The sequence below is a fragment of the Lutra lutra genome, chromosome 3 (assembly GCF_902655055.1).
Source record: "Lutra lutra chromosome 3, mLutLut1.2, whole genome shotgun sequence".
Classification (NCBI taxonomy): Eukaryota; Metazoa; Chordata; class Mammalia; order Carnivora; family Mustelidae; genus Lutra; species Lutra lutra.
In genome coordinates this window covers 61,873-206,051 of record NC_062280.1, presented here as the reverse complement: position 1 = coordinate 206,051, position 144,179 = coordinate 61,873, and the positions used below count along the sequence as shown (strand labels likewise).

The 144,179-nt window shown below is 40.9% G+C and overlaps 1 protein-coding gene across 2 annotated transcripts; it reads right to left on the bottom strand.

Annotated features, from left to right (window-relative positions):
- Positions 1-48,461: 48,461 nt before the first annotated feature.
- Positions 48,462-115,109, bottom strand: FAM171B (family with sequence similarity 171 member B). Of its 2 annotated transcripts, XM_047721798.1 has the most exons (8): positions 114,768-115,109; positions 74,981-75,214; positions 69,425-69,517; positions 66,988-67,146; positions 62,800-62,970; positions 58,608-58,724; positions 53,262-53,385; positions 48,462-53,012 (listed from the first exon to the last, which is right to left on the bottom strand). In XM_047721798.1, exons 1-8 carry the CDS (start codon positions 114,985-114,987, stop codon positions 51,671-51,673), a joined length of 2,460 nt encoding a protein of 819 aa, XP_047577754.1. In that variant the 5' UTR covers positions 114,988-115,109; the 3' UTR covers positions 48,462-51,670. The 2 variants fall into 2 exon arrangements, with proteins under 2 accessions (XP_047577754.1, XP_047577755.1); XM_047721799.1 differs by lacking the exon at positions 69,425-69,517.
- Between the last annotated feature and the right edge of the window lie 29,070 nt (positions 115,110-144,179).

The window sequence follows — 144,179 nt, the reverse complement described above, 5'->3', positions numbered from 1 at the left end:
CGTTCTACTTTTAATATATTCTTTGAAGAGGCTGACCAATTTTCTTTAAGTTAAAATGTCATGATGGTCGTATGAGTGAATGATCTCCTTGGAGCTGAGGGAGAATTTTTCAAGTTTGAGTAGGAAACATTGATTTGTGTAAGACAATTTGGCATATCACAGAAGTTTAAATCACTGGAGAGGCTCTAGTGTTTGAAAGTCGGATTCCAGCTTGTGAATAATTTGTACTGTTTTATGGCCATCTGTTCCATACTGAAACACATTTGTCAGATGTATACTTGTTCAAATATTTGAAATCCCATGAGAAAGGACTAGAAGATATAACACTAAATATCAAATTGTGTTTTAGATGCAACTTTAATCTAGTGGTAATATGCAGATATATTATTCTTACAGTACAAAGGAATAAGGTAGAAATATTTTAAGTAGTTGCTTTTATTTAAAAAATGTCAACAATGGACCAGAAGTATGTTTCAGTGATATTTCAATAATAGATGGATAAGACCATTAAGGTATAGTGACAAAAATTTCTTTTTCAAAAAATGCCATCAGGGGCACCTGCCTGCCTCAGTCAGTAGAGTGTACAACTCTTGATCTTGGGGTTGTGAGTTCAAACCCCACACTGGGTGTAGAGATTACTTAAAAAAATGATATAAGCTAAAAATTTAGAAGAAATATGTACAAGCTAGAAATAATAAAATAGATCCCTTTTATACTTTACAAAACCACTAAAATATGCTAAAGTTAATTTTCACAGAAGTTTTACACACCCATGTCACTGATTATTTAAAATAAAAATAGCAATTTCTTCCTTATTAGTTTTTCATTATTGTGAATAATTAATGATTTCAAAATACTAAAATTATAGTGTTCATTTCAGCAGCAGATATATTAAATGCTAAAATTCTAGGTATTCATTACAGAGGAAAAAATAGAATAAGAATCTAATGGTCATGGTTTTTAATTGCAAAATTTAAAAAAATAAGTTATTTTGAAGAAAAATCATAACTATTAAAATACTTTGATCCTGGTTATTTCAATAAATTTCATAGTACTAATATATATTTTAAATAACATCATAAGGGGCACCTGGGTAACATAGTTGGTTGAGCACCAACTCCTGGTTTTGGCTCAGGTTGTGATCTCAGGGTCATGGGATCAAGCTACAGGTGGGGCTCTAAGCTCATCATGGAGTCTGCTTGAGACTCCCTCTCCCTCTCCTTCTACCCCTCCCCCTCTGCATGCTCGCTCTCTTTCTCTCTCAAATAAGTCTAAAAATAAAATAATGAAACAGTGTTAAATGTGGCATAGATTTTGAAATTAAAATACAGTACCAGCATTGATTTACATTATTTTGCTTATAGAAATTTTCTTTCAGAGATATAATTTTTAAAAGTCCAGTTCCTAATTTTACTATAGGCTAGGAAATTGTGTAAAAAAATATGATAATAATACTCAAATATAATATTTTTAACCTTCATTGATTATTTGACAATAGGAAGCTTTAAAATATGTTACTTTATATTGTTACCAAGGTAAAATTCACCCAAATTCTTTCTGAATAATTAGTATTTTATATGATGTTTAAGTATTTTAAAATTAAATCTGAAATGTCTATTCAGGTCCTCTGCCCACTTTTTAATCAATTATTTGGTGGTTGGTTGCTTGAGGTTTTCTTGACTCTGCTGCTTCCCGATGTTCCTGCCAGCCTTTCTGGCCAGTAAGGGTAGGCTCTTTCCTCAGCAGTATATGGAGTTATTACTAAGCTCCCCTTCGTGTGCTGGGGCAGACCAGGCTACGAGACCAGCAAAACTCTTCAGCAGAGGACCTGAATCAGGGAGAACTGTATTCAACTGTTCTCTGCTCAGACTGTGCTACTGACTTGGTTCTACCAATGGGCAAGCTGCTGGTTATAAGTACTCTTCGGGTGCTGTAGTTGAGTTCAGTCTTCCAAGATCTGAGTGCTGGTTACTGCAAGCCCTTTTCCCTTCTACATTACAAATTAGGAATATTCCTAATTTTCAAGCCCTATAGATTCTTCTACAGTCCTTCTTGGGGAAACCAGAATCAGGGCTTCCAAGAAGCAAACAGCAATGTTGAAGGAGCTGGTTGTCCACCCTGGGCTCTCTTTTCTTAGGGAAGATCTCTCAGGGTGTTGCTGCACTAGCATAGGGAAACGGCAACGCGGTCAGCATGTGCCACTGCCTTTACCCTTCTAATGCAGGCTGTCTCAGCCATTACGGTGTGGGAAGGTGCTTCATCTTCACCCTTGTGTTCTAGGAGTCCCTTGGTGGTGCTTTGTCCATGAAGTTATTGGTGGTTCTTCTTGTGAGGGTGGATGAAGCTAGGAGCAGCCTATTTTGCCGTCTTTGGTGATACCACTTTCCTGTTGAAGATTTTTGTATCTATGTCTGTTAGGAATACTGGCTTGAATTTTCCTTCTTGTAAGATCTTTGTCTGGTGTTTGTATCTGGGTAATGCAGCTTGGTAAAATGAGTTTGGGTGTATTTCTTCTTCCATTTTTTGAAAGAGTCTGAGATGATTTTTTTATTTTTAAAGTGTTTGGTAAATTTCACCAGTGAAACTGTCTGGTCCTGGACTTTAATGTTTGTTAAGAGGTTTTCAATTACTGATTCAATCTCCTTACTGGAAATCAGTCTGTTCAGATTTTCTATTTTTTTCATGGTTCAGTCTTATTAGGTTATATGCTTCTAATGTCTGTTTCTTTTCGGTTGCCCAGTTAGTTGGCATATACTTGTTCATAGTAGTCTCTTACGATCTATTGTATTTCTGTTATCAGTTACACATTCTCCTCTTTCATTACTAATTTTATTCATTTCAGTCCTCTCTTTTTTGTTAGATTTTTATTTATTTGTTTGAGAGAGAGAGAGAACAAGCGTTAGAGAGAGAAGCAGACTCTCTGCTGCGCAGGAAGCCCAACAAGGGTCTCAATCCTAGAACCCGGAGATCATGACCTGAGCCAAAGGCAGACACTTAACTGACTGAACCACCCAGGTGCCCTCAGTCCTTTCATTTTTATCCTGGTAAAAAGTAGCTAAAATTTTTTCTATTTTGTTTATCTTTTGAAAAACCCAGCTCTTAATTCCATTTATTGTTTCTGTTGCTTTCTCAGTCTATTTCATTTATTTCTACTCTGAAATTGTTGTTTCCTTCCTTCTACTAACATTGGGCTTAGTTTGATCTTCTTTTCTAGTTCTTTAAGGTATGTTGTTTGAGATGTTTGTTGTTTCTTTTTTTTTAAGATTTTATTTATTTATTCGACAGACAGAGATCACAAGTAGGCAGAGAGGCAGGTGGAGAGAGAGGAGGAAGCAGGCTCCCCGCTGAGCAGAGAGCCTGATGCGGGGCTCGATCCCAGGACCCTGAGACCATGACCTGAGCCGAAGGCAGAGGCTTTAACCCACTGAGCCACCCAGGCGCCCCTGTTTGTTGTTTCTTAATGTAGGCGTTTATCACTATGAACTTTGCTCTTAGAACTGCTTTTGCTGGATCCCATAAGTATTGGTATATTGCATTTTCATTTTCATTTCTCTCAAGATGAAGTTTTTTTAAATTTCTCTTTTGATTCTCCTCTGGCCTATTGCTTATCCAGTAGCACATTGCTTAATTTCCACATTTTTGTTAATTTTCATTTTTTTTTCATGTAAATGATTTCTAGTTTCCTACGACTATTGTCAGAAAAATGGTTGCTGTGATTTCAGTCTTTTTAAATAATAAGATGTTTTTGGCCTAACATGCTCTATCCTGGAGAATGTTGTATGTGTGTTTGAGAGGAATGTATGTCCTGCTCCGGTGGAGTAGAATGTTCTGTAAATGTCTATTAAGTCTATTTGGTCTAAAGTCCATTTAAGTCCAGTGTTTTCTTATTGATTTTTTGTTTGTTTGTTTGAACAAACTGTTCACTGATGAAGGTGTGAGATCGACATTCCCTGCTATAGTTGTACTGCTCTTTGTCCCCCCACAATGTCCTAATACATTCCTTGTATATTCAGGTTCTTCCTGTGTTGGGTGCTTAGATTTCTTTCCCTTTACATTTTGTCTACTATAGGTTTCTGCTTTGTGATTATCAGGAGGCTGACATAAAACACTGTGTATTTATAACAGTCTACCTTAAGCTGATAAAAACAACTTTAAAGGCATACTGAAGCTCTACACTTTTACATACTGTCTTTGATGTCACATTTTACATCTTTTTACCTTGTTTAACCATTAACAAATTATTGAGCTATAGTTATTTTTAATTCTTTTACATTTTAACCTTTATACCTGAGTTATAAGTGATTTACCCATATGTTATCATATCATAACACTATTCTGAATTTAACTGTATATTTTCCTCTACCAGTGAGATTTATTTTGTCATATGTTTCCTGTTACTAATTTTCTTCCTCCAGCTTGAAAACTCCCTTAAATATTTCTTCTAAGTCTAGCCTCGTAATGATGAACTCCTTCAGCTTTTGCTTCTGGAAAACTCTTTTTCTCTCCTTCAATTCTGAATGACAACGTTTCCAAGCAGAATATTCTTGGTTGGCAGTTATTTTGCTTCGGCACTTTGAATATGTCATGCTACTTCTTTTCGTCCTGCAAAGTTCTACATAAAAATCTGCTGAAAGTCTTATGGAAGTTGCCTGTACCTAAGTTTTTTTTTTTTTAACCTTTTTTATCTCTCTCTTTCTGATCTTGATAATCTTTCCTTATCTTAATGTTTGAAAATTTGAATATAACGTGTGTTGTATGGGTCTCTAGATTTATCTTGTTGGATTCTACGGGCTTCTGAATCTGGGTATCTGTTTCATCCCCAGGTTAGGAGTGATTTCAGCCATTATTCCTTTAAGTACATTTTCTGCTCCTTTCTCTCATTTCTTCCTTGTTTTAGATCCCTACAATGCAAATCTTGTTCCTCTTGATGTTGTCCTGTATGTCCCTTAAAAGCTATTTTCCCTTTTTTTATTCTTTTTCCTTGTTGCTGCTCTGAATGAATTCTAGTGTCCTGTATTCAAGTTCATTGAGCCTTTTCTCTGCCTTATCTAGCTTTATGTTGAATCCCTCTACTTAATTTTTTGGTTCAATTATTGTATACTTAATAAGTTGGTGCTATCCTATATTTTCTGTTTCTTGAAATTCTTTGTTCATACGTTGTTCTCCTGAGCTCCATAAGCATCTCTTTCTGACAGTTATTTGAACTCTATCTAATAAATCACCATCTCCATTTCATTAAGGTCTCTTTCTATAGTTTTTACTTCTTCTTCTGTTTGGAATATATTCCTCTGTTTATACATTTCCCTTGAGTCTCTGTGTTGGTTTCTGCACAATAGAGAATAGAGTCCACTCTCCCAGTTTGGAGGAGCAATCCTGTGCGTAAAATGAATCTAACCGTTTAACTGTGCCTGAGCTCTTGGTTGTCTCTCAATTTTCTGTGACTGTCCAGGTTGTCTTCTTTGTTCTTAGCAGCTCACAGTAGTTATCAATGCCCCAAAGGAGAGGATCGTGGTCAGCACCTGGATGAAACCTGTTTGACAGCAGGACCCTTGGGAAGCAGCTGGGAAAGTACATAGTTGGGCACCTTCCATGGAGAAACTGGGAGATGAGCTTTTTTACCTGCTCCCTCCTCCTTTGTCTGACCCTGGGCTACAGCATGGTGGGGTGGGGTTGTAGGAAGTGCAGGGAATGTTCCTGCACCCATTAAGAACCCCTTCTTTGTTTGCTACTATTCAGTGGGACTTGTGAATGCAACCCCCGGGGGGAACAATCGGTTAAGAACTATTTTTTTGTTTGCTACAATCATGTATGAATCCTCATGAATGGAAGTCCTCCTTGCTATCAAAGCCAGATGATCTAGGCATCTGTCTCTTGGCTGGCAGCCCCAACAGCTGAGTAATAGACATACATACAAGTTCCTCAGCTGGAAAAAATTGGTTACTCGAAGTAGGCTAGAGGAGGAGTCAGTGGAAATATGCACAGGCTTCCCTGGTCTTGTGAGAGGACCACATAGTCATCCTCTATACCAATGTTAGATTAGAAGTCTGATCCTCAGCAGTAGCTTTTAAGGTATACAAATAAGCTTCTCTTGGGGAAAGATAAAGGTGGGAATTTTTTGCCCACTGTCTCTGTGCTGAGCCCTGTGGGTATAGCCACGGTGAGTTTTTACAAGCCCCTTAAGAACTATTTCTATGCTACAGTCTTGTTTGTTCTTCTGGATGGAAACTTCATTGGTTTCCAGAGTTATTTTGGGGCCTGTCCCTCAGAAGTCTTAAAACTCAGGGCAGCAGACGTGGGGTCCAAACATTTTGCTCCTCAGGGAGAAGCAGGGAGTTGAGAGTTCCCTCCTGATTGTTTGGCTTTATGCTAGGAGTGAATTGATGACAAAAGCGTGTCTCAGCGTTTCCTACCCAGTTCAGTGTAGATGATGTGGGTATTTTCTTGTTTGCCTGATAGCTAGGATTCAATCAAGTAGTCTCTGGATTCCTTTGTGCTCCATGTGTAGCTGTAGATTCATTTCTGTGCTTAGGAAGAGGCTGATTCACAAGCCTCCTATGTTGCCATCTTGGATCAAAACTGCAAGAAGTTCTTGTATCCTTTTTTGAAGACTTTATTTCAGTTTTACAGCAAAATCAAGAGAAAGGTACAGAGATTTATCATATACCTCCTTCCCCCATGCAAGCATAGCCTCTCCTATCATGAACACCATTCACCAGAATGATAACTAGTTTACCAAGGATGAACCTTTATTGACATAACATAATCATCCAAGTTCACAAATCACCAAAACCCATCAAGAGTGAACTTTAGTGTTCATTCTTGGTATTGCATACTTGTTTGCACAAATGTAATAGTATATATCCAGCACTGTAACATCATGCAGAATATTTTCACTGTCTTAAAAATCTGTGCTCTGCATGTTTATCCCCACACCACAACTGACCTTTTTACTGCCTCCATAGTTTTGCCTTTTCTAGAATATAATATTGTTGGAACCATACAGTATTTAGCCTCTTCAGACTGACACATCACTTAGTAATACACACTTAAGTTTGCACCAGGTCTTTTCATGGCTTGATAGGTCTTATCTTTTAGCTCTGAATAATCATTGTCCATTTTATCCACTCACCCACAGAAGCCATGTAGGACATCTTGGTTGCTTCCCAAACTTCCTCTTTATACAAGAAGATATTTCCAAGGATTATTTTAATTATAAAATGGGTTATTTGTGGTTACTTTGTTTCTTTTAATTTTATAAAATTTTTGTTGTGGTTAGACCCCCTACTATAAATTCTGGAAGTTTAAAGAGTTTCTCTTCTACAAATATAATTTCATTGAGAGCTATTCTTTTTCTTTTGAAAAGGTACCTCAAATAAGAAAAATTTCTTTCCAAAAATAATTTTTATTCAGTATATCACACTGAGGTTCTATGTTTTTGACAAAATGCAAGAGACTCTGTGTGTGTGTGTGTGTGTGTGTACAAGGTATGTATATTCTGAAAACTTTACTTTGAGCTTTCATTAAAGAGGTAAATGGAAAACATTAAAGAGGTAAATGAATAACTACATAAATAATTCAAATTTGATATAATTGTTCAGAAAACATTAACTACTTGCCATATTACTGAATTTCTGTTCTAAAGGACAGAGAAGTTCCTTATCCTCCAGAAGCTTAAGATCTACCAGGGAAGGGAGATAGGTAGACAACCTATGCAATTTTAAATATGAAAATGAACAAAAACTAAGGACAGGATGATATTATAGGAAATATGTAGGGATTAAGGTTCAGAAGCCAGCTTAGATGGGGTAAGACAAGGTCTAACAAATTCAGCAAATACTTTTAAGATTTACTTATTTCAGACAGAGAGCATGTGTCTGTGGGGTGCATGTGCATGTGTGTGCAGAGCAGTGGGGAAGAGGGAGAGAGAGAGAATCCTCAAGCAGACTCCCTATTGAGTGCAGAGCCTGAGGCAGGGCTCAATCTCAGGACACTGAGATCATGATCTAAGCTGAAATCAAGAATCAGCCACTTAACTGACTGAGCTCCCCAGGCATCCCTCAGGAGAGACCTTGATAACAATAATCAAAAACAGGGGCATTCCAAAGAGGGAAGGACAAATGCAATATTCCAAGGCCAAAAACATCTTAGATGTTTCAAGGAATTGAAAGAAAGAAAGAAAGAAAGAGAAAGAAAGAAAGAAAGAAAGAACACACCAGCGAATTTAAAATACACTGTTCCCACGTGGGGAACAGTAGTAGAAAGAAATGCTTCTATATGGGCCAAGGAAAGAATGGACCAGGGGATCCCTAGAGAAAGGTAGAGCCTTTTGCAGATAGCTAATGGTTCCCATAACATGTAGCTCAGATCCTAAAACATTTTATTTGGCAGGGATGAGTATTAGAGTTGTGCTTCTCAAACTGCATTGCTTACACATCACCTAGGAGATCTTATTAAAATGTGAATGTGAAATGATAGTTGCCATCATTTTTGTTTACTTACATATCATTCAAAGGCTCTAACGGACATATTTGAGCCATGGTTCAGTTGTGCACTGTCCAGTGTGGTAGCTACTAACGACATGTAGCCATTAAGGTACACTTGCAGTGTGGCTAGTCAAAATGATACAAGCCATAAATGTAAACGCACCCAGGATTTTAAGACTTAGTATGAAAAAAAAAGGTAAAGTACCTCACTAATGTTTTAATATTGATAATTTGTTTAAATGGTGATTATGGATATACAGTTAAATAAAAATATTATTAAAAAGTAAATAAAATGTGAATGTGAGTTAAATGTGTTTGGGAGAGGCTCCTGGGTGGCTCAGTGGGTTAAGCCTCTACCTTCACCTCAGGTCATGATCTCAGGTCCTGGGATCGACCCGCATTGGGCTCTCTGCTCAGAGGGGAGCCTGCTTCCCCTTCCCCCTCTGCCTGCATCTCTGCCTACTTGTGAAGGCTCTCTGTCAAATAAATAAATCTTTTTAAAAAATTAAAAAAATAATATGTTTGGGAGCAGCACTGAAGAGTCTACATCTATAGCAAGTTCACAGATGATGCTGATGTTGCTGGTCCACAGACCACATTTACATTAGAAAAGCATTAGGTACTAAATTTATAAATCTTGATCATCATCAAAATCACTTGTCTTCTGGCAAATATATTTTTTTGTGGACTCATCCACTTGGAATTTCTGAAAATAGAACCTGAGAATGTTAAAACAAAACTCCTTAGGTGGCACAGCTACCAAGCTTGAAGAGGACTGACAAGATACTACGGGCCATGGAAATAAAATAGGTCAAGTGGGAAGGTGTTATCTATAAACACAAACATATACATATAAGTTAGCTACACTCTCTTGTTTTGGAAGATGTTTTACTGTTGTGGACTTCAGAAAACATTGTCTAGCTGGAATCGACCAAAGATTACTTTAAAATGGGATAACAGGATGATCCCTGGATTACAAGTCCAAGAGAGAAAGTTCAAGCTACTGAGAGAAAGAGAGAATAAAACAGAAACTAAGGACTTTGATTCCTGTCAGATTTCAGCTTCTAAATGGCTTTGTGGCCCATGGTAAGCCACTGAAAATCTCTAACCCACACTTTATCATAAATAAGATCTCTGAAGTTTCTTCAGTGTTTAAACTTGAGGCCTCTCTGGTACAGAAATAATTCTTATTCCTGCCTGGTGGGAATTACAGTGCCGTCTCCCCTAGTGCTCTTTTCCCTCTTGCGTTGGGACAGAGCAGCTATCCTTTTGTGACCAAATTAACCTGCGTTTACTCCTTGGTGAGTTAATATCAGGGAGTAAGAATTCCTGTCCCTTCAAAGATCCTTCTTGCTGGACTAAGAATCAAATTGACATGAGGCAGATTAACAGGAGAAAATCAGATTTAATACTGTACATATGGGGAATCTGCATAGACGTGGAAATTCCAAAGTCAGGCAAAATGAAGTATAAAAGTCATCCTGAACGAAGAAGGCGGCGGGAGTCTGGGACTTCAGAGGAAAGGAATGCACTTCACAGGATGATAGAAGCAGGTATTTGGTAATTAGATGTCTGCCCTGCCGTACAGATGGATCCCTCAGATAAAGTTTATCCCTGTTAATAGCCCTTATTCTGGGAAAGAACACCAACTTAGCTGCTTCTGTGTGGTTAAGGGAAGGACAGGAGCTTCTCTTGAGCCCACAAGGGCTCAAATGCCTCCAGCTCAAAATAATCCACACACCAAAAGGGCATATTAAGAGTGGAGGGAACCTGTCCTGAACCCCTTCATTACAGATGGAGACCAGGTGGAGGTGTCCAACAAAGGACATTTTATTTTCAGCAAATAAGGAGATCACAGGGAATAACTTCCAAAGCCATGACTCCTCATGTGGGAGGTGAGTGGTTTTCTTCAGGGTTGGGATGACTACTCAGAAAAAGGAGTTTTGTCATCGTATATTTAGGTGGGCATAAGGTTGCAAAGGCATACTTAGAAAACACGCTTAGAAATACATACTTAGGGGCACCTGGGTGGCTCAGTGGTTAAGCCTCTGCCTTCAGCTCAGGTCATGATCTCAGGGTCCTGGGATCGAGTCCCACATCGGGCTCTCCGCTCTGCAGGGAGCCTGCTTCCTCCTCTCTCTCTCTCTCTCTGCTTGCCTGTCTGCCCACTTGTGATCTCTCTCTGTCAGATAAATAAAATCTTAAAAAAAAAAAAAAAGAAATACATACTTAGAAAACATGCCTATACATATATTCTATGTGTTGGGTCCGTGATCAAAGGAGTGAGACTGATACAAAGCAAAGGTCAAGCAAAGTTTTATTTCGTGCCAAGCATCGAGAATCAAACCCACCGGTCAGGGCCATCTCTTACAGAGAGGGCGACCCCTCCTTGCCTCCCAGACTAACTTTTATAGAGCAAAGGCCATGTGGTTGAGCCTGGCCACACACAGGTGGCCGATGAGAGTGTAACACAGAGAAAGCTGCACAGTCATGCTAGGTCACACTCGGGCGGCCAATTGAATTACAATTCACCCCATAGTAGCTATTTGCACTGGCCTATCACCTTGGTCAGAATTGGCGCCCAAAAGACGGGGCCCACACTCCTTGGTAGTTAGGGAGACAGTATGCATACCCACTGATTGGGTGTCTCTACCTGACTGGACTCATCCCTGCATTCGCGCTGTTAGCTCCACCTGACCTGACCCACCCTTGTATTTGGGCTCTGTTATCAGGGACTGGTTGACCACATTTTACTGGTTTCCCAGACTTGCTTTTAAGTAAGTTCCCGGGCGGGGGGGGGGGGGGGGGCAGGGTCAGTTTAAGTTTTACTGCATAAACAACAAAATCACTGTTTAACCGAGATGGAATCACTCTAAGTAGGCCCTCACACTGTGTTATGTTAATGAAACGTGTGCTCCTCCTTGGGTGGAGAGTTTAACATTATAATGAGCGTCAGATGCTCTGTGGGTCCATCTGCACAGATGTGAGCCACTGGTCAAGCTCAAATTGGTCTGAAACACCAGTAGGAGCTCCTCCTGTTGATTGCCTCTTAGAGATAAGGTTAATGTTTCTGTGAAGACAAAGGGGAGCCAGTTGGGGTCTTGCTGGTAAAAGTTATAATCCCACTAACTCTCTGGGGCACATATTCACCCTTGTGGAAAAGAGTGTGTGTCCTATTATGGACACCCTCAAACTTCATCAGTGATCCTCTGTTCCACACCCAAGTTTCTGGAAGGAATACCAGTAACGTTCTCTCTTCAGAAGGTGAGGTTTTGGTGGGGGGGGCGCCTGGGTGGCTCAGCTGGTTAAGCAACTGCCTTTGGCTCAGGTCATGATCCTGGAGTTTCAGGATCGAGTCCTGCATCGGGCTCCCAGCTCCACAGGGAGTCTGCTCCTCCCTCTGACCTCCTCCCCTCTCATGCTCACTCTCTCTCAAATAAAATCTTAAACAAAACAAAATAAAAAAGGTGAGGGGATATCTCCCTTCATAACACCCCTTCTCCAGAAAGGGTGCTTCGGTGCTTCCAGTCTTCCTCTCACATTAACCAGACAGGGGCGGGGCATGAGAAATTAGCACCAATTCTGCAAAAGGGCTGGGCTCAACCCTCTGAAGAGAGGGTTGACTCGATAACTGAGGAGTCTCTGTACTTAAGACACATGTTTTTGTTCTTCTATGGACTTGAGTCTTCAGGCTAATAGGAAAGCTCCTGTATTTTGGTACATTCTCTTAAAAGTTTAGAATATATTCAAAATATGAGTAAAGAGATCAAGAAAAAATTTCTAAAAGCATTTTTTTCTGAAGAAAATTGTATAATTAAATACTTCAAAATTTATAACTTATACCTCAAATTAAAAAAAAAAATAGAAAAAAATACTGGAGTGGGGATGTCAAAACAACCCGGTTCCTCTGATTTATGAGTCACTGGCTAACAGGTCCATCAAAACCCTCTTTTTAATACCTTTTCAACAGTTATTGTTAAATCATTCTGGAGAGCTGAGACTTCATATGAACTCTGAGAGACAAACTCTGCATGAGAGCAGCTGAGCTGTGTTACCCCATTCTATTAAATCCCATAAGTAATGTTCATTGATTTATAATTTGTAATTTGTAGGAGCTGCTTTTAGGCAAACAGGTTTGAGTCATGGAGTGCAGAAGGGGCAAGAGTGACCCCCTGGCTGAATTCAGGCAGACCCACCGGGAAACCCAGCTCAAATATCCATAGACCCTAACGAACGAATGGGCTACTTACAATTAGGCACAGTTCCCAAAAAATGAAAGATTCCATATGTAGCCACATTTCTTCATCTTCTCCCTCTAAAAAAGCCCCCACACACTGCCTTGTTGCAGAGAGCCTCTTCTCTGCCGTCCTGCTTTCCGCTCCTATGCAGGTGCATTCAATAAACCTTTAGAGCCTCTGTTCTGCCTCAGGTGAATTCTCTCACTGCCGATGCCACCAGCTTCCACCGGATGGTCACACCACCTTTGGGGCCCCCATCAGATCAAGAGACACCCCATTTGGGCAAGTTTCCTGGCCTGCACTGGAGACTTTGTGGCCCCCACACTTGGGGAAACCCCAAGGAGGAGCCTATTCTGTCAGCAATTCTCCCCAGAATTTACAGAATTTCTTGGGACTTTCCTCCAGTGGACTGACTTTAGTACTGCCTGGAGAGTAAAGAATGAGGTTACTCCTTAGTAAGGCTCTGAAACCTGGAGGGGGAAACAGATGGACCGGCCGGAGAGGGTGAGGCATTTCCTCTTCTGCCTTTCCAAGGGACCCATCTCTCCCTCCCTCTCCTCTGCCTGCCCTGAGGCACTCTAACCCCAGTGCTCGAAGACAACTGAAGGCCTCTGGCCAGGGCGGCTCTCTGGGGTGGTCTGAAGGTCTAACAGTGAATGGGTCAGACTGTCCGGGCCTGTGAGGGCAAAGGACCCTTCCCTCTGCTTTCTCATTCCATCCCCCCAGGTCTACTCCCAGAGTCAGTCACAATTGGCAGCTCGCCCAAGGGAATTCGCACACATTAGGGACTCATTCGGGACCCTTTCCTGACCCTGGCTGACTCTCAGCAGCTTAGCTTCTTTCAACCCTGTCCCTTTTTCTTTGTTCCTGCCCATCCAGTGACCATCTTGATCTGCAGACAGAAGGGTTCCTCCACATCTGAGTGGTGAATCCTCCCCCTCATGTCTGGCCAAACCACTGTCCCATTCACCTGTTGCTAGGAGACACCCCAACGGGAAGCGCCAGGCTATTTGCGGGGCCCCTCTTAGTGGGACACCCCGAAAGAGTCCGTTGGTTCTGTGCGGGACTTCTCTTGGTGATGGTGATGGGACGGCACCAGAAGAATCCGTCGCCTGGTACAGGTCTAGTCCTCTTTCAGTCAGCCAGATGCCCTGACTATATTGGAACCAGGAGTCAGAACTCCATTCCCTTTGGCAAAGCCTCCTTGAGAATCAGCAGCCTGTCTTTCTGCCCCCTCTCTTCCTTCAGACTCCCCCTTGGGCTGTGTTCTTAAAAGCCAGAACAAACTTGACTGCCATAGTCCAGTGTTTCGTGGCCTCGGTATAAAACCCCAGATCTGGGTATACCCCTCCCACAGAACTCCCTCTTCTAAAGCTATTTTCCAGCTTGACCTCCTTTGCTAGAACTCCTCCAAATGGCTGGACGTCCCATTCTGTCTTGCTTAGTTTCATGAGCCTAAATCAGGGTCCTGACCTAAGAGCCTCTCGCGGAACCTGTTCAGCTGAGTACCAGCTGCCTCTGGACACCGCACGGTCTCCGACCTTCCTCCTCCCAGCAGGTTTGGGGCCTTCTCCCTCATTCATTTCCTGGCTTAATGACTATGACCTTTGGAGCCAACTATGGGTGGTCTACCTCTGTACGGAGACTTTAAGGAATACTCCCAAGCAGCTGCTGAAACTCCCTTTGTTTTGGGGAATTTCCCTGTCTTCTCTGGCCCTGGATGGACTGCATATTTCCACTTTGGTGGAGAAAACCATAGTTCTGCTCCTCTGTCCGAGCTGAGGAGGTCTGGAACCCGGAATCCTCTTCCTCTACGTTCTGGCAGGCTTCTGCCTCCTCCCCACTCCTCCTTTTTCTGCACTGCTTGAGGACAGCCTGTATGACCAGTTCCCACACCATTCTCGGGGCCTCAGGAACCACAGCTGCTGCTCCTCCTCTCGCTGTCCAGGAGCGAGGAGTACCCACCCCCTCAGCCTTAACAGAGCCCACTTCAGACTTCCCCAATGGTGCCCCAAGTAAAAATTGACAATAGTAACAAATTGATTGACTTTTAAGTGGACCTGGGTGGAACATCATTTGGTATTTAAACTAATTGAAAGTTATTCTACTGTTGGGGTCCATTATCAAAGGAAAGAGACTGAGACAAAGTGAAAGTTATGTGAAGTTTTATTCTATGCCAAGCATTAGAAGTCAGACTGACCGGCCAGGGCCGCCTCCGAAGAGAGCGATCCCTCCCGATCTCACAGGTTGGTTTTATAGGGCATAACCGCAGACCCAAGGTATGTGGCTTCTATTGTTAAGGCATTTACTCCTGGAATCAATACCCGGAACCATACCAGGAACTACTGGGGCATATATTCCCGGAATGAAGTCCGTGGATGTAAACAACGATATGGCCACCTAGGCAATATGGAGTTGCTCTGGCTAAGCAGGCCCTAATAGTTAAACAGGTTTTAACATTAAATTGGCCCTAACATTCCCCTCTTTTCTTGGAGATTAGTCAATTCTTTGACTCTTTGGCCAGTTCTTGAGGGTGAAAACAGGCTGACCTGAGGTGTCATTAACCTTGAGTGTTGTTCCATTTGCTGTTTTTTTTAATTTTCTATTGGCTGTTTTAGGCCGATGAGGTATCCCCTGGCTGCTGCTGAGTAGGAACAGGGTTAAAAGTGACCAAGTTATGAAACCCTTTTGAGTCTTAGTTTTAGTCCACAGTTAGTGGGGTCCACCGGCAGTGGCTCCCATTTCTGGGGGGTGTCCTTGTTTTCGGCTCGTTTGACATGACACACGTGAATCCAAGCCCTGATGCCTTCTACTTTTACTGCTGTCGTGGTGGTCAGGATGACCATGAATGGTCCCTTCCAGCAGGGCTCTGAGTTTTCCACTCGGTGACGGTGTATCCAAACCAAGTCTCCGGGTTGGTAAGGATGCAGTTCTACCTCCGTCTCTGTCTCAGTGTAGGCAGTTTGGATCCCTGCATGGGCTCTTTTTAAGACAGACTGTAGCACCTGCAGTGACTAGAGACAGACTGATCAGTCATTTCTGCTAGGGCAACCTCTTGTAGCCATGGGCAGAGTGGAGGGGGTCGCCCGAACATTATTTCAAATGGGGGTAACCTTATTTAAGTAGGGTGTACATCACGCCCTAAGGAGGGCAAAGGGAAGGAGATCCACCCATCCATCGCCAGTCTCCAGAATTAACTTTGTCAATGTCTCTTTAAGAGTCCGGTTCATTTTTTATTTGTCCAGAGTTCTGGGGCTGGTAGGCACAGTGTAGTTTCCAATTAGTGCCCATGGCCTTGGCCAATGCCTGTGAGACTGAACTCACAAATGCAGGGCCATTGTCTGACACGATCGCAAGAGGCAGCCCAAACCTAGGAATTAGTTCTTCTAGTAGCTTTTTGGCTACCACTCCTGCCATCTCATGTTTGGCGGAAAAAGCCTCTACCCAGCCTGAAAAGGTATCCACAAAAACTAACATATACTTGTGTCCATACTTTCCCTGTTTCATCTCTGTAAAATCTTTCCAATAAATTTCTGGTTCTCTTCCTCTTTCTCTTTTTCCTCTTCTCATCCTTGTTCCTCCCGCATTTACCGCCTGACATTCAGCACATTTACCAATCACATCCTGAGCCATACGCCCTAATTTAGAAACCTGGAACTGTTTACCCATGAGCTCCTTAAGCTTGTGTGTCTCTAAATGAGTGCCCTGATGTCTTTGGCTTACTAATCTTTTTCCTTGTTTTTGAGGAAGAATTAACTCTTCTGCCCTAGTCTTAGCCCAATCCCCTTCATAGTCTAATTTAGTCCATTTTTGTAAATATTTTAAACCTTCCTCTGAATGATCTGGTTTCCCTGGTAGGGCTGGAGCCAGGAGTGTCACCAGTTCTCGAGCCATTTCCCTGGCTGCTTGCTTTGCTGTTCGACCTGCTAATTGGTTTCCTTTTGAAACCAGATCAGTCCCCTTTTGGTGCCCCGGGCCATGCATAACGGCCACCTCTTTTGGGTCCCAAATAGCCTGGAGGAGAGCCAATATTTCTTTTCTGTTTTTAATTTCTATTCCTTCTGCTGTTAATAGGCCCCTTTCTATATAAATAGCCCCATGTATATGGAGAGTAGCAAAGGAGTACCTGCTGTACCTGCTGTCCCTATAGATGTTGGCAGTCTTACCCTTGGCCATCGGCAGTGCCTTGGTGAGTGCAATCAGCTTCGCTTTTGCACCGAGGTTCCGTGTGGCAGGGCCGCCTTCCAGAGCTCCTGTTCAGGAGAAACCACCACAGCCCCGCATACCTCTTTCCATCTTTTCCAGTAGCCGTGTAGCTACTCCCATCTGTGAACAGAGTCGTCTCCGCATCTGGGAGGGAAGTGTCTCTGAGGTCAGGCCTTATTTCTGTGATCTGGTTGGGACATCCCCGCAGTTGTGTGGGTGGTCAGTTAGCTTTTCTGGCAACAACATGGCTGGATTTAGCACTGCCGGGGGCCTGAAAATCACTTTCGGCTCATTGAGGAAGAGGGCTTGATACCCTGTCACTCGGGCTTTTGTCATCCACCTGTCTGGTGGGGTCTGGAGGAGGCCCTCGATAGAATGGGTGGTGGTCAAGATGAGTTTTTTTTTTTTGTTTGTTTGTTTAATTTTATTTTTTATAAACATATATTTTTATCCCCAGGGGTACAGGTCTATGAATCGCCAGGTTTACACACTTCACAGCACTCACCATAGCACATACCCTCCCCAATGTCCATAACCCCACACCCCCCTCCCAAACCCCCTCCCCCCATCAACCCTCAGTTTGTTTTGTGAGATTAAGAGTCACTTATGGTTTGTCTCCCTCCCAATCCCATCTTGTTTCATTTACTCTTCTCCTACCCACTTAACCCCCCATGTTGCATCTCCTCTCCCTCATATCAGGGAGATCATATGATAGTTGTCTTTCTCCGATTGACTTATTTCGCTAAGCATGATACCCTCTAGTTCCATCCACGTTGTTGCAAATGGCAAGATTTCATTTCTTTTGATGGCTGCATAGTATTCCATTGTGTATATATACCACATCTTCTTTATCCATTCGTCTGTTGATGGACATCTAGGTTCTTTCCATAGTTTGGCTATTGTGGATGTTGCTGCTATAAACATTCGGGTGCACGTGCCCCTTCAGATCACTACGTTTGTATCTTTAGGGTAAATACCCAGTAGTGCGATTGCTGGGTCATAGGGTAGCTCTATTTTCAACATTTTGAGGAACCTCCATGCTGTTTTCCAGAGTGGTTGCACCAGCTTGCATTCCCACCAACAGTGTAGGAGGCTCCCCTTTCTCCGCATCCTCGCCAGCATCTGTCATTTCCTGACTTGTTAATTTTAGCCATTCTGACTGGTGTGAGGTGATATCTCATTGTGGTTTTGATTTGTATTTCCCTGATGCTGAGTGATGTGGAGCACTTTTTCATGTGTCTGTTGGTCATCTGGATGTCTTCTTTGCAGAAATGTCTGTTCATGTCCTCTGCCCATTTCCTGATTGGATTATTTGTTCTTTGGGTGTTGAGTTTGCTAAGTTCTTTATAGATTTTAGACACTAGCCTTTTATCTGATATGTCGTTTGCAAATATGTCCTCCCATTCTGTCAGTTGTCTTTTGGTTTTGTTAACTGTTTCCTTTGCTGTGCAAAAGCTTTTGATCTTGATAAAATCCCAATAGTTCATTTTTGCCCTTGCTTCCCTTGCCTTGGCGATGTTCCTAGGAAGATGTTGCTGCGGCTGAGGTCAAAGAGATTGCTGCCTGTGTTCTTCTCAAGGATTTTGATGGATTCCTTTCTCACATTGAGGTCCTTCATCCATTTTGAGTCTATTTTCATGTGTGGTGTAAGGAAATGATCCAATTTCATTTTTCTGCATGTGGCTGTCCAATTTTCCCAACATCATTTATTGAAGAGGCTGTCTTTTTTCCATTGGACATTCTTTCCTGCTTTGTCGAAGATGAGTTGACCATGGAGTTGAGGGTCTATTTCTGGGCTCTCTATTCTGTTCCATTGATCTATGTGTCTGTTTTTGTGTCAGTACCATGCTGTCTTGATGATGACAGCTTTGTAATAGAGCTTGAAGTCCGGAATTGTGATGCCACCAACTTTGGCTTTCTTTTTCAATATTGCTTTGGCTATTCGAGGTCTTTTCTGGTTCCATATAAATTTTAGGATTATTGTTCCATTTCTTTGAAAAAAAAAAGGATGGCACTTTGATAGGAATTGCATTAAACGTGTAGATTGCTTTAGGTAGCATAGACATTTTCACAATATTTATTCTTCCAATCCAGGAGCATGGAACATTTTTCCATTTCTTTGTGTCTTCCTCAATTTCTTTCATGAGTACTTTATAGTTTTCTGTGTATAGATTCTTAGTCTCTTTGGTTAGGTTTATTCCTAGGTATCTTATAGTTTTGGGTGCAATTGCAATGGGATTGACTCCTTAATTTCTCTTTCTTCTGTCTTGTTGTTGGTGTAGAGAAATGCAACTGATTTCTGTGCATTGATTTTATATCCTGACACTTTACTGAATTCCTGTACAAGTTCTAGCAGTTTTGGAGTGGAGTCTTTTGGGTTTTCCACATATAGTATCATATCATCTGTGAAGAGTGATAGTTTGACTTCTTCTTTGCTGATTTGGATGCTTTTAATTTCCTTTTGTTGTCTGATTGCTGAGGCTAGGTATTCTAGTACTATGTTGAATAGTAGTGGTGATAATAGACATCCCTGCTGTGTTCCTCACCTTAGCAGAAAAGTTTTCAGTTTTTCTCCATTGAGAATGATATTTGCGGTGGGTATTTCATAGATGGCTTTGATAATATTGAGGTATGTGCCCTCTATCCCTACACTTTGAAAAGTTTTTTTTTTTTTCATAATAAGTCATTCACAGCTCTACAGCATTTCAGTTTTTGCATTATGTTTCATGTGTTAGATTAACATGCTTTAGATCTCCATATTTTATTTTATTTTTAAAGATTGTATTTATTTAACAGAGAGATCACAAGTAGGCAGAGAAGCAGGCAGAGAGAGAGGAGGAAGCAGGCTCCCCGCTGAGCAGAGAGCCCGATGCGGGGCTCGATCCCAGGACCCTGAGATCACGACCCGAGCCGAAGGCAGAGGCTTTAACCCACTGAGCCACCCAGGTGCCCCTACTTTGAAAATTTTTGATCAGGAAGGGATGCTGTACTTTGTCAAATGCTTTTTCAGCATCTATGAAGAGTATCATATGGTTCTTGTTCTTTCTTTTATTAATGTGTTGTATCACATTGATTGATTTGCGGATGTTTAACCAAACTTGCAGCCATGGAATAAATCCCACTTGGTCATGGTGAATAATCCTTTTAATGCACTGTTGAATCCTATTGGCTAGTTTTTAGGTGAGAATTTTTGCATCTGTGTTCATCAAGGATATTGGTCTGTAGTTCTCTTTTTTGATGGGATCCTTGTCTAGTTTTGGGATCAAGGTGATGCTGGCCTCATAAAATGAGTTGGAAGTTTTCCTTCTATTTCTATTTTTTGGAACAGTTTCAGGAGAATAGGAATTAGTTCTTCTTTAAATGTTTGGTAGAATTCCCCCCGGGAAGCCATCTGGCCCTGGGCTTTTGTTTGTTTGGAGATTTTTGATGACTGTTTCAATCTCCTTACTGGTTATGGATCTGTTCAGGTTTTCCATTTCTTCCTGGTTCAGTTGTGGTAGTATATATGTCTCTAGGAATGCATCCATTTCTTCCAGATTGTCAAATTTGTTGGCGTAGAGTTGCTCATAGTATATTCTTATAATTGTCTGTATTTCTTTGGTGTTTGCTGTGATCTCTCCTCTTTCATTCATGATTTTATTTATTTGGGTCCTTTCTCTTTTCTTTTTGATAAGTCTGGCCAGGGGTTTATCAATCTTATTAATTCTTTCAAAGAACCAGCTCCTAGTTTCGTTGATTTGTTCTATTGGTTTTTTTTTTTGGTTTCTATTTCATTGATTTCTGCTCTAATCTTTATGATTATGATTATGTGATTGAGTTCTAGCTTCAGAGCATTGTGGTCTGAAAATATGTAGGGAATGATCCCAATCTTTTGATACCGGTTGAGACTTGATTTAGGACCAAGAATGTGATCTATTCTGGAGAATGTTCCATGTGCACTAGAGAAGAATGTGTATTCTGTTGCTTTGGGATGAAATGTTCTGAATATATCTGTGATGTCCCTCTGATCCAGTGTGTCAGTTAAGGCCTTCATTTCCTTGTTGATCTTTTTCTTAGATGGTCCATTTCAGTGAGGGGAGTGTTAAAGTCCACTACTATTATTGTATTATTGTTGATGTGTTTCTTTGCTTTTGTTATTAATTGGTTTATATAGTTGGCTGCTCCCATGTTAGGGGCATAGATATTTAAAATTGTTAGATCTTCTTGTTGGACAGATCCTTTGAGTATGATATAGTGTCCTTCCTCATCTCTTATTATAGTCTTTGGCTTAAAATCGAATTGATCTGATATAAGGATTGCCACTCCTGCTTTCTTCTGATGTCCATTAGCATGATAAATTGTTTTCCACCCCCTCACTTTAAATCTGGAGGTGTCTTCGGGTTTAAAATGAGTTTCTTGTAGGCAACATATAGATGGGTTTTGTTTTTTTTATCCATTCTGATACCCTGTGTCTTTTGATTGGGGCATTTAGCCCATTAACATTCAGGGTAACTATTGAGAGATACGAATTTAGTGCCATTGTATTGCCTATAAGGTGACTGGTATTGTATATTGTTTCTGTTCCTTTCTGATCTACTACTTTTAGGGTCTCTCTTTGCTTAGAGGACCCCTTTCAATATTTCCTGTAGAGCTGGTTTGGTGTTTGCAAATTCTTTAAGTTTTTGTTTGTCCTGGAAGCTTTTTATCTCTCCTTCTATTTTCAATGATAGCCTAGCTGGATATAGTATTCTTGGCTGCATGTTTTTCTCGTTTAGTACTCTGAATATATCATGCCAGTTCTTTCTGGCCTGCCAGGTCTCTGTGGATAAGTCTGCTGCCAATCTAATATTTTTACCATTGTATGTTACAGACTTCTTTTCCCGGGCTGCTTTCAGGATTTTCTCTTTGTCACTAAGATTTGTAAATTTTACTATTAGGTGACAGGGTATGGATGTATTCTTATTGATTTTGAGGGGGGGTTCTCTGCATCTCCTGGATTTTGATGCTTGTTCCTTTTTTGCCATATTGAGGAAATTCTCTCCAATACTTCTTTCCAATATACCTTCTTCTCCTCTCTCTCTTCCTTCTTCTTCTGGAATCCCAATTATTCTAATGTTGTTTCGTCTTATGGTGTCACTTATCTCTCGAATTCTCTCCTTGTGGTCCAGTAGCTGTTTGTCCCTCTTTTTCTCAGCTTCTTTATTCTCTGTCATTTGGTCTTCTAAATTGCTAATTCTTTCTTCTGCCTCATTTATCCTAAAGTGAGAGCCTCCATTTTTTATTGCACCTCATTAATAGCTTTTTTTATTTCAACTTGGTTAGATTTTAGTTCTTTTATTTCTCCAGAAAGGGCTTTTATCTCTCCGGAGAGGGTTTCTCTAATATCTTCCATGCCTTTTTCGAGCCCAGCTAGAACTTTGAGAACCATCATTCTGAACTCTAGATCTGACATATTACCAAGTCTGTATTGATTAGGTCCCTAGCCTTTGGTACTGCCTCTCGTTCTTTTTTTTTTTTTTTTGTGGTGAATTTTTTTGCCTTGTCATTTTGTCCAGATAAGAGTATATGAAGGAGCAAGTAAAATACTAAAAGGGTGGCAACAACCCCAGGAAAATATGCTTTAACCAAATCAGAAGAGATCCCAAATCGTGAGGGGGGAGAAAGTGGATAAAAAGAGGTTCAGAAATAAAAAAAAAAAAAGAAACAATTAAAAAAAGAAAACGAATAAAGAAAAAATATGAAAAAGAAATATATATATACACACACACACACACATATATATATATATATATATATATATATATATTAGATAAACTAGTTAAAAAACATTAAAAAAGAAAAGGGTAAAAGTTAAAAAAAATTTGGCAGAAGAAGAGAAAAAAAAATTGAAAAAGTAAAAAAAATTAAATTAACTGCAAGGCTAAAGAATCATGGGGAGAAGGCCATGAGTTCCGTGCTTTGCTTTCTTCTCCTCTGGAATTCCGCCGTTCTCCTTGGTAGGTGAACTTGGTCCTGGCTGGGTTTCCGGTTGATCTTCTGGGGGAGGGGCCTGTTGTAGTGATTCTCAAGGGTCTTTGCCCCAGGCGGAGTTGCACTGCCCTTACCTGGGCTGGGCTGAGTAATCCGCTCGGGTTCGCTTTCGGGAGCTTTTGTTCCCCGAGCACTTTCCGTAGAGTCCGGAGGGCGGGAGTGAAGATGGCGGCCTCCCGGCGTCCGGCCCGGAGGAGCCAAGAGCCCGGGGCCCCACTCCTCAGTGCACCCTCAGAGAACAGCGCCCAATGACTCCCGTCACCCTGGCCTCCGGCCGCGCTCCGAGCTGACCGAGCCTGCGACCGGTTCAAGGTAACCCTGAGCTGAGAGTCACTCCTCGGCTCTGTCTCTGTAGCCGGCTTCCCCACTCTAATACCTTCGAGCTCTGTGACACTCAGACACCCCCGATCCTTCTGCGACCCTGCGGGACCTGAGGCCATGCTAACCCTGCGTGGGCTTCACCCCGGTTAAGCCTCTGGAGCGATGTCCCTCAGCGGAACAGACTTTTAAAAGTCCCGATTTTGTGCTCTGTTGCTCCGCCGCTCGCTGGGAGCCTGCCCCTCCCCCCGCGGTCTATCTTCCCGTCACTTTGGAGTCACTTCTCCGCCAGTCCTACCTTTCAGAAAGTGGTTGATTTTCTGTTTCTAGAATTGCTGTTCTTCTTCTCTTCAATCTCCCGTTGGATTTGTAGGTGTTTGCAATCTTTAGATAAGCTATTCAGCTGATCTCCCGCTACCTGAAGTAGTCTCAGCCGCTACTTCTCCGCCATCTTGACTCTTGACAAGATGAGGTTTTTTTTCTTTTTTTTTTTCAAAGATTTTTAATTTATTTATTTGACAGAGAGAAAGAGAGATCACAAGTAGGCAGAGAGGCAGGCAGAGAGAGAGAGAGAAGCAGACTCCCCGTCCAGCAGAGAGCCCGATGCGGGGCTCAACTCCAGGACCCCAAGATCATGACCTGAGCCAAAGGCAGAGGCCTAACCCACTGAGCCACCCAGGCGCCTCCAAGATGAGGTTTTGACCCAAAGTCAATTTACTTGAATCCTTGTCCAGGAGGGCCATTGGAGCAATTATGCAGAGGCAAGGGGGGAATCCAGCCACTACTGGATCTAGTTTTTTTTTGCTAAGATAGGCTACTGGACTCTGCCAAGGCCCCAGAGTCTGAGTCAAAACCCCTTTGGCCACCCCTGCCTTTTCATCTACATACAAGTGGAAGGGTTTGGTAACATCTGGGATGGCCAGTGCTGGGACACTCAGTAAGGCCATTTGTAATTTCCAAAATGCTCCTTCTGCCTCAGCTGTCCACTCTACCGTAGTGAGTCCTCCCTTAATCAGTTCGTAGAAGGGTCGGGCAATTTCCGCGAACCGCAGTGTCCACAGTCTGCAGTAGCCCACTGTCCCGAGAAACTCCCTCACTTGTCGGGACATGGTGGGGTGGGGGTATCGGGTGATCACCTGTTTCCTGGACTCAGACAGTGAACGCACTCCCTCGTGGAGATCAAAGCCTAGATAAGTGGTGTGGCTCTGACAAAACTTTGCTTTCTTCGCTGACACCCGATACCCTTTTTCCTGCAGAGTCTGTAAGAGAGTTTTCGTCCCCCTGCAAGCATGACTCATAGTCCTCAGCACCTATCAGCAAGTCATCAACATACTGTAACAGAATGACTCTCAGGTTGGTGATTCTGTACTCATGCAAATCCACGTGTAGGGTCTCGTCGAAGATGGTGGGTGAATTTTTGAATCCTTGGGGAAGTCTTGTCCAGGTGAGCTGGCCCTGGAACCCTTCCTGTGGGTCAGACCACTCAAAAGCAAAGAGGGATTGAGACTCCCTTGCCAAAGGTATGCCAAAAAATGCATCCTTGAGATCTAAAATGGTATACACAGTTCTTTTGGGGCCTAGGAGGGAGAGTAGGGTGTAGGGGTTAGGCACTGTCGGGTGGATATCTTCAACCCGTTTGTTAACTTCCCGCAAGTCCTGAACGGGTCAGTACTCCCCAGTTTCAGCCTTTTTGATGGGCAGCAAAGGTTTGTTCCATGGAGATTTGCAAGGAACTAGGATCCTGTCTCCTCGGAGGGGGTTTATGTGTTTTCTGATCCCTTCCTTTGCTTCCTGGGGAGGGAGTACTGCAGGATGCGAACAGCCGTAGCTGTTGCCTTTAATTGTACCACCACTGGAGGTCATCCCTTGGCCAGGCCAGGAGGCTTCCCTTCTGCCCAGACTTCAGGAAATTTGACCTGTAGGGTTTGGAGAAGGCTTCCCTCCCTTATCTCCTCTGGTTTTGAGACTGGCTCATAAAGGAGATGTTCATCAACTGCTACCACAAGCATCTGCACAGTGGGTTGTCCCAAAGTCACAGTCATGTCTCCTTCTGAGAACCGAATGCCAGCCCATAGTTTGTGGAGGAGATCTCTTCCAATCAAGCTATTAGGGAGGACCAAGAATCGATGTTTGACTACTCCTGAGGCCAAATGTAAAGTCCTTTCTGTTGTCCATTTCTGTCTTTCTGTGCCATTTGTCCCTTGTACCCAGACTTCCTCTCCAGATAGTTTTCCCATAGGCTTTAGTAATGATGAAAATTGGGCTCCCATGTCCACCAAAAAATGAATTGATTTCCCCTCACCTCAATTTTAACCCGAGGTTCAGGGAGGGGCTCCGAACCACAGCTCCTTCAGTCTTTGGTGGCCAGCATTGCCGTTTTCTTCTTAGGGCACTCTCCAGTCCAGTGTCCTTTTTCCCTGCAGTAAGTACACGGATCTGAATCTAAGCCTTCCCACCTGCTCTCTCTGTGTTTAGGCTTTTTTTCCCATTGATCATCTCCTACCTTCCTTTTTCTTTTCCACTGACCTTTTTTTTTCTCCTGTCTCCTTCCCGCCTCATGTAATGTCAAACCTTTAACTATTTTTTTAGTCTGTTTTTCATCTTCTTGTCTATCCCTGTTGTTAAGCACCTTTTCTGCTATTCCCACTAACTCAGTCAGATTCTTCCCTTCAAATCCTTCAATTTTCTGAAGTTTCTTCCTTATATCTGGGGCTGACTGACTGGCAAAGGCAAGATTTATTGCCCTCTGATTTTAACATTTACTTGAGTGGATTACCAATATAGATTTGCCATGACACAGGGCTTCAGTCTTCCTTAAATACTATGCCTTGTTTGAACAGAAACATTTTACAGGAAAAGATTTATTAGTCTTTTTTCCCTTCTTGTGAATAAATCCATCAAAACTGATCTAATATGGTCAAATTTTTAACATATTTCATTGTTTCCTTTCAAACCTATAAACCAAGGCAAATAAAAGTCACTTTCCCCTAGACTTCTATGACTTACTGTATACCCTCAAGTTTAGTTTTTATTATCTCCTTTCATGTTCTGGTGCAACCAGATATTTTTACTTTAAGACAAAACCATTTACTCTCTTAGGCCCTCTTTTTTGTGTGTACAGTTTTTTTTTTTTTTAAACTTACTATCAGTCAACTGCCTTTCCTCTGGTTTTTCAGACAACATTAAAACTTTTAATAAAAACCTTATGGCGTTTTTCTTTTGGTAGTCTGTCCTGACCATACCTAATTTTTTTTTTTCTAAAAATTTCCCTTCACAAACCTTTTACAACTTTTTTTTGTATCCAGGTTTTGTCCCAAGCCATTTCCTTTCAAACAACCATCTCATTTAGGACAAAATTACCTTTTCTTTAACAAAATGTATTCCCATTCCTTATCTTTCTTATGTATCTCCTACTTTTTTACATATAGTGTTATTTCCCTTACTTCCATCAGTCTTAGTTACAGTTAGCAGAATTTCCTATTCTTAGAAACACTTCAGTTTCTAGTGATGGTTAAGTATTAACCAATTGTGAACAGTTACAACAGAATTCTGTAGATGGCAAATTTATGAATCAGTTAAGCACAAAACATGTTTACCAATAGATTTAAATGTTCTTAGTTTCTTTGCAGTAAGAAGTCAAAAGCACAAACCTACATCAAGTACTCAATGCTTTAGCATTTTATCCCATTTGGTTAAGACCTAGATGTCCAACAAATTTAATTCCATTTGTCATCCAACCAAAACTTTGAAGTTTCAGGTAACCAAAGACTTTGAAAGTTATTTTAACAATTACCCATTAAAACTTTGAGACAGACAATTAACCATCAGTTCAGTTATTTCTTTGCTAACAGATTTTAACAAATAACATGAGCTTATTTGACCTTCAGTTAACTTTGATTGAAGTTTCACATTTACTGCTGTAACCTTAAAGACACGTCTATCTTAATTAAACCAACAAGCTTAGTTCAAATACTGATTTACGTTTCACCTGGACCCACTCTACTTTTAATGTTTACCTGAGACACGGGTGGGGAGATCTGGAGTGGGGGGTGTTAGGTCCAGGGGCTGCTCTCTTGCTCCTTGGCAGTGAAGAGGGAAGGAGCCATGATACAGGAAGCACCGAGGACAGTCTAGAGGTCAGTTATGCAGGCCACACCCCAGTTGGTGCAGAAACAGAAGGGGGAGTGCTGCCAGAAGGCAGAGAAAGGATTCCCAGTTTTAGAGAGTTTTCCTGGGTAAATCTTGTCACCCAACTGGGTGGTTTTACCTTGAAAATCCTTGAAATGCTGGAGAACAAGACTTAGGGGTGTCATAGGTCCCTTACTCTCCGCTTGCCCCATTTCTCCAAACACAACAAACAGACAACAAAAAGACAAGACAAAGACAACCACAGACCAGACCCAGCAGCCCTTCCTCAACCAGATATCAAGTCTAGGGGTGTGCAAGATATAATCCCAACTCAAAAATACAACCTGCCATTGGTGGGGATTTTCTCGGTCCCCTGACCACCTAGGGGGACTCGAACTCCCTGGCAGGTCCCCTGACTACCTAGGGAGATTCGAACCCCCTGGCAATCTCCCAGTGGAGGGATGGGGCATCCCCGCAACCACTCCAGCCCTGGGGAGCAATGCTGCTTCCAGCTTCTCCCCGGTGGGCTATACCCTGGAGCTCTGCAACCAGACAGACACCAGATCCTGCAGGATAAAATCTCGAGATCTTACCTCCGGAGGCTTTTCCCAGAAATTCTGATGCTGACTCAGTTCTCGTCCTTTAATCCCTGATGAGCCCCCAGACTGTTGGGGTCTGTTATCAAAGAAATGAGACTGAGACAAAGTGAAAGTTATGTGAAGCCTTATTCTATGCCAAGCATTAGAAGTCAGACTGACTGGCCAGGGCCGCCTCCAAAGAAAGCGACCCCCTCCTGATCTCACAGGCTGGTTTTATAGAGCACAACCACAGACCTAAGGTACCTGGCTTCTATGGTTAAGGCGTTTACTCCCGGAATCGATACCAGTAACCATACCAGGAACTATGGGGGCGTTTATTCCCGGAATGAAGTCCGTGGATGTAATCAACAATATGGCTACCTAGGCAATATGGAGTTGCTCTGGCTAAGCAGGCCCTAATAGTTAAACAGGTTTTAACATTAAATTGGCCCTAACACTACCAATGATTATTGAAGGTCAAATAAACTCATGTTATCTCTGCTGCAAATTGTTAGCAAAAAGATGACTAAAAATGATGGTAAATTTTGTCTGTCTAAAGTTTCATGTTAAGGCAGCTTTTAAAGTCTTTAGTAACATGAGGTGTTAAAGCTTTGCTTGGGTGACAAATGGGATTGAATTGGTTTGACATCTTGGTTTCCAAATAGGATAAAGTGCTAAAGGATTGATTACTGAATGTAGGTTTGTGCTTTTGACTTCTTAATGCAAAGAAACTAAGGATATTTTGGTCTGCTGGAAAACACATTTTGTGCTTAATTGATTCATAAACTTGCCATCTAAAGATTTCCAGTGTGACAGTTCACAGTTGGTTACTACTTAGTTTTCACTGAAGACTAAGTTTTCTAAAAGTTAAAATTCTGCTACATGTAATTAGATGGAAATAAGGGAAGCAACTCTGTGTAAGACAGATATAAGGAATGAGAATACAGTTTTGTTGAAGGAAAAGAAAAGTTGTAGGTTTGTGAAGGAAGTCTTTGGAAGGGAATTTCATGTGTGCTCAGGACAGACTAAGGTTAAAATGAATGGAATTTAAAAGTATGGTGGCATAAGATTGAAATTCTGCTTTCTCTCTGTTAAAAAGACAAAGACAAAGTTCTCTCGGTCTGCTCTAGAAAACAGACAGAGCTGTTTTTTCTTTGCCCAGAAAAAGACAGTTTCAATGTTTTGTCTTTATCAAGACTTTAGTGATCCATAATCCTATTTGGGCATGTGCTTTAAAACTTTCTAAGGTTTTAACAAACTTCTCCAAGATTTAAATTATAAACGAAGTCTCTTTGATTCGTTAGGCTTATTTCTTTGGTATGTTCTGGTATAAGGAAATTACTCGATATACTGCCTACTGAAGTGTTATATGTCACAGAAATAACCAAATTTCTTTGTCAATTGCATCATAATGAACTCTCAGATAGTTACTAGAAATGTCCATTTCTAGTATTTGTCATTTATAATTGTTCTTGTTCTTTTATAAAATGAGTTTTGTCTTAAGAAATTCATAAAAAGACTTTTAGGACAAATACAGGAATTCAATAACTTTAAGATCATAAAATGAAATGGGTAAGGCTTTCTAGAACTATCTAAAAGGCCGTGTTAAAACTAAACAAGAATTGGGGCGCCTGGGTGGCTCAGTGGGTTAAAGCCTCTGCCTTCGGCTCAGGTCATGATCCCAGGGTCTTGGGATCGAGCCCCGCATCAGGCTCTCTGCTCAGCGGGGAGCCTGCTTCCTCCTCTCTCTCTCTCTGCCTGCCTGTGATCTCTGTCAAATAAATAAATAAAATCTTAAAAAAAAAAAAAAACTAAACAAGAATTAGTAACATGGGACTAAAAAAACTGGGAAAAATTATACTTCTTGTGACTCTTGTTTGAAACATTGCTGGTTCTCTAATGTTTGCTCTTCTAGATTAAGGAAACTTTCACTTAAGGTATTTATGATTTAAAGAAATGTGATGAAGTATTCATTTGTGAAAAAATTGAAGCATTTAATTTTTCTCTCTTTCTGAACCCTGTGACATTTGAAAAGTCTCAGTATTCTTTCTTCCATGGCAATCATAGTCATTTGCATAAGTTCAGTAAGAAACTCTTCTCCTAATGAAAGGACGCCATTAGAAATATTGGTTTGCTATATGGCCAATCACTATTCTTGCTGAGTTTATGTAAGCAATTAAACTAAGTTTGTTAAAATTGGACTCCTTTTACAAACAAATTAGTCTGAATTTGGCTATCTCTGGGCATATGGTGACTTTACAGAGAAAAATTATGTTTTGATAACCCACCTTTGAGGATATTAAATTCTAGGTCTAATTATCTTTGAATGTTGTTTGCCTAAGCTAGACAACTTAAGGTAAACCAGAGAAATTACCGCAACAACTCAGGTACAGACTCTCTTCATGCCTGTTGTTCTGTGGGGATAATAGCAGGACCTCACAGACATATGATTATTTGAACAGCTGGAAAATAGGATTGATTCCCCAACAATTGTATAACTCAACTACGACCTTGACCACCTTGACCTCTGTGACTAGAATGACAAAATTATTCCCTAAAAGCCAGGGTGTACCCACTCCATGGAGTTAACTTTGGACTTGTAGAAATAATGGGTGACCCCACTTTCCCTATGATTGGATTAGGTGATACACTTGGGGATGTCCTTATCTACTGAGACAAGTCTTCTCCCATTTTTCAGTGGCTCCTCATAATTAGGATATTGTTACAGATAAACATCAAACAAAGAGGGCTTCTTGATGGTTTTACCCCTTAGCCATATTTGTCCTAGGAGCCACCTCTACTGATGTCAAGTTGCTTGAGGCTTTAGCCAAGCACCCAGCAGCATGTAGTCATGCACAAATTGAAAAGACGGCCTTCCAAAACTGAATGGCCCTTGAAATCCTGACTGCACCTCAAGGAGGTACCATGCTGTACTAAAACAGTGTTAGGTAGATACTCCAGATTACCACAAAAATGTGACTGGGTTACTGGAAGACACGAACGCTCAAATTGAAGCCTTAACTGATTCCTCTCCTTTAATTATTTGTCAAACTCCTGGACTGAAGGAAGACTTTTGTCAACTATTAAAGGATAACCCTAGAGCAAACTCTCTCTGCCATTAACAACCACCCAAACTAGTATAATCCAAAACCTGACCCCTCTTTCTTAGGTAACATATATCCAAAATTTACATCCAGGGATTGGGTATACTTTAAGACTCTCTGCAGGACAAAAAGCCACTTGAACCTGTCCAGACTGGGCCCTATCAAGTTTTCTTGACCACTCCAACATCAATAAAACTTAATGGCTTCTCCCCATGGACCCATCTTACCAAAATGAAGACTACTCTGGCCCCAGATGAGGAGCCCTCTGCAAGCACAGCTGCGAGGACAGCTGCAAGCTGGCTGGAGATCTATGCCTGATACTCAAAGGGGACTCCTGTGACACATACCCTGCGGCCCAGAGTTCCACGAATCTGACCCGTCACCAATCCCTATTCTCACGTTTGATCATTCTATATTATCTTAGAAAACTCCCTGAATACTTTCCTCCCAAAACTGTCACAATTTCTCCTTCTTAGTTTCAAGATTTAATTCTCAACTTTTTCCTTTAGGCTGACCTTTTTGATTTTGCTTGGTCAGAAATCACAACTTACCTGGAGCTGCCCCCTGATGTCCTGTTCTCACAGTACTCTTATCACTCCTTTTTGGGCTAAACTATGTCTTTCTCATCATAAACTTCTTTTGGTTTTTCTTCTTTTGGGATTGGAAACCAAAGATGGTTTTCCTGGAAAGAAAACTGTTCATGGCTCTTCTGACTCCTTGTCTTCTTAGGACCTCTGGTCTCAACACTCATACTCTTAATTATACTCTTTAATCTCTTTGCTAAATTTGTCTTTTCTAGAATCAAAGAATTCCATATGTGAATGAGGGTTTAATAGGAATCCCAGCCCATACCATCAGAGGTTCTCCTTCCCCAAATCCCATGGACATGACCACCAAGGAATTTCACTCAAATCACCTATCAGCACGTTAATATAATACATGCTCTGATCTATAACAGCATGGAACCCCTAATGGACTGACAAGTTTAGGTAGGGACATCTCTATGCCCCTCATTCTGCAGGAAGAAGCTACTGAAAATGAGACCTCTTGCCCAAATGTGAAAGATTTGTCATTGTCGCTCTGTCAGTGGGGAATGAAGAGGCCACTTTTAGACAAACAGGGTTGAATAATGGGTTTCAAAAAGGACCAAAGAGGCCCCTGGTTGAATACAGGCAGGCCCATCAGGCAACCCATCTCAAAATATCCATAGACCCTAACGAATGAATGGGCTACTTAAAATTAGGCGCAGTTCCGAAAAATGAAAGATTCCATATGTAGCCATATTTCCTCATCTTCTCCCTTTAAAAAAGCCCCCACACACTGCCTTGTTGCAGAGAGCCTCTCCTCTGCTGTCCTGCTTTCTGCTCCTATGCAGGTGCATTCAATAAACCTTTAGAGCCGCTGTTCTGCCTCAGGTGAATTCTCTCACTGCCGATGCCACCAGCTTCCACCGGATGGTCACTCCACCTTTGAGGCCCCCATCAGATCAAGAGACACCCCATTTGGGCACCACACAACTGATTTACAATATATTAGTTTCAGGTGTGTAACACTGATTCCATATTTTTATACACTATGAAATGATCATCTCCATAGGTCCAGTTTATTTGTCACTATACAAAGTTGTTAAAATATTATGGAATATATTCCTTATGTTTACATTATATCCCTGAGAGTTATTTATTTAGTAACTGGAAGTTTGTACCTATGATCCCCTTCACCTATTTTGCCGACCCCCAAACCCTTCCCTCTGGCAACCATAAATTTCTCTCTGTATCTATGATCTCTTTCTGTTTTGTTTTGTAGATTCCAAATATGAGTGAAGTCATACAGTATTTCTCTTTCTCTATCTGGCTTATTTCACTTAGCATAATGCCCATTAGGTTCATTCATGCTGCCACAAATGGCAAGATTTGATTCTTTTTGTGACTGAGTAATATTACGTTGTGTGTGTGTATACATCTTTATCCGTTCATCTATCCATGGACACATTGCTTTTGGAAAAATGCTACAAAGAACATGGGGAAGCCGATATCTTTTCAAATTAGTGTTTTCATTTTTGTTGACTAAACACCTGAAAGTAGAATTCCTGGATCATACAATATTTCTATTTTTAAATTTTTGAGGCTCCTCAATACTATTTTCCACAGCAGCTGCACCAATTTACATTCCTACCAACAGTGCGTGAGGCTCCCTTTCCCCACAGCCTCCTCAGCACTTGTTATTTTGCATCTTTTTGATAATAGCCCTTTTCACTGCTACGAGGTAATAACTTATAGTGGTTTTGATTTGCATTTTTCTGATGATTTTTGATGTTGAGCATTTTTTGCATGTGCCTGTCGGCCATTGATATGTCTTTGGAAAAATGTCTGTTTAGGTCTTCTGCCCATGCTTTGTGTTGCTTTTTTTAATTATGAAATGTATGAGTTCTTTATTTTGGATATCAATCCTTTATTGGATATATCATTTGAAAATATTTATCTCACTTAGTAGGTAGCCTTTTGGGTTTGCTGATTTTTTTTCACTGTGTAAATGCTTTTTATTTTTGATATTAGTCCCATTTGTTTATCTTTGCTATTGTTGCCTATGCCTGAGAAGATCTATCCAAAAAAATATTGCTGAGATCAATGTCATAATCTTACCCTCTATTTTTCCTTCAAAGAGTTTTATGTGTTCCATTTTTAGGTTTTGTTTTGTGTGTGTGCGTGTGTGTGTGGTGTAAGGAAGGGTGTAGTTTCATTCTTTCGCAAGTAGTTGTCCAGTTTTCCCAGCACCATTTGTTGAAGAGACTGTCTTTTCCCCAGTGCATATTCCTGCCTTAATTGTTGTAGACTAGTTGATCATATAAGTGGGGGTTATTTCTAAGCTCTCTACTCTGTCCATTGAACTGTGTCTATTTTTGTGCCAATACCATTGTTAGTACAGCTAACTTGATTACTACTACTTTGTAGTATATCTTGAAATCTGTGATGGTGATACTTCCAGAGGGGTTGTTTTTCTTAAGATTGCTTTGGCTATTTAGGGTTTTTCATGGTTCCATATAAACTTCAGGATTATTTGTTCTAGTTCTGTAAAAAATGCTGGTATTTTGATAAAGATTGCATTAAACCTGTAGGTTGCTTTGGGTAGTATAGACATCTAAAAAATATTAAGTTTTCCAATCTGTGAGCACAGAATATCGTCCCATCGTTTGTGTTATCTTTGCATTCTTTCATCAGTGCCTTATAGTTCTCAGAGCAGAGGTCTTTCACTTCCTCGGTTAAATTTATGCCAAAGTATTCTTTTCTTTATGAGGCAATTGTAAATGGGATTGTTTTCTTAATTTCTCTTTCTGATAGTTTATTAGTGTATAGAAACATAACATATTTCTATGTGTTAATTTTGTATCCTACAACTTTTGTGACCTGTTTATTCTAACAGATTTATGGTGGAGTCTTTAGTGTTTTCTATATATAGTATCATGTTATCTCCAAACAGTGAAATCTTTACTACTTTTTCCCATTTGGATGGCTTGTTTTGTTTTTCATTGTTTGGGGGTTTTTGGGTTTGATATGGTTTTGGTTTAGGTTTTTTGTTGTTGTTTTCTTTTTTTTTGTTTTTTAAATTTTCTTGCCTAATTGCTCTGTCTAGGATTTCCAATACTATGTTGAAGAAAAGTGATGAGAGTGAGCCCCTTGTCTTGTTCTTGATCTTAGAGGAAAAGCTTTCAAATTTTCACCATTGAATATGATTATTAGCTGTGGTTTTTGTCCTATATAGCCTTCATTATGTTGAGGTATATTCTTTCTAAATCCTCTTTGTTGAGAGTTTTTATAAGGGGATGTTGAATTTTGTAAAATGTTTTTTCTGCATCTGCTGAAATGATCATGTGAATTTTGTTCTTCATTGTGTTATGTGGCGTATTGTGTTGATTGTTTTTTTATGTTAAACCATCCTTCCTTCCCTGAAATGAATCCCACTTCACCATGGTGTATAATGTTTTTAATTTTTTTTATTTTTATTTTTTAAAGATTTATTTATTTATTTATTTATTTGACAGAGAGAGAGATCACAAGTAGGCAGAGAGGCAGGCAGAGAGAGAGAGGAAGGGAAGCAGGCTCCCTGCTGAGCAGGGAGCCCGATGCGGGACTCGATCCCAGGACCCCGAGATCATGACCTGAGCCGAAGGCAGCGGCTTAACCCACTGAGCCACCCAGGCGCCCGGTGTATAATGTTTTTAATGTTTTGTTGAGGATTTTGTGTTTATGTTTATCAGGAATATTGGCCTGTTTTCTTTTTATCTAGTGTCTTTGGTTTTAATAACTGGATAATGCTGGCCTTATAAAATGAGTTTGGTAGCATTCCTTTCTCTTCAATTTTTAGAATAATTTGAGGAGTATAGATGTTGTACTCTTTAAATGTTTGGTAGAATTCACATGTGAACTCACCTGGACCCATTCACATGTGAACTCACCTGGACCCAGACATTTGTTGGGGGGAGATTTTGATTACTGTTTCATTTAGGTTACTAGTAGTCAGTCTTTCAGATTTTCTGTTTCTTCATGATTCACTCTTTGAAGATTGTGTGTTTCTAGGAATTCATCCATTTCTTCTAGATTGTCTAATTTGTTAGCAGATAATTATTTATAGTGTTATTTTTTGTATTTCAGAGTATCAGTTGTAATTTCTCCTCTTTCATTTGGGTCCCTTCCCATTTTTTCTTGATAAGGCTAGCTAAAAGTTTGTCAATTTTGTTTGTCTTTTCAAAGAACCAGCTCCTAGTTTCATTGATTTTTTAAAAAATCTATCTTTCATTCATTTCTGCTCTGATCTTTATTCTTTCTATACTCTTCTCACCTTGGGTTTTGTTTGTTCTTTTTCTATTTCTCTAAGTTGTAAGGTTAGATTGCTTGAGATTTTTCCCATTTCTTATGGTAGTCATATATCTATAAATTTCCCTCTTGGAACTGCTTTCACTGCATCCTAAGGATTTTGGACCATTTTCATTTTCATTCACTTCTTATGTATTATTTTAATTTCCTCTTTGATTTCTTCATTGAACTATTGGTTGTTTAGTATTATGTTGTTTAACCTCCATGTGCTTGTGTTTTTTCCTATGAAAAACAAATTTTCCTTGTCTTTTTTCCTATAAATGATTTCTAATTTCATAAGGTTGCAGCCAGAAAGGATGTATAATATGGTTTCAGTTTTCTCTGATTTATTGAGAATTGTTTTTGTGGCTTACATGATCTGTGCTAGAGAATGTTTCTTGTGCACTTGAAAGGTATGTTTATTCTGTTTTTGAATGGAATGTTCTGTATATATGTTAAGTCTACCTAGTCTAATGGGGTGTTCAAAGACCCTGTTTTCTTATTGATATTCTGCCTGGTTGATATATACTGATGTAAGTGGGGTATTAAAGTCCCCTATTAGTGTATAACTGTCAATTTCTCCCTTTATGTCTGTTAATATTTGCTTTATGTGTGTAGGTGCTCCGTTTTCAGTGCATAGATATTTACAATTATATCTTCTTTTTGAATTGATTCCTTTATCATTATGTAATGCCCCTCTCTTTATCTTATTATAGTCTTTGCTTTAAAGTCTTATTTGGTCTGGTAAAAGTATTGTTACCTAGATTTTTTTTTTTTTTTTTTGCTTCCATTTCCATGGAATATCTTTCTGTCCTTTTACTTTCCATCTGAGAGTTTGAAGTGAGTTTCTTGTAAGTAGTATATAGATGGGTCTTGTTTACTTATTCATTCACCACTTTATGTCTTTTGATTGGAGTACTTAGATCATTTACTGATTATTGATAGGTATATGCTTATTGCATTTTTATAATTCATTTTCTGGTTATTTTGGTAGTTCTTCTCTGTTTCTTTCTTCTTTTGCTCCCTTTCCTTGGAATCTATGAGTTTCTGTAGTGTTATGTTTGGCTTTCTTTCTCTTTACTTTTTGTGTATTTATTATAGATTTTGGGTTTGTGGTTACCATGAGGTTCATATGTAATGGTCTAGATTAAGTCCATATTATGACCAATTTTGTTTAACACATTTTTTTAAAGATTTATTTACTTATTTTAGAGAGTGAGAGAACACACAAAAGCAAGGGGAGGGGCAGTGGGAAAGGGAGAGAATATCAAGCAGACTCCTCACTGAATAGGAACCTGAGGACATGGGACTCACTCTCAAAAACCCTGAGATCATGACCTCAAAAACCAAGAGTTGGCCACTTAACTGGCTGGGCCGCCCAGATGCCCCCATTTGCACACATTCTTAAACTTTTTTATTCACTTCTCCATGTTTTATGTGTATGTTGTCACGTTTTACATCATTTTATTCATAAATATCTCCTAATTATGCTTTTGTCTTTTCCACATAAGGAAGTTCTTTTAACATGTCTTATAAGACCTGTTTAGTGGTGATGACATCCTTTAATTTTGTTTGTCTGGGAAATTCTCCCTCCTTCCATTTTGAATGGCAGTTTTGCTAGGCAGAGTATTCTTGGTTGTAGATTTTTTTCTTTTAGCACTTTGAATGTATCATGCTACTCCCTTCTGGCCTGTAAAGTTTCTGCAGAAAAATCAGGTGATAGCCTTATGGGATTTCCCTAAAACATGAAATCTTGCTCCTTTCTTGCTGCTTTCAAAATTTTCTCTTGATCTTTAATCTTTGACTTTTTAATAATGCATAATGGTGTGAACCTCCTTGGGTTTATCTTGTTTGGAAGTCTGTTTGCTTGCTGAACCTGGATTTCTGTTTCCTTCCCTAGGCTAGAGAAGTTTTCAGTTATTATTTCTTCAAATAATTTTCTGCTTTTTCTTTTTCTGAGACTATATAATATGAATGTTTGTTTGCTTAATGTTGTCCAAAAGATCCCTTAACCCATCCTCATTTTTAAAATCTATTACTTTCTTTCTTTTTATTTTTTTGTTGTTATTCATCTTGAGTGCTCTCTATTATCCTGTCTTTCACATAGCTGGTTTATTTTTCGGCACCTACTAATCTATTATTGATTCCCTCTAGTGTTTTGTTTTCATTTCAGTTGTGTTCAACTCTGGTTGCTTCTTTTTTGTATTTTCTCTCTCTTTGTTGAAGTTCTCACTGAATTCTTCCAGTCATCTCCAGTACAGTGAACACAGTTATGGTTATCACTTTAAACTATTTACTAGGCACATTTCTTCTCTCCATTTCATTTAGTTATTTTTCTGAACTTTTATCTTATTCTTTCATTTGTAGCATACTCCTGTCTTATTTTGCTTGACTCTCTGTGTTGTTTCTATGAATCAAACAAAACAGCTACTTCTCCTATACCTGAAGGAATAGTTTTTCTGGATAGTCATGTCCTGTGCCCATTATGTGGCCTGGTGACTTTGGCTGGCTGGCTGGAACTGTGGCTGGTGTGGACTGGGGTGCCAGAGCACTTCATGCCGGGGCTGTCCTGGTGGGATGGCTGGAACTAAAGCGGAAATGTCTTGGGTGGTCCTGGGGTTCTTCTCATAGAGAGTGTCCTATCAGGAGAGTTAAAGCTGCATTGGGTGCAAGCCGGAGGGGCCTGGGGTGCTCCATAGGGTGTCCTGGCAGAGAGGCTGGAGTCAAGCTGGGTGCCAGCTGTTGGGGGGGGGGGTCACAGAGTGCTCTGTACAGGAGTTGTTCTGGCAAGGTTGCAGGAGCCTAGGTGAGGCTCCTTGGGTGCACTCTGGAAGGACAGCTGTAGCTGAAGTGGACGGGACAAGGCAGAACATCCTAGGGTGCTCTGTGCTGGTGGCGCCTTGACACAGCAGCTAGAGCCAAGGTGGAGTGCAGGCCAGGGGATCCCAAAGTGGTCCATGCAGGGTGTGCCCAGGTGGGACAGTTGGAACAGAGGAAGGTCCCAGTTGTGGTTTATGGGGTGATTCATGCAAGAAGCACCCTGGCAGGGTAGCTGGATCTGAAGCAGGCATGAGCTGGGAAGTCTCAGAACACTCTGCACGGGGAGTGCCCTAGGAGCCAAAGTGGGGTGGGCCTGGAGCATTCCAGGATTTGCCCCTGTGTCATCTTGGCAAGCTGGCTGGAGCTGTAGTGAGCACTGACCAGGGGTGTCCTGGTATGTGCCATGGGATGGCTGGGGCGGGTGTGGACTAGGGGCCTGGAGCTCACTGAGACAGTAGACCAGCTGGAACACCTGGCCCCTGCTCCTGTCCATGTTATCAAGGAGGAGAAGGAATGTAAACTGTGGTGTTTGCCAGCCCCACCGAACTGGATACTTCCAGCAGCTCATTTGCCATATGGGAGGGTTTTAGGGTTAGTTCCTTTATGTTCTATGTAGTCATTCTTTTAATATTGTGTTATAGTTTATAATATAGTTGTAATATAGTTATTCTATATAGTTGTTCTTTTAAACCATGTCTTTTTTTTCCCCCTCCTGTAGCCCAGGTCACCCAGGGTTGGAGTGGGCTGAGGGCCCGGGGATCGCAGAGGCAGCAGGCCAGCCATAACTCTATCTGTGCTATCAAGCTGGAAGGGGAATGGAAACCGTGTCTCATCAGCCCATCTTCTAACAACAGCCACCCTGCGTGGCAAGGTTTTAGCGCTGGTTCCTTTATGTTCCAGTTGCCTTTTAAACCATAGCCTTTTTTTTTTTAACCCTGTGGCCCTGAGCAGACAAACCTGGTCCTGCAGTCCTCTTCTCCCTGCTGCGGTTCCCAGCAAGAAGCTGGTTATCTTCCTTATGGTGTCTGTCTTTCCTGCCGTTCTCTCTCTCTCTGTGGTCTCGCTGTCTCTGGTTGTGGAGATGGTGCTCAGGCAGCTCCAGGTGCTCTACAACGGAGTGTGGATTTGGCGTGTCCATGAGGAGGTTAAGCTCAGGGTCTGCTTACATCACCATCTTGGAACCACATCTTATCTCTTTTTATTTTATGTATCTCATGTATTCTTAACTATTACATTTTTTAAAAAGATTTTATTTATTTATTTGACAGACAGAGATCACAAGTAGGCAGAGCAGCAGGCAGAGAGAGGGGGGAAGCAGGCTCCCCGCTGAGCAGAGAGCCCGATGCGGGACTCGATCCCAGGACCCTGAGATCATGACCTGAGCTGAAGGCAGAGGCTTTAACCCACTGAGCCACCCAGGCACCCCATTAACTATTACATTTTTTAAACTAATTTTACTACATTTGTCTTTTACCCTTCATTCTTGCTTTACAAGTGGTTGACCTACTACCTTTATTCACCTCTTCTGGTGAGACTTTTACTCTCATATATATTCTTCTTATTAATTAGCATCTTTTCTTCTTAGCTTAGAAAAGTCTCTTTAACATTTCTTGCCAAGCTGGTTTAGTGGTGAAGACCTCCTTTGGCTTTTTCTTATCTGGGAAACTCTTAATCTCTCCTTTGATTTTGAACAACAGTCTTCCCTGGTAGAGACTTCTGGTTTGTCAGTGGTTCCCTGTCAGCACTTTGAATATGTCATGCCACTGCCTTCTGACCTGTAAACATTCTGTTGAGACTACACTGACATGCTTATGAAAATTCTCTTAGCCATGTGTTGCTTATCTCTTACCGCTTTTAAGATTTTCTTTATTCTTTACTTTTACCGTTTTACCTATAATGTGTTTCATTGTGCTTCTCTTTGGGTCCATCATGTTTGGAATTCTCTGGGCTTCCTGGACCTGGATGTCTGTCTACTTCCCCAGATTAGGGATGTTTTCAGGCATTATTTCTTCAAACAATTTTTCTGGCCCTTTTTCTCTTTCCCTTCTGGGATATCTGTAATGTGACTGTTATTTCTCCTTGATGTTATTCCAGAGATCTCTTAATGTCTCGTCACTTCTTTTAATTCTTTTTCTCACTCTGCTGTTCTGTCTCGATGTTTTCCTTTGATCTGCCTTCCAGTGTGTTGGTCCGTGCTTCTGATTTGTCTCTTCTGCTATTGTGTTCCTCAAGTATATTTTTCAGGACAGTTATGACTGCTGTTTGGTCCTTTTTTATATTTTCTCTTCGTTGAAGTTCTTGCTGTGTTCGTCCAATTCTTCTCCCAAGATGAATGAGAATTTTTTTTTCCAAAGATTTTATTTATTTATTTGACAGAGATCACAAGTGGGCAGAGAGGCAGGCGTGGGTGGGGGGAAGCAGGCTCCCTGCTGAGCAGAGAGCCTGATGTGGGACTTGATCCCAGGACCCTAAGATCATGACCTGAGCTGAAGGCAGAGGCTTTAACCCACTGAGCCACCCAGGTGCCCCTGAGTGAGCATTTTTATGACCATGACTTTGAATTATTTATTGCATAGGTTGCTTATCTCCAATTCATTAAGTTTTTTTCTAGGGATTTGTCATCTTTGTTGGTTTAGAACATATTCCTCTGTCTCCTCATTTTGCCCGTTTCTCTGTTTGTCTGTATATATTAAGCAAAATGGCTACCTCCCTTAGCCTTTATTTATTTACTTTTAATGAACATATAGTGTATTATTTGTTTTAGGGGTACAGGCCTGTGATTCATCAATCTTACAAAAAACCCAGCGCTCACCACAATACATACCCTCCCCAATGTCCGTCACCCAGCCATCCCATCCACCTGTCCCCTCTAGCAACCCTGAGCACCTGGGTGGCTCAGTTAAGTGTGGTTAAGTGTCTGCCTTCAGCTCGGGTCATGATCCTGGATTCCTGGGACTGAGTCCCACATTGGGTTCCCTGTACAATGGAAAGTCTGTTTCTTCTTCTGACCTTCCTGCCTCTCATGATTTCTCTCATTCTTTCTCTCTCAAATAAATAAATAAAATCTTAAAAAAATAAGTTTCTTTTTTTTTTTTTTTTTTTTAAAGATTTTATTTATTTATTTGACAGAGAGAAATCACAAGTAGGCAGAGAGGCAGGCAGAGAGAGAGGAGGAAGCAGGCTCCCTGCTGAGCAGAAAGCCCGATGTGGGGCTCGAACCCAGGACCTGGGATCATGACCTGAGCCGAAGGCAGCGGCTTAACCCACTGAGCCACCCAGGCGCCCCAAAAAATAAGTTTCTTATGGTTTGTCTCTCTCTCTCTGGTATCATCTTGTCTCATTTTTTCCTCTCTTCCCCTATGATCCTCTGCCTTGTTTGTTAAATTCTGCAGATCAGTGGGATCATATGATAATTGCCTTTCTCTGATTGACTTATTTTGCCTAGCATAGTACTCTCTAGTTCCACCCATGTTGTTGCAAATGGCAAAATTTCATTATTATGATGCATAGTGTTCCATTGTATGTACAACACCTCTTCTTTATCCATTCATCTATTGATGGACATCTGGGCTCTTCCCATAGTTTGGCTATTGTAGACATTGGTGCTTATAAACATTGGGGTGCATGTGCCCCTCCAGATCACTACCTTCATATCTTTGGGGTAGATACCTAGTACTGCAATTGCTGGGTCATAGGGTAGCTCTATTTTCAACTTTTTTTTTAATTTTATTTTTTATAAACATATAATATATTTTTATACCCAGGGGTACAGGTCTATGAATCGCCAGGTTTACACACTTCACAGCACTCACCATAGCACATACCCTCCCCAATGTCCATAATCCCACCCCCCTCCCAAAACCCCTCCCCCCATCAACCCTCAGTTTGTTTTGTGAGATTAAGAGTCACTTATGGTTTGTCTCCCTCCCAATCCCATCTTGTTTCATTTGCTCTTCTCCTACCCCCTTAATCCCCCATGTTGCATCTCCTCTCCCTCATATCAGGGAGATCATGTGATAGTTCTCTTTCTCCGATTGACTTACTTCGCTAAGCATGATACCCTCTAGTTCCATCCACGTCATCGCAAATGGCAAGATTTCATTTCTTTTGATGGCTGCATAGTATCCCATTGTGTATATATACAACATCTTCTTTATCCATTCGTCTGTTGATGGACATCTAGGTTCTTTCCATAGTTTGGCTATTGTAGACATTGCTGCTATAAACATTCGGGTGCACGTGCCCCTTCAGATCACTACGTTTGTATCTTTAGGGTAAATACCCAGTAGTGCGATTGCTGGGTCATAGGGTAGTTCTATTTTCAACATTTTGAGGAACCTCCATGCTGTTTTCCAGAGTGGTCGCACCAGCTTGCATTCCCACCAACAGTAGGAGGGTTCCCCTTTCTCCGCATCCTCGCCAGCATCTGTCATTTCCTAACTTGTTAATTTTAGCCATTCTGACTGGTGTGAGGTGATGTCTCATTGTGGTTTTGATTTGTATTTCCCTGAAGCCGAGTGATGTGGAGCAATTTTTCATGTGTCTGTTGGCCATCTGAATGTCTTCTTTGCAGAAATGTCTGTTCATGTCCTCTGCCCATTTCTTGATTGGATTATTTGTTCTTTGGGTGTTGAGTTTGGTAAGTTCTTTATAGATTTTGGATACCAGCCCTTTATCTGATAGGACATTTGCAAATATCTTCTATTCTATCTGTTGTTTTTTGGTCTCGTCAACTGTTTCCTTTGCTGTGCAAAACTTTTTATCTTCATCAAGTCCTAATAGTTCCATTTTGCCTTTGTTTTTCTTATCTTTGGAGATGAGTCTAGCAAGATGTTGCTATGGCTGAGGTCACAGAAGTTGCTGCCTCTGTTCTCCTCTAGGATTTTGATGGGTTCCAGTCTCACAGTTAGGTCTTTCATCCATCTTGAGCCTATTTTTATGTGTGGTGTAAGGAAATGGTCCAGTTTCATTCTTCTGGAAGTGGCTGTCCAATTTTCCCAACACCATTTATTAAAGAGACTTTTTTCCCCCATTGGACATTCTTTCCTGCTTTGCCGAAGATCAGTTGACCATAGAGTTGAGGGCCCATTTTTGAGTTCTCTATCTGTTCCATTGATCTAGGTGTCTGTTTTTGTACCAGTACCATAACTGTCTTGATAATGACACCTTTGTAATAGAGTTTGAAGTCTGGGACTGTGATGCCACCAGCTTTGATTGTCTTTTTCAATATTCCTTTGGCTATTTAGGGTCTTTTCTTATTCCATACAATTTTTAGCCTTTAATGAGTGGTCTTGTATAGGAGCTGTTCCATGTGGGCCAGAAGTACAATCTCCCTTGGTCACCAGAGGCAAACACTATATGGGCATCCCTTGTATGGGCTGTATTGCCCGCTAGCTATGGTAGGGTTGCAGCTGCTGTACAGGGACATGGGGCCCAGGATACTTTCCCATCCCACTTCTGTCCAGGGTGGCTGGGATTCAGGGTGCTCACCCAACCCTGTTGTGTCTTGGCTGCTGGATAGGGAGGGCAAGGCTCAGGGTGCTCCCCTGGCCAGTTGTAGCTTGGTATCTGTGAAGGTTGTGCAGGGATCAGGGCTCTCACCCTGGCTGTCTGCCTCTCCACTGCAGACACTCACTGCAGACACTCACTTGGCCTTGTTGTAGTTTGGGTGTTATGTTGTATGGGTGGGGCTCAGGATGCTCACCCAGCTCAGTTATGGCACAGGGTAAGTAGATCATGCTCTCTGGTGCTGGCAGGTTGGAGGGAAGGCACCAAAAATGGTGCCCTTTGACTCTGTCACCAGCATATTACAATGAGATTGTAAAAATGTCTGCCAGGACTTCCGTCCCTGCATAGAGTCCCTGAAGATTCCTGTTTCGCCAGTAGCTGCTTTAAAGTTAATAAGTGCGTCTCCCTTGCTTATGGCTTAGATACTTTTCAATCTGTTGCTTTTGTGCTGGATCTCAGGACAAATGAGTTTGTGCATAAGCCATCTAAGAGTGGGATTTTTGTACTACAAGTGTGTGATTCTCCTGATTTTTATTGCCCAGATTTTCAATACCAGACACTTTGGGAGGTCATCTTTGCAGTGCCAGCTCAAAGGGTTGGGTTGCCGACTGTGGGGAACAGCCCCTTCACTCCTCAAAAGATAATCCTATATTTTGGGGATCCTTCCAGGTTGTGGGGTTACCACATCAACAGTGGGATCCAGAGAAAGTTCATGTCTTTGCTTCTTTTATTCTCAGTGCATGTCTTGTCTTTTTTGTGAATATTGAATTGTTTTAAATACATTGTTCATCTAATTTTCTAGTTCCTCCCTTTCAGAGTAAAATTATTCTATATATAGCTCAAGTTTGTTGTGTTCCTGGAGGAGGTAAATTCAGAGTCTTCCTATACTGCTATCTTGGATCCCCTTCCTCCCTAATTTTGTAGGTCCTCTTTTTCCCCAATACCTACTGCCCCTGATGAGAAAGTACAACAATATTGGCTGTAACAGAACTCAGTTATCCAAATGTAGCCTTCAAATGCCAGTTAGTTTGCAGTGATTGATGATCATGAGTTCTTAAATGGAGATCACCTTGGTTTAACAAGGTTGAGCCATAAAATCAACCCCTTATAATTTAAATTCATCAAATGTAGTGTCAAAAAATCAATAATATTTGCTAGCCTGTGTTTTTTCCTCTATCAGCTTATTTAAGTTTTCCATCAGCCATGTAAGGGAGATGCATGAGAAATCTCGATGCCCCACCAATCCTTATAATTCAGAGTATCTAAAAGAAAAAGACTGATCTCTCCCAGCCACCCAGTTACCTGAATAATCAGTAATAAACACTAAATGGAAAAAAATAGTAACAATAAAATATATGGAAAAGTGCATGTTAATAATTAAACATTTCTGGGGGCACCTGGGTGGCTCAGTGGGTTAAAGCCTCTGCCTTCAGCTCAGGTCATAATCTCAGGGTCCTGGGATCAAGCCCCGCATTGGGCTCTCTGCTCAACAGGGAGCCTGCTTCCCTTCCTCTCTCTCTACCTGCCTTTCTGCCTATTTGTGATCTCTCTCTGTCAAATAAATAAATAAATAAATCTTTAAAAAAAATAATTAAACATTTCTGTATCTAATGAATACAAATCTTTCAGAAGTCATCTAAGTTAGAAAGCAGGGTTTCAAAATAGTATTTATTACAGAAAGCTGGATATTATGGATAAATTTGAGCTGAATAAATACACTTTTTAAAAATACTTCCTATGTAAAACAAAAATTATTTTTCTAGACTGAAATATAGAAATAAAAATTATTTTGCGCTATTTACTCCATGTTGCTTAATAGCCACAATTATCTTTTTCAATATTGTACTTAGGAAAGGTTTTTCACTAAGCTGTTCACATGTAATAAGCCCTGAGACTCCTGGGAATGTAATTATCCGGTTTGTTTTGAATCAGACTGTCTGCAGTTAGTCTAGTGTTTTAATAAGGTCTGTAAGGATTAGAATCAGTCAACATACGAATTATGAAACTTCTAGACAACCTGAAGTACAGACAGAAAAAAAAAAGGCGAAATCATTTGGGAAGTTGGGTATTCCTACATGACTGTGGTATATGATTTACAACCATAATAAGTATAGGTTTGAAACTAGGAAATGTGAGATTCAATCAAGAAAGGTTTGTCATTGAAGGGAAAAGTAATCATATCCTTGTCAACATGTAAATTTTCCCAACAGAAGCCGGTGGGTCTTTACCGACCGCCGCTAACAAAGTGGAAAGAAGTATTACTGCAGTTTCGATCACCTCAGGTAATTTTGAGCTGTGGTCTCTAAATTTATCCAACCGAGAAAGAAAATACTTACCACAATTTCTCCCTGAGAAATTTGCCATATATATTTTAATGAAAATGTTTTTCCATCATTTGCAATTGATTTTATTACTTTTTTGGTATTTAACGTTATAAATTGATTATAATCATTGTGATTTTTTTTCTAGTCAAACTCTGAAAATGTTTTTATATATTAAAAAGCCCAGTTGGGCAGAAGCTCCCTGAGCTCCCCCACCTCCACCAAAAGAGAGGCTCAAAATAAAGAAAAAAGATAAAGTCAAGGGAAGAATTGATTCTGATGGAGCAAACGAATCTAAGACAATAGAACAGAGTTCTCAGAAGAAGTTAGCTCCACAGTTGCTTCAGGAGAGCTTATTGATGTTTTAACTGGTACTGTATCAACAGCGTGTAGTTTAGGGGAAGGTCCTTAATTAGCTGTTCAAGTATCAGGGATTGATAGGTGAATCACTTCTGATAAATTCATTAAAAAGTCTCCTAATTCCATCCAACTACCTTTCCTATAGTTCTTACATATTAGTCTACTGATACGAATTTCCCTTCTGACAGGAGAATGTGATGACTGCCTCATGAACAACATCTGTTGAGCAGCTATGTATCTGATTGTGATTTAGGAAATCTATTTTCTGTTCAAAGTCATTTTCATGTGAGCTCGGGTCCTGTGGGACGTCTCCAGAAACTGCATTATTTCTGTCAAGACTTAGACTATCCCAGTGGGAGACCAGGCCCTGGAACAAAGGTAGCCACAGCCCGGCTTACACTCTGCAGGGATCCAAATGGGAGTTTCTGTCTCAAACAGCACTGCTGACATCAGAACCTGCACTGAGTTTGTAAGTGGATTCAGAGCCCAATTGCCATGAGAACTAACCGAAGGTATTTCTTCTACCATTTTAATTTATGGAAGTTACACAAAATGTCTGAAAACATAGCAGCCAAGATAATGATTTTAAAAGATAGTCTTGGGGTGCCTGACTGGCTCAGTCAGTAGAGCATGCAACACTTAATCTCAGAGTTTTAAGGTCAAGGTCCACATTGGGTGTAGAGATTACTTAAAAATTAAAAAAAAAATGGCACCTCGATGGCTTAGTCAGTTAAACGTCTAACTCTTGATCTCAACTCAGGTCTTGAACTTCGCGTTGTGAGTTCAAGCCCCTTGTTGGGGTCCACACTGGGCATAGAGTCTATTTAAAATAAAATTTATTTATTATTTTTTAAGTAAATAAAAGATATTCTAAAACCCCAAAATGTAGACTTCCTGAACGTGAGTACAGTTCAGCTAGGTGAGAAGGGCTCTTGAAGGACATGTAACACCCTAAGTGTGAATAGCCTTTGTGTGATTATATTATGTTTAAAGTCCAAATAATTTTAAGTGGAGGAGGCAGGGATACTGTATCATTTTCTCACTTACGTATTTTGCATGCTGCAATTTTATTTTACATTCTATGACATATCTTAACAAGTCTTCTCATTGAATGGAAAAATAGTTTGGCTATACTCGGCTTTAATAGTAAAAATGTGAAATTTGGAGAACATGAAATATAAAGAGAAACCAAGTTCATTATATAAACAAAGAGTATTCAAATATCTTTATTTTGACACAGGGAGTGTAAGAGAGGAAAAAGTAATAATTGAATATTTAGTAGATGAAATGACAGTTTAGGGAGGAATGTTTTGTAGTTTACCCAGAATTAAAGAATATGTCCAGGGGACGCTGGGTGGTAGAGTTGGTTGGGCATCCAGCTCCTGGTTTCTGCTCGTGTTGTGATCCCAGAGTCATGGGATTGAGACCTGAGTCAGACTCAGTGATCAACAGGGAGTCAGCCTGGGATTCTCCCTACTTCTCCCTAGGCCCCTCCCCTCTCTAAAATAGGTAAATTAAAAAAAAAAAAATGCATCAAGTACTTTTTAGATTTCTTGTCTTTAATGAGCTATGTATAACATTTTACAAATCTTCAGATTGTTACAGTTTTCAGCAGTAAATATAGTAACAATGGCAATAAATACAGTGAACTGTGAGATTCCTCTGTTGAAATACAAAAGATAGAAATACTCAGAAACCAGGGCAATGTGTCAGCTTAAGGTCTGAGACGGAAATGAACATGGTCACATTCTTTACAAGCCAGTACACGGCTAAATGAGTAACTTATTCGCTATAAATGAATACAAACTTTGAGCTTCACCTTTAGGGAAGTTTTGGGGGACATTATTTGACCCACAGATTCCTAAAACTCTGTATGTATTGATATCAGAGGACTCAAACACACAAAGTGATCTGAAAATGGTCGCCAGCGCAAAGTGGCGCTTTCGTTCTGCACCACTTGTGACCTTCGTGATTCTGTGTATTAGAAAAGGGTGTAAACCCTGTACAACTGCATAAATGCCATAAAAATTCATTCTATAAAGTCTCAAGATCATATGTATTCAAAAATACATACAGCTGGGCTTTAGTAAACGAATCCATCAGTTAACTGAGGGATAATTTTGCTTTTAAGATATATCCAAAGTACATATACAAAGGATCCACAAAGGTTAACAATTCATGATCAAAATTCGCAAGAGTTACATTGCAAAAAACTGTTGGTTTTCAATTTAAAAATTTAAGAAAGTTGTGAATATTGTAGGGTAATTATTACTTGGGTTAAGAAAAAGTAGATGGCTTCAGCTTTTTAACAGGAAATCTGTGAACTACTCACAAATGAGAAGTCACACACTTATCATTAGAAAAGGTAAATTGCCTATACTTCCCCATTGAGAACAGAATGTGCAGTGTATAAAAAAAAATATTTTTATTCTGAAACAACAAAAAAAAATTCTATAAAAGCCCCTGGGGATACATCTCATTTCCTTTACGTAAGAATGAATAAGTGGCATACTTGAATAATATACCCTTATATCAACATATGTATTCCATCACCAAGCTAAAAGATGAAACATTTTTATTTAAAGGTGGGGAAAATATACACTTAAATACTGAAGTGCAACAGTGTACTAGTACTATATAGTTTCTAACTTCATTCCAACATAGCTTATCAATGTAAACTGGATTCAAAAAACACAAGAGAAATGTTACCTGCATGCAAAAATCGTTGTTCCAACATGAAACACTAGGTCTGTATTTTTTGATTAACAAAAACTGCACTTCTGTTTAATTTGGCTAACAGAAAGAAAATGCACATCAAACAAAGATGTTAGTGTATCCTTCCAATAAGCACGTCTATATCAAAGGCACTTCAGCAGAGCACTAACTCTGTAACCTTTTCCAAGTCATTTCCATTTAAGCCACTTTAATGCATCTTTCTGTAGACCAATAAGAAACCTCCGACTCCAGAAACTAACCCTAGGTATTACCCCAAATATCTCTCTCTCCTATGGATTGGGTAAAACATGGCGAAGTTTTGCCTACGTTTTTAAGTTCTTTGGGTTAACACGGAAAGAGTATTATCCAACAGGTGTGGTGTTGTAGGAAAAACTGAAGTAATTAGAGGAAAAAACTGGCTGAAGTCGACTATCTTGGGGGGAAAAAAAGCGGTTGTCTTTCATTGACTATCCATCTGTAATTTGACTACAACTAATATACTAGGCTAATTTTGCTTCTTTCAAATTGTTTATGTGCCTTGGGTCTCTATGTTGCTCCTATGTTGGACAGAAGAGGATGAGAAATAAAGTAATCTAGCTTTACTTTTCCCCCCTGAGAGAAAGGGGAAGCTGCTTCAGACATTTGCCTTCATGGAAATTTGGAGAAAAATGGGATGAATTGATTTTAATTAACAAAGAGCTTTATTTTTAGGACATATGAATGATAATTTAGAGTTGAAGACAATTATAATTAAAAACAGCTGTTGAATGTGTTCATACTGAATTCTTTGCTATGATGAAAAGAACATGGATATATTACTTCCAAAACTAGAACAAAATGTTGCAAATGCTAAAAGTGATTAAAAAAAAAAAACTTTTACTTCTCCATTAAATCGAAACATTTTCTAAAATATCTTTTACAAATGTCAAGAGAAAAGCATCTGGATATATACATAATATTCTGAAGGTATTTTTGAGTCTAGGAGAAATAGAATTTCTTTTCCTGCTTATGAACATTTAAAAAATAAATGTTTATTTCCTTTAGTTTCACATATTTTGTTAATAAACTGAAAGCTGCTTATGAACACCTAAATATTTTTAAAATCAAGTTTAAAATGAACATCTGAATATTAATTTTAAAATCAAGTTTAAAATGAATGAATTGTGGGGGACAGAAAAATATCTTAAAGCTGATTTTAGCTTCCATGTATCAGTGAGTCTTAAACTAAAGTATGGGGTTTTGTCTTTGTTTAAGATTGCTAAAGTTTTCCTTGACAGTTTCAATCATTTCAGTCTAGAAGCAGGGAGAAAAAAAATTTAAAATAAAAATGGAAGTATCAGAGCATTCATTTTTCAGATTTCTAAATAACAAGTTAACACCTCATCATTTAGTCTGTGAAGTTATATCCAAAAACAACCAAAGAGCTGCTTTTTCCCTAACAACCACGTGGCTTCTTGCCTGTCTTCCAAGAGCAAGATTTACTGTGGGGTTGGTACAGGGCACATGCTTTTTATTGCAAAAAGGGAGATGTTGTTTGGCCTTTAAATTCTAGAGGAACATCGAGAACATTTATCATTATTTTCACCTACAGGCAGGAGAACGTACCAGTCCTATGTCACAAGACGACGCCGCCCACTAGTTTCGTTTCTAAATGTTTAGAGGGGCAGGCACCAAAGCAGCAGCCACATTTCTGAAAGCGACTTTCGGGGTACGCACTTCACCGTTTTTGTTGAGAGAGGGCTACACTGGCTGAGCAGTACTTTCAGAGAACTAACCTCTTGAAGCTACTTCACATTTGAGCTCTCGGATACTTCAAATTCATGACTCAAAAGTGAATGAAAAGAATAGGCCAGAAAAAAGCATTTCTTGGTATCTTTCTCTTTCATTAGTGAATTGCCATTTGACTATTTACTCTGCTCGAGACACGTCCAGGGACCATGACTGCTCAGTTCCAACTTCTTCAACAGTTCGGACAGCGGTTTCCAAGGAGCAACAATAAGCACGAGACAGCACACTCACAAGGTCCGCGGTGTCAATTCATGGGAATCAGCGGGCGTTCCTCTCGCTTCTTCCAGATATTAGTCTTGCTATCTTTTTTGGCTAGGGGTGGTCTGCCCCTTTTCTTGGTGGGGGACAGACTGGCTTCAAAGCCTTCAACAGCGCTTCTTCTTCCCGGAGACTCTTCCCCGGGGTGCTCCAGGATCGCCGCACTCCCTCCATCCAGGATGTGCCTTAGAGCTGGGTCCTCGGGGGAGCAGACAGTGGTTCCGCTCTCACTGCTGCTCAGGTCTAAATCTTCTAAGTAGAGGATCTTCGGCTGATGCATGCTCTTGATGAACGTTTTCTCCCTCTCGAGCCTTCTGCTTGAGTGGTGCTCATTCATGTCCACCCCAGAGTCCAAGCTGGTGTCATTGCTCTGGGTTCTCTTGCCCTTTTTCAGGTCTATAAAGGAGTGTCTCACCTGTGCGACTGGTTTTCCATCAAGAGACACGAACCATGCTCTGGGGTGGGGGGAAGGCTTTCCCTTGGACAGCTCCAGGAGCGTCTGTTCTGAAATTCCCTGAAGCTCTGAGGAAAAGGGAGTCATTCCGACAGCTTCGTTTAGCGTTCCCGGAACAGAAACCGACTCTAGTAAGCTGTTTGAGTATCGGCTCCAATCTGGAGTCTGGGACGGCAAGCTCTGCTGACCTTCGAGGGGGATATTCTCTTCCCTGGCATCTGGGGGCTGTTCATGAGAATGCACTGGCATTTTGGGCAGTGTCTGTGTGAAGTTCTCTCTACTTACTGGTTCCATCAACTGACCGTAGACTAACTGTCCCTTTCTTGGCAAAGTAGCTGACTTAGCAGTATGTAACTGCTCTGGAGTGGAGAAGAGGTCAGATGTCTGCAGGATGGCAATGGGCTGACTGTAGATATGCATAAGCTGTTCAGGAATGTGGGAATGTCCATACACCTCTTCATGACCTGGGCGGTATCTCTTTTCTTGTGCATCACCTAGACATGAAGACAGATTGCTGTTAATATGTTTAGGTTGTTTGGACCCTACATTGGGCTCCAGAGACTGTGATGGGTTTCTTGAGTAGTTGTTTTGATTGGCTGATAGAAATGGAACATCTTCATTGTAGATTTTAAAATTGTCCCGAGTTTTTACCATGGAAACTCTTTCTTCTGCTTCTGCCTTTGCTGGCTCCTTTTTCTGAGGGCTATATGAGGAGTTTTTGGCATTAAATAACTGTGACTTGTCCTCGGCTTTTAATGAAACTTTGACTGAACTGATGTGATTTATGTGTGTTGTTGAAGTTGTCTGGTCTCTCTTGAGGACTTCAAGTTTAGTGATATTTCTTTCTCTTTTCTGTGGAGTACCACACTTATCCCTAGAGTAGAGAAGATAGCAAAAAGTGTTTAAAACTTATGATTTAGAAGAGTCATAAAAAAAAACAACCTATCCCATGATATGGTATTAATATATACAATGCTACTGTTAGAGTATATCCACTTTTATTTTAATCTACATATTGTAAAGATCAACCTACTTATTTTTACAAAGAAACTTTGTAATACCCAGAACACACTGACATGATATTATGACAGTTTTCTGTATTTATAAATAATATTTTTCTTACCTGCAATAACAAAGAAGTACAGCAAAAAATCCAATGACAATGACTATTGTTCCTCCTAATATGGCTGTGAGAAACACTGTGTGGTAGGCGCTTATGTCCCTTGCGTCTCCATTTATATCTGAACCTAAATGTGAAACAGAGAAAATATATGGTTTTAGATAAAATTTTCAACCATGTCCTATTCTGGGTACGTGCACACAGAGTAAGTACGGGTGCACAGTGCTGTTCTGGGGACGTGCACACAGAGTAAGTACGGGTGCACAGTGCTGTTCTGGGGACGTGCACACAGAGTAAGTACGGGTGCACAGTGCTGTTCTGGGGACGTGCACACAGAGTAAGTACGGGTGCACAGTGCTGTTCTGGGGACGTGCACACAGAGTAAGTACGGGTGCACAGTGCTGTTCTGGGGACGTGCACACAAAGTACGGGTGCACAGTGCTGTTCTGGGGACGTGCACACAGAGTAAGTACGGGTGCACAGTGCTGTTCTGGGGACGTGCACACAGAGTAAGTACGGGTGCACAGTGCTGTTCTGGGGACGTGCACACAGAGTAAGTACGGGTGCACAGTGCTGTTCTGGGGACGTGCACACAGAGTAAGTACGGGTGCACAGTGCTGTTCTGGGGACGTGCACACAGAGTAAGTACGGGTGCACAGTGCTGTTTGGTTGCCCCCATCTCAGGGGCAGGCTTCCCAGTGGGCGGAGCACATGTTCCCTACACTTTGGGCTTAATGGGCTGACTTGTTCTGCTCAGTGAAATGCGGACACCGTAAAGGAGGCTGCACGATGAGGCCCCGCCCTCTGGCTGAGACCCTCCAATACATGAACGGTGTATCCCGAGGTGCTGCCCTTTTTTCAACCTATGTTCTGGAATGAGAACAAATGTCGAATCAAGCCAAGCTTGACAGCCGTGACAGCGGCTTCCAGGCCAGGCAGTGAGGAAATCTGCTTCCGGAGGCAGTAAAACTGACCCACGTTGTAGGGTAGCAAAATCTTTGGTGGAATGAACTAGGAGAGAATATTTCTGTGCCCAGAGGTTTTGGGAAAGAGTATTGGTAGCAAGACTTATTAGCTATGTTCAATTTAAAAAGAAATTTTAAAGATAAATTCAAAAAAGAATTTGCTGAAGAAAGTAGGTATGAAAAGTTTTTTAGAAAGAATCCAAAAATTGGGGGACTTGAGGAATTCAGCCTGGCCTCTAGATGAAGATGCCACACACAGGCAGAGGCCCATGACCTTCCTACTTGAGGACACACGGAAACACTGCGGCTGCCCCAGCTTCACTGCGGTCAAGGTGCATTAATGTGCTCGGATGGCCAGCTGGAGGCTCTGAAGAGTCCGTGTGACAATAAAGGCAGCTCATGTCGAGGTAAGCCATGGTGCTATCACTGAGACTGCACGGTTCACAAATGATGTAACGCGTCTACTGGTCATTATCAACTAGAGTCTGGTATGTATTCAGGACGGTAAGGTGGGTGAGAGTGGTGAGACAACTGGTTTTCTAGCAAACTCTACCATGAGAAATGTCCAGAATGAGGCTTTTAGCTTCACCCAGGGCATGAGAAGAGATCGAGGGTCATGAAGTCTTTGGGGCCTTTAACTTTTGCATCATCTAATTTGACAAAACGGAAGTAATAATAATGGTAGTAGTAAAGGTTTCGGAGAATAAGTATTGTTATTCATACAAACTTTGGAGCTAGTGTCCTCAATTAGAATCCTAGTCTATTTCTTTTTTAAGAGAAACTTGTTATTAAAATTTAATTTTCTTTAAATATATACCTTTCTCCCAGCTCACCTGTTCTCCGGAGGAACAGAAATCCCCACCCCTGCGTGCATGAGACTCCACGTATACAGCCTGATACGGCGAGGATGAAGCGTAAAAATACTAGTTACAAAAGGGAAGAAGGTAGCTGTTGCTACCTTCACTTTCAGACACCCCCACCCCCCGTCACTACAGGACCCTTTTACTCCTTAAACAAGTGCACGGGAATTCACTTGAGTGCGGAGGACCTGGATGTACGTCCAAACCCCAACACCACCACTTATTTCTCTGTGACGTTCTCCTTTATTTCTTGGCCAAGTTTCATGAGTTCGTATCTTAGTTTGTGTCTGTCAGATCTCACCTATGAGCGTCGTTACAAGGATTAAAAGTAAACACTTATTAAAGCACTTAGTGTGAGCACATGAGAAGCCGTCAGAAAGTGCTAGCTGTATGACACCTGCTGTCGAATGAAGCTTCAAGGTTATACAAGAACAGGCACCACAGTACTGGCCGCCATTTCCTGTATTAATGCTAAGTGATAATAAAGTGCTTATCATATCTGATAGACAATCGAGTCTAGCACTGCACAATACGAAGATTCTCCAAACAGAAAAGAAATAAGAGTGACAGTTCTGTCTGCACATTCTTATCCAGGATCCAGAGCGGCAATGGAGTAAAGTCTGAAAACTGAGTGAAATTCAGCTTCAGAGGGTGTATGAATATACGTTTCCACAACGGAATAATGCTAACACTTCTCACTGCACAGGATTCCAATGGAACACACTTCTGGAAATATGAGGTGGATACTGTTTTTGCATTTCCCCCAGATTTTATATGTACGATAACAGCAAAAAGTATGAATCTGTGTGTGTGTGCGCGTGCACACCCACCTAAAAAGAGAAAGGCAAAGAATTATATTTTCACTTAAATACATTTGAAGATGCATATTTTAAAACAGCCCTAAGTACTTGTTTATTAAACTCTACTACAGCAATCTATGAAAAATAACTTGATTTTAATTTCTTGCACTTATTTTCCAAGAAATCCTAGAATTCTATTTGATTTTTTTTTAAGAGATTTAGTTTGTTATTAACCAAATTTTAAGTAAAGTAGCTCCATCACACCAGACACTGGTCCATCAGAGGACCAAATTTGATTTTTTTTTAAATTATTTATTTATTTATTTTTAAAGATTTTATTTATTTATTTGACAGAGAGAGATCACAAGTAGACAGAGAGGCAGGCAGAGAGAGAGAGAGAGAGAGAGAGGGAAGCAGGCTCCCTGCTGAGCAGAGAGCCCGATGCGGGACTCGATCCCAGGACCCTGAGATCATGACCTGAGCCGAAGGCAGCGGCTTAACCCACTGAGCCACCCAGGCGCCCCCAAATTTGATTTAAAAAAATGTGATTTTACTCATAATCTAAAATTTGGGGAGGATGAAGGGATCATCCTATCCAACTCCTGCAATTTAGAAATAAGAAAACTAATATTAAGATGGTAAGTAACTCTTTCAGGCTCAGCCAGATATTTACTGGCAAAGCCAGAGCTACAGTCAAGCTATCTATTTCTAGCACAGTGTTCCTCTGGCTGTGATGCTTGCTGGTGGATTTTTAGAGCTGTCACTAGAAGCTATCTAATTCAAACTAAACGGGAACCCCACACGTCTGTGTTGGTACTCTGATTCACACAAAATCTTTTCCAACATATAAGCTAAAACAAAACTTCCACCTACTCTAGAAAATTACTTAACTTTTGTAATTCATAATTATATAAATTGTTTTCAGGTATCTTTTCCCTGTAAAGCACATGTCTCTATAAAACTCAAGTGTTCCTTAGATTATTTTTATTAGAAATAAATAGCTTGGATTTAGTCGAGTTGAAGTATTAAATATTAATTGTTCTTTTTCATCAAGATTTCATTAGAGTTGCAGATCTAGAATGAACTAAGGTCAGACAGCTGGCAAGACTGCAGGATATTTTGCATCATGAAGAACTAAAGTAACCACCCTCTGGGTTTTGAATAATCTCATAAGCACTTAAGTTCAAATAAAAATAGGGAGAACATCCCCCCTTGATCATAATGGTTAATGGCTCATATTTCTTCTACTGGAACACTAAATTTTGGTTGGATTGGGGAAAAAAAAAGGCTTGTCACCTTGCATGGTTTAAAAGTCAAAGGTTGTCAATATAAAACGAAAAAAAAAAATTAAACTATTAAAAAAGAGACTTGCAGAAAGAACAGAGCCTTCAAATTATTACTAGACAGCCATAGCAAAGTTAGGTGTAGAATGCTGTGGAGAATGTATGTGAAATGTCAGCCACACCCTGCATCGGGGTGTGTGGCGAGACTGTTCCCAACTAGCATGCAATGAGCCCGCTGCCTCTCAGCTGGAAGCCAAGACCTTCCACGAACCAGAAGAATTCTCGGACACAGGATGAAAGATATAGAAATGACATATGCATTCAACCTTCGCACTCCCCCAAAACCTCACTAAAATGGTGCTGAAATTTTGCCTTGTTTTGTTTTTATAAATCAACCAACCCACAGGTTAAAGGAGAAAAGCAGAACAAGAAAAAAGAGCAAGGAGATGCGGAAGGCTGGCAAGTTGACTTAGCAAAGCTGGCTACCAGGAAAGCCAAGAAGCACCTCCGTGGGTACCAGTGAGCACCCGCATGGCCCATGAAGTGGGAGCAGACCCACTGTGCAACCGGTCTACAGGACCACAGGTTAGAAGACTTCAGGAAGACTTAATGGATCAAACATGCATGTTTGAGTATTTTGAGATTTATACAACCCAAGATGCATGTGTGATTTCCTTACTACAAATCACAGATAGTCTGATAGCATGTTCAATCTAGGAAAAATAAAATACACATTTGTCCTAGAACATGAATATACCATTGCTAGTGGACAATTCCTAGCTTTTGTCCACCTTCAGTTCCTCTGTCTGGGATATCATGTGTATTATCTTTGACATAGTGTGGGGACACTATTTTTCAACAGCCCTTGCCCCAGGAGTGTGCTCTCGACCCAAGTCTGGGCCAAGCAAATTCTTCATCCCTAGAATGAAGGAATGGTGTGAGGAAAAGATTGCAAAGGATCAGGGTCAGTCATTTATGCAGCAGCAATCATGCCAAGACCATAAATAGGCCTGCAAATGGGGTTCCCTAGGATTTCTGCCTTTTAGAATCTAGTTCTTTAGCCTTTCCTGGGACCCTGTGAACTCCCTATATCCTGATACACTCTACAGACAATCCCAGATCTGACCCTGTTGCTCACCACCCAAGGCTCTAACTGATGTGGTGGAATTTATTCTTGAAAAGTAAGCATTTGATTTGAACAAACTTTATACCTCACAGATTCATCAGACATCATAGCCATAAAGGACCTTATAGTTCATTGAGCTTAATCTTTTCTTATAGCACATGAAAAATATTAAAGTTGAGATCAAGAGACTAGAAGCTTTTTCCAGCATTATATAGTCAGTAAGTGGCGATGTTTAGAATAAAGTCAAGACCTAGCAATACCAATTCCAGTTTCACTATCTGGATTTTTTTCAAATTACTTTTATTTTTACAATACCTCTAGTTCCTGGAAGTGGAGCTGCTATCCAGTAGCCCAGATGTGGTGCATCATATGTCCAAATTAAGTGATTATTATCTGTCTTGACTGTCCCCCGGCCATGATTTATCCAAGCACCTAAAAAGGCAAGTAAAAAATACCAGTTAGTTTATGTCTTTAATGCTGATGGGAATTTGCTGATAGTCATGTAGAGAATACTTTGCAGGACTCTTTCAAAGATTATGAAAACTCTGGCAATATATTATCATGGATAATATATATTATATCATAATACAGTTCAGAGTGGGGTGCCTGGGGAGCTCAGTCAGTTGAGTGTCCAACTCTTGGTTTCGGCTCAGGATATGGTCTCAGCTTCGTGAGATCAAGCCTCACGCCGGGCTCTGCACTCAGTGTGGAGTCTACTTGGGATTCTCTCTCTCCCTCTTCCTCTCTCTCTCCCCCATTCACATGTGTCCCTTCTCTTCCTAAAGAAGTAAAATCTTTAAAATATATTTATAGTGCATATTACAGTGATATAGACAATAGAAAGCACACATATTTAGGGAAATCATGACTCCAAATAATGTTTAAATTGTGCATACTGAGATATGGGAAGGATGTGAATAGTGAAATCCAAATTTATCAGTAGGTGGTTATTTGCCACCTGTTCTAGGATTCTGATTAAATACTTATGTATGGTTTTTAGCCTTATTAATTTTTTTTTATTAAATACTGTTTTGGTCTAGTACTGTTGGCACGGCTCTTTTAGAACCAGATCTTTAAGAATATTTTTAAAATGCTATCTGACCTGGGGCACCTGGGTGACTGGGTCAGATAAGCTTCCTACTCTTGATCTCAGCTCAATCTTGATCTCAGGGTTGTGAGTTCAAGCCCTGTACTGGGCCAGTGTGGAGCCTACTTAAAAAAGGATAAATAAATAAATAAATAAATAAATAAAATGCTATCTGATCTATAAAATGCCATCCATAAAACAAATAATTCAGTAAAGCTCTTTTTATGAAGATCTTTTATAAAGTTGAGTATAACAGAACTTTTTATAAATTCACTGTATATTTGTACTTGGTTTGTTAATCCACTGTAATGACAGACCTACAACATGTAAAGGTTTGGTTTTTTTTTTAGATTTTATTTTTTGACAGAGAGACTGTGTGTGCACAAGTAGCTGGCAGAGGGAGAGGGAGAAGCAGGCCCTTCACTGAGCAGGGACCAGATGTGGGGTTTGATCCCAGGACCTTGGGTCATGACCTGAGCCAGAGGCAGCCTTGTAATGAACTAAGCCACCCAGGCACCACTAAAACGGTGTTTTTAATAAGGTAGACCAGCTTGATGGAAATGGATCAAATTACTATGTTCTAAATAGTCGCATTAAGATTAGGCATTACTTATCTGATCTATGAATTGAAAAGTTTTGTTACTGGAAGGCACATTAGCGAGAAAGGCCTTTGTGGGGATGAACAATCAGAAATCAGAACTCAACACAGATGTCCTTTGAAATGTTTTAAAACAATGCTTTTTTCAACAAAGTAGGCAATCCAGGCCCAAATAAGTGATTTGTTCAAATTCCACATCTTTTCAATGGACTAGACTCCAGGGCTTAGCGCTTTCAAGCCAACGACTACAACAGACTTGATTCGGTCTCCGTCCCGTCCTGGCACAGAGCTCCTCGGGTGTTTGCAGTTTCCTAAGGGATAAAGGCGGGAAGAGTGCTTCTTGCTGTTCCTGACAACCCACTTTGAACCACCCCGACTTTGTGTTAATGAGGTGATATTCTGGAAAGTCCCGTGGACGGCTGGCTGCCAGGGAAACCCACGCTGTGGTCAGAGGGCTGGACCGCCACCGCGCACCCCCCTTTGGAGCAGGAAGACGGGCTGGAGAGGAAGCTCTGCCACCGCGGGTCAGTGACCACCCAGCACGTCCACACCACGGAACGTCCCTGAACTGCAGGGTTCCGAAGGGAAGTCGGCAAAGACATCGAGGTGGTGGCAGGGTGCTGCACCCAGAGGAGAGGACAGCCTTTATAATAAACTGGTAATCCAGGACATGGACTTTTCCTTTGAGCCCCCCCCCCCCCCCCCCGGTTAAAGTCTACTGAAAAGAAAGATTTTTCCCGAGTAGTAGCTGCCCGAGCTTTTGGGTTAATGGAGTTCTGTGGGCAGCTCTGCAGCTGGGGAGATGGCCACGGGGGTCTCCCGCTCACCGCGGGCTGGTCGGAAGCACGGGTGACACACGGGACCTGCACTTAGCCTCTGAGGTGGGGGCCGGGGGCAGTCTTATGGGACAGAGTCCTAACCCGTGGGATCTGAGGCTCATGCCAGATAGACAGTGTCTAAATTGAATAGAATTTTAGGACACCCAGCTGGTGGAGAACTGCTGAGTGTGAGAAAAACAACCCTCTCCCTGCCCCCACCCCCAACACTTGGAGACCAGAAGCAAAGTAGTGAGTGTAGAACTGCATTGAGACGAGACTTCGTTCCCTTACAACTGTCTTGTATACTTATTAGTTTCCACTTTTTCTTAAAAACACGTATCTATTATTGTTTATTTCTTATGGTGACATTTATTTTGTTGTTGTTTTGTTTTGCCTATCTACCCTTCTAATTACAGCGAAATCGTATTTTAAGTCTCCTTTGAAGGTTGATGGCTCCCTATTTTCCATCCACAGGATTAGCTGTGGCTCAAACACAAAACCTTAAGCCTAAAAATATCCGTACTTTTTTTTTTTTTTTTTAAATCTGTACATTCTATTTGCAGACCACAAATGTTGGTTCTGAAACGGGCACAAAAACTCCATTCTACAATCGCAGTGAATCCAAGAGTTCGTGCAATTGGCACTAGGGGAAAAAAAAAATCTTTTCATTAGACTTTAGGCATCAAGTCTGAGCACCTACATCCTTCTTGCTACTCTGAAGGCGAATCTTACCACACAGTGGTGTTAACGCAGGAGAAAGAGACAAGAGAAATCCTGTGAAACTGTCCAGGCTCTGTGTCCGGACTCACACAAAACAATTACGGATCATATCCCTTCTTTTGTTTGGTTTGTTTTGCAATTTAAGAGACCCCCATCTTATTTACACGGAAGCACAAGAACAAAACCAAGGGAAGCAGAGGAGGAAAACACGCATCTACTTAGGAGGCTAAACTCAGAGACCAAAATTGGTATCTGAGTTTCCTGTTTTGGGATTTTTTTTTTTAAATAATCACTCTATATTTTAATAACACAATGTTATTTATTTTCATGAAATAAACAGACATTTCTAAATTGCCTTAACCAACCTTTTATTTTTTTATTTATTTTTTTTTATTTGTCAGAGAGAGAGGTAGAGAGAGCGAGCACAGGCAGACAGAATGGCAGGCAGAGGCAGAGGGAGAAGCAGCTCCTGCTGAGCAAGGAGCCCGATGTGGGACTCGATCCCAGGACGCTGGGATCATGACCTGAGCCGAAGGCAGCTGCTTAACCAACTGAGCCACCCAGGCGTCCCTAACCAACCTTTTAAATACAAGTTCATATTGCCTATCAAAACAAAAGTCTATTAAGAGTAGAAATAATTTTTTAAAAATGTATTTCTACTTTTCTATTCAAGATCTTGGGGGATATAAAACAGGCATTGGAGAGGCACCTTGCTGGCTTAGTCAGTAGAGCACAGGATCCTTTTTTTCCCCTTTTTTTGAGAGAGAGAGACCGTGAGGTGGGGGTAGGGAGAAGCAGACTCCCTGCCGCGTTGGGAGCCCCATGTGGGACTCGATGCTGAGCCCACTGAGCCACCAGGTGCCGAAGGACATGACTCTTGATCTTGGGCTTGTGAGTTTAAGCCCCATGTTGGGCACAGAGTTTTAAAAAAAACAGGCAAGGGAATGTGAATAAATAATGCTATTTTTAATATAATATATTTGCATCATTTTCCCCATATTTGTATTATACTAATCGCAGTGAGGCCAATTTTAGTCATTTTAAAGTACTTATAAAAGTAACATATGTGCTCTACTAAAGATAAAACATTCAAATATAAATGATGTATTTCAATGTTTTAAACAAGACAACTTAATTATTTTGTAGTAAATATAAAAATTTGCCAACTATACCTCAGTAAAGCTAAAAAAAGTTTAATAGTATTATAGAAACACTTTTTCTAAGATCAAACATTCAAACATTCAAAAGGAACATATTCAAAATATTTTCACCCAGCCCACATACCTGTGCTCATATCAAATGTCCAGGCAGGTATATGATCCCCTGCACTTAGATCATTTGTATGTAGAAGGGGGAGAGAAACTTGAATAGAACCATCCACTTTTAATTCTTTCCCTCCAGAATATATTTTCACACATATTGCGGCAAGAGGAGTCAATTCAACACTTTCAAAACCTAAAAAAGACAGTTTATTAAAATCATATGTAAAATACGGGTTGTAGTTATAAATTAATAAAATAGGTGGCTAAAATATTTAATTCCTTTATTCACCTACAGTTATCCATTTTAATATCAACAGATACTGGATTGTTATTAGAGAATTTAAAATATAAACACAGATTATACTTATATAACTTGACAAATCACTATGAGCCTAGAGACCTAATTCTTCCAGAGTCATGTGATTTTAAGGTCACCGGAATCTAATTCAGCGTTTTAAAAACCTATGAAACAACAACAACAAAAATACATCTCACTAGTGTCCTACCCAAAGAAAGGTTCTATCATACCACAACATCAATGCAGATATGGGTCTAAAACCTGGTCTCTCCTGCTCCCAAAACCATCTGTTTCAAGTACTAGGACAACAGAGCTGGTTATACTCCTTAAAATCACCTCGTGTAAAAAACATCCTGACTCAAATGCAAATTTTTTTAATCTTTTATTTATTTATTTGACAGAGATCACAAGTAGGCAGAGGCAGGCACAGAGAGAGGGGGAAGCAGGCTCCCTGCTGAGCAGAGAGCCCGATGCTCGAGCCCAGGACCCTGGGCTCGAGCCCCGCATCGGACCTGAGCCAAAGGCTGAAGCTTAACCCACTGAGCCACCCAGGCACTCCTCAATGCAAATTTTGATAGGTTTGACAAACATGAAAGAAAATCAGCAATATAGATAGCTGATTAAAGCTATTGTTAGCTGATTAAAGCTTAAAGGTAATAAGCTTTAATATATATTTGACTAATAACATAATTGAAAGAATATAAACTTAGACTAAATATTAGTATTAAAGTATTACTTAGATTTCAAAGCTTAAAAAGTAGGGAAAAGGAGATGAATAGAATTGGTTACAGTGTTTTGCCTAAGGTTTTAAAGTATGATTATACATATAATTTATAACATGCCTTAAATATCAGGAGCTACCCACATTTCTCTATCACTGAGGGGAAAAGAGTAGAAAATGCATTTGTTTTCTTTTTTAAATATTAGCAATGTCAAAGTAATAATAGACACCAGAATAGGTATAATGAATAAAGTAATATGGTTAACGATGTTACAATTTAATGTAAATTTTCTATAAAGAATTAGATAATTTTAGATTTCCCAAGTACATTTACTAATACATTGGGAAGAGTTGACTAAAGTATATTCATTACATATTATTTGCTCTTCATGGATAAACTTGAACCTTCAGCTTAAAAGCTAGAGTTTTGTTGATTCATTTAGCAAATATTTATAACAGGGCCCCAGGAACACCACATGCTCATCTTGTTCCAGAAATGCAGTGGGTGCATGAGCTCTTACACTGGCTTGCAATATATTTTTCACCATCCTCATTACTATCAAAAAGGCTTTTTTGCATTTCTTTGCCCATTGTCATTCCAGCCCCCACATTGGAATGTAAGTGTGTGGTAGAAGATACCTTACTGGGTCTTTGAAGAAAATCTGGAAAGACAACGTAAGTGCAAGGTCATAAAAGCTGCCTCTCTGAGGAGGGGATGTGTGAGCTGTGGCCCAATGCTAAGGGGCCATCCATGCAAAGACCAGAAGGTGAAAGCCCCCAATCAGAAGTGATCTTGGTATGTGCAAGAGAGGGAGAAGGCTGATGGGCAGAGAGGTAGAAATAGCAGAAGGCCTCTGAGTCCGTGGAAAGGAATTCTCATTATCCCTTCTACCACACCTGGTGTATACCTTCAGTTATCAGACAGAGCAACTACTGGCTTAATGAAAAACTTCCATTAAATGTAAGAGAATTAGCCTTTGTAAACTTCCTAAAACACTAATCATAAGATGAGCAAAATAATGCCATACATATTTTATAGACTAGTTAGACTAGTTACACAAGTCAAAATCCAATGTAAGCCCAAAGAAATTACCATGTAATCTGTTAGTAATCATAATCTTTTTTTTTTTTTTTAAGATTTTATTTATTTACTTGTCAGAGAGAGAGAGGGAGAGAGAGCGAGCACAGGCAGACAGAACGGCAGGCAGAGGCAGAGGGAGAAGCAGGCTCCCCGCAGAGCAAGGAGCCCGATGTGGGACTCGATCCCAGGACGCTGGGATCATGACCTGAGCCGAAGGCAGCTACTTAACCCACTGAGCCACCCAGGCGTCCCAGTAATCATAATCTTTTATCAAACTATTTGATAAAACCCACTGGCTTTCTGAGGTGACTGCTTTCAACTCCGTCCCCGCCCCCCCAGTTCTGTGCAGTAAGTGGCTTCACCTACTAAATGCGGGTGAAGCTGATGAGATCAGCCCCGCCACCACCACTTGGGATAAGGCCGATTCAAAGAAGGGAAAGAGACTCGTACAGGGACAAGGACTAAAAGACAATGAGAAGGAGGCAACTTGAAAAAATACTTCCATACTCCTAGAACTCTAGAACTAAGCAATCCAATAAAGTAGCCACCAGCAACATGTGGCAACTTAAATTTAAAGGAAATCAGTGTAGTTCTCCGGTGCACTAGTCATACGTCAGGAGCGTTAAAGGCACACGCAGGTAGTAGCTACCATGTTGGATAGAGCAGAAGAACCTTCCCATTTGACAGCCCTGCTCTACAACTAAAATGTTAGCAGCATTCTCATGATAACTGAAACATTAAGGGCATAATCCCAAAAGCAGGTGGCAGAGGAAGGCTGGAGGGGAGCGTGTATGGTGTCTCCTTCTCACTGAACCTGGTGAGTCTCATCCACAAACTCTCTCTCGTGCAACACGAAATGGCAGACTGCTCTCCTTCTTGCAAATGCTTCTATTTTGAGTAGCCTCTAACTTGCGTCGGAACAACTTTGGCAGGTGTCTTAGATTGGCTTCTTCAGGAAGCTGACGCTAAGGTAACAGTTTGGAAGGAAGTACCCGTCACTGAGGAGACGGAGGAGTAGGGAGAAGAAGGAAGGGAGCCAAAAGGGGATACACTAAGGAACAGATATGTGCTCTCTCTGTACTCTTGTCTACCAGTCGAGAGCTTGCCCTTGTGAGGGCCACCCCAGCTTGCTAGACTAGGGGATGCCCTCAGGCAGACCCACAGGTGTGCATGGGAGGAAACACAGGCCTGTAAGAGAACAGTGAGGGTCATCTTGCTGGAGTAGTACGACAGCAGGCAAGAAAAAACAAAGAACAAAAACATCTACATGTCTATTACTCTAATTTCTGGTTGTTCCCCCAAATGAAGTGGACCAAAATCTGACACAACTGAAGTCATCAGAAATACAGATTGTCAGAGGTGATTTTTAAAAAGTCGTGAGTCGGTTTTATGTTGCGGTAAGTGGCAGAACTGGTGGCACGTATGTGGAGGTACAGAGGAAAGAGATTTTTAGGGGGTTTATTCATGGCTGTATTAAATGTAAAATTCCATCATCCTCTTACCTTTTAGGTCACGACAGCCACGCATACATATATGCTGTCAAATCTGGGATACAGCTGACCCTTGAGCAACATGGGGCTTGAGAACAGAGCAGGCCCATTTATATGGACTGTTTTTGATAAATACAGTACTATGAATGTATTTTCTCTTATGATTTTCTCAACAGTTTCCCTTCTCTAGCTTAGTGTAAGAATACAGTATACAACACATATACAAGGTAAGTTTTAATGGACTGTTACCGGTAAGGCTTCTGGTCAACACTAGGCTCTTAGTAGTTAAGTTTTTGGAGAATCAAAACTTATACAAGTTTTAACGTGGGGGAGGGGACAATCCCTGCATTGTTCAAAGGTCAACAGAATATATTTTTAAAATATTTATTTATAATTTTACTCATAGGAAATACCAAGTATATTTGATAAGAAAAACTTCTAATTGTTTACTCTAAACCATAAACTTTATGTCTAATAATTATTCATAATTAATTTGATAAGATTGGATAGAAGATCAAATTATAAAATATGTGTAAGCTTAAATCAAATTTTTGCTTTTAAATATATTTCTTAATTTGTAAAGTTATATAAAATATGACTATGTAAAAATTAGATAATACCTGATTTATGGAGAGTAATTCCAGTTGTATAGAGGAAGTTATCCACCTTCAAAAACTGCTGTAGAACCGTGAGATAGCCTGTCACATTGCTAACGTGATGGTTGTTGGGTAGCTGAATTAAGGTTTTTGAAAACTGAACACTTGGCTGAGATTTGGCATCTGGAAAAGGGAAACCTCATTCACAAACAGACAAAACAAATGCACATTAAGCAGAGCCTCATCCCTCAGACACTTTAACATCTCATAATTATTATTTTAAATTCAAAACTGAAATAGATAAGAAATCTCAATTTCTTTAGCTCACACAAGGCACCTGTACCCTAGAAACTGCTTGATTCTTCTGTCCAGAATTTCTTCACCTTTTTCTTGGTTCACTCCAGGGAACCACATACCATTTTAATCCATACAGTTCACTTGGGTTTCATTTCTATAACAGGAGTAGAGGTAATGGCGCATCCAAAGTGGGCTGGAGCCGATCAAAATGTTAGGCATCCAGTTCATAAATGTCATCTCATGTCACTAACTGTGAACGGACTATCTTTAATATAACTTAGGGAGTGAGAACTCAGAATATTGATACTTCTGTAATTAAAGCATTTTTAACAATCCAAGGATCAACTCTTAAATCATTAAAACTTATCAAAAACATCAACTATTGCTTTGACTTTAAGGCCACTGATAAAGACAGAAGCAATCAGTTAAATTATTAGAATTTTGAAAGTACCAGTTTCTAAATAGTTACAGGACAATACATGATAAATGTAATACAGTTCTCAAAATCAGTGTATAGTTTACATATGAAGCTAGAAAAATAATACCTGGAAATATGGGAAATAAAAACAACACATTTATTATATTCTTTTTTGGTTAAATCATTAAATTTAATAGTTAATCACTTAAATGATTAACTCTGATCACTTAACAGATACTATCTACACCTTACTTTCTAAAAATATGTGTCGTGAATTTCACAGTAACAGAGGCTAATTGAGACATGAAAACTGAATGCAATACCTAACCCTAAAATGGAGTGAGAAAAAAAAAATGTGTCAGTGGATGAGACAGGAATTTGGAAGGTAAGTTACCCTATCAAAATAATTTTGCTGAACTGTGCCTTGGCCATTTAATATCCCTATTCTTAGGAACTGCATGCTTAAGAATTTAGAGGTAAAAGGCCGTGATACTTGTAACTTACCTTCAAATGGGTCAGGAAAACAAAAACAAAACAAAAACAAAAGGCAAACACAGAGCACAATTACACATAGTAAAGCAAATGGAACAGTGTTATCAGTAAATTAACCTGAGTGGAAGGTATACAGCGGTTACTGGTTTCTTATTCTTCCAACTTTTCTATATTTTGAAATTATTTCTGAATTGGAAGTTATTTCCAAATACAAAGTTAAAAACTTAAACAAATACATGTGCCTTTATTATGTTGAAGCCCCAAATTTCTTACAGTTGAAAACATGTACACTAAGTAAAATGTCTGGCTGAGCTCCTCTAGGGTTTTGTACATTTCTGAAGTTTCCAATTTCTCCCGCAAACCTAACACATTTTTGCTGTACAAACCATACACCCTTCTGATCAAATCCTGGAAGAAAAAATATACATTTTATGGAAGCTGAGAAGTGAGGATGGGTATTCTCCAAGGAAGGATTTAACATCTGCAGAAACATCCATCCCTTCCTCATTAGCCCTATCAATGGCTCAATTCTTAGGGAAAAGAGGCAGTAAAAGGAAATGATCAGAGACCTCAAGAGAGCTCTGGGTTCTCATGGAGATGCACCAAGACGTAGCCAGTATTTTCCAGACAAATGAGCGTTCACTGTCACCTGGTAAAATGCAAAGGAGCAGGACATGGACGTTTGCGCTAATCCATTTCATACATGGTTCTGTCTTTGCTGTGGTTGGTAGAGCGAAACTGAACCCGACCTAAATAAGGCTTCTTGTGGGATGTGCAGGTGGGGTGAATCCCACCTGCTTAGGAAAGAATGTACCTGGTCTCAGGCCCTTCCCTGCTCAGGCGGCAGGTTTCATGCCAGAGGCAGGGATTAACGTGCCCACAAATCAGAGAATCCTAAAGTTTTCCCAATTTCACTAACTGTGTAAAAGCCCAGAGAGAGACACGATTTGGAAAGAGGCTGAGACTCTCTCTGCAACATTTCCAGAAGTCAGATATTCCTACGCGGGCAGGGGTGGAGGCGGCGGGGGTGTGAAAATGGTTTAAGAACGAGTCCCATCCACAAACCCCGTCCTGCAGTCGCACAGCGACCTAAGAATCGGTTCAGATCCACTTAGAGCTAATCATTCCTGAGCAATGCAGGGTTTTTTCCAAGTGATGACCAACACTGATTCACTAGTGAAGTACAATTACCTAATTAAAGTGATTGTTATTACTTGGCATTTTTACTTACGAGCTGAGAAGCGTGGTACTTACCAGCTAATTTTCCAGTAATTAAAACAGTGTCTTCAAATAGCCATATATTTGCTTGGCTTTGCGGGAACAGCGAAAGTGTAACTGATGAATATACTGTGAAATACAGCACAATTACAATATTTTACTAAATGTGGGGGGAAACTAGGTAAATATTGTCTATTCCAGCAGTCCCTAAAAAGTGGAGGTCGGGGGGTCGGGAAACTGCAGAAACAAGGAAAAATAAACGTAAAGAATGATGGAGGGAGAAAATAGAGGACACAATAAAGTGAGGGAAAAAAGGTCAGGCATCACTATTTTATTTTACTAATCCTATTTCCAGTAGTTCGTACCAAAGTGACTAATGATGTTCTCTAACCCCAGATATATACAGTCAGGTTAGATGAAAATCCTCTGCTATTTTCTCTATATAACGGTTACTTGTTATTTCTTTCTAATGATTTAAAAAAGTTCTGGCTCCACCATGCAAGGGTCTCTGAGCGAGACCACATCCTCTGCTCGTTTGCCTCCTAGACTCCCTGCAGCAGGGCATGACGCTCCTCACCGCACAGCACGGTTTGCCAGACTCTGAGCTGGCAGAGCAGGAGAACAGCTGAACACGTAATGGAACAAATGATCCGCAGGCACCTATGGGCAGTGATGCAGGAGGGGCCAGGCCTGCCTGCGAGCGCAGACGCCCTCAGTAACTGATGGGACACATGCAAAGGACCTGAAAGGTAGCCATGTTATTTCAAGATCCGGAGAAGCAGGAACAAAAGACAGTTTTATAAGCAAGAACAGACTCACTTTGAGTGAGTTTTCATTTGATAGCTCTCCCCTACCCAGTATCAATATTTCAAGTTAATAGAAATAACATAATATCCCCAAATCAGTTAGGATAAAACAGATTTGCATGGGAATACTTTTCATGTTTTAAGGTATTTCAATGAGCTGTAAAGGGAATAGAAAAAAAGGATAAAACACAAAAAGATATGAATGAATATAAAATGAAATATACCTTTTTCCTACAATAGGAAAAGACTACCCGATGAAAGTGTAATTTCAATTCAGAATACATTATAGACTAATTAATGGCTTTATTAAATCGGAGAAAATGTTAGGGGAGTGGCTTGGACCTTGAGATGATACAATTAGGGCACTAGTCTTTCAGTCACAGGTAGCGTAAAACGGGGGCAGTCCTGACAACTTAAGGTTATAAAACCTGAGGAGAATCTTCTGGACTTCAGTAAACCTTACACGTAGACTTCCTTTCCCTGACAGAATGTTTCTCATTATAAAAGGGATTAATAGCCGCTCTGGCAAAGTGGAGAAATGAAGAAAGTGACGGTCATCACAATCCCAGCAGAGACAGTGACTATTAATAGTTCAGTATAATCTTCCTGGATTTTTTCCTGTGATTTTCTTAAAAACAGTACAATATTGTATACAGAATACTTTTACTCTGCTTTTTCACTTAAGGTAACATCACAAGCATTTCTGTCCCTCAGTAGAAACTTTTTCTAACATTTTCAAGGTCACATACTTTCTTTCTTGAAGTATCAAGACTTACTGAATCACTATACTAATATATACTTAGATTGTTTTCATTTTCCCTATTATTGCCAAAAATATCTGAATCAACACCCTTGTGTATGAATGCCTGTAGCTTCAGTTACTTGTCTCTCTGTTTCAGGGCAGATTCCGAGCACTGGAACACTGGGCAAAGGTTATGAAGGTTCTGAGGACTTTGGACACACACATTTCAGTTGTTTTGCTGACGTCCACTCCCCCAGCCGCGTCTGAGGACACTCATCACACCTCACTCTGTCGACACTGAGAAGACCCTTTTCCCAAACTCTTGTAGGGTGAAGAATCTAAGACGTGCGAGTGTCTTTGGTGTACAAATCTGAGACTATGAGTAAGATAAAACATTTTGCCATGTTTTCTGACAAATCATCAGTTCTTCTCATTTTGAAAACTGCCAGGTTGTAATTTTATCCACTTATCTGGTTTAGCCAGGGCCTCGGTGTCTTCTAACTAATTTACATGAATTATTGAATATTCCTCCTAGGGGCACCTGGGTGGCTCCATCGGTTAAGCGTCTGATTCTTGGTTTTGGCTCAGGTCATGACGGCAGGGTTGTGAGACTGAATCCTGCGTTGGGCTCTATGCTCAATACAGAGTCTCCTTGAGAGTCTCTGCCCCTCCCTCTGCCTCTCCCCATCCTTGTGCTCTCTCTCTCGCTCACCCTCTCAAATCTTTAAAAAATATACTACTTCTTATTGTCTCATATTTTTCTATTTCTTGAGATAGATGGTATATAATTTATTAGCTTCAGTTGTACAACATAATGATTCAATATTTGTATATATTGCAAAATGATGACCACAATGAGTTAACATCCACCACCACACAGAGTTACATCTTTCCCTGTGATGAGAATTTGAAGATCTACTCTCAGCAACTTTCAAATATGCAATACAGTATTATTAACTATAGTCAGCATGCCATATGGTACCTTTTTTAAAAATAGTGATATCTACTTTTTATGACCTCTTTCATTAATTTTAATTTTAAGCAGACCATCCTAATTAAAAAGAAAATCAGATAGTTTTTTTTAAAAATTTCCTTCTATTTAATAGGATTTGATTTTCCACATTTGAACTCTATGAGCAATTTATTTGGAATATGAATCCAAATTCGCTTATTCCAGATAGTTAACCAAAACGTCCTAACACTACTTACTGATATTCGGCCTTGTCTCACTGATTTATAATGGTACCTTATCATAGATTACATTTTCTTATGCATGCTAGTGTCTGATTTGTACCACAGTATCAGAGAGTTTTAATTGTGTAGGTACATAATGTTTTAGTTATTTGAAATGGCAAATTGCCTCCAATAAATATCCTTTTAAAATGATTTCCAGATATTTTTATACATTTATTCTCTGAGGATTATTCTTCCAATTTTTCTAAAGATTTTATTTATTTATTTGACAGAGAGAGATCACAAGTAGGCAGAGAGGCAGGCAGAGAGAAAGGGGGAAGCAGGCTCCCCGCTGAGCAGAGAGCCCGATGTGGGGCTCGATCCCAGGACCCTGAGATCATGACCTGAGCCAAAGGCAGAGGCGTAACCCACTGAGCCACCCAGGTGCCCCCATTTTTTTAAATTGTATTAAATCTATAAATCAGAAAGAACTAAAATCTTTACAATATTCAGACTTTCTAAAGAAATATAATGTTTTGCCATTTACCCAGGGTTTTAGTTTTCAAGTTTCTTTTTTTTTTTTTAAGGTCTATCAGTAACACTTGGTAGTTTTATTTTCCCTAATACATGGTTATTTAACACTTTTTCTTAGGTTTCCCTGCATATTTTGTTTGTCCTTGTTGTTCTGAGAGGGATTTCATTATTTTCCATAAATGCGGACTACTTCTGGTAGATATGAATATAAACTGATTTGTACCAATGCTTATTCCACACTCAGTAATTCTGTCAAATTCCATTAATTCCATTAATTTTAAACATTTTAAGATTCACGCTTTGTCATTTTTCCAGGGATATGATGATAACTGGAAATAGTAAATATTTTGATTCTTTCTTTTAATAGCTTGTCTCCTTCTCTGGTCTGTTGATATATTTTTGCTCTGATAAGAACTTCTATAATGTAAAATAATATGGACATCGGTGCTCAATTTCTTATTTTAGTAGAATCACCTCTTATTTTTTATAGTTAGTATGATTTTGAGATATTTACCATGTTGAGATCTTTGTGGTCCTAGTTTTTTAATGGACCTTGTTCTTAGTTAGGTACAGATGGTGAACTTATAAAATGCATTTCAGACAGTTTTTGATGTTATCATCTGGTAGTTCTAATGTGTTATGATATGTAAAATTAACAGAGTGATACATTTGATATCCTTATAATCCTGCAAAGAAGAAAAATGGTCTTCTTTGGTCTTAACAGAAAGCTGTATTTAAATAATGGTGAAATTCTTTTTTACTATTCTGTTAAGGATTTTTTTATTTAGAGTTGTAAGATTGGTCTATAGAGAAGTATTTGTGAGTGAGAAAGAGAGAGAGCGTGCACATATGAGAGCATTTAGTCTGCATTATCTTTGTCAGGTCTCCGAATTAAAGCTGCACTGGTTTTACAAAATTTTGATTTGGAGTACTTTTTTAAAATAGCCTTTGAATTAAGCTATTTTTACTCAGAACATTTTATCATGGCTATTAGTCTACCTCATCTAAAATCAATAGTCATTTATAGTATTACAAAATTGTTTATTAGACTTTTTAAGATTAGGGCCATCAAATTTGATCTAGAACATTTTTATGATCTTTAAGATTTTATATATTTTTTCTTCTTTTACTTGCCTGTTTAGGTTTGCCAATGCATTTGTAATTTTATTTCAAGGAACTAGCATTTTGTCAATTAGCTCTTCTTTATATTTTTTAATTAACGTTCATCTTTATTTCCTTTTTCCCATCTTACTTTTGGTTTCTTTCATTATTCTTCTAACTTTCATTTGGTGAATAATTGTGCTTGATTTATCTTTAAAAGAACTAAAGCATATAATGCCATGAAGTCACCTCAGACATATCCTTCTTCAGATTTGAGTCATGATTTTTTATATTTCATTTACGTGAATCTTGGTTTATCTAATTAATTTTTCATCTCTTTCTCATTCTAAACTTGGACAATGGTTCAAGAATTCAAATGTTTCCAACATGAAAGCAAATAAGTATGTAAATTCTAATAAGAACCATCATAATTAAAAGAAAGGAGACTGACGACCTAATGTGTCACACCTGCAATCAGCCGGACTTGCGTTCTGCTACCTGGTATGGCTTGTACTTTCCCAAATCCAATTAGTCACACTAAGTCCTATCAATTCTTATTTTTTCCCCTCAGATATAATTCTCATGACTGTGTAAGTTTAAGGTGTGCGTGATGTTTTGATCTGCGTGCACACTGTGAAGTGACGGTGCAGTAATCACCGATTCAGTCCTCTGCCGGCCTCTGGTCCAGCCCTTCTTTTCACGCCCTCTCTGGCCTCAGGCTGTTCTTAACACCACCGGGAGCACAGCCACAGCTTGGTAGCGAGGCTCCCCGAATGCATTTTAGCCCTGCTTTTGGCCTAAACATCATACACTGTTAAAGTAAGTTCAGTTTCCAGAACAATTACAGTTAAGGTACTGGAGAATCTGTAGTAACTGCCTTATTGTTCGGCACATAAATCTGACTTTCTGACTCCTCTTTTGAGAGCATCCTTTCCTCAACCGGCCCACACTGCTTCTGGCTCACCCACCAGGGCAGGCCAAGTCCCCCTCGAGCCCCTGCAGATCAGGTTTGTACCTGAGCAGAGCTCTTGCTTCAAGCCTCTGTAGGAAAACTAAATAAGAGCAAGTTTTCTCCAAACTGGCACTCACTCCAAGCTCTCTGTATTGACTTCACGTAGGCTCTTCTCATTTTCAGTTTACCAGAACAAGAGTCCCAAAGAAGAAAAAAACGAAAAAAACAACCAAACAAAAAACCATTTACATTTAGTAAAGGCACAACACTGCGCATGTGCTTACTTGGCATTTTTCCAGTCTTCCAAGGCAGAGGCGTCAACACGTAGCCATCTTTGTAAGCAATAACGGTTAAGCTGAGCCCCAACGTGTAGGGCACTTGTATCAACACGGCTCCATTGTTCTTCGTGACTGTGGAATTTGTCTTCGTGTAGTTTACAAACACTTCTACAACAGCTTGACTCAGGTACTGTCGACTGATGATGTCATTCACCTGGACTTTCAGCATAAATACAGACACTGAAGGAGAAAAAAGCCAGAAATGGTGGCAGGTTAGACCCTGGAACGTATATGCCGCGATACTTTAAAATGTCATTCAAGATATGTGAACAACAGTACAAAACTGCTGGTAGAATCTGGAAACACATATGTGTGAGGTATAAAGAAAGAGGCATAAAAACATTCCAACAAGCTCATTATTCTTTCTAAAACTGAATAAATTTGAACTTATTGTTAATAAGACAGTATTCTAATTTCTTCTGCCAATAAAAAAAGGAAAAGGAAGCAGTGGATAAGGGGAAGAGAGTGGTTCTCTCTTCAGAAAAACACATTTTTACTTGGCCTCCCTAATCCTAATGCTATCAATTAACTAACTGAAAATGTAGTCCGAGTTGCTGCGATGAAATGCAATCTCACCAAACTGAGTACAAGGCTGGCTCCTTCATTTTGCTCTGCTGTCTGGAAAGCAAAAGATGTGTTTCAAATTACAAAATATCAAAACAACATCCTTAAAATATCAAAAAGTATTTCTGTTAAATGTATAACAAAGCACAGTAAGACAATACATTGAGGAAAATCAAAATTAACTTGTTTCCTAACTAAATCTCCAGCTTTAAGATCTTGACGATATGTTCATGAATTTCCTAACGTTAATGTCTTGGTAAAAAAGAACTTGTATCACCATGGAAATGCCTTTGTAAAGCCCGTGTCACAACACCTTTGCCAAAGACGCCTTCTCTTGGAAGCACCATTCGTGGGCTTTGGAGTCAGTCAAGGTCAACCTCTGCCACTCCCTAGATATGTGACATGGGGGAAGTTACTTCCCAAGTCCATTTGCTCATCTGTAAAATCAGGGGAACAGTAACTACTTTGAGGTAATAAAATGAAATCATACAGATAATGTGCCCAGGACAGTGGCGGCTGTCACTTAATATCATTATTAATAATAAAAATCATTACTCGGTAATTGGAGACTATTTCACAGAGTCGTCAGTAGAAGTCCCTCAAGAGGGAGCACCTGGGTGGCTCAGCCAGTTAGCTGTTTGACTCGGTTCCCGCTCAGGTCATGATCCCAGCGTCCCCAGATGGAGCCCCACATCAGGCTCCCTGCTCGCCGAGGACTCTACTTAGGCCAGAGATTCTCTTTCTCTCTCTCTCTCTGCCCCCCACACCCGCACACATGCGCTCTCTCTCTCTCTAAAGTAAGTAAATACATCTTTGTAAACACATTGCCACAAAATAAGTCCTTATGAAGTATTTTTTTAAAGATGTATTTAACCCTAACCCTAAGACCCATTTTACTCAACATTTTTAGCAAGAACAGCATGTCAGGTAAAAACCGCAGTCAACATTTGGTTGAGCTGCAATATCAATTACCAAATTATTGCTACACCTTATGTATTCTGACTGTATTAATAAAACTCGACTTCAATTTGCTTTTGGACCATAACAAAGACATTTTATTTATTTATTTATTTATTTTTAAAAAGATTTTATTTCTTTGACAGACAGAGATCACAAGCAGGCAGAGAGGCAGGCAGAGAGGAGGAAGCAGGCTCCTTGCCAAGCAGAGAGCCCGATGCGGGACTCGATCCCAGGACCCTGGGAACATGACCTGAGCCGAAGGCGGCGGCTCACCCCACTGAGCCTCCCAGGCGCCCCAACAAAGACATTTTAAATACGAACAGAACTGCTGCGGTAATCACCCAGTCCTAGGAAAGATACAAACTAGCAAGCTCGGAAAGAGCTCTGTCCTTCCAAGAATCTAAAACTGCAGTCGTTATCCAAACACTGTTCTATATACAGTCAGACACAAACGTTTCTCAGAGCATATTCCCTCTCACGTATGATAACAACACGTTAATACTATACACAGTAATCATAAGCACAAGAACTAAACTATGCTGAGGATTAATGAGCCAGGCACTGTGTCAATTTTTAAGTGCATCATTCCATTTATTCTTCAAAACCCTCATTACAGAAATATCACTGTTCTCGTCATCATATATATTGGTAACTGTGGGTTAAAGAAGTTTTCTAATTACTCATGGCCAACCCCCAGCCGATGGAGGAAACAGGACCCAAACTTGGACCTTCTCTCCTCCAAGCTTGTGCTCTTAAGCCACTGACCTGACTCAGCTCTTAAAGCAACTCTAGCCAGAGTTTAGAGAGCAGAGATGGGGAGAAACAAATTGTATCCTGGACAATCATACCTTAAAATGAGGTTCCATCAGTCTGTCTAAAAGACCGTTAACTCCCAGGACAACAATCTCATATATATTCAAATATATATATGGAGAACAGAGATCACTGGTGTTTCTCCAGCACTCTGCTTTCTCAGCATTTTTAATAACAGGCAGCCTTGTGGGAGGTTAAATTCTTGGTGAATAGTCATTACTATCATTACTTTTAATAAATAAATTTAGGAGTAGCAGGTACTAAAAAGCGAACTAAGCCCTGGGCTTTGGCACCTACTGTTCCTCAAATTATTTAACTATTTCCCATCATTTTATAAGTTCACCCCACTACTCTAAAGTAAAAAAAGAAAAATCATGTTTGTAGCATTTAAAATCAAAATATGAAGGACTGGGGATAAATATGTTCCTAATACAAGCCTCACATATATATTATCACAAAAATCTCCATATACCTTTGTAACATATGTGATACCAAATCCACTTTACCAGTGAAAAAAAGAGGATTCAGACGGGTAATGTGGACTGCCCCGAAGGCTCACATGTATTAGAGTGAGCCTTCAACGTTCCCATGAGTGATTCCAAAGCCACCTTTACACCATATAACAGGGAGTCTTGGGATCACACTACTAAAGTTAATTCAAGGAACATGATGCTGCAATTACTGAGAAATACTTATAAAACATCAATTAAAAAGAAAAAAGGGTGCTCCCCAGCACACACACACATACTAAACTATGGCCTCAAACTCAAGTGGGAAATACAACTGGGGTAAAAAAATAAAAGGTTGTAATATATGTGACATGATGGCCACCTGCACCGAACGTCCTTGAATAGGTCCACCAGTACAATCAGCTATTTACTGTGGAGGACAAGCGGCTGCCTGTTCAAATAATTCCCCGAGCCTCCTATCTCCTAATCCCCTAGATGAAACTGACTGAGCCGCGGACACAAAGCATCCAACTAACAGGGGCCAGAAAGATGCTGTCAGGACCTCACAATGTGGCTGGAGTTACACAGAGGCTAATGGTTGCTGGCACTGGCGCAGCTTAGGACGTCCACGAGTGCCCGCTCACCGAGCTTCCCCAAGTCTCCCATGGCTGGTCCTACAGCCCTTCCTGGTCTGTGAGCTGAACCACGATCCTTCCCCAAAGGCCCTTATCCCCTGAAGCCAGAGTCAGACTGGTTGCTTGCTTCCAAAGCAAGCACCATAAATGATCCGCAGCACAAGTGCAAACGCAGGATGTGTTATTTAATGCGCCACTCCATCTTTTCTAAGAGAAGATGAACGGAAGGAAGGATAATGTTATGTACCAAAAATAGGATAAGACATATGAGAAGGAGATGGCACATAACTAAAAGGGCACACAATTCTCTCAAAATTTGATAAAGGGTCTTATTCCAATGAAATATACCTATAATGGTTCCTTCAACAGCATATTTAGGAATGGGAATTTTGATTAATTCATTTGCTCCAAAGATTAATTTCAGAAATTCTCAGAGCCCTTGATTAATAGACAAATTCCAATGTGCACTAAGATCTTGAGCTAAATTCATTAAAAAACCGCGTATTCCATCTGTTTCATCCTGTAAAAATACGGTTGCCAAAGTAAGACACACTAAAGCCTTCTGACATTCTGAAGCTGGGTTTGATTAATAAATGTTTTCTAAAACATTTTCTAATTCAGAATGGATTATTTTATTTTCCACATGTAATCATTATGTTAATGACTAAATTTGATGAGAAAGTGAATATCAAATTCAGGGAAAAAGTGACTTGCAAAGGTCAGACCTTGGCTATGTGCACTGTAGACCTCGTAGCGTCAGGACAGGATGTAACCCTGACCAGCAGCGTCCTCTCTAGCTCAAACTGGAAAAAAACGAATGCTGTTGGTGACACACACACCTAGCCCAGTGCCAGAAACTTTATACATGTTGTCCAGTGTCTTCCTAATTCCAACCTGCAAGACTTATCCCGTTTTAAGTCAAGGAAACTATGACTAAAATTGCACAAATTAAGAAGGGTAGAGGCAGGATCCACAGACTGGTTCATTTGACTCCAAGTTCTATCCATTCTACTCCCCACATCTCTCACTGAAAGCCCTTAGATGCGGTTTTCGGCATATTCCAAAGCTTCCTTATTTCCTTCTGGCCAGTGCAGAGAAGGAAGTGGTTGGTTTGCTGACCCTCTGAGTCTCTTCCCCCAGCCCTCTGCCTGGTTTGTCTGGTCCCAGCATAAACAGCAAAACCAGCACCAAGGAAAACAAAAACCCAAAGTCTCAGCTGGAGGCCTGCTCACTGCAATTAAAGGCGCATGAACGATACTTCTTCTTCCAAATAAAAGGAGAAGTGATAAAGACTTGCCTGCTGGTGACTTAAATAGGACATTTCCGACTTCCATGATGTCAACAGCTGATCGGCAAACAGGCCTAGCAACCAGAAGTTCCGCATACATATAATCTCCATAACAATACCCCTGCGAGTTCTCTCCTCCAACAAAAATACTTTGGCACTTAGATGGGGCAGATTCTGTGATTAAATATATAATTTTCAACCACAGGTGCTTTTGCCTCCATAATCTGTCTACCCTTCTCCACTGCATTTTTCAGCTTTCCATGCACTTGGTATTTTTCTCTGTCACTTAATTATAATCATTATGTCTTGCCCACATAATCTTCTTTTCAATATGTCACCATTAGCTTAAAAATGGTTCAATATCAAATGATTTCAACTGAGCTCTCAGAAAACACATAATCTGAATGTTGAGAGAAACAAAAACAAAATACACATCAATGAGCATGGTCCTGAGGTTGCTGGGGGAAATTTTAACTATCACATGATTAAAAGCATTGTTCAGTAGTGAGAATCACTAAAATTCAAAAGACTAATCTACACAGAAAAGCTCCTGAAAAAGCATGTTAGAACAAACACTGTATTACGGTTTTGCTATAGGATAGAGACAGGTAACTCAAAGCCTAGGAAGGGTGTTAGAAAAAAGTAAAGCTAGCCATTTGTGTGGCTGTCATCTAGAACTTAAAGTGGGATGGGCTGATAAATTATAGCCCCACTTCTTTTCAAGAGCACTTGACATCATCTTATGTTGTTACCATGCTGTAGGTTATAACTGTGCCCACAGAGAAGCCACCTTATTTTCAGATTTCTCCAGTACAAAAACCAGCCTACTTCTTTTTCCATTATATTTCAAGCATCTACAATCATTTCATTTAACATACAACAATCTTTTTTCTCTAGGAATATAATGCTTAAAACATGCTAGGTTTATAAAGCTTTTATAGACAGATCAGAGATCAAATTGTTCTATACAACACTCAAACAATAACATTTTAAAACTTTATTGAGGTTTATGCATTCTAATGAGAACCAGACTAAAAATGAAGAGCATAAAAATAAGAGTGGAATGAAATGGCTGGGAAGGATTAGAAATATTCTAATTTCTACATGGGCGCCTGAGTGGCTCAGTCAGTTACACGTCTGCCTTCAGCTCAGGTCACGATCTTAGGGTCCTGGGAATGAGCCCCATGGCTCTGATTCTCCCTCTCCTACTGTCCCTCCCCCACTCCGCTTGCATGTTCTCTGTCTCAAATAAATAAATAAAATCTTTTTTTTTTTTTTTTTTTTTTTTAAGAAAAATTCACCTACATTACTACACCCATCAAATGTTTATTCACGGGACGCCTGGGTGGCTCAGTTGGTTAAGCGGCTGCCTTCGGCTCAGGTCATGATCCCAGCGTCCTGGGATCAAGTCCCATATTGGGTTCCTTGCTCGGCAGGGAACCTGCTTCTCCCTCTGTCTCTGCCTGCCTCTCTGCCTACTTGTGATCTCTCTCTCTCTGACAAATAAATAAATAAAATCTTTAAAAAAAATGTTTATTCACTGTCCACTTTGGGCCAGATCTTCTCTAGCAGGTATTGGGAATACAAACATAAAGACGACACAATCTTGCTTTGAGGATTAATTTAAAATCTATGTATACAACAATTCCTATAATAAGTATCCACCTGTTAGAGAGATATTGGAACTACATAAATGTACAACAGTGGATGAACAGATAAAGAAAATGTATATACATACAGTGGACTATTGCTGGACCTTAAAAGAAGGAAATCCTGCCATTTTCTACAGTATAGATGGACCTGGAGGACATTATGCTAAGTGAAATAAACCTGACACAGAAACATACATAATGTTATGATTATATGTTATATGTGGCATCCAGAATAACCAAATTCATAGAAGCAGAGAGTAGAATGGTGATGGCCAGGACTGAGGGGAGAGGTAGGTGAGGGCCAAAGTGTGCTAAGTTTCAGTCACATAAGAGAAATAAGTTCTGACGACCCACTATGCCGCATAGTGCCTACTGCTAATAATACTGCACCACATAGTTAAAATTTGCTGAAGGGTAAATCTTTAAGTGTTCTTACCACAAAAGAGAATGGATGATGATGATGATAAAAATAATAATAGTAAGAATAATAGGGGTGGGAGGAAACTTTGCAAGGTGACGAATGTGCCTCTGGCCTCGATGGTGGTGATGGTTTCATGGGTACACTCCAAACTTATGGAGTGCGTATGTATTAAGTATATATAGCTTTTTACATGTCAATCATACCTTGATAAATAGTTTTTAAAATATCAAAAAAATGTGAATTTAATATTTGCTTTGGAATCAATTCCCATTATCATTTTTTGAACAGGGAGAATGTCAACATTTTTAGTTTAGATCACCAGAGCACCTACCCATTCATTCTCTCCTGTTTTCCATAATCTGACTTTTTGGTCCATTACAATGGAGACTTTGTGGTGAGAACCCAAAAGATGACAAACTTCTGGCTATGACCCAAATCAGGTTTTATTCATTCTTTGCCATTTTCATACAAGACATCTAGTCACAGAAGTCACAATTTAGAGCTAGCTATACAAATATCTTGTAATGTAAACATACAAAAAGCTTGTAAAAAGAAAAATCTGGTCCCAAATTTAAATGTCTGCGTATTTAAAAACTTTAGTAGAGACATAACAATCATGGTTTCACTAAAGGGAATATAAATTAACTCCCAATTCTTTAGTCTGGCATTCAAAATCTAAGATCTGGCTACCACCCTGCTTTCTAGACTCATCTGTTCGGGGGCTGACAACCTGCAGCCCACGGCCGAATCTGACCCACCACGGATTGCTGTAAATGAGGTTTTATTGTCATCCTGCCACAGCACGCGCGTACGTACGGCCTGTGGCTGCTTTTGCCATAAAACAATAGAGCTGACAGCTGCATCAGAAGCCATATGGCCTGCAAAGTAAACAGTTACTATCTGGCACTTTTCCACAAAAAGTTTGCTGATTCCTGCTCTGTAGTGTCACGTATATGGGTCTAAGGTCACTATTCGAGATTGACCCACTTCCCTGCGACATAATTCACTTCTTTCATCTGAAAATCTACCCTCTTTTTTTCATCTCTACCCATCAAAATCCTACTCCGTTCTTTAAAGTTTAGCTCAAATGAATTTGGCCTTACTTCTGTCAGACGGGACCTTCTCTTCCGTACCTACTGGTCTAACGGCACATGATGCGTTCTGGTCCATGTTGTGCTTTCTGTTTGTTTTCTCTGTGATAGTAAGTTTCTTCACAGCCAGTGTTGTTCCATGCTCGGCCTTGTGTTCTGCCGGAGTCTAGTAAGGGGTTCAGAATATGTATTCTAGACGAACGCGACAAGGGTCAGGAAGAAAAGTGGGAAGAAGAGTAGGAGAAAGAAGAGAAGTGAAAGGAGAGAGAGAGAGGAGGAGGACAGAGAAAATCGGAAGTGGCTAAAGAATGAATGACTGTAGCATTCCCACAGAATGACTGACTGTAGCATTCCCACAGAATGACTGACTGTAGGATTCCCACAGAATGACTGACTGTAGCATTCCCACAGAATGACTGACTGCAGCATTCCCACAGAATGACTGACTGTAGCATTCCCACAGAATGACTGACTGCAGCATTCCCACAGAATGACTGACTGTAGGATTCCCACAGAATGACTGACTGTAGCATTCCCACAGAATGACTGACTGTAGCATTCCCACAGAATGACTGACTGTAGCATTCCCACAGAATGACTGACTGTAGCATTCCCACAGAATGACTGACTGTAGGATTCCCACAGAATGACTGACTGTAGCATTCCCACAGAATGACTGACTGCAGCATTCCCACAGAATGACTGACTGTAGCATTCCCACAGAATGACTGACTGCAGCATTCCCACAGAATGACTGACTGTAGCATTCCCACAGAATGACTGACTGTAGGATTCCCACAGAATGACTGACTGTAGCATTCCCACAGAATGACTGACTGTAGGATTCCCACAGAATGACTGACTGTAGCATTCCCACAGAATGACTGACTGTAGGATTCCCACAGAGGCCACCTGAAGTTACAGCCAGCTTTCCAGCCCTGGGATCGGGTACAATCTTGAGTTTAATCTCACAGTTATCAGTGAGAAATATATTACTGCAATGATAACAACAAATAAATATTAAGATTCCTTTTCCTTTCAGAAATTAATACATTTTCTTTTTTTTCATAACAATATTTAACTTGGAAATTTTAACTACAGAATAATGTATAAGTAGCAAAACTTGCTAAATAAATGTAATGCAACTGTATTACAGGAAAGATTAAATTTAAAAGTTTTACTTTTACTATTACAAAACAAAACCAGCACAGTTCTACAACTCTTTCTCCTAGGGTGCCAGCACAATTTCACTATTTTAATTAGAAGGAGGGTTGGAAGTATAGAAAAAACCAAGGACAACAGAGAAGCTGGTAAGGAGAAAGAACCACATTATTCACATTCAATAAAGCAGAGTGGAAAGGGCGGCGACAGTTCAATCTCTACGGCACTTCCAATACGGACACTTAGCCTTCTTCCAAGGGAACAAAAGAATCTGCTGAATTACAGACGAAAAGCAACCAAAGCTCACTAAAATAGAAAAGCTGCCTTTTCATTGCTTAAGTACCAGCCTGGATCCAAAATTCTTACTGGCTCTAGAATTAACAACAACAACCACAAAAACTGCTCCTGTTTGAAGCAGAAACAAATTGACTTGCAGTAAGTTAATATGACAGAGAAAATGTCAAATCCAAGAAGAAACCAAAGAAACAAAACAAGGACATTGTCTCCAAAGGTGAAACATGGTACAAAGCAAATAAAATACATTTTCTCCATTATGACCAGAGGCTTAATGAGTAGGGTTCTCCAAACTAGTGACATGGATCACATAAAAGGAACCCTTCTAACTTAAGCATCAGCACATAGCAGGAGCGCCTGGTGACTCGGTGGGTTAAGTGTGTGACTCTTGCTATCAGCTCAGGTCTTGATCTCAGGGTGTGATTTCAAGCCCACGTTGGGCTCCTCGCTGGGGAGCCTACTTAAAAAGCAAAAATAAGCACATCGCAAACGATTCAAAAGGGGACAAATGAGAGGTCTGGGCCATTAGCACTTGGACTCAGTTCCTTCTTGCCCACCCAAAAGTTATCTTCCTCGATGGAAGCAGAACAGACTGACTCTAGCTCCTAAAACACGTCATCCAAGCTCACTACAGAGTCATTTCCCATCCTGACTTTCATCTCTCCTTCCCAGTTTTTCATCCTGCCTCATAATCACAGACAATTTCTCCTTCACTCACTCACAAATTCACTTAACTTCCATTTATAAACGATGCTATGCATGGCGGCATTAACGTGGAGCAACAGAAGATCCTAGAGCCCAGAGAGGAAACGTGAAGAATCAGGTTTTCACTTGCTTGAAAAAGCACCGGTCCCGGCTGCCACAAAAGTACTGGGTGCCTAACTCAGACGAAGGTAGAGGAAAGGGCTTGACAGGCTGAAGGGCATGGCCCCCATTGCTCCAGGCATATACAGTAACATTCATCAGTAACACAGTGAACATTCCAAGGGGCGCATTCCTAGGGTCTAGCCAAGAAGCAGTTGTCCAGGCCCCACATGCAAGTACATGCAAGTACTGAGCAACCCAATCGGTCATGTCAACACTCTTCCCACACCCCACGTTGCCGTAATCCCTTCTTAACTTACTATACGATTTCCTCATTATGTTCATTTTCTGTTTCCCCTACTAGAATGTTAGCTTTATGAGGTCATGGACTTTTTTGTCTTATTTACTCCTGTATCCTCAAATAACAATCCTGGGTTTTGAATGAATCACTGAATTAGTGGCTGAGTGCCTCACTCTGACACCAGTAAGACAGACCCCCAGCCCAGTAGTTAATGATTGCAAGGAGAGACGCAAATGTGTGAAATGAGGCAGATGAGCCCTGAAGTAGAGGGCGGGACAAGGACACGTGCAAGCCACCATTTCTGCCCACAGACGACGTGTAAGTTACATACCTCAAGCTAAGTGCAAATTCTTTGATTCTTTACTTCTTCCTTCAGTTACTTCTTTCAACAGATGCATTCATTCTTTTAACATTGACAAAGAACTTCAAGAAACAAGATTGGAGCAACCATGTTGCTTTTTTTTTAGGAAAGCAATTACAGGGGTACCTGAGCAGCTCAGTTGGTTAAGCACCTGCCTCTTGATCTCAGCTCAGTCTATGACCTCTGGGTCTTGAGATCAAGCCCCGCATTGGGCTCCACACTCTGGGGGAGTCTACTTCAAGATTCTCTTTCTCTCTCTGCCTCTCCCCTACCCCCGCTCATAATCTCTCTTTTTCTCTCTCAAATAAATCTTAAAAAGAAAAAAGATAAAGAAAAGCAATTATACCAATTATTACTCAACTTCAACTAATTTGTTGAATAGTACTCTAGTATAGCACCAAGAAACAAAAATTGAAGTTGGAAATAAAAATGGAAACAAATAATAGAGCTGAAAACAAAAAGACTACTATAAGGGAAAAAGCTCCATTTGGAAAAACAACTAAAGAACTTTTTTTTAAAATTTTTATTTATTTATTTATTTGACAGAGAGAGATCACAGTAGACAGAGAGGCAGGCAGAGAGAGAGAGAGAGGGAAGCAGGCTCCCTGCTGAGCAGAGAGCCCGACGCGGGACTCGATCCCAGGACCCCGAGATCATGACCCGAGCCGAAGGCAGCAGCTTAACCCACTGAGCCACCCAGGCGCCCCAAGAACATTTTTAATATAAAGGTTTTATGAACTCTATTTCACAAAGGCTTATGTTCCTTAATAAAATGCTATTAAAAGGAAAAGCCATTAGGAATCTTTGACTAGTTCATGTTTTCCCCTGGGTGTCTCAAACACACGGATGACGGTACATGGGAGAAACGAGAAGAGCTGTAGAGAACCTTCACTCTTCCCTCTCGTGAACCTAACAATGAAAACCGGGCTAGAGGTCATTGATTATTAGGTCACTGCCTGTAGGTATTCAACTGCTAAGCCTAGGCATACATTCCAAGAGAAGAGATTAGTCACACTCTCTCTAGCTAGGGTACAACACCCCGTTGGGGATGATTCAAGTGCGTTACTTCATTTGGACAGAGTTCTACAGCCTCCTTCACAGTTCTTAAGTATTCTCAATCAGTATAATTTATGAGGTCTAAAGAGGACTGTGTCATCCAGGCCAAAAGGAGAATCAAGTTATTGCTATTTATATAACATCCTAAAAGGGATTTAGCATACCAAAGCAAAAATATCCCCCAAAAATTATGCCCCAGAAATATTTCCCACCAAGTGTCTAGAAAGGATGTAACATCTCCGAGCAGCAAGGACTGTAGAGTGTGAGTACTATTTGGAGCTGCACAATTCTAAGCCAGGGGACCTGGAGTTAGAGAACTCACTGCTGAAGTCCACGTTAGCTCATTTCTCTAGACTGGCCTTTCCGGTAGGTCACCTGTCTGTACCAACTGGGACGGCCAGCTACCTCCACCTCCTGCCAGGAGAACTATCTAGCACCTCCCAAAGACCAGCATCTCCGCAGCTCATGTAACAGGACAGCCCACTATTTATCCTGCAGCAGGAAAGTTTCCTTTACCATTGTTTATAAGACGAATTCAAATTTTAAAGACAACTCAGAATCAAAGAACACGGTACTGCAAAGTATTATTAGTACAGCACCTTGAATCTAGTTAAGCACTTTTTCTTAAGTACCTATTTTTACCATGTCTGAATGCCGCAAAGAAATAGAGCGACTAATCTCTCCTCTTGGAATGTATGCCTAGGCTTAGCAGTTGAATACCTAAAGCAAATGACGGAAGTGATGAATATTTAGTAAACAAATCTTCTGTAATACCTATAACAGAAAAACATAAAAGCCTGAGATTTGGGGCCCCAGTTCCCACACTGTGCTCAAAGCCACCAAAGAGGATATAAATTCACAGGGGTAAATTTTCAAGCAGGTACAATGACAACATCTGTTGGCCACCACAAAAGCTGGGTTGAGTCCCTAATTCAAGGTACTGGCCTCAAATCAATGGCATTAACCTCATTGTGAAGGTGGGTGTTCAGTGACTGCTCTGACAAAAAGTAAATATTGCTTGACAATGATTATCAAAGGGAAAATGGAGGCAGCAGCGTTCAGTCTCATTCTGAGGGCTGAGAAGTTGTGTCCTAACAAGTTACAGCCCATTTAGTAATTAGCAAGTAGGCATTATTTTTTTTCAAATGACTACTAAGTTGTTAGGTCACACACTCACACGAATTACTGAGACGCTAAAGGGTCTGTGAGCCAAGAAAGTTTCGGAGCCTCTGTATCTGTTTGCTACACAATTTTATTAAGCACCTACTATGGGCAAGGTCTGTGCCAGTCACTGTGAGAAATACAAGGACATGAGTTGCCTTCAAAAATGCACATGAAAGAGTCAAATGGGAAGAGAGATGGTACCGAAAAGAGAGCACGTAAAGTGCTTGAGCTCAGAAGTATAGGGTTAAACTCCTCTGGTTAACAATGTTAAGAAATGGTCCTATGTGAATTCTGAGTTTGCATCTTTCCACGGTGTGCCTGTTCACATTACTGTCTTAGTATAAATATTCCAGGAAACAACTGTTTTCCAAAAGCACACATGTTGTAAACACATACGCGTCTATTTAACTCTTCTGAACGCATGACGAATTGCTTGAATGAACAAATAAGTGAAAAATATTAAATGAACCTCTTACAAAACCTCAAGATCATCCGTTTGTATAATGCGTTACTCTTGCTACCTTTCCCGGTACACTCAACTCCCTCGGCCTAGTGGTTCTCAGCCCTGTGTGAACGTTAACATCATCTGGGAATCTTTCGCTATCTTCCCAGCCCCCACTCCAGTCCAATTAAGTCACAATCACTGCAGATGCGGTCCAGGGAATCACATTTTTAAAAGGTCCCAGATGAGTCTAACGCACAGCCAAGGTTCAGAACCACTGACCTAGGGTAAAAAATAAGCATATCCCAGAGGGAGAGGGTATCACCTAATGCCATCCTCTTCAATCATTCCGTTTCTTTTACTATAAAAGGATTTAAATGACTTCCTGTGGATGGCAGTGGGCGCGTCCATTCCGTCCCCAGTTTGCCCGCTGGCCCTCGCTGCACCCCAGGCAACCAGGGAACGGGGATCCACGGAGGTGCACAATTCTAGATGCGGTCGTGAGACACCTGACCTTGCTGGCCACAGCTCCTCCTAACTACGGCTTACTACTAAACAGTATCTGTTGTCTCCACAGCATTTAGCTCCGTGCCTCACACTTCAAAGTGCTCGGCTTCACTCGCTATTTTTCATTAGGTTTTTTTTTAATGTTGTATTTAGAAAATACAGAAAAAGCAGAGGAGAATAAAAGTTATTTCCTAATTCAATTTCTCAGAAGTCACTTGGATTTCATTCAGTAGTTTGAAAAGCATACTGAAAAACCCCAGATTTGCAACATTAAGATTATATTGTGTATAAACACGTCTGTGGTTACATAAGTGTGAAGGAAACTCACGAAATTAATATTGACTGTTCTCTTGACTGCATCCGCTGGGTCACGGGGGAGTGGGTACCCGTTCACTTGCTACAGTGTGTGATGTGACTTACTACACTGAGCTTGCACTTAGAGGTAGGAAAGAATAAAGAAAGACTAATAAAGAATGTTATGAGCTGTGTTCTTCACTTAAGATTCTATTGTGATCATGTATCCATGGAATTAAACCTTTTTTGAAATTACCACCTTTTCCTTATTGAACATTCTATTGGTTACTATTCATTTAACTTTCTCCTATTGGTGTATGCTTAGTCATTTCTACGTTTCACATTTGCAAACGATGTTTTAATTACAAATCCATGTACATACATGTTCCTCTGGGTTCTCCACTATTTCCTTGGGAGGAGAAATAATAGGTCAAAAAGTATGAACTGTTTAAAGCTTCTTGATCTGTATTCCTAAAATGCTTTCCGGGGAGTGCTACCAATTTCTCCAGTAAACAGGAGAGCATTCATGTTTTATTTTACGGCAGTCACTCTATCAACATGACTGCTCCCCCTCCCCAGGGAGTTAACGTGAAAAACAATGTTCAGTAAAGTTTCAAAACCATTCTAATTTCCTTTAAGTTTACCTTCTATTCCCAACATTATTAGTTGCCTTGTTTTATTTTTTCTTCCTGCCTCTTGAAGGGCTGAGAGCGTCTCCTGTGAAGAAAATGAGTGCAGAGACAACGCGCTTACAAAGAACAGTAGGAGCCCAACACATGTACGCTTGCTTGCTCGGGGCTGCACTCGTGAACTCACAGTAAAATCAAGTGGAAAGGATTTAAGAACACATCCATTTTCTCTTTTACGGAGGCTTTCTTCTCTGGTTCTTTCGACATGCAAAGTATGTTTAAATCAATAAAGAGAAAATGGAATTTATTTAGAACCTTCCAGACACATGCTTCAGCATGTCTTTAGAAAGGGTTTGAAACCATCGGTCGGCATCGCATTAGAGCAGACGAGACCCACCCTGCTGCGAGAATGGCTGGATGCGGACAGAGCGAGTCCCAGCGTTTTCTCTGTGCGTCTCTGCTCCCGCAGTGCGACGAAGCCTTCTCCCTGTCAGCAGACATCTGAAAGGAATACTGACCAGTAAACGGAAATTCAGGGGCTGCAGGAGCTGAGAGCATTGACACAGCATCAATTCCGCGACACGACAAGACGCAGCTCGTGTTAGCAGATAGCTAATATGTTGCCAGACCGGGAAACTGCAAGCAAAATGGATCATTCATTACTTTTGAGGTGGGAAAGTAACATGAAATTGAAAGATCTTAAAAGACAAAACAGGACAATGCATAGAAGCGTGCATTTTGTAGGAAAAAGAGGTCCGTAGATAGCACTGCAGGTTTTTCAAAACTTCAGATATCAATTAAATTCACACGAGTAAACACTCACTGAATATTGACTAGGCATCAGGTAAGGTGCCAGGTCCAGAGGGAGCATGTGCAGAAACTGTGCTAAATTTTCATGTATGTTGTTGTTATATTTAATACGACCCGGTTTCAAGTCTGAAGTAGTTGACAATCCAGTAGGAAAGGCATACAAAATTATGAACAAAATATTATGGGTATGCAGAAAAGGAAAATATGAATTCTAAATGACAATGTTTTCAAGTAAGAATTAATTGAGGCTGAACTTGAAGGAAGGAATAAATTTTAAAGTATGGGGTTGGAATATGAACATGTAAGGAAGGAGGAAGAGATGAGAAAGGGCACCAGAGTTGGAAAAAAAAAAAAAAAAAGAAAGTAAATAAATGCAATGTTAAGGGAATGACAGTCAGTCGTAGCAAGAGGAGAGGAGTCTGAAAACAGTGGGAGGTGACGGGATCTCCTTCTACTGTTTATGCAACGTGACAAGACTCTTCTTGTGAGGAGTGGACCATCTCACTGGGAGCCATCTGTAAAATGGACCTGGACAGTAAGAAACTGAAGGTAGCTACTGAAATAGTTTAGGATCAAGTAAAGGAAGTCAGAATTAGAGCAGAAGTATAAAGAAGGGTCAGAAGCAAAAGCATCAGGTGGCAACTGATACAATTTTGAAATTGAGACCAACTTAAAATGATGGGAAATTTTTGAGCCTCAATGACGAAGAGAACGAAATCATATTCTTTTTTTTTTTTTTTAGTTTTTTTTTATTTTTTCAGCATAACAGTATTCATTATTTTTGCACCACACCCAGTGCTCCATGCAATCCGTGTCCTCTCCAATACCCACCACCTGGTGCCCCCAACCTCCCACCCCCCACCCCTTCAAAATTCTCAGATCATTTTTCAAAGTCCATAGTCTCTCATGGTTCACCTCCCCTTCCAATTTCCCTCAACTCCCTTCTCCTCTCCATCTCCCCTTGTCCTCCATGCTATTTGTTATGCTCCACAAATAAGTGAAACCATATGATAATTGACTCTCTCTGCTTGACTTAACGAAATCATATTCTTTTATTTAACAGTGACTGAGTATCTGACACTTGTCGATCAAGGTGATAAGCACTGATGTTTAGGCAAACAGAACAAGATCTTGGCCGGACGCCGGGGAGTCTAGCCTCCTCTGGTGGGAGGCTGCAGATGGGCTGAGGGCCGTTTCAGCTGAGAGCCCCAAGTGCTCCAATACATCAAATGCTATGGGAACACAGAGCAGGGACACCAAGCCGCACCTGGAGTGTTCAGGATGGCTCCTGACAGAGGCGAAAGTTAAGCGGATACCAGAGAGCTCCTCTCACCTTAACAACAGAACCTCTGCAGACAGGAGAAAATTCTAGGTGGACTGAGCCAAAATGCCAGGTCCTAAGCTGGCAGAGGGCAGGAACTACAGAGGAGAGAGCACCGAATGGAAGGGAAAAGGAGACAGAGAAGAAAGAATGGCATTTGAACAAAAGCACACATTAATACTAGACTCATCTGCTGTCCTGGAAAGAAACATAAATTAAATAAACTTTCAAATCTGCCCATCCCGGTCATTAGCAGAAAACTCCACTGAAAGATTTCCCCTCTTTACACCAGAGCCCGCGATTTCTTAACCCTTTTGACTGTCTGATAGATCTACGACTTCTCTTCACCTCCACAACCCCCAACTACAGATACACAAATGCATGTACACATAAATATGTAAATATGCATGAAATTTCAGTGAGCTCAAAGATTCCCATAATCTAAGTTTCTAAACGTTGCTGAGGACATCAGCATGTTCCCAGCTCCACATAAAAATGATTGTTGTAGGGGCACTTGGGAGGCTCAGGCAGTTGAACGTCTGGCTCTTGTTTTCAGCTCAAGGTCATGATCTTGAGATTTGAGGTCAAGCCCTGAGTTGGGCTCCGGGGAGTCTGCTTGAGTTTCTCTCCCTTTCCCACTGCCCCTCCCTCCACCATGCACGCTGCTCTCTAAAGAAGTCTTAAAAAAAAAAAAAAGACTGCTGTAACTATATTGCTAATTTCAAAATTGTGTTTTATTTTTATGGGTACACATGGGTCATCCCCCCCCAGAGACAGTACAGTCTGTTTTAAAAGCCAAACAGCTGGAGTTTCAGTCCCAGCTCCATCTCTTTATGCAATTGTGACAAGCCACCCTGCCACTCTGTGCCTCAATATCATCCACGAAATGAGAACAAGAACAGCACCTAAGAGACGTGCCTCACTGGGTTTGTTGGGGAATTAAATGAAATAACACACAGTGCTTAATAGCACTCGGCAATGAATATTATACTAGTGCTCAGACTTATTTTTCCACACTTGTGTTTTTTTAGCTTCTGAAAGTAAGTCTCTTCTGGGTATTTGTTGAAGAAATGCTGACTTCACCAAAACTCCCCCATAAAGTTAGCACATATTTTATACACATTTAACCATGTATAATTTGGCCTTTCTGGAAATTTTTCTCTTAAAGAAGTTTATAAGAAGGCTGTCTATTCCTATGAAATGAAACAATCTCAATAAGATAAATTTTACATGAAAGACAAATTATAGAAACGTAATGGAACAGAATAATTAATATTTACTAAAAAGTCTTGGAGCGAATTTTGATAAATGATCCATGTTTGTGAGTTGCCAATTAGGAAAAAGACTTCGTTTTTATTACTTCTGTTAGGCAAAGATATTAATCATGTATTTTAACCTCCATTTAACTGATCTGGAATGAACCGGATAGAAAAGTAAGTCTATTTCAAATAAGAAATTTTATGTGTTCACCAAACGTTCACTAAGCAAGAGAGGTTAACACTGGATGCCACAGACTTACATTGTTCTAAGTTTCTTTTTTTTTTTTAAAGATTTATTTATTTATTTGACAGAGAGAGATCACAAGTAGACGGAGAGGCAGGCAGAGAGAGAGAGAGAGGGAAGCAGGCTTCTTGCTGAGCAGAGAGCCCGATGCGGGACTCAATCCCAGGACCCTGAGATCATGACCTGAGCCGAAGGCAGCGGCTTAACCCACTGAGCCACCCAGGCGTCCTGTTCTAAGTTTCTTATATCTACTAACTCATCTCAAGTCTCACAAACCCATTTTAAGTATTTCTTCCCATTTTAGAAATGGGAAAACAGGATTCAAAAAGGAAACTACTCAACATCCCATTGCGAGGAAGTAGTGAAGACAGTGTGGTGCTCAATTAAAGATATTATTCTTTCTAGAGCAGAAAACTGAGGCATCCAAGATGTGATACCAGCCATTGTGCAAGATTCTGGAACAGTAGATGAACTTGTACGGGATTCTTTTCCCTGTCTCAAGCAATGCCAAAGCTGTGCACAGGCAAATTTATTACCAAACCAGATATACTGTTTTCCACTCCCAAATCTGAATTCAAGCTTCTCCGAAGAGAAACCACATCACCTCACTTCTGAAGCAGTCCGTTCTAAACACGAACTACACACGCAAGAGTGAAAGAGGCGTCCCACTCCTAAGACACACTGCCCTGTGACCATGGTGATAGGTAAGCACCACAGCAAACATTAAATAAACCCGTGCTTAATGTATCATTCTGTAGCCTTAGAACCACGGAACTGGCTTGAACCTCCTTAACCAACAGATCACGGACAGCTTGTCTCTTCGACCTCACCTCCGTAAGGGAGCCAATCCGCGACCACCTCGCACATCAGGCAACCAGGAGTGGACCCACCGCCAAACAGCAAAAACCTCAGAGAAGCCAGCTTCCACGGCTAATGTCATCCCGCCACCACCTCTGAAAGTTCCCCAATCTCTGAGCTCAATACTAGCCCCGAAGAACTCCACATGAACTCCGTCTCTAGCTCTGCTGAGAAACGCTGTGCCCGGCCCGCTTGGCTCTCCCTATCAGTAAGCGCTAGACTCCAGACTTGGTTTTTTGCTTCAGATACCAAACCGGTAGCTTCACCATCGATACACAGCATGCCGTTTCGGCGTTAGCAGACATGAGCACGGTACTGCCCGCGTTAAAAAAAAAATAATGTCACTAACATTCTTCTGAGCCTGCTACTGCTGCGTCCTTCACATCAGTACTATGCAAGGGTCGTTTTCATTTGAAAAGCTCTGAAGGCAATCCTACTTCATAAATAAAGTCATTCAGGAGAAAAGAACACATACTTAGATAAAGATGATGCATCACGTGCAATAACTGAACACCTTGCGTCAACATATAGGCACCTTCGAAGTGCTTTCATATTTCTTGAAGCTCACGGAGGATGAAGAATGTAGCGCGTACGGGTTTTGAAGGATTTTTGAAAGACTTAAATTATTTCACCTATGTCTGTACCCCACTCCTTACACAAAAATAAATTCCAGATGGGTTAAACACTTAAATATGAATAGAAAAACTTTTAGAACTAAATACAGAGGGTTTTTCAAATTACATCAGATTAGGAAAAGAACTTTTAAGCTGGACATGTAAATGTGATGATTAAGAAATTTTGCTACATCAAAATATCTAAAACTTTCCACAAAAGACTCTAAAAAACACTGTCCTTTTTTTTGTTTGTTTTTAAGGTTTTATTTATTTATTTGACAGACAGAGATCACAAGCAGGCAGAGAGGCAGGCAGAGAGAGAGAGGGAAGCAGGCTCCCCGCTGAGCAGAGAGCCCGATGCGGGACTCGATCCCAGGACCCTGAGATCATGACCTGAGCTGAAGGCAGAGGCTTAACCCACTGAGCCACCCAGGTGCCCTAAAAAACACTGTTAAAAGACAAGCTAGACACTGGAAAAAGGGATCTGCAAAAAATATAAACTACAAAGATTGTTATTCAAAAAATACAAAAACTACCAAATCAATAAGAAAAAAAAGAAGAAGAGAGAAAACAGACAACGCATACCAAAAAGCTCACAAAGAAGAAAAGAAGAAAAAAATTTTTTAGGTGTTGAGCACCTATCTGTAACCAGGAAAATGCAAATTGTACAGCTACTTTTGAGAGTTACATGGACAGACCTAGATACATTAAAAAAGCAGCTCTTCTGAGGAATTCATGGAGGAAGGGCACGAAGATAACGGAACCTCCCAGTGGCTCTTAAAGCTTCTGCTTGGAAGTAGCATGTATCCTTCCACTCAGATTTCATTGGCCAAAGGCCACATGGCTTCTTCTGACTTCAGTAGGAAAAAATATATGATATTCACTAAATTGGGGTCACTGCAAATCATGGGGCCAAGCTTGACATCAGTGGTCACGAATGTACACAATTAATATTTTAATCAATAAAAAATCAGCTACACTATCTTAGCCAAGGAGCCCACCACCTCTCACCTGGGTTCTTAAATCTCAGGGGAGGACTGATCCTAATATAGTCTGGCCCCAACAGAAGTGTTCCCACAGATCCTTTGGGGTCTCCCTGCTTCTAGTGTTTCCATATAGTATCAAAAGTGAAGTGCCTGCTGTTTTATTATTTCCTAAGTGTTATTATCCTCTTGTCATTCCCTCGCTCAGAACCTGCAGCAGCTCCCTATTGCCATGCCGTTCAAATCTAAATCCTGCAGCCCTACCATACCATGTGGTGATCCCACTGCTCTGTCTGAACACTCTACGAATTCTTAGACTCATCTAGAAGGAGACAACTGCTAGTTTGACCACATGTACACTGCCGAATAGCAAATTGCTAGATAAAACCTAACTGTACATCAGTGTGCCTCAGTATATTACGGAATACTATGCAGCAGTTAAACCCAGTTAATGAACTGTGAATGTATCAAGTCCCCCAAACCTGCTGTTGAATGAAAAAAGCAAACTGCCAGAGGATATGTCTAATATGTACATGCATCTATTACGGTTTTTCAAACAAAAAGATTGACACCCACTTCAGAATAATTATTACAAGATATATAATAATGTAATAATTCTGCATGATGTGGGTAAAAGGATGAAAGTGGAGTTTGATTATCTTTAGTTGTTATTCCTTAAAGAGGGACAGAGAAATCTGAAGCAAATACAGGAAAAAGCTAATATTTGATTAATTTTGGTGATGATTACCTGGAAATCCATTATATATATATATATATATATATATATATATATATATGTATATATATATATAGACTATATGTCTATGTTTCAAATATTTCATAACTAAGATGAAAAATGTCTTAAATAAAAACAGAAGTAGGGGAATTTTTTCCTATAGTGAAGACAAGAGTAATTATAAAAGTACAAACAAAAAACTTAGTTTCTATTTCCTACCCTAAGTTCTACCAGCTAACCTTCCTTTTAGACACAACAGGCAAATAAAAAATAAAAAAAATAAATAAAAAATTAAAAAACTTGATTCCTTTCCAACCACCCCTGTTATGTAAGTTCTAAAACTGCAGTGATCAAAACGCAGGTAACTAAGCTATAAATCAGAAAATCAACCTTTCATAATGAAAGTCTGTCTCACCTTACCTCCTGTTCCCACAGCACTATAAAACTCTAATGGGCATATTATAACATCCTGCCTTGAATTATATTTATATGTCTATGTCCTCTCCAGTTATAAATGATGGGTATATTGAGAGTAGAAAACCTGCTCTTTCAAGTCTTTGCAAAAAGTCCGAGTAAATGATGACCAGCCCTTGCCATACTCAGTCGGAGGATTCTACGCGCTCGTCCCTATTCGACTGTTCGAATAACTTTCCATCTTAGAATCTCAGTGTATCATATTTAATTTTTAATTATTGGACTTTATAGACTAAGATATTACCATTCCTAAACTTTTATAGTTCTTTCTCTTATGATGAAGCCTGAGGGAATAGCATAAGCTGCTTTATTTAGGTTAAACATGGAGTGGTAGAACGCTTGCGTGGCTCAGTGGGTTAAGTGTCTGCCTTCCATTGGGGTGGTGATCCCCGGGGTGATCTCTGGGTCCTGACATCGAGCCCCACGTCGGGCTCCCTGCTTCTCCTTCTGCCTCTGCATCTCTTTCTCTCTCTCATGAATAAATAAGTAAAATCTTTAAAAAAAAAAAAAAAGGGATTTTAAAACATGAATGATAGAGGTCAAATCTTGCATTTAGCCAGCCATCAGTTTGTCTGTCTTGTTAGTCTTTGTCACCTGCCAGTCGATTTCGCCAAACCAACCAGGAAGCAAACCTTTATCCATGGACCCAACCCTTCAGGAAGCTGCTACTGTCCACCCAGTGCAAGTCCGGGCTCCTACTGGGCTCCTGCCATCTGCTGGGCTGGGGAGTAAGGAGGAAAAAGATCAGTTTGACATGGCTCAGTCCTTTGTTTTCAGTCAATTCAAAGAGGACAAAAAATAATTCCCAAACCACCTGCTCTGATTTATTTTTGTCCTGCCGACTTTCCAAACTTCATCTGGTTTATTATTTGAATTTGGACACAATCTCCAACCTGACTAGGAATTTTTAATAAATTCCTGATGAATTCTAATTGGCCTTTATAATTCATGACTTTCTCCTGCTTCCTACTTAGAGAAATAAGAATGGCAAATAATTTCTGAACACCTTTCTCTTAACGTGTAGTTTATAATTCTGTTCCATTCTTTCCTCTCATCTTTTAATGAAAAGTGCTTAAATTTGTTTTGTGAATATCTTCAACATAAGAAAATTCTGAACTGGTTAGAAGCAACTGCATACCAATTTGAAAATTCAGTCAGCTTGGGATTTCACAGAAGGCAATCTTCTAGATCCAATCAATATGTGAATCAATCAGCTGTCTCCATTAGGGTATGAATGACCTTCTCTAGGTGGAGTGAAACAGGATTTACTACTCCTCTGAGTATGTATTCAAAACAGGTAAGATCTCTGCTCTGCTGGCAGAATTCTTTCTGAGGAGGGCGTTCCAAGATACACCATTTTAAGGGACAGATGATACCTCCCAGCACAATGCCAAGGCGAGCAAAGGAAAGGAGAACCGCAAAACCTTCTTGTTTTTCCATAAAGGAAAACACGGCTCTTAGAACACAACGTTTTCCGAAAGACCAGAGCCGGTATTCGCTGGCTCATTTGCCGGCTGAGAATATTCTAGCTCATGTTCAGGTTTTCTGGACAGAAAAGAGAATAATAAAAACCACTGTTTGAATTCAGTCTTTCTTAAAAGCCAATTTGTCTTCTCAGCGAAACAAAAGGAATCAAAAGAATAGTGAAAACCTCACTCTGATTTTTGGCTTTTGAATGTGTCACTTGCTTGAGGTAACATTGCAAAGACAATGCAGCTTCTAGATTTTAAAAGAAAAACAGTAATTTTATTCCACGATACACTTCAATATTTCTTATTACAGAAACACATGTACTTTTAGAGTCTAATTTATGAAGAAACAATGAAAACAAATCCAGCTTCATTTGCTAGAAAGTTGTAAAACTGGCATTTTTACCTTTTCTGTGTACCTACTCAACTCTTACGAACATACTACCAAGAATATAAATCAAAACAGAGTATTCATACTCTGTTTTTAATTTATTAGAATATTTAATTTATTAGAAATAATAAATATTTAATTTATTAGAAATAAATTAATTTATTAGAAATATTTATTTATTTAATTTAAGTATTTAATTTATTAGAAATAATCTATCAATAACGGTAATTGGTAAGTTCTGTTAAGTCAAGGCGTCTCACACGTATCAACTTTAACATCTAACAACAGTTACGCACACTTATTCCCAAGAGCACACCTCAGGAGGCAGAGCAGATTTCTGAACTCCCGAGGCCCGAACGCCTAAGCCCATGTTCTAACCACCAAACCACACAGCCCTAGAGGGACGCTTCTCCTGGAAAAGCCACCAACCACGGAAACGTGTGAGGGCACAGAAGCTGACCTTTTGCCCTAACCAGCCACACCTAAACCCTGCCTCGTCTCACGCTCTTCAAGGCGGCCACGCCAGCCTTCCTTTAGGTCTCAAATTCACCCAGGCCGTTCCTCTCCAACATTACAATCATGACCTAGTACTCAGCTAGTCACCCGGGTTTTTAAAGTGCCCATAAAAAGGTTTAATGACTTCTCTGATGTAGCATACTTTCTGTGACAAAGAGGACTTCTGACAATCACTGAAACATTAATTAAATGTACTTGTTTGCAATGTAGACTTAGAAGCTTGTCTTTTATAATTCAGAGGCCCTAGGGCAGTATTTTGAGGAGATAAAAAGGTTCTTTCTGCAATCCTACAGCTAAATTAGCACCGCAAAGTGAGGGAAAATGAAGGTGGGAAAAGGAGGGGAGCAGGTGTGAGAAGCATGAAGTTATCATCATGGACCAAAAAGTGACAAAACTAAGTGTTAATGAGGGACAAAAAATAAAAGAAAAAATGGAAGGAAACAAAAATATAGGGCAGGGAAAGGAAAGGACTCTAAACAGTGCTCCAGACTTAACCATTACACTTTGGTTTATCTTTTTTTTTTTAAGATTTTTTTTTAGGATTTCTTTGACGAAAGAGAGAAAGAGAGAGACACCCGCACACCTGCGCACACACACAGGCAGAGGGACCAGCAGAGGGGGAAGCAGGCTCCCTGCTGAGGAAGGAGCCCAATGTGGTGCTCAATCCCAGAACCCTGGCATCGTGACCCAAGCCAAAGGCAGAGGCCTGACCACTGAGCCATTTAAGTGCCTCTATATTTTGGTGTATTACTATCATGACTGACTGATGGTTCTCAATCTTAATGCATAATGTAGTATTTTTCATCATCTTCAAAATCATTTTAATACCCTCAGCATTTGCCCCATACTCCTAAGTCTAAGGACAAACACATTTTTTTCATTACCATGAATTGTAGAGTTCCAGCTTGTACACAGCACTGTGACAGGCACGAGGAGCAGAGACATAAATAACGAAAGACAGAGTCATAGCATGGGACGAATCAACATGCTTTCCCCGAGCATGTACTGCGTGCAGGGCGTTCTGGGGTGTGAAACGGGTGAATGAACCGGTCTGTACTCCGAGCACATTCAGCCGCTCAAGAGAAAGACAAGCACAGCAGAAACACAGACTGACCTACCACATCCTGCCATCAAGTACGGAATCGCCAGAGACTGTGAGTGATCTAGTCAGAGGAAATAACCCTGGACTGGAAAAGCTTGATGGACAAAGTAGAGCGGAGCTGGGATTTGGGGGAGTTACAGATAAGACAGGTAGGGCAGGGCCCCTGGAGAGAGAAAATGTCAACAAATTTAAAATTGGCTGGAACTTAGGACTTAGCGCAGGAGATAACATTTTGAGCTTGCTATGGCTTTTTAGTTAACAGAAATCCAATCAGAATTTGCTGAGGCAAAAATGGGAACTTATCAACTCATACAAGGAAAGGATAACAGTGATCTGGCTGGACCTTGGGAACGACTGAAACCAGGAACTCCGTCTGTTACTGCTCACAGGCTACAGGCTCTGTCCACACAGATGAGAAGTCTTCGGTGTCACATCTTACCGTTCCCACCATCAAACGTGGACGCATGAGGGCAGCAGGAAGAAAGGGGAAGAGAGCTACCACGCAATTCTATGTATGACCACACAGAAGTTACATGTAAGCAACCGAGCTTGAGTGGTAAGAAATGACCAAGGGACAAAATAAATTGGAAGCCTAGCAGAAGCCCCGTTTTGGAGAGTCCCATAACTGACTAAAACGTTACCTTTATACAAAGCACTGTCCCACCACACTGCGGTGTACATGCGATATGAGTACGATGTTATTTGCAAAAATGTAACAAATCAAAGTGAACCCTTCTTAAGAATTCGCCCCACACACTCTATCGTTTGTTACTTGAAGCTCTATCTCTTCCTCATTAATTTTTATACAGTTCACTAAAAAGTTGTTAATTATTTCACCATTTCAAAAGAATGATTACTTGTTCATCAAGTTACCTCGATGTTAAGAGGGCTTTCAGGGAGGGAACGTCCAGATGCCTGCGACTGCGTTCCAGTTGGCTCCACGGTACCAAATGCACCCACGTGTGCGCGATAAAGCAAATCGTAAGAGACAGCAAATATGACAGAACTTTGACAACTGTTGCATCCCGGTGAAGGATATGTGAATATTCACTACACACTTCAATTTTTCAGTATATTTCAAAATATTTACTATAAAACGTTGGCCGGACGTAGAGGTCTGACAGAGGAATCAAATCTTAATGACGATCTAAGGACGACAGAATGAAAGTTAAGAAAAGGAGGCGACGCGGCAAGTAGACACACGCAGCCCATCCGGTCCGACTCGGAGGAAACAAACAGCGAGACCGACTCGGTTATGGTAACAGACCCAAAGTCCAGGGCAGGGGCCCTGACAGAGCAAGGGGTGCGAGAGCAAACCAGGAGGAGTGGACGCTATGACACTGTGATGGGTACTTAACGCATCGAGCGACAGGTGAGCATACGAGAGGGAGGAGGCTGAATCCACGGTGATGCCCGGTTCTCCCGCAGGGCAGAGGATTAGAGAAAGGACTGAAATAGACACAATGGGGCGGCGGGGGGCAGATCTGCTGGGTTAAGACAAAGTCTTCCGTGAAACAGATTTATATATTGGCTTTCCCATGTAAATACGGCTCACATTTCAAGTGGTGGGGCACGTGGTACGATGGGCAGAGGGAGCCCCGAGAGACAGCAACCACACAAGCAGCCTGAGAGGCAAACACACTGGGGCTGGAGCCCATATGCTCTCCCCGCGAGCCACCTGTTTCAGGGTCTCGATCCCTCTAGCCTGGAGGATTTACAACATTTCAGGAGTTTAAAAAAAAATTTCAGAAACTGCTCGATAAAATGCTTCAGGTGGCAAGAGCGAACCTCACTTACTCCCACAAACACACATCCATGTCGCTAGCTTGAGTAGATGTGATGCCCCTTCTCTTGCTTTAGCAATTTTCAGCTAAATGGCCTCTTGCGAGGAGCTCATCTCTGGCTTAACTTTAACAGAGAAGAACTTCATGGATATATAAAATTCCTACCTATTAGGGGTCATAAACTTTCAGATTTAGCAAAAAACCAAGCAACTGCTTTGCACAATTACATTTTTTTTTAAAAAGTCTCAGTTTGGATGGCCAGCCACAATCATTAACAGCATAGAGTTTAATGGCTCACTTCTTTTGGTGAGGTGTAGAAATGGAATTTAGGGTCATTGAAGGGGAAAGAGAGGAGCCACGTCGTTTTCACGACAGATTTGAGAAATGGCCCCGGGCTGGCACAGATGGGAGGGAAGGAGGTCCTAGGAGACATGGAGACACAAGTGGTCTGTTGTGTTCATGTTGAGGACTGACATATCAAGAGAACAGCACCATGTGGTCAAGGTGGTAGACAGCCCAGCTATCTTCACGGTAGAGTATCAACGCAAAGGCAGAAGGGACTGACTGCGGGGTCACACAGCAGAGCCTCACTGACAGAAACGGGCTTATGCTTGAATTCTGGATTCAATTCCTGTCTTTAAGAGAGGCATGCATATCATCAGTCTGTCTTCAAGAAGTTTGTGGGCGCTGTGAAAGACGCGACATTAGTATTAATTTTTTTAATCTCAAAATGATGAGCCACAGAAGTAGGAAATCAAATTCCAGAGAACAGCAAAGATGAAAGGGAATCAGATTATTATATTGTTATCACAGAAAAAAACCCAAATCAAAAATAAGAAAATAATGTCCTTCTCTTGCTTTTTTACATCTGCAGCTCACTGTAAGTGCGCTTTCTTCCAGGACACAGGCCAAATGATCTTCCTCAACCTGTGTCTCCGCAGGATCCTCTACACAGCAACACAGCACTCACCACACTCTACTATCATTTACGGTATCTTTCTCTACAGCCTCACTGTGTGTCCCCTGCAACTGGTGATGATGAAGTGCCTGGCAAACAGCAGATACCCGGTGAGTTTCGTTTCAAAAAAGAAAGAAGAAGATGGATGAAATCAGTCACTGTAGAAATCCTGTATATCATCTCTGGCCCCATATATAAACCAACATATGTTGTATTGAATTTGAGTAAATACATTCCTCTTCCCAGATATACTTTTGAAACCAGGCATTCTTGGGGCACCAGGATTGCTCACTCATTAAGCATCTGCCTTTAGCTCAGGTCAAGATTCCAAGGTCCCAGGATCGGGCCCCTGTCGGGGCTCCCTGCTCATCAGGAAGCCTGCTTCTCCCTCTCCTACTCCCCCCCATTTATGTTTGCTCTCTCCCTGTCTGTCTCTGTCAAATAGACAAATAAACAAAATATTAAAAAAAATGAAACCATGCATTCTCTTGATCCCAAATACATACACTTTGGCCACTTCATTCTGAAAGTGCTACAGCCTTTTCCCTCTATCATATCCTTCTCCTAAATACACTCTCTAGAGAATCCAACTCGAGCAAGCAAATGAGAGAAGGTATCCAGTTAAGCATTTCTCTATACGGAGTCATTCACTTATTCAGTACATATTTATACAGGAACACAACCGTACCAAAACAATTACTGCACCTGGCCTCATCTGACTTCTAATCTAGAGAAGACAATCCAGAAACACAGAGTGGGCGCCTCGCTACAAATCAACTACACGCCTCGAGCAAGTAGGAGGTACTTAGGAGACCATATAACAGAGGAACCTAGCTCAGTCTGGAAAGTCCAAGAAAACCCGTTTAAGAGAAGGAGCATTTAAGATAACATCTGAAGTTTGAACACAACAGCCAGGTGAGTCCATGTGCGTATCACAGTCCCTGAGGCGCAAAACTGGTGATGCTCAAGACTCAGAGAGCCGGAGCGGAGACTGGAATAGTAAATCCTGCAAAGCCTTGTCGGTCACGTTAAGACCTTTGATTTGGTTCGCAATGTCATGGGAAGCTCGAACAGATTTGTATTTAAAAATACAACAACCACTATGGGGTGGGGAGCAGATGATCCCCAAGGCTGCTCTGGGGAATATGGATTTTGGAATGGACACACGGAGGCCGTTAGTATGCTGACCTGTAGAGCATGAGCATAACCCGAGCCGCGGCAGCAGCAGGGAAGATGGAGAAAACCTAGCAGAGGAGGACACTTGGGAGACAAACTTGGGATTTGGGGATTAACTGGATGAAAAGGTGGAGGAAATGGCAGGACAGTACCCTCAACCTTTTTCGTTTGTCTTTAATAACAGGAAGGAAGGAACTTTGGAGAAGGTGGTCAAAGCTAAAAACTTCCAGTTATAAGATACATAAATTCTGGGCATTATAGTTAAAGGAAAGAAAAGCAATAAAGGAGGAGATTTTTCTATTCTGGAAGGAGTATGAAAAAAATCATGGGCTGATTTAGACATGCTTACAGGAAAATGGCTGTAATACAGCCGCACAAAGATGTGAAATAATTGGTGGACATATTCAGGAGTGAGCTCTGGGGGGTCCCAGCACACAGATGGCATTTAAGCAACGTAGGCAGATGAGACCCTCATGAAAGGGAAGAGTGGTAAGAGAGTGAGGAATGTGAAATCAAATGAAAACAAAATATACTATCTTTTCTATTTTTAGGTTTTAGAATATAAAGATATTTTAATTACCTACATATTACAGTATCAAGCACGTTATGGCTCTAACATTAATACTTAGCCATCACTTTTTAAAAGTAACATAATTATTGCATAGCCAATTACGCAAAGCTACAGACTTGATACTGTATTATTGATAAGACATACCGACAGGGAGGAAAGGGGAGTAGAATGGGTCAGCCTGTTTTCACCTGCCTTTGTTAGACCTGTCTTCAGGCTGCCGGATCCATGATGGGCCCCACATATAGTCCCTGCCCCGAGTTCTGGACCAGGAGCTGCCCCTTGTGTGTGCGGCCAGTGGTCACAGTAAGACCTGAGTCTGGCAGGGAAGCCGCCTTCTTTTTTGCCTCCATGTCTGTGTCCCGTGCTGTTCTCTGAAGCTGCAATTTTCCAAGTGGCAACACATTTACTTATCTTCTTCTACTTATTTACTTATCTTCGAAACATCGAAATGTGTTGAAATACAAATCTCTCCATTTGGATTTTCAAATGAAAGAAAAATTCTGCTATGTGAAGTTGTTCCTCAAGACAAAGAAAATTCTTTACTCTGCTATGCACTCATTGTAGAATCTCATTTTTCCAATGTAATCAGTTATTAGTGAAATCAGGAAAGGCATGAATCAAGAAAGTGAGTAGAAAATATATAGGTTTCAGTGACTTTAGGAACAACATTAATTTTGAAAGCCCAGGAGAGCACCGGTAATGAAAGCAGCAAGTTCATCTGCCGGCAGACTTAAATCACTGTAAGCTGAAATGACTATTTTGACCCCAAAACTGTTTAAAGACCAAAGATTAATACATATTTCACTGGGTGGGGAAAGGCTTAGGTTTTTATAAATGCTTTCTTGGGGAATTAATAACAACCCGGGTAGGTCCTCATCTGCTAAAACTGATTGAGGTTTATAATCAGACCTGGAGGGATTAGATGACTCACAAAATCATCAGAGCCCTTATTAAGATTATTAACTTAATCTCAGTGACCCCATTCTTCTGTGGAATGGCCAAAAGCCAAGACACAGAGAGTTTCTGGGTTGACTGCCAACGAATTCTGAACAGAGGGTTTTTTCTGGTATAAGGTATCCCACCAGGTTATTATATAACGAAACCTGGATAGAAAGCAATCCAGAGTCATGGGATTTAGCAAGAGAGATCTGTCGGATATTGGTAGCCACTCTACAGCAGGGATGGAAGCCAAAGGATGAAAGGACTGACCAAGGCACACGCATCCCAAGCCACCAGTTCTCGTAAGGGTTAAAGCCTTCCAGAGGATTAGTTACGCTGCTATCACACTTACTAATTTTACCCATCACATGTGCACAGTAACAGAGAAACTTCACATGTTTAGAACATACAAAACTGTTATTTGAATCTGAATGTTATCTTTGCCTTCTTCTTATGGAGTCCTCTCACAAAGGACTAATTAACAAGGGCAGGTTTTCTTAACATTTCTGGGGTCAAAGATTCCTTTGAAAATCTCAGAGAGACTCTGAATACTAGACACTTGCAGGTTGCATCATTAATTTCAGGCTTTCCGTGAACCCCCTCTACCCCTCCCTTGGCTGCTTAGTCCCTCATACACACAGTCACGTGCTGTGCCTGCTCTCCGCTCCCGTGAACTTACTGACCTGACCCCTCTCATACTCATCGCAGTGAGTTACGGTACTTCTGACTCCTTCCTTTCTCTTCAGACTCCGAAGTCTTCACCTCCTACATCTTCACATCCCACACTTAACCAAGCTTTATTAATTCAGAAGACCTTCCCTCTTTGAAATACTATGGTACAGAAGGAATTTTACAATACACACTCTTTTGATTCTTCTCATTCACAAACTTGAATTAGTTGACAGGGAAAGTTTAGATGATAAAAACATTCACTCATCCTAGTCATATTTACTGTGAGGGGGAAAACATCAGATTGTCCTTAATGCTCAGCTTTATCACACTTTGTAACTGCCAGGGGCTACCACAACGTCTTTTCAGATACGGATGTGTTCTAGCTTACGTCAGATACTTTTCAAACACTGCCAGGGCAAAGCACTTAGGGAAAGGTCACTTCTACCTCATTCTAGTTCTAAGAGCATAGGGTTTCAAGAAGGCTTACTATAATTTGCAAAGTGAAAATTTTGTATTTTTAATTATTACATATTTTAATTGATATTAGATACTGTTCCACTATAAATAACACTGGAAGATGAGATTAGTTGTTTCATACATTACTAAAAAATTTTGTTGCTTATGATTATGAATGAGAGTTAAACTCTGATTAATTTAGGAAGTATTAAATCATAGTTTTTCTGCTAAAAATCCAAAATCTAATAGCACAAATATATTAGAAACTATATTTTGGGAAGTACTTTGTTTTATGAAAAGAAGGTATCTGTCTGTAAATGTAAAGCTTTGGAATATATCAATTCATTTAAATATAAATAGATAGATTTTTTTCTAACTCTAGGTATACAAATTCAATTAATCATAATTTGTGTTTCATGACATATTCTTATCACTGATTCACGCATAGTTTATTCTTAGTAAAATATTTAAATAAATCCTACTATTCCTACTACTTTTGGTGATATTTTTTCCCCCTTACATAAAAGGTATGGCCTCCCTGTTTTCATTTTTACAATAAATAGATATTCTTTTGGTATTTTTGGTAACGTTGTCTCAGCCACCCAGCCATTTATAAACTCTACTCGTACAAACACGAAAGAACATGTTCAAAGTTTTGAAGAACCATAATCCACTTAACTATACTGAGCATATTTTGACAACTTAATTTCTATCCTTTCCAAAAACGGGAATAAGCGAGGGTGGAATGATCCATAAAATCCAGAAAGTCAGAAACTCCAAGACACTTCCAACTTCTATACAACTCCTGGTTACTGCTAATCCACTAGGAAAAACAAATCATCCATCTATCCATCCTGTTTGTTACAATAAAGCAGGGGAGTAGTTACGTGGGAACAAAACCACGGATACTGGATTCATTTTATTTTTAAAAAGTCAGAGGGTGTGGAATTGTACCATATCCCTCAAGTACCTTCCTCAGAAATAAGCCAGGGTCCTCACAATATGAGCTCTGGCTTGAGATTGGACATTTCTACCAGCTTCCAACTTACTGGTCACCTAAAACCAACTAGCATTTAGGGCCGCAGATACGAATCAGTATTGCCTTACCTGCGTGCGTGTTCTCCATGTCCACAGAGCCAACAAGTGCATTAAAACTACACCGTTTTTATTTTTTTTAAAGATTTTATTTATTTACTTGACAGACAGAGATCACAAGTAGGCAGAGAGGCAGGCAGAGAGAGGAGGAAGCAGGCTCCCCTTGGAGCAGAGAGCCCAACACACGACCTGAGCCAAAGGCAGAGGCTTTAACCCACTGAGCCACCCAGGCGCCCCAAACCTACACCATTTTTGAGTAACATTTCTTTACTGAACAGAAACAAAACTGAACTAAGTATAATAACTGATAATACTAATGAATACTTACTTTTGAATTATTTCCTAATTATGATATAAAAACCTCCTTTAGAAAAATGCACATTAAATAGAAATCAAGATCTCACTCCCATATAAATGAAGTTCATTTAAAATTTTAATTTCTGTGCAAGACATAGAACCTTAACACAGATATCTTAATAGGCATTATCAACTAAAGGTTTCAGAGAAGCTTAATACAGTATTGGGGTGAGTTACAGTCTGGGTTCTCCAGATTCCAGCAGCAGATTTGCTATGTTAGTAAGGACAGACAATGATTACCATTTCCTTCACACACTCTACCCTACACGAAATGAAATACCCTACTCAGAATCACTCGTTTTAGGCCCAAGATAACAGGCCTTGATAGTCACAGACCTCATCACCAAGTACTTAAGAATACTGCCTGGTCCTACGGACACAAACAGTCATAAGAGAACTTAAAAAGCAGACAATTGGCTATGTTCTAGGCATATGGGCTGTGCTTACACAAAAGGTGAACTAAAGGGACATCTCTGAACAACCTACAAAGCAAACAGAGGCTGTTTATTAAGCTTATGATACTGCATCACAGCACACAGCTTTCAACGTTTTAGAATTTCCCAGGTAAATACTACAAAGTATACTTTTTACCAATAGTAGATGGAAAATATTGTTTCCATGTTCTAGCTAAGGCAATCTGGACAAAAGGAAATTAAGACACCTACACTAAGCCAAGCCAAGGAATGGCAATGCTGCAGCTAACATAGTCAGACAAACCTGAAAGAGAGTCCAGGTCAATATTTACAAACTCAACTGTGGGGGGGGGGTAGTTATGTTTCAAAAAAAAAAAAAAAATATTGGGTCGTTTCCGTTCAGTCACATTAAAAACATTACAAAACCACCACGAAAACAAACTGAACTCAAATTCAACACAATGGCATGTATTTTTCAACTAGTAATCAACACCAAGAAATAGCTCCCTTTGGTTACTAAAATCCTGGAAAGAAATCATAATTACCCCACCTGGGACTATGGCCTTTAAAGCATGAGTACTTCAGATAGAACAGTCCATTTCTAATCCCACTACTCTTATTGATTTTCAAATTCATTGAAATAGGGGGGAAAAGTAAATAAATAAATAAATGCTTTCATGGATGGGAGATTTTTTTTTTAAGATTTTATTTATTTATTTGCCAGAGAGAGAGAGAGAGCGAGAGCGAGAGCACAGGCAGGCAGAGTGGTAGCAGAGGCAGAGGGAGAAGCAGGCTCCCCACTGAGCAAGGAGCCCGATGTGGGACTCGATCCCAGGACGCTGGGATCATGACCTGAGCCGAAGGCAGCTGCTTAACCAACTGAGCCACTCAGGCGTCCCATGGATGGGAGATTTCAATCAGGTTTCTTTAAATCAACAAGTTTAAATCAAGTTATTTGAATTTAATAGGAAGTATAGTTAGGAGAAGGAAGGAAAGAATGGGTGGGGAATCAGAGCGGGGGCGGGGTATGAACTATTGAGCCTAGGGACTCCGAGAAACAAACTGCGGGTTTTAGAGGGGAGAAGGGTGGGGGATGGGTGAGCCCAGTGATGGGTGTTAAGGAGGGCACGTATTTCCTGGAGCACTGGGTGGTAAACCATGAATCATGGAACAGTACATCAAAAACTAATGATGTACTGTACGGTAACTAATTTAAAAAAAAGAAAGCATACAGTAATACTCTATTGAATTTCATAATTTTTAAATTATAGGTTATTAAGTGTGGTTCCAGCTATACAGAATTGGGGAAAAATGTTTTAACTTCCTAAGCGTACCACTTGGCCCAGCAATTCCCTAGGCATTTACTAAAGAGATATAAGAACGTGCACACCCAATGATTTGTCCAGGAATGTACCAGCTTCACTTACAATAGTCAAAGCTGGAAACGACCCAAATCGCCATCAACAGAAGGAAGTGATAAACAAAATTGGAGTAATCCCTACGATGGGCTATGGCTCAGCAGTAAAAGGAAACTATTGAACACACAAAAATATGGACAAAACCTATGGAAATTAGACGGAGCTAGAGAAGCAAGACACAAAAGAGTGCATGCTATATGATCCTATTTTATGAGGCACCAGAAAATGCACAAATATAGTGCACGATAAAAATAATTAAAACAGTGTCGTCTCTTGATAAGGGACAGGGATTGCCTGGGAAGGGAGCAGGAGGGAACGTTCTACGGTGATGTAAAGGTTCTCTATCTTCATAGGGTTGATGGTCACATGAGCCTATCCATTTGTCAAAAATATAAAATAGTACACCTGAGATATGGACATTTCGATGTATGTGCATTCCCCTGCCGCAACCCCCCCAACAAAATCCCACAGAGTGGGATGGGCCCATGGGTGTGTGAAACGACTGTGGCCGAATTCAGCCACTGTCACGGCTGGGAGACCAGTACGGGCTTCTTAAACGTTGTTGTGTTTACTTTCTATATATTTGACATTTTCCAAAATCAAAAGGCTAAAATATGTATCAGTGAAATGTACCATCAAAAATTTTATACCATGAATATGTATCTCTCAAGAAGCTTCTTCTGTGTGCAGAAGACATTTAGAAAGATGCGTGGAGGTGCCCTGTGTGACGTCACGTGGAGAATCTGAAGTGGAGCTCACGATTTTCTCAGGCTCCCCTCGCCCCACCCCCAGCAAGCCTCCCGGCTAACGGGCCATCAGAGTGAATAGGGTATGGTTTCTCAGCTACCACCCACCCCCAAATTAATTCTCCCCTGATCCCTCCCATCTTTATTTCTAACAAACATAGGTGTGGATGGAGAAACCCAAGTGCCTGCCCTGGAGGGAACAATGGACCTGACAGACCTCCGCCTCAGCCTTTATTCTCTCTGCGCTCCAAAGACGGTGTTTTATAATTAATGAGAGGACAAAAATTCACTTTTTTAACATCCTGATTATTTCAATCTCATACTCAACTCTTCACCTTCACTTTCTAATTTCTCACAAATACAAAGATAGACATTTTCAGAATAACAATATCCAGAGAACACGAACCAAGGTCAATGCTCAATTTCTCTACTGTGGACTGACAAGGCTCAGATGCGTACCAGTCACTAAAGATGCCATATTAGTTTTCAAAGTTTTGCTGTGACAAATCCTATACTTTTTCATGTAACATGTCCAAAGAATCAGAAGTGCCAAGCAGAGTCAAGAACTAACCCGAGCTCCAAAACAGCTACTTAAAGGTATATTAATATCTCCTAGGTCGTGAGGGGATCGTAACTGCCCTTGGGTGAAGAATCTGGACAGGTGTGATGAGCGGACTCCGTGTTGGCATCGATCAGTTCTCTAGAGTCGGAATAGGACAAACACTGAAATTAGCTAAAACTAAACATCTAAAGTTCATGTAACCTCTACTTACAAATATGTCTACCCAACATTCCTTTAACACATCCCTCGCTAAACTCCGGTGCAGAATTTCACAAGATGATGAAGTAGCAAACGCCCAGAAAGGATCAGAAAGATCCTTGATGCCAGCATTTTTGTTTATTCATTCATTCATTCACTCGTTGAACACATTTATCCGTGCCTACATAAGGCGGATGCCCTTCAGGTCTTTGAAATATACAGAATAATTTCACGTAATAGTGAACAGAACAAAGTTCATGTCCTCACGGAGCTTACATTCTAGCAGGAGGAGGCAGGCGTAGAGGAAGGGCTGAGGGTAGCAAGCAGGGAGGGCATAAAGATGACCATTTAACTGAGCTGGTCAGGAAAGCCTTCTTGGTGACAGTGACACTGAGCAAACCTGAGGAAAGTGAAGTTTCAGAATTCCAGGCGGAGAAAATGGCAAGGCCAAAGGCCCCACGTGGGAGCCCACCAGCAAAAACGAAGACACAGGGAACCAGTGTGGATGTACTGGAGTGAGCCAGGGTCAGAGAAGTGAGAGACAGGAGGGGGAGGGGTGCCCCAGGAGGCTCTAAGCCTCAGTGGGCCATTTCCGGTGTCTGGACATCTACTGTGAAAGAGAGGGGCAGCCAACCGGAGGACTGGGGCAGCAATGAGCCTATGGAATATTTTTCAAAAGATCATCAGCTGGGAGAGCAGAACAGACACTAAAGGAACAAAGGTGGAAATGGGAAGAGCAGTTCAATCCGTGATAATGTGCTCAGAGGAGTATTTTAACTAATTTGTTTATTGGTTGCAATTCGTTAAAGGACACGATATTTCTGGGACACCTGGGTGGCTCAGTTGGTTGGACGACTGCCTTCCGCTCAGGTCATGATCCCGGGGTCCGGGGATCGAGTCCCACATCGGGCTCCCGGCTCCATGGGGAGTCTGCTTCTCCCTCTGAGCTTCTCCTCGCTCATGCTCTCTCTCACTGTCTCTCTCTCTCAAATAAATAAATAAAATCTTAAAAAAAAAAAAAAGGACACGATATTTCAGTAACTAAAACCACAATCAACTGAGTTGCTCTCTTCTTTGCCACTGGCTTTAGGAAGTTAGTTTTTGAGGGAAACCAAGAGTCATAATCGGTTACTTTGCAGGCTCTGGTTTGATCTGCTTGGTAGTAATTCCTGTATTTTGATTAAGCTAATATGTAAATAAGACAAAAACTGCGAGTTTCCCAAACAACCGTTTTCAAAAATATTTTCACAAATAACAGGAAATAAGCATTTTAATTTGCAGCTAGATAGAAAAGTTTTCCTATGTTGCAGTTTTTCATAACCTTCATCACAACTACACTATAGTAGTCAAAACCCACTTAACTAGTATTTCTGAAAAAAGATATATCACAATAAAAATACACTGCAAAGCACAGAACCCATCACCACTCCCAGAATTGTTTTGTCATTGATGTCTGAAATCCGTCTCGGACCAGACCGGCTCTCAACTGCTCTCCTGTCTTTAATTTCCTTATTTCCACAACCAGCACGTCTCCGGCAGCCTCGCGAGCCATGTTGGTAGCACTTGGTCACAGAGCGCCTGGAAACCCGTCACGTACCGCGTATCTTTCAAGTCTTGTACCCAGAGTTGAGTGTTATTAGCTGGTTTAAGAGGGAGTCAGCAACACATGCTTCCCTGCACACGCCGGCGACTCCGCGCATTAAATGACCCCGTGGGGAACCGCAGCCGCAGGCCCGAGCGCTGCCCGGGCGATGCGCACAAAACGAGACGCCGATTCCACTCTCCAGCGTCTCATCCTCAACGTCTTGTATGTCACCAGGCAGGATTTTAAAGCAAAAACCAACGTTAAAATACAGTTCACTTTGGTTTTGCGGGAAGCTAAGCCCACCTGCCAAAACAGGGGACGCATTTTCCCTTCGTAAACAGCGGGAGCCCCTGCAGCAGGAAGGGCGCTGGGGTGGGGGTGGGGAGAGGCCGTGAGCAGGGACCGTCCCGCTGTCCCTCTGCCCGCCAAGCTCTCACGGGGGGACCGGGGCGCGGTCCAGCCGCGCACTCGCCCTCCCCGAGCGGCGCCGACCCGGCCCTTCGAGGTGTGCCCACAAGCGCGGGGACCCTCCGCAGGCTCCGCGGCGCGGGCATCACCACGGACCTCGTCGTCCCTGCCCGCCTCTCCGCTGCCTTCTCCCTCCACCCCCGCTCCGGTTCCGTTTTGCTTTATTTCGTCTCATCACACTGACGGAATTCTTGCAAACTGACTTCAACCCTTCCTGGGACAAGAAAACCCAGAGATGGAAAATAAGAGGAATCGAGCTTTCTCCGGATCTAAATTTAACCGCAGCGGCGGCGCGAGCTGCGGGGAAGGTGCGTGGGTGTCCGCGGCGAGAAGCTTCGGTCTCCGGGAGCCGAGACGCCGGCGGGGCCGGAGGAGACGCGCGCGCAGGGAAGGGCTCGGCGAGGAGGGAGGGAAGGACACGAGGCCTCGGGCGGCCCCTCGCCCGGCCCCTCCCGACCCCTCCCCGGCCCACTGCGGGTCCCGCGCTGCCCCGAGGGCTCGGCCCCAGGGCGGGTCCCCGAAGCGCGCGCGCAGCCGAGCCGCGGGCGGGCTCCGGGCTGGTCCGCGGAGGCGGCGGAGGGTCGGGCGCTGGGGAGCGAGCGCGGGGGGCGGCGACGAGGCCCGCGAGCTCCCCGCGGCGACGCCAGGGCAGGGCCGGGCGCCGGGACCTACCTGCCGCGGGCCCGGTGGGGCGCACCGCCGGCGCCTCCGGCCTCTCCTCCGCCGCCTCCTCGCGCTGCCGCTGCTGCTGCCGCTGCTGCTGCCGGATGAGGCTGAGGTCGGAGCGGCCGAGCTCGGCGCGAGCGGCCGCGGGCACCAGCCGCGCCTTCAGCAGCAGCGCGGCCAGGCCGAGCAGCAGGGCGCAGGGGATGCGCCGGCGGAGCCTCGCCATGGCCGAGAGCCGCGGGGCCGCGGCGGCATATTGCGGGGCTCCCGGCGGCGGCGGACGCCCGGGCTGCGGGCTCCCTCGCTCCGGCTCGCGCCGTCTGCCTCGCGCGCCTCGCGGGGAGGAGGAGGCCGAGGAGGCGGCGCCGGGGACGGGGGCGGCGGAGGAGGGGGACTTCGCATCGCGGCGCACGTGACGCGCAGGGCGGGGCGAGCCCGCAGCCGGGGCCGCGCCGCATCCCGCCGCCTCCCGCCGCCTTCCGCCGTGGGGCTGCGGGGCACCTGCTGGGGCACCCGGTCCGCGCAGTGCTGGGGCGCGGGGTGGCGGCCTCCGCGGGGAAGTGGGAAAGAAGACGCTTTCTGGGAGCTGGTCGGCGAGCAGACCCTCCAGCCCTACGGAGGGAGACACGGGAAATTTTGCAGAAAGGTGGATAAAATTCCCACCACCTGACCCCAAAGCCCCGGAGGAGGTGGTGCATTGGTTACTCTCCCGAAACACCCACGGCAGCGCCCACCGGTCAGTAGTCGGGACCTCTTAGCCCTGCAGGCTGTGCCAGGACAGGCCGACAATCAACGCGGTTCTACGGATTTTAACTCAACTGCCTCTTTCTGCTGGAGCGGGAATTTCTACGTTCTCAGTCTTAATTACATTTTGTCTGATGGCAGGGTGCACTTTTCATTTGGTCAAAAACGCCCACATTTCCTAAATGAGTATTAGGTCTGACAGTGGGCCGGCATGTAGTCGGGCGCTTCAAATAAGCGAGATCAGTCCCTGCATTTTGGGAGCTCCTACCTGTTAGGGCCGAGAAATATATAAGCAAATTAGCATCCAGTGTGGTGGTTACCCCTGGAAACACACTGCCACGTGCTGAGGTCGCACAAAATGTGGAAGAAGGTGACTAGTGTGGGGAGCGCGCTCTGAAGCACCAGGCGAGGCTGGATAAGAGGAAGAAGAGTTCCACACGCAGACGGTGCGACCAGGTGGTCTGAAAACCGGAGCAGGGGTGTGTGTGTGTGTGTAGCCTAGAGGTGTGCAGTAAACCCTGTATGCTTGGAAAATTGTGAGCAATGACTGCTGAGAGTGGTTTAGATGGAAAATGAGAATGAAAATTAGGTCATTAAAAAAAATAATAATAGCAGGGCGCCTGGGTTTTGTCGTCAAGCCTCTGCTTTTGGCTCAGGTCATGATTCCAGGGTCCTAGAATCAAGCCCCCATCCAGCTCCCTGCCCCAGGGAAAGCCTGCTTCTCCCTTTCCCACTCCCCCTGCTTGTGCTCCCTCATTTGCTGTCTCTCTGTCCAATAAATAAATAAAATTTAAAAAATCTTCTTTTTAAATAATAGCAGATACTTCTGTAGAGTTCGCCGTGTCTGTGTGCTGTTTAAACCTTCATATACATGAACTCCTGTAAGAGCTTAGGTGGCCCTGAAGGAAACTGAAATTTATGGGGCAAGTGATTGTGAAGTATTGGAAGAAGCCAGTCAGGGACCCTACTCGGTACCAGTGGGCCCAGCAGGATCACTTTGCTTTCAGCATGGAAGACGATTACAGAAGGATCCGTTAGAGGACAGCCGGTCAGTTTAGAGGTCTTCCCAAAGCGGTGATGAGCTGCTCAAGTCTTGCAACACTGGAAAGGAGAGGAAAGGCATAGGATATTCAGTATATAGGGCTAGAAGCACAGAGAAAGTTGACTGTTTGGGTGGGGTAGGGAGAAGGAGAAAGACACCCAAATTATCAGGGATAATTATCTGGGATCTTGGGTGGCTACTTCCAGCATCATAAAGATTAACTGGTGGTGTGGACTGTGGAAGAGACCAGAAGCCATGCGTGTTCAGTTGTGGTCTCTGCATTTGGCGCGCCTGCAGACGCCCCAGACATCTAGCATAATGTCAATGGGGTCTGACTGTGACATCACATCACTTCCTACCGTAGTTGATTTAGTTGATTTGGCTGATTGGATCGTCCCATTCCACACTCACCACTTTTCTTTTCCTTTTTAAAGATTTTATTTATTTATGTGACAGAGAGAGAAAGAGAGAGAGCAGCAGCACAAGCAGGGGGAGTGGCAGAGGGAGAGGGAGAAGCAGGCTCCCCACCAGGCAGGGACCCCATTTCAGGACTTGATCCCAGAGGCTCTGCGAACAACACTGAGCCAAAGGCAGCCCCTTAACCGACAGAACCACCCAAGCACTCCAACACTCACCGTTTTTCTGCATGGTCCTCCCCAGTGTTTCCAACTTCCTGGAAAAAAACAAACTTCTCAGTAAGGGAAATTTATTCTTTGCTCAATGATATGAAAATAGTACCTATATAACCACAAAGAAAATAATAATAGTAATAATAATAATAAAAATCATAGCCATTTTATATATATTATCTCACTGTACTCTTAGAACAATCCTATAGAAGAGCTTTCATTATCCTGTTTAGCAAAGGGAAACACAGAGAATCAGAGAGGCTAGCTACTGTCTTGCCCAAGGCTGAGCTAGTAGTAATATGTGACTTCATCTTTCTGCACCACTGAAAACTTTTACATGAGTTTGCATTGTTTTTTAGTGATTATTAGACAAAAAGGAACTATGTGAGCTACACAAATTTTGGAAAATAGATGCCAGAGTGAGACCCCTCACATTAAACACCATTGTTCCATCTTGGCTTTGCATTGCCTGTGTGAGCAGGAGCTACTGGGTAGGAGGCTGAATGCAGAGAGCCTTTATTAGTCTCATCAAGCTGTTTTTGTTGCATTTTCTTCCAAGTTACCTCTGCTCCTGGAGAGAGGAGAGAAGAAAATGGAAACAGCTCCAAAAACCTGACTGGCAGATCAGAAGAAAAGGAATGTGGCCAGGATTTCTGTCATCTGTCTCATGGTGGCCAAGTCTTTAATATGTTAGAAACTGATCTTCCAGCGGCAAAGACACTGATTTTATGGGGGGTGAACATCAAATTCTTCAATACTATGAACTGTTTAAAAAAATACCATGGGGGTGCCTGGGTGGCTCAGTGGGTTAAAGCCTCTGCCTTTGGCTCGGGTCGTGATCCCAGAATTCTGGGATCGAGCCCCGCCTCAGGCTCTCTGCTCAGTGGGGAGTCTGCTTCCCCTCCTCTCTCTCTGCCTGCCTCTCTGCCTACTTGTGATCTCTCTCTGTCAAATAAATAAAATAAAAATACTATGGACTGTTAAAGAAATAAGCTTTGTCTATCAAGATAGTTTTTAGATGATTTTTAAATGCTCCATTACTCATATAGCTTATGTCTAATTTCTGTGCAATGTACAAAAGCCATATGATTTGGTGCAACCAGGGATAGTAGTGAATAAAAAGAAGTTGGCCAAGAGACAAAAAAAAAATTAATATATCTTCAATGTGTTTTAAACTGCTTATTTTACTTTAAAACAAGCAAATTTATTTACCCATCTTCTGATGCAGGACCAGGACTGTTTATAAGTATCTAACCACATCCTCAGGTTTGAAGTCATAAACCACAATTATAATACATCTCTATTACTTGCAGTTTAAGTGAAAAGAGTTTTTAAACACTCTTGACAAGCAATCTGAGTTCCAAATCTTTCTATTTGAATTTTTCCCTAATTTTACAATCTTTTCACCCATTTAGTATTAAACTCTGTTTTCATAGAAAAATATGCTTTGTTCAAATTTATATTTCATCCATTCCTTAAAATACATAGAACTGGCAAAAACACGTTTAGGAACAAACATAACCAACTCTTGGCACACACACAAACCAACTGGGAGAACCAAATCAAGCAAACATGGCGGAAGCTGTACCCTGCTAACCTCTCAGTCAGTGCTTTACAGAGGAATGGCAGATGCCAGCACCATCAGAAAGCGAAGTATACTAATACGTACATGTGCATTTGTGTTTGTATAAAGTTCTTCCCTAAATCTTCTAGTACCTCCCAATTGCTCTTTTTTTTTTTAAGATTTTATTTTATTTATTTGACAGAGAGATCACAAGCAGGCAGAGAGGCAGGCAGAGAGAGGAGGAAGCAGGCTCCCTGCTGAGCAGAGAGCCCGATGCGGGGCTCGATCCCAGGACTCTGAGATCATGACCTGAGCCGAAGGCAGCGGCTTAACCCACTGAGCCACCCAGGCGCCCCTCCCAATTGCTCTTAACATGAGGTCCATAATCCCTAACAGACTTGCAAAGCCATTTACAATCCATCCTCCAATGACTCAGAATCATCTTTTGACATTTTCTACATAAATGCCCACAACACACACACACACACACACACACACTGGAAGAAAACCACAGGAGAGAAAAGGTATTTCTTTCATTACCTTGAACTAGACTCCTTTGTGCTGCCCCTGGACACTCCCATATTGATTTCCTCTGCCTGGAGCTCTACTCCCTCAGCTCTCTAACTGGCTTCCGTAGACCGTGAGGGTTAGTTTAGATATTACTTCCTTCAGAACACACTTCCTGCCAGTCCTAGATCTGACTGGTGCCCCTCCTACGAGTTCTCGCATCACCTCGTATTTCCCCTTTTCTAAATAACAGAACTCTATTATTTAAAATGGACTCTAGGGGCACCTGGGTGGCTCAGCGGTTAAGCCTCTGCCTTCAGCTCAGGTCATGATCCCAGGGTCCTGGGATCAAGCCCCGCATCGAGCTCTCTGCTCAGCGGGGAGCCTGCTTCCCCCCACTTCTCTCTCTGCCTGCCTCTCTGCCTGCCTGTGATTTCTCTCTGTCAAATAAATAAATAAAATCTTAAAAAATAAATAAATAAAATGGATTCTAAGTTGCCTGTATCCCCACTAGTATAATGCAAGGCCAGGACAGACCACAGGACCAGGGCCCTCGTGTTCACAGCTCTGTCTCCAGGTCCCAGCCCAATGGCTAACACTGGTTGTTGATTGCTTACTTAATCAAATCAATAAATCACTGTTAAGAGGCAAAACTATTGGTTAATGGAGGAAGGCCCTGAAGTCAGACTGCTCTGATATCTGCCCCTCACAGTTTTGTGATTTACCCAGTATTCTAGGCCTCCTTTTCCTCAGCTGTATAATGGGAAAAATAATAGAGCTTTGAGGAGGGAACAAAATGAAATCATACATAAAAATACTTAGGTTCTTGCTATAGAAACTGTTTAGTAAATGTAAGACACGACTTCTTTTGTTAATATTAGGTATGGTCTGTTTTATTTATGTATATTTTATAATGCATGTAAAATTTCATGTTATATGTAGCTAATTCTCATTTTTCTTGGTAGTTATGTTCTATAAAGTGACTGAAAATACTGAAATTTTTAAAGGTTATTTATTTATTTATTTGACGGAAAGATCACAAGTAGGCAGAGAGGCAGGCAGAGAGAGAGGAGGAACCAAGCTTCCCACCAAGCAGAGAGTCCAATGCGGGTCTCAATCCCAGGACCCTGGGATCATAACTTGAGCCGAAGGCAGAGGCTTTAACCCACTGAGCCACCCAAGTGTCCCTGCAAATACTAACTTTACAACTGCTGAACATAGCTCTGGTCACAACATTTTCATCAACTAACTAATACATAACTAGTTTTACCTGTGTTTCTGTTAGGGACACCTTATTTATGACGTGTTGTTAGTTTGTTAACATTGAACTCACAGCCAACAATACTGTAACTCATGCCTGAAAGAAGTTAATCTCACACTTGTACTTTCTCCGTAAGGAGCATCAGAGCCTTCTTGGGCTTAGGAGCATGACAGAGTACTTCAGCACTGTAATCAGGGGCCATGTGAAACAACAAAATAGTGAACAGAAAGTACAAAGCTGAAAAAAGAAAAGGCACTAAGTAGACGACCAGAAGGAAACTTAATGTGACAGCTGAAAGAAGGAAGAGCATCACCTCATTTGACTTCAGCCGGGAATGTGAATGTTGTATAACCCAAATTTTTCACTGCTCCACACATTTCCATGAATAACCATGAAAGTACAGATTTGGGGGTTACAAATACATTTCAGCAAAAGGCTAACTCAGAAATATGGAATCATGAATAATGAATATGTGTGTGTAATCTATATATAATACATGTCTTTTGATGTAAGTAAGAAAGATTGGATAAAAGAAATTATAGGGAGGCCAAATAATTTGGGGGTGGGGGGAAAACCATGAATGCTATCAAGAATTGAGAAGGAATCCAACCCTGCATCCCCAGAATCCAGGCTTGCACTAGTGCAAGGCTCGCCCCTGGGCACCGGACCAGCACCTTCAGACTCAGCTCCAGTTCAGTCCCTATGGCCCCAAATTCCAGGCCTGCTCCAGTGCCAGACTGGCCCCTGTGGTCCCAGTCTCTAGGTCCACCACAGCACAAAGTCAGCACCCGTGGACTCGGGCTCGAGTGGACCCAGGGTCCAGGACTGATTCCTGGACTCAGGCACCAGGCTTCCCTCCACCAACATCCACCAACATCCGCAAATCAGGCAGTGTGATACACCACATTAACAAAACACAGTGTAAAAATCATACGGTCATCTCAACAGATGCAGAAAAAGCAGTTGATGAAATTTAACACCTTTCATGATAAAAAAAAAAAAAAACCTCTCAACAAATCAGATATTGAAGAAATTTACCTCACTATGGTAGAGGCATATATGACGAGCCCACAGCTAACATCATACTCCGTAGTAAAGCTGAAAGCTTTTCCTGCAAGATTAGGAACAGAACAAAGATGTCCACTCTTACCACTTTTAATAAATACAGTACTGGAAGATCTAGCCATGGCTATTAGACAAGAAAAATTAACAAAAACGTCTAAGCCAGAGAGGAGGAGTAGAGTCATTTGCAGATGACATGGTCTTATGTGTAGGGAATCCCAAGGGCTCCACCAAAGCTGGTAGAACTACCAAATACATCTAGTCAAGTTGTAGGACACAAAATTAACATACAAAATCAGTTGTATATCTATACACTAATAATACACTATTCAAAAAAGAAATTAAGAAAAAATTTCCATTTACAATAGCCTCAAAAACAAACGAATGAACAAACAAACAAACTAACAAACCCTTAGGAATAAATTTAACCAAGGAAGTGAAAGATCTGTACACTGAGAACTGTAAAGCATTGGTGAAAGAAATTAAGACGCAAAAATAATGGGTAGAGATCTCTTGTTCATGGATGAAAAAATTAATATTGTTAAACGTCCATACTCCCTATAGCCATCTATAGATTCAATACAATATCTACCAAATTCTAGTGGCATTTTTCATAGAAATAGAAAAAAATAATCCTATAATTCATATGGAACCCCAAAAGAATGTGAATTAGCCAAAGCAATCTTGAGAAAAAAAACTCCTGGATTACACTACCTGATTTCAAAATACACTACAAAGCTATAGAAGTCAGAACAGCATGGTACTGGTGTAAAAACGGACATTACACAAATGGAACAGAATGAAGAGCCCAGAAATAAATCCAAACATGTATAGTCAATTGATCTTTAACAAGGTGCCAAGAACACACAATGAGAAGGAGAGTTTCTTCAATAAATGCTAAGGGAAAACCAGTTAGCCATATGCAGAATAATGAAATCAGAACCTATCTCAGTCTGTAAACCAAAAATCAACTCAAAATGGGTTAAAGATGGGGCACATGGGTGACTCAGTCAATTAAGCAGCTGCCTTCAGCTCAGGCCATGATCTCAGGGTCCTGGAATCTAGCCCTGAGTTAGTTTCTCTTCTCAGTGGAGATATGCTTCTCCGGCTCCCTCTGTCCCTCCCCATCACTCATACTCTCTTTCTCAAATAAATAAAGTAAATAAAATCCAAAATGGGTTAAAGACTTAACTGTACTAACCAAGCCTATAAAACTGCTGGAAGGAAACATGGGGGAAAACTTCTTGATATCCTTCTCGTCAGTGATTTTTTGGACATGACACCAAAACACCAGCATTAGAAGCAAAAAACTAATGAGACGACATCAAGCCAAGACGCTTCTGCACAGCAAAGGAAACAGTCACTAGAGTGAAGAGGCAACCCATTGAATATGAGAAAATATTTGTAAACCACACATCTTATGAAGCGTTAATGTCCAAAATACATAAGGAGTTTAAACAACTCGATAGCAAGAAAACAGATGATCCAATTTTAAAATGGGCAAATAGGGGCACCTGGGTGGCTCAGTGGGTTAAAGCCTCTGCCTTCGGCTCAGGTCATGATCTCAGGGTCCTGGGATTGAGCCCCGCATCGGGCTCTCTGCTTGGCAAGCAGCCTGCTTCCTCCTCTCTCTCTCTCTGCCTGTCTCTCTGCCTACTTATGATCTCTCTCTGTCAAATAAATAAATAAATAAATCTTAAAAAAAAAAAGAATATACACTGGAGAAAGGACAGTCTGTTTAATAAATGGTGTTGGAAAAACTGAACAACCACGTGCAAAAGAATGAAATGACTACTATTTGACACCATATACAAAAATTAACTCAAAACAGATTATGACGTGAGGGGTGACTGGCTGGCTCAGTTGGTGGAACATGTGACTCTTGATCTCAGGGTTGTAATTTTGAGCCCCATATTGGGTATAGAGATTAATAACAAATGAAATCTAAAGGAATGGATTGAAGATTTGAATGTAAAACTTAAAACTGTTAAACTTCTGAAACAAAACAGGCAATAAACTCCTTGACATGCACCTCCACAGTGGCAACAAAGGCAAAAATAAAGAAGTGTGAGAACATCCAACTAGAAAGCTTCTGCACAAGAAAGGAAGCCATCAGCAAAATGAAAAGGCACTCTATGGAATGGGAGAAAATATTTGTAAATAATATATCCGATAAGGCCTTAATATCCAAAATAAATGAAGAACACACACAAGTCGATAGCAAAAAAACCAAACAATATGATTAAAAAATGGGTAGAGGATCTGAATAGACACTTTCTAAAGAAGACACATCGTTGGCCAACAGACACATGAAAAGAGGCTCAACATCACTCATCATCAGGGAAACGCAAACCAAAACCTCAATGAGATCTTCCCTCACACCCAAGAAATAACAAGGGTTGGCAGGATATGGAGAAAACCGAACCATTGTGCACTGTTGGTGGAGATGTAACTTGGCGCAGCCACTGTAGAAAACAGTGTGGAGCGTCCTCAAAAACTAAAAAATAGAACTATCCTACAATCCAGCAATTCTTCTAAATATTTATCCAAAGAAAATGAAAACACTAATTCAAAAAGATAACTGCACTTTTCTGTTCTGTGCAGCATTTTTTCAATAGCTGAGATATAGAAACAATGTAAGTGTTCTTCAGGGGATGAGTGGACAAAGAAAATGTGTTACACACACACACACACACACACACACAGAGATACTATTTAACCTTAAGAAGGAATGAAATCTTGCCATTAGTGACAATATGGATGGACGTTGAGGGTGTCAAGATAAATGAAATAAGTCAGAGAAAGAAATACCTTATGATCTCATGTATATGTGGAATTGAATAAAAACAATCCAAGCTTACAGATACACACCTCCACAGGCAGGGGGTGGAGGGTGGGAGAAATGGGTGAAAAGGGTCAAAAGTTACAAATTCCAGTTATAAAATAAGTTATGGGGATATAATGTACAGCATGGTGACTATAGTGAAATACTCTACGGTTTATTTAAAAGTTGCTAAGAGTCCTTCAAAATATATACATGGGGGGGCACCTAGGTGTCTCAGTGTGTTAAAGCCTCTGCCTTCGGCTCAGGTCATGATCCCAGGGTCCTGGGATCGAGCCCCGCATCGGACTCCATGCTCGGCGAGGAGCCTGCTTCCTCCTCTCTCTCTGCCTGCCTCTCTGCCTACTTGTGATCTCTGCCTGTCAAATAAGTAAATGAAAATCTATCTATCTATCTATCTATCTATAGTAACCATGCATGCTGACGGATGTTCCCTAGACTTAGTGTGATGATCGTTTTGCAACATACACAAATATTCAGTCATTATGCTGTCCACCTGAAAATAACATAATGTTAAATATCAGTTATAACTTATTTTAAAGGAAAAAGCAAAAGAAAGAAAGAAAACCAAATTGATCTACAGAATCAACACAATCCTTACCAGAATCTGAGATGACTTCTTTGCAGAAATTGACAAACTGATTCTAAAATATACATGGAGTTGCATGGGACCCCATATAGCCAAAACAGTTTTGAAAAATAAGAATAAAGTAAGTAGATAGCCTCGCTGGCTTCCCAGCTGGTTACTGCTCTGTAGAATGCATAGATTTGGCCACAGCTGAAAAGACTTTGCATAAAATTAATGGGAAATGTCTTCCAGGAGCCACATCTGTAAAGCATTAGTGTACTAAACTCTGCCCCTTACGGAAATAACCAGATAATAACCTGATATACTCCCATTTGGGGGTGAGGGGGCTGACTTCCGATGTGGCTAGTGGTATGTTGTATGGTCGATCGCCAGCATCCACCCGTCCTGTTGCAGAGACAAGGTGGTTTTGAATCAGACAGGTTATGTCCAAGGGTTTGGTTTTATGGATTTCATGGATGAGCTGGCAGAGAAGCAAACCCTGACGGAATGCCAGGAACAGTGGGACTGGGGTCCAAACCAGTGCTTCTGAGTACGGCAGTCAGTAAAGTGAGGCCAGTGGAATATAATCAGTTGCCCATTTATAACTATAACTGGTGTTTCCAGCAGTACCAAACTACCGTGTCTAGTGGAGGCATGGCCAGAACACAGGCAACAACCTCTGTAGTTACTCCCCAAAGGGCTATCCCCAGAGCAGGACACAGAGGTATGAGGAAGTTGGAGGTAATGTCCCCAGTGGCCCCAGGCCAGAGCTGGGTGTGGCTGAGCCAAAGGGAGTTCATGGAGCAGTGTAAGGAGTGAATATTCGCTGACAGTCTCTGTATAGTGTGCCTGCAGAGACCCACCATGACACAGCCAGGACAAAAGACTAGCTGGAACGAACCATGTGAGGGAGAACCGGAATCCTTTTTAAACAAGTTGTTGCAAGAACTTTTACCTTATTTACCATATTTTTGGAAATGTCAGTGATCAACTATTCCTTAGATTATGACTATTCCTGCAACACTGCTGTTTTCATTTGATAATGAACCATTTCATTTGCGCTTGAAAGCCAAGGGACCACCAACTAGTGAAGAGGATAGAACAAGGTTGATATTTGTATTTTTTGGAACAAGAATTATTTATCCGGATAGGGCTACCCACACTCCTGAGGATAAAGACTGTTTATGATTATTAACCGAACTGGATCATGTGATTCAAACAGTCACTAACACTCAGGTTTACAGGCCTTCTCAGGTGACAGGCGTTGTAAGTCATTGAGACTACAGTCACAATACCTGGGTTACAGGCCGCATGTCAAGGAATGGGCAATTTCATCCATGACGTTTCAGGTAACCGTCCACGCACAAGCCCCCCAAACCCACTCTTGTGTTTCTCGTCCTTAATTATATAAATTCATTAAACAAGTATACATTTATAAAAAGAGAACTCAGGAAACCAGGACTTGATGATTTGCAAAATTCTCAACTTATCTAGATTGCAAAAGATGTTAAAATTAAGGGATTCACTGTCAAGAAAATTTGCTGTACAGAGAACACAGAGACTACACAAACTTTTGCTAATATCTCAAAATTTTCTTTGAAGAGGTTAAATGTGTGACTCATATATCTCCTCAAACATCTCAAAAGGAGCCAAAAATAGAGATGGGATTATTTAGGAAAGATCTGTGGAGTAGCGTCCGCTATGATAGAATGAATCTTCTTTTTTTTTTTTTTTCCATCCTTTCTTTTTTCTTTCTTTTTTTTTTTTTTTTTTTTTTTTTTACAGCTTTATAAACATATATTTTTATCCCCAGGGGTACAGGTCTGCGAATCGCCAGGTTTACACACTTCACAGCACTCACCATAGCACATACCCTCCCCAATATCCATAACCCCACCCCCCTCTCCCAACCCCCTCCCCCCATCAACCCTCAGTTTGTTTTGTGAGATTAAGAGTCACTTATGGTTTGTCTCCCTCCCAATCCCATCTTGTTTCATTTACTTTTCTCCTACCCCCTCAACCCCCCATGCCGCATCTCCTCTCCCTCATATCAGGGAGATCATATGATAGTTGTCTTTCTCCGATTGACTTATTTCGCTAAGCATGATACCCTCTAGTTCCATCCACGTCGTCGCAAATGGCAAGATTTCATTTCTTTTGATGGCTGCATAGTATTCCATTGTGTATCTATACCACATCTTCTTTATCCATTCATCTGTTGATGGACATCTAGGTTCTTTCCATAGTTTGGCTATTGTAGACATTGCTGCTATAAACATTCGGGTGCACGTGCCCCTTCGGATCACTACGTTTGTATCTTTAGGGTAAATACCCAGCAGTGCAATTGCTGGGTCATAGGGTAGTTCTATTTTCAACATTTTGAGGAACCTCCATGCTGTTTTCCAGAGTGGTTGCACCAGCTTGCATTCCCACCAACAGTGTAGGAGGGTTCCCCTTTCTCCGCATCCTCGCCAGCATCTGTCATTTCCTGACTTGTTAATTTTAGCCATTCTGACTGGTGTGAGGTGATATCTCATTGTGGTTTTTATTTGTATTTCCCTGAATCCGAGTGATATGGAGCACTTTTTCATGTGTCTGTTGGCCATCTGGATGTCTTCTTTGCAGAAATGTCTGTTCATGTCCTCTGCCCATTTCTTGATTAGATTATTTGTTCTTTGGGTGTTGAGTTTGCTAAGTTCTTTATAGATTTTGGACACTAGCCCTTTATCTGATATGTCATTTGCAAATATCTTCTCCCATTCTGTCAGTTGTCTTTTGGTTTTGTTCACTGTTTCCTTTGCTGTGCAAAAGCTTTTGATCTTGATAAAATCCCAAAAGTTCATTTTTGCCCTTGCTTCCCTTGCCTTTGGCGATGTTCCTAGGAAGATGTTGCTGCGGCTGAGGTCGAAGAGGTTGCTGCCTGTGTTCTCCTCAAGGATTTTGATGGATTCCTTTCTCACATTGAGATCCTTCATCCATTTTGAGTCTATTTTCGTGTGTGGTGTAAGGAGATGATCCAATTTCATTTTTCTGCATGTGGCTGTCCAATTTTCCCAACACCATTTATTGAAGAGGCTGTCTTTGTTCCATTGGACATTCTTTCCTGCTTTGTCGAAGATTAGTTGACCATAGAGTTGAGGGTCCATTTCTGGGCTCTCTATTCTGTTCCATTGATCTATGTGTCTGTTTTTGTGCCAGTACCATGCTGTCTTGATGATGACAGCTTTGTAATAGAGCTTGAAGCACGGAATTGTGATGCCACTAACTTTGGCTTTCTTTTTCAATATTCCTTTGGCTATTCGAGGTCTTTTCTGGTTCCATATAAATTTTAGGATTATTTGTTCCATTTCTTTGAAAAAAGTGGATGGTACTTTGATAGGAATTGCATTAAAAGTGTAGATTGCTTTAGGTAGCATAGACATTTTCACAATATTTATTCTTCCAATCCAGGAGCATGGAACATTTTTCCATTTCTTTGTGTCTTCCTCAATTTCTTTCATGAGTACTTTATAGTTTTCTGAGTATAGATTCTTAGTCTCTTTGGTTAGGTTTATTCCTAGGTATTTTATAGTTTTGGGTGCAATTGTAAATGGGATGGACTCCTTAATTTCTCTTTCTTCTGTCTTGTTGTTAGTGTAGAGAAATGCAACTGATTTCTGTGCATTGATTTTATATCCTGACACTTTACTGAATTCCTGTACAAGTTCTAGCAGTTTTGGAGTGGAGTCTTTTGGGTTTTCCACATATAGTATCATATCATCTGCAAAGAGTGATAGTTTGACTTCTTCTTTGCCGATTTGGATGCCTTTAATTTCCTTTTGTTGTCTGATTGCTGAGGCTAGGACTTCTAGTACTATGTTGAATAGCAGTGGTGATAACGGACATCCCTGCCGTGTTCCTGACCTTAGCGGAAAAGCTTTCAGTTTTTCTCCATTGAGAATGATATTTGCGGTGGGTTTTTCATAGATGGCTTTGATAATATTGAGGTATGTGCCGTCTATCCCTACACTTTGAAGAGTTTTGATCAGGAAGGGATGCTGTACTTTGTCAAATGCTTTTTCAGCATCTATGGAGAATATCATATGGTTCTTGTTCTTTCTTTTATTAATGTGTTGTATCACATTGATTGATTTGCGGATGTTGAACCAACCTTGCAGCCCTGGAACAAATCCCACTTGGTCGTGGTGAATAATCCTTTTAATGTACTGTTGAATCCTATTGGCTAGTATTTTGGCGAGAATTTTTGCATCTGTGTTCATCAAGGATATTGGTCTGTAGTTCTCTTTTTTGTTGGGATCCTTGTCTGGTTTTGGGATCAAGGTGATGCTGGCCTCATAAAATGAGTTTGGAAGTTTTCCTTCTATTTCTATTTTTTGGAACAGTTTCAGGAGAATAGGAATTAGTTCTTCTTTAAATGTTTGGTAGAATTCCCCCGGGAAGCCGTCTGGCCCTGGGCTTTTGTTTGTTTGGAGATTGTTGATGACTGTTTCAATCTCCTTACTGGTTATGGGTCTGTTCAGGCTTTCTATTTCTTCCTGGTTCAGTTGTGGTAGTTTATATGTCTCTAGGAATGCATCCATTTCTTCCAGATTGTCAAATTTGTTGGCGTAGAGTTGCTCATAGTATGTTCTTATAATTGTCTGTATTTCTTTGGTGTTCGTTGTGATCTCTCCTCTTTCATTCATGATTTTATTTATTTGGGTCCTTTCTCTTTTCTTTTTGATAAGATTGGCCAGGGGTTTATCAATCTTATTAATTCTTTCAAAGAACCAGCTCCTAGTTTCGTTGATTTGTTCTATTGTTTTTTTGGTTTCTATTTCATTGATTTCTGCTCTGATCTTTATGATTTCTCTTCTCCTGCTGGGTTTAGGGTTTCTTTCTTGTTCTTTCTCCAGCTCCTTTAGGTGTAGGGTTAGGTTGTGTACCTGAGACCTTTCTTGTTTCTTGAGAAAGGCTTATACCGCTATATAATTTCCTCTCAGGACTGCCTTTGTTGTGTCCCACAGATTCTGAACCGTTGTGTTTTCATTATCATTTGTTTCCATAAATTTTTTCAATTCTTCTTTAATTTCCTGGTTGACCCATTCATTCTTTAGAAGGATGCTGTTTAGTCTCCATGTATTTGGGTTCTTTCCAAATTTCCTCTTGTTATTGAGTTCTAGCTTTAGAGCATTGTGGTCTGAAAATAGGCAGGGAATGATCCCAATCTTTTGATACCGGTTGAGACTTGATTTAGGACCAAGAATGTGATCTATTCTGGAGAATGGTCCATGTGCACTAGAGAAGAATGTGTATTCTGTTGCTTTGGGATGAAATGTTCTGAATATATCTGTGATGTCCATCTGGTCCAGTGTGTCATTTAAGGCCTTGATTTCCTTGTTGATCTTTTGCTTGGATGATCTGTCCATTTCAGTGAGGGGAGTGTTAAAATCCCCTACTAGTATTGTATTCTTGTCGATGTGTTTCTTTGATTTTGTTATTAATTGGTTTATATAGTTGGCTGCTCCCATGTTAGGGGCATAGATATTTAACATTGTTAGATCTTCTTGTTGGACAGTTCCTTTGAGTATGATATAGTGTCCTTTCTCATCTCTTATTATAGTCTTTGGCTTAAAATCTAATTGATCTGATATAAGGATTGCCACTCCTGCTTTGTTCTGATGTCCATTAGCATGGTAAATTCTTTTCCACCCCCTCACTTTAAACCTGGAGGTGTCTTCGGGTTTAAGATGAGTTTCTTGTAGGCAACATATAGATGGGTTTTGTTTTTTTATCCATTCTGATACCCTGTGTCTTTTGATTGGGGCATTTAGCCCATTAACATTAAGGGTAAGTATTGAGAGATATGAATTTAGTGCCTTTGTATTGCCTGTAAGGTGACTGGTATTGTATATTGTCTCTGTTTCTTTCCGATCTACTACTTTTAGGGTCTCTCTTTGCTTAGAGGACCCCTTTCAATATTTCCTGTAGAGCTGGTTTGGTATTTGCAAATTCTTTCAGTTTTTGTTTGTCCTGGAAGCTTTTAATCTCTCCTTCTATTTTCAATGATAGCCTAGCTGGATATAGTATTCTTGGCTGCATGTTTTTCTCATTTAGTACTCTGAATATATCATGCCAGTTCTTTCTGGCCTGCCAGGTCTCTGTGGATAAGTCTGCTGCCAATCTAATATTTTTACCATTGTACGTTACAGACTTCTTTTCCCAGGCTGCTTTCAGGATCTTTTCTTTGTCACTAAGACTTGTAAATTTTACTATTAGATGACGGGGTGTGGACCTATTCTTATTGATTTTGAGGGGGGTTCTCTGAACCTCCTGAATTTTGATGCTTGTTCCCTTTGCCATATTGGGGAAATTCTCTCCAATAATTCTCTCCAATATGCCTTCTACTCCCCTCTCTGTTTCCTCTTCTTCTGGAATCCCAATTATTCTAATGTTGTTTCGTCTTATGGTGTCACTTATCTCTCGAATTCTCCCCTCGTGGTCCAGTAGCTGTTTGTCCCACTTTTTCTCAGCTTCTTTATTCTCTGTCATTTGGTCTTCTATATCGCTAATTCTTTCTTCTGCCTCATTTATCCTAGCAGTGAGAGCCTCCATTTTTGATTGCATCTCATTAATAGCTTTTTTGATTTCAACTTGGTTAGATTTTAGTTCTTTTATTTCTCCAGAAAGGGCTTTTATATCTCCTGAGAGGGTTGCTTTCATATCTTCCATGCCTTTTTCAAGCCCGTCTAGAACCTTGAGAATCGTCATTCTGAACTCGATATCTGACATATTACCAATGTCTGTATTGATTAGGTCCCTAGCCTTTGGTACTGCCTCTTGTTCTTTTTTTTTGTTGTGAATTTTTCCGCCTTGTCATTTTGTCCAGATAAGAGTTTATGAAGGAGCAAGTAAAATACTAAAAGGGTGGCAACAACCCCAGGAAAATATGCTTTAGCCAAATCAGAAGAGATCCCAAATTGTGAGGGGGGAGAAAGGGGATAAAAAGGGGTTCAGAAAGAAAAAAAAAAAGGAACTATTAAAAAAAAAAGAAAGCTGATAAAGAAAAAATATAAAAAGAGGAAAATTATATATATATATTAGATAAACTATTTAAAAACGTTAAAAAAGAAAATGATAAAAGTTAAAAAAATTTAGCAGAAGAAGACAAAAAGAAAAAAAAATTGAAAAAGAAAAAAAAATTAAAATAACTGCAAGGCTAAAAAATCATGGGGAGAAAGCCATGAGTTCCGTGCTTTGCTTTCTTCTCCTCTGGAATTCCGCTGCTCTCCTTGGTATTGAAACTGCACTCCTCGGTAGGTGAACTTGGTCCTGGCTGGGTTTCCCGTTGATCTTCTGGGGGAGGGGCCTGTTGTAGTGATTCTCAAGCGTCTTTGCCCCAGGCGGAGTTGCACCGCCCTTACCCGGGGCCGCACTGAGTAATCCGCTCTGGTTTGCTTTCGGGAGCTTTTGTTCCCTGAGCGCTTTCCGTAGAGTTCCGGAGGGCGGGAGTGAAGATGGCGGCCTCCCGGTCTCCAGCCCGGAGGAGCCAAGAGCCCGAGGGCCCACTCCTTAGTGCGCCCTCAGAGAACAGCGCCCAATGACTCCCGTCACCCTGGCCTCTGGCCGCACTTCGAGCTGACCGAGCCTGCGACCTGTTCAAGGCAACCCCGAGCTGAGAGTCACTCCTTGTCTCTGTCTCTGTAGCCGGCTTCCCCAATCTAATACCTGTAAGCTCTGCGACACTCAGACACCCCCGATCCTTCTGCGACCCTGCGGGACCTGAGGCTGCGCTGACCCCGCCTGGGCTTCACCCCAGTTAAGCCTCTGGAGCGATGTCCCTCAGCGGAACAGACTTTTAAAAGTCCTGATTTTGCTCCGTTGCTCCGCCGCTCGCCGGGAGCTGGCCCTTCCCCCCGCGGTCTATCTTCCCGTCGCTTTGGATTCACTTCTCCGCCAGTCCTACCTTTCAGAAAGTGGTTGATTTTCTGTTTCTAGAATTGCTGTTCTTCTTCTCTTCAATCTCCCATTGGATTTGTAGGTGTTTGCAATCTTTAGATAAGCTATTTAGCTGATCTCCCGCTACCCGAAGTAGTCTCAGCCTGCTACTTCTCTGCCATCTTGACTCCTCCCCAGAATGAATCTTCTTGACGTACATAGAAGATCCACGAGGTTCCTGCAAATTTTATATCAGCAGAAGCACTGTTGGTTTGGTCTAGAAGGGATAGAGTACAATAGGAAAAAGCATACTCTGCCCATAAAATGTTCCCAGTGGAAATAAGCTGATAACAATACTCAACTGCAAACATGCGCTACATTTCATAGTGGAGGTGGGGGGAGGGGTTAGGATAACTCAGATGGTGGGACCATGAGCCACAGAGAATTATCCACACATTTTGAAACTGCGTGGAGTTTTCCCAGCTGGATTTTGAAGTTGCTTGGGACCTTTCATTTTCCTTGCACATTTTTCCTATTTTTAAACCAGAATGTTTATAATTGTTATATGCCTGCCCCACCATGGTATGTCAGGAAAAGATAACTTTGTTTCTTTGATTTCACAGATTCACATATAATAATTATACATATATAATTGTATCCCAGGATGGATCGTAACCCTGACTTTACTCATACCTAATTTAGAGGATTTAGATGACAAGATTCAGAACGTTCAAAGTAATGGGATTAAGGAGGACTTTGGGACTTTGAGTCGATGCTGTAATGGTTTGACTTTTTGGGGACTTTGGCATGGGATTAATGTATTTTGTATATGAGATTAAAGTGAATCTTTGAGAGATTGAAGTGAATCTTTGAGGGCCAGAGGTGGACTGGGGTGGACCTAATGCAGCTCCCCCCATCCCCCCAAAAAGATGTCCAGGACCTAATCCCTGCATTCTGTAAATATATCACCCTTAATGGCAAAAGGACTACATACTAATTTAAAACTATTTCATTGTCTAGGCCATGATAAAACAATGAGACTCATAACGACCAAGACTGAATAGATCTAGGAAAGGATGTGGAGTGGGTAAGGTGAAGAACTAAATTTGGAGTATTTGAGGGGAGCAGAAGAGACCGTGTCTGTAGGGTGGGCAAACGACATTCTCAGGTCTGTTACTGAACCACTGCTCTACTGCAGCTGCTATAGGGTTCCCTTGGGAGGCTAGAGCTGTCCAGTGGGAATAAGGTGAACTTAGTTACCACTATGTCATCTCTGTTACTTGGGAAACACTGAGTACCTGTGGGATGATTGAGGAAAGAGCCCTGAGGCTCAATTTGTGCCAGTAATTTAATACCACATGGTGGTGAAATGCTTGGCTTTGGTTTAGTATTTAAGGTTTAAGTCAAAGTCAACACTAGTATTACTAAGAAGTAGGAAATTCGTTACTCTTTAATAAAGTCTTCCTTCTCATTCCCTCACTAAAGTATATTGAGAAATTATTGAGATATATTGAGAATATATTGATATTGAGAATATATTAACAAATATATTGAGAAATCATTCACTTGTCTGCCAGTTAGGTGATAAAATCTCTGAATTTTGAAAGTGCTTATGTCACTTACAACCTCAAAAAGAATTTTAACTGCACTGTTCAAAGGTGAGAAAATTTATAAGATACCAACTTTCTTGTCTCCCACAGGAAATTTACCACATATCTTACACAAGATCAAGAATCATTTCTATTACTCAGGTGGAAAGCATAATTCTCCAAATTAAGTACTACTAGTATATATCATCCAGTACTTTTTGTGAATAACCTTGTAGTCATTAATTTTCTGAATACAAAACTGGCTAAAAAGTGATCCTTAAAGATTCCATTTCGATACTCTAATATCTGAAAAATGGTATAGAAGAACTTAAAAATTAATTACCTTAAGGCAAAAATTTTTAATAACATGAAGGTAAATTATTGTATAAAGTTCAAGTTCAAAATCTAAATGTTCCTTTTATTAAAACAACACCAGTTTATGTATTTGTTACTTTTCAGGAAATAAAGCTGACAAGGGAAGTGAACCAGGGTGCAAAAGGAAATGAAACAATGTAACTCTGGGTGGTTCAGAACATTTGGAAAGTGAATAAAAGCATCACTTGGAAAGGTACTGGTATTGCACCAAGGAACATTCGGGCATCCTGGCCTATCCACTGGATAGTAACAAATCTGTTTTATATAAAGGGTCACTAGGAATCTAGGCAGTCTTGCACAGCAAAAAGCACACGGGACTAGAAATTTGAATATATAAGCTTTAGGTCCAATCCAGTCAGTACGAATTTGGACAAGAAATGAACTCTGGGCATCATTACCAGTATGTAGGGGTGAGGTAAACCCTCTCTAACTTGCAATTTTTAGCTGTTGGACCGTGATGCACATAGATGGTGTATTCTGTGATTGTCGTGTTTAGGGTTCACTGACTGAGCTTCCACAACTCTATGGTTGCTACATTTTACCAAATCTGGCAACTTTTTGGTTTCAAGTCAGTCTGTCTCCATTTTCTCTCCTCTCTGACTCCTTTTCTTTTACACCTCAATTGACTGAGAGTCACTGAGGCCATTTATTTTGTAATCCACACCACTACCCCACTCCCCCATCCCCATTTGGTGCTTCAGTCTAGATGCATTCTATTGCTCTCTAAATTCACGAGTTCTTCCTTTTCTTGGTTTACTTTTAATCCCCCTCCAATGAGTTTCTGATTTCAGGTACTGCATTTTTTAATAGTAGAATGTCCACTTGAGTCTTTTATTAATTTCCAATCTCTTCTGAAATGCCCATAATTTCCATGTTTTTCTTGAGTTTTTAACATATTTATTTATAATTGTTACTTAAAGTCACACCTGCTAAATTGTTTGTGGGTCTGTTCCTATTGACTCTTTTTTCACCCCTTCAAACTATGGGTAACATTTTCTTTTCACACACACACCCACACACACAACATTGTGGATGGAACGTTGCAGTCCTTCTATGTGGTCTTCCGCTCAAAGTAACTGCCTAAAGGAACAAATGAATTACACGTGGATCACCTTAAGTTTGTGGAATCTTGGTTTTCTGCTTGGTTAGAGTGGACCAGTGGCGTTGCTGTTCATCCTAGGGCTAATCAGTCCACCTTGGAATGTAGTATTTATTCCCAAGGCATAGCTCCCAAGGTTTCAATGGAAAGACTGGGCTTTTCCAAACGCCTGTCACTCCAGTCTCCAGTTTCTCCAATCTCACTTCTCCTACCGTAAGCAGTGGCTGAAGCACCTGCTCATCTCTTCCAACCTTCCATCTGCTGTTTTCCTTTTGGGCCCCTTGGAATCTCGAGAGAGCAAGGTCATGGTCAGGGTCAGAAAAGGATTTGAGGGCAAAACATTCCTCCCTCCCAAAATGTGGCTCCTTTCTTTCCTCAGTTTTTATCCATGATGGCAGTCCCATCATTCCAGGAAAAAGAAGGCCCTTTTCTGCTTGCATTCTATCCAGCAACAGAAAGTAACTTCCAGGAAAGAGGTGGTTCTCCTCTTTAATAAGAGTTGAATCTGCGCCAGTTTCTGCTTTTACTAACTTCAGTGTTTTCGGAAAGTTTCTTTTTTCCCTTCTTTTGTTCATCGCTTACCATTTTTATCTGATAAAAGTTACTTGCCACTATTGGAAATGGAAAACCCTTTTAAATTTTAAAGTGTCTATGATTCTGTGATTTGTAATTGGCGTATTTTAACCTTAGGTTCCTTTTGCTCTTTTCGTGTTACCTTTCTTCAAATAAGTAACACTCATAAGGAATTCAGACTCTCAGAGAGACACCTCTTTGAGTCATCCTCTTAGTCCATTATTGCTGGCTCATGTGATTAAAAAACAAAACTGTGATCACAGAGGAAAATATACAAAAAACTGGCACCATATGCTCAAGTTTATTGAAAGACACAAGTTACACATTGGAAACTAAGTAGAACACTGTAGCAGTTCTCACTAACTCAATCAAGTCAGAAAATGACAAGTTTTAGAAGACACACATTTTATGTCTCACCCAATGTGGGTGATCATAAGAGAAGCTAAACAAAGAAAATTACTACGTTTTTGGATAGCAAATTAATTTTGTATATAGTTCTGAGTTAGTTTAAGGTATTTCAAAGTGTTTCAAAACTAGTAGGGAAGAGGTCATGTCCAGTCTGAAATAAAATGTAGAATGTAGGGACCCTCCCAGACAGCCATGGCAGAGGGCACATTTATGTGCTCTGGAGCACCCAGAGGGGAGCAGACTGAGGCTTCTCTCTGAGAGGGAGGTCTGGGTGCAGTTTGCTTTCCTCTAAATCTCCAAAGAACCGCCAAAAGCTGCCACCAAGGGGAGAAAAAAAACAAAAAAACAAAAAAACCTCCAGAGAACAAAAGACTGAAAAACTGGTTTCTTCAGAGCCCAGCCCCTTGTGAGGGGGCAGGAGGACTGAACTCTAGCAAGACTGCCTGAAAACCCACGTGGCAGGCCCTTCCCCCAGAAAGCCAGCCCCCAGCCCCAAAACAAACAAACAAAAACCCAAGAAGACAACCACCATTACTTCATAGATACTTTTATTTTTAATTCGTTCCCACTATTCTCATTCTTTTCAACTTTTTAATATTTTTTAACCTATTTACCATCACAATGAGATGTTCAGTACAACAAATTTCATAACCTTTTAACCTGAACTTTTTTGATACGTATGCCTGTTTTTCTTTTGCTTATCTATTTTTTAATTTTTTAATTATTTTTATTTTACTTTAAAAAAAATTCATATAGAGATAAGCTTCAAGGAATCCCCTTTCCCCAATCAACACTACCCCTATATATAAACCAGTTTTAATCCCCCTTTAACTCAGGAAAGTTGAGTCTTTTAAAGAAGATATCAAGATACATCCAGGAAGAATCAAAATAACCTTCCTCGCCCACACTGAGAATTTAAAACCACCCTCCCATCTTTTTCTTCTGTCAGTGTTTCTGTGTATTTGTTTTTGTTCTGGTAGTATCTACAACTTATACTTGGGTTCATTTTGGCTGGGTTCTTTTTTTTCTTGTCATTTACTTTTGTTGGTGTTTTTGTTTATATACTTTATAAATTGTACCTTTGGGGCCCATTCAGGCTGGGACTTCTCTTTTTTTAATCAATTAATTAATTAATTAATTAATTAATTAATTTTTCTCCTGTCTCTGTCTCTCTCTCTCCCTCCTTTTTTCTTTTTCCTTTCTTTTTGGTGGGGACTCCCGATTACTCAGAAGTGTTCCAGGGTGCACTGTGCCTGCCCCATGGTTGATACATTCAGCTGCACATCCCCTCAGCCACCTTTCACCAAAATGACTAGGGGGAGGAATGCCCAACGGAGGAAAAATTCAGAAACTGGGCCCTCTCCATCAGAGCTATTGGATATGGACATAAACAGTATGTCAGAAAGGGAATTCAGGCTAACAATTATCCAGGCAATGGCTAGATTGGAGAAAACTATTAATGACAAAATGGAATTGATTAGGGCAGAAGTGAAAGCCACAAGGGATGATGTTCGCAATGTTCTCAATGAGTTCCAATGTAATCTAAATTCTCTCAAAGCTAGGGTAACTGAGACAGAAGATAGAATTAGGGATCTGGAGGACAAACAGATAGAGAGAAAGGATCAGGAGGAAGCCTGGAACAAACAGCTTAGAAGCCATGAAAACAGAATTAGGGAAATAAATGATGCCATGAAATGTTCCAACGTCAGAATTGTTGGAATCCCTGAGTGGGTGGAGAAAGAAAGAAGACTAGAGGATATAGTTGAACAAATTCTCCATGAAAATGTTCCCAATCTGGCAAATGGAACCAGCATTTGTGTCCTAGAGGCAGAAAGGTCTCCCCCACCCAAGATCACAGAATCTAGAAAGACCTCGAGACTCCTGATTGTGAAAATGATGAATCATAATTTTAGACAGGAGCTCTTGAAAGCAGTTAGGGGGAAGAAATTCCTTACGTACAGAGGAAAACCCATCAGAATAATGTCAGACTTGTCCACAGAAACCTGGCAAGCCAGAAAGGGCTGGTAAGATGTATTCAGGGCACTAAATGAGAAGAATATGCAGCTAAGAATACTTTATCCAGCAAGACTGACATTCAAAATAGATGGAGAGATAAAGAGCTTCCAAGACCAGCAAGGCTTAAAAGAGTATGGGACCACCAAGCTGACACTACAAAATATAAAGGGGGGTTCTATAAAAGAGGAAAAATCCCAAGAATATCATTGAACAGAAATTTATGGAGACAATCTATAGAACAGAGTCTTTACAGGTAACACGATGTCAATAAAAACGTATCTCTCAATAATCACTCTCAATGTGAATGGCCTAAAGGTGCCCATAAGATGGCACAGGGTTGCAGATTGGATAAAACGACAGGACGCATCCATATGTTGTCTACAAGAGACCCATTTGGAACCTAAGGATACATCCAGACTGAAGGTGAAGGGATGGAGAAACATCTTTCATGCCAATGGGCCTCAAAAGAAGGCTGGGGCACCGATTCTCATATCAGATAAATTCGATTTTAAACTAAAGACTGTCGTCAGAGATACAAAAGGACACTACCTCATTTTTTTTTTTAAGATTTTATTTATTTATTTGACAGAGAGAGATCACAAGCAGGCAGAGAGGCAGGTAGAGAGAGAGGAGGAAGCAGGCTCCCCGCGGAGCAGAGAGCCGGATGCGGGGCTCCATCCCAGGACCCTGAGATCATGACCTGAGCCGAAGGCAGCAGCTTAACCCACTGAGCCACCCAGGCGCCCCAGGACACTACCTCATTCTTAAAGGGTCTATCCACCAAGAAGATCTAACAATTGTAAATATTTATGTCCCCAATATGGGAGCAACAAACTACATAAAACAACTATTAATCAAGATAGTCATATTGATATGAATATTTTAATAGTAGGGGATCTTAACATGCCACTCACAGTAATAGACAGATCATCCAAACAGAAAATCAGTAAAGAAACAAGAGCATTGAATGACACATTGGACCAGATGGGCTTCATAGATCTATACAGAACATTCCACCCTAAAACAACAGAATACTCATTCTTCTCGAGTGCACATGGAAACTTCTCCAGAATAGACCACATACTGGGTCACAAATCAGGGCTCAACCAATACAAAAAGACTGAGATTATTCCCTGCATATTCTGAGACCACAATGCTTTGAAACTGGAGCTCAACAACAAGAAGAAGTTTGGAAGGAACTCAAACACCTGGAAGCTAAAGACCACCTTGCTTAAGAATGCTTGGATCAACCAGGAGATCAAAGAAGAACATTAAACAATTCATGGAAACCAATGAGAATGAAGACACTTTGGTCCAAAACCTATGGGATATAGCAAAGGTGGTCCTAAGGGGGAAATACACAGCCATGGAAGCCTCCCTCAAAAAAATTGAAAAATCCAGAATATACCAGCTGTCTTTACACCTTAAAGAACTGGAGAATCAACAACAAATTAAGTCAACTCCACATACAAGAAGGGAAATAATCAAGATTAGAGCAGAGATCAAGGAGATAGAAACTAGAGATACAGTAGAAAGCATCAATGAAACTAGAAGCTGTTTTTTTGAAAGAATCAATAAGATCGATAAACTATTGGCCAAACTAATCCAAAAGAAAAGAGAAAAGACCCAAATTAATAAAATTATGAATGAAAAGGGAGAGATCACAACTAACACCAAGGAAATAGAAACAATCATCAGAAATTATTATCAACAGTTATATGCCAATAAGTTAAGCAAACTAGATGAGGTGGATGCATTCCTGAAAACCTATAAACTTCCAAAACTGAATCAGGAAGAAATTGACAACCTGAATAAACCAATATCTAGTAATGAGATTGAAGCAGTGATCAAAAACCTCCCCAAAAACAAGAGCCCAGGACCTGACGGATTCCCTGGGGAATTCTGCCAAACTTTCAAAGAAGAAATAATACCTATTCTCCTGAAGCTGTTTAAAAAAAATTGAAGCAGAAGGAAAACTTCCAGACTCTTTATGAAGCCAGCATTACTCTGATCCCCAAACCAGGCAAAGACCCCACCAAAAAGGAGAATTTCAGACCAATATTCCTGATAAATATGGATGCTAAGATTCTCAACAAGATCCTAGCTAATAGGATCCAACAGTACCTTAAAAAGATTATCCACCATGACCAGGTGGGATTCATCCCTTGGATGCAAGGGTGGTTCAACATTCGCAAATCCATCATTGTGGTAGAACAAATCAATAAGAGAAGAGAGAAGAACCACGGTCCTCTCAATTGATGATTTAGTAAAATCCAGTATCCATTCCTGATTAAAATGTTTCAAAATATAGGGATAGAGGGAACATTCCTCAACTTCATAAAATCTGTCTATGAGAGACACACAGTGAATATCATCCTCAATGGGAAAAAGCTTGCAGACTTCCCACTGAGATCAGGAACACGAAAGGATGCCCACTCTCACCACTCTTGTTCACCACAGTATTAGAAGTCCCAGCAATAGCCATCAGACAACAAAAAGAAGTAAAATGTATTCAAATTGGCAAAGACAAAGTCAAACTCTCTCTCTTTACAGATGACCTGATACGTTGTATGGAAAACCCCAAAGACTCCACCCCCAAACTAGTAGAACTCATAGAGCAATTCAGTCATGTGACAGGATACAAAATCAATGTACAAATCAGTTGATTTCTTACACACTAACAATGAAAAAATAGAAAGGGAAATCAGAGAATCAATTCCATTTGCTACAGCACCAAGAACCATAAGATACCTGGGAATCAACCTAACCAAAGAGGTAAAGGATCTGTATTTGAGGAACTACAGAACACTCATGAAAAATTGAAGAAGACAAAAAAATATGAAAGACCATTCCATGCTCATGGATGGAAAGAATAAACATTGTTAAAATGTCTATACTGTCTAGAGCAATCTATACTTTCAATGCCATTCCGATCAAAATTCCACCAGCATTTTTCAAAGAGCTGGAGCAAACAATCCTAAAATTTGTATGGAATCAGAAGAGACCCCGAATTGCTAAGGATGTTGAAAAAGAAAAACAAAACTGGAGGCATCACATTGCCTGATTTCAAGGGTTACTACAAAGCTGTGATCATCAAGAGAGCATGGTACTGGCTCAAAAACAGACACACAGACCAGTGGGACAGAGTAGAGAGCCCAGATATGGACCCTCAACTCTATGGTCAAATAATCTTCAACAAAGCAGGAAAAAATATACAGTGGAAAAAAGACAGTCTCTTCAAAAAATGGTGCTGGGAAAATTGGACATCTGTGTGTAGAAGAATGAGACTCGACCATTCTCTTACACCATACACAAAGATAAATTAGAAATGGATGAAAGACCTCAATGTGAGGCAGGAATCCATCAGAATCCTAGAGGAGAACATAGGCAGTAACCTCTTCGATATCAGCCACAGCAACTTCTTTCAAGACATGTCTCCAAAGGCAAAGGAAACAAAAACAAAAATGAACTTCTGGGACTTCGTCAAGATCAAAAGCTTCTGCACAGCAAAGGACACAGTCAATAAAACTAAGAGGCAACCCACAGAATGGGAGAAGATATTCACACATGACAATGCAGACAAAGGGCTGATATCCAGTATCTATTAAGAACTCCTCAAACTCAGGGTGTTTGGGTGGCTCAGTGGGTTAAGCCTCTGCCTTCGGCTCAGGTCATGATCTCAGGATCCTGGGATCAAGCCCCGAATCGGGCTCTCTGCTCACCAGAAATCCTGCTTCCCTTTCTCTCTCTCTCTGCCTGCTGCTCTGCCTCCTTGCAATCTCTTGTCTCTCTGTCAAATAAATAAATAAAATCTTTAAGAACTCCGCAAACTCAACACATGTAAAACGGATAGTCATTTTAAAAAATGAGCAGAAGACATGAACAGACACTTCTCCAAAGACATATAAATGGCTAACAGACACATGAAAAAATGTTGATCGTCATTAGCCATCAGGGAGATCCAAATCAAAACCACATTGAGATACTACCTTACACCAGTAGAATGGCCAAAATCAACAAGACAGTAAACAACAAGTGTTGGAGAGAATGTGGAGAAAGGGGAACCCTCTTACACTGTTTTTGGGAATGCAAGTTGGTGCAGCCAGTTTGGAAAACAGTGTGGAGATTCCTTAAGAAATTAAAAATAGAGCTTCCCTATGACCCCACAATTGCACTATTGGGTATTTACCCCAAAGATACAGATGTAGTGAAAAGAAGGGCCGTCCATACCCCAATGTTCATAGCAGCAATGGCTACAGTCACTAAACCGTGGAAAGAACCAAGATGCCCTTCAACGGACGAATGGATAAGGAAGATGTGGTCCATATATACTATGGAGTATGATGCCTCCATCAGAAAGGATGAATACCCAACTTTTGTAGCAACATGGACGGGACTGGAGGAGATTATGCTGAGTGAAATAAGTCAAGCGGAGAGAGTCAATTATCATATGGTTTCACTTACTTGTGGAGCATAAGGAATAACACAGAAGACATGGGGAGATGGAGAGAAGGGAGTTGAGGGAAATTGGAAGGGGAGATGAACCATGAGAGACTGTTGACTCTGAGGAACAATCTGAGGGTTTTGAAGGGGCGGGGTGGTAGGAGGTTGGGTGAGCCTGGTGGTAGGTATTAAGGAGGACACGTATTGCATGGAACACTGGGTGTGGTGCATAAACAATGAATTCTGGAACACTGAAAAGAAATTTAAAAAATGAATAAAAATTTTAAAATATGTACAATGTACCTTTTAGGGGTAAATAACTGCATTTGTATAACTATAGCAGAATCCCTCCTTCCTACTAACCAAAATTTTAATAAGTTTAAATCTCTGTTTAGAGTAGGTTTACTAAACTAACAATGACTCTGAAAATTATCTAGGTTTGGTTACATCGTTATATTGCACTTGAGAACAATGACAACAAAAATCAAGGATTTGGTACCTCTCCCAAGAAGCTCATTACATATCAGAAATTACAATGAAATACAAGCATATATGCCTGGGGTTCATTGTTCAAACTAGCATATCAACAAATTAAAAGGGCTAGTCTCCAAAACAGTGAGTAATAAGTTATTTTATTTGCCATTTTTGATCCTATATTCAATTTCTGAAATTTACATTTTTTATTTGCCAAACTACCACATATACAAACTATTCGAGAGAACATACAAAGTGACATTAAGATAGGCGATGGTCATACACATGTATTTCAAAATTCAAAT

What these genes read in the sequence shown, in the direction of transcription:
- FAM171B (XM_047721798.1), bottom strand. Translation starts at nt 114,987, where the DNA reads ATGGCGAGGCTCCGCCGGCGCATCCCCTGCGCCCTGCTGCTCGGCCTG. An exon ending in GACATTTGATATGAGCACAG is followed by an intron (nt 58,725 to 62,799) that starts GTATGTGGGCTG and finishes TTGCCTTTTTAG; the next exon opens with GTGCTTGGATAAATCATGGC. An exon ending in TCCACTTCCAGGAACTAGAG is followed by an intron (nt 53,386 to 58,607) that starts GTATTGTAAAAA and finishes TTTCACATTTAG; the next exon opens with GTTCAGATATAAATGGAGAC.